This window comes from Leopardus geoffroyi, chromosome B2 (genome assembly GCF_018350155.1).
Source record: "Leopardus geoffroyi isolate Oge1 chromosome B2, O.geoffroyi_Oge1_pat1.0, whole genome shotgun sequence".
Lineage (NCBI taxonomy): Eukaryota > Metazoa > Chordata > Mammalia > Carnivora > Felidae > Leopardus > Leopardus geoffroyi.
In genome coordinates this window covers 138,801,233-138,923,128 of record NC_059332.1, presented here as the reverse complement: position 1 = coordinate 138,923,128, position 121,896 = coordinate 138,801,233, and the positions used below count along the sequence as shown (strand labels likewise).

Genomic DNA, 121,896 nt, shown 5'->3' with positions numbered 1-121,896 from the left:
TGGAAATGTGCATAAAGTGTAAAATGATAGCTTAGTCTTTACTGAAAATGGAAATATTTATTTTTCTATAATTAAAAAGACATTCTGATGGGACCAAGACATTAATTAAAACCAGAAAACAAACAAAAAACTAAAGAAAAACTACCAGACCATCAACATGAAAAGAATGTTATATATTTTTAAACATTTCTCTTTGGTGTTACCACAACCAAAACTATACAGTTGATCCTTGAATGACGTGGGGGGGCAGGGATGAGGGGGTTGGAGGAACTGACCAAGCCCCCCCCCCAGCATGCAGTTGACAATCTGCATAAAACTTTTGACTCCCCAAAAGCTTAACTATAGCCTATTGTTGACTGGAAGCCTTAGAGATAGCATAGTCAATTAACACATATTTTATATGTTATACATATTATGTACAGTATTCTTACAATAAAGTAAGTTAGAGAAAGAAAATGTTATTAGAAAATCATAAGGAAGAGAAAATACATTTACAAGACTATACTGTATTTATTGAAAAAGAACCCAGTTATAAATAGACCCGTGCAGTTTAAATCCATGTTGTTCAAGGTCAACTGTATTCATTTGTCTCTATTTTCCTGACAAGGGCACACAGGTGAAATACAGACACCTAGGTAAATATTTTTGATTTATTGTGCTGCGGGCAGATTTGGGGAAGGTCTTAAACACAGGAAGCATGTTGTGCCCACCGTTAAATCTATGGACTTCGTACTGTTTTTCTAATGGTGTGGTTATCATTTCATTTACTTGGGTAGAAAATCTGTAAAACATGAACTATTCTAGACCCTCTTTTTACGCTACCGGTTGGCATTTCTATAATCAGCTCTTTGGATATGTGCTGCATAGAAGCTGAATCCATAGGTAGAGCAGCAGATCTGTTTCTTTCCTTTTGTCCCCAACATGTTCAAGGAAAATGATCAATTCAGCTTTTTTGTCAGACCTCTGAATGGGAGCTGTGAGAACAAAATCAATGCATAGACAGTTGATTGCTTCTGGTAGGTTTGACTTCGAACTATAGAAAAAGGAAGCAACATTTCTGCTGCCATTTTTATTGCTGGGGAAAAAAGTAGTTTGTGGGCAGCGTGTGAGAGAATCTGTACAAAAATATTTGTACCAAATCAACCACAGAGAATCTCATTTAACAAAACATATTTTTAAACAATATTTTGATTTTTCCCATGGAAACATGGGTATCTTTTTAAACTGTGTTTAGTTACTTGAATTTCAAATATAATTAAAAGCCTGCAGCACACCTCCTCTCCTTTGCTAATGGAAATTATCCTAATTATCTTTGGAAAACAAAAATGTGTCATTAGTGTTACAAAAAATTGAATGACAAGTGACAGAGCACCCAATGCTTAGATTCACACCTTTTAAAAGCTTGGCTGTTACATCTGATTAAAAAGATTTTCCAATTTCTTTTTTTTTAAAGCTCCACTTGCAATTTTTTTTTCATTTAGCAGAACAAAATAAAAGCAACAAGATCACTTGTTTTAAGTTTTCAGAATTATTATTAATTAAATGAAAAATTCGGAAAATGTATGGCCAAGAGAAGGATGTGTTAGTGGAAACTGGCACTTCTTTTTTAAAATTCTCATTAAATTAATAGGAATTTATATTCTTATATTCACAGAGCAGCAATTTTTATGGTGGGAGTATTAAATTATAAGTTGTAGCATTGAATTTTATGGATTCAGAATTTATGACCATTCAGACTTTATAGTGAAATTAATGGTTTGGGTGGAGATAAAAGCATAATTTGAAGTTCAAATGAAGATTTTAAGTAGAGAATGTATAGTTGAAAGCATTTTCTAAATTTCATTTTATTTCCCGAGTATAAATGTAAAAGAGCTTGCAATTAATTTATTGATGCTGGACTTCCAAATAAGGAGCTAAGTTCTTAGTAAATTTTATTTCATTGATCGCTTTTTATTTTGATTACAATTTCCATACAATTTCCAAGGCTCCATTTTGTTAAGTGTGTGTGTGTCCATGATAATTATGTTCAAAAATGCCACATAATGTAAAGACCTTATCGGTAACAGAAAGTTCAACCAAACCAGACATTTCAAGAATCACAGAGTCCTCTGATCTTCAAGAGACTGCAGAGATATTCCCAACAGCTCGGGAAGTCACCTGTTCATCCAGCCAAGAACTAAATAAATATGCTTGAGAAAATGTATAGAAACTTTTTTTCAAATGAATATAGATGTTCTTAGGAAACACAATACACATCAAAAATATTATTGACGTTTTACTTTTCCCATTATGAATTTTCTCACACAGTGGGCACTTAACACTCGAATTGCTTTTGTGTGTGGGAGTCTCCAACATTATAAAGTGCTGACAAGAGCTTCTTAGACTTCAAAATATTACAAAATACAGCTAGAGGTCAAAACTATGCTCTTTTAACACAACAGAGTAAAAAAAAAATGACTAGTTTATAGATCCAATCTAAGATTAATTTCCTACTTTTTACAAAGATATCTGTGCACTATGCAAAACCAGAGCCAGAGGAAACACTTCTTGCTTTTAAATTTATGCCAGAAACAGCGTGGCTGTTACCTGGCAGTTAGCATTTAGTGGATTTCCCCTTTCCTCTCGTTCAATTCTGCATAAAGTATAGGGTGGTTTTTTTCCCCATGGTGTCTTTAACTGCTTACCGTCCAGCTGTCTCTAAGTGGGAAACTAGCCTATTAGAGAACAACCAGCATGGTCACTTCAATGGTCTTCAGGATCAATAAGAAAACAACCAAACCGATCTCCCAATTTCCTATCAGAAGCTTCAGCATTGTTATAAGAAAATGATACTTTAAAAGAGATACTCATATTTTTATGTGCATATCCATGCTTATGGGCCAAGCTACATCCTGGTGCAAGTAACTTCAGTGACCTATTCCTGCTTTTGGATTTCACTGGAATTGTATCGTAGTGAACATTACTTAAAATAAAGGGATCACCAGTCATTATTAGGAATTGTATTATACAATTTGATTTATGAATTTCATTATGATAAGATTTAGTTCAAGGGTGCCTGGGTGGCTCAGTTGGTTAAATGTTAGACTCTTGATTTTGGCTCAGGTCATGATATAATGGTTTGTGGGTTCGAGTCCTGCGTTGAGCTCTGCACTCACAGTGCGAAGCCTGCTTGGGATTCTCTCTCACTTTTTCTCTGACCCTTCCCTGCTGTCTTTAAAAATAAATAAATATTAAAAAATGATTTAGTTCATTCTTAGAAAAGGAAGAATTTCATAATAAAAATGAAAAAGAAATCATGTAATCAGCATCCCTAGTAAATGGATGAAATTTATCAAAACAAACAAAAATCACGCAGCAGTTGTTGATGTAAACATAAGTTTTTCTTGTTGTTTCCTCCCCCCACTCCCCCCTCACTTAATCCATGTAGAAGTTATGCAACTGATTGACAGGCAGCAAGGGGATCCTAAGAGCTACTTGCCAGGTTCTACTATTTGCAATATTGAGTTTGTAAATCTCGAAAATAACCTGATGCTGTTTGAACCTAATTTATATAGATGTAGTGGCTTGCATGGAAAGTGCCTAGCTGGGTAGGAGGCCTATTGTTTTTCTCTATTCTCTTGAGAAATAAGGGCCATGGATTTCATAAGGCAAATGAGTTTTGAGCTAATACAGCAATGATCAGTAGCAGCTTCCTACTGAGTAATAACACTGGGTGAGCCTGGGGGCAGATGGGAACAAATTGTCTCACAGCCAAAGAGTAACAGGAAGGCCTTGTTATTTTTCTGTTTTTTGAATGGACTCCTGCAGAGGCAAGAGCAAGGAATAGGAATCAGGTTTACCACTTGCAGAGATGCAGGAAAATAATCAGCTGATAGGTTTCTTGTGCTAGTCAGGATATTAAGGGTTGAGTTCTGACTGACTCTAAAGTCAAAATGATATAGAGAAGGGGGACATTATTGGATGAAATGGGAAATGTAGGTGGCCCACCATGATGTCAAACCATGAGCAAATGTATGTCTCGATTTTCTACTTTCTTCTGGCAATGATGACCTCCCACCCTGGTCATTACAAAGGGAAATCCATTGAGCAGAGAAAATTGAAGAGCATGCATGTGTGTGATGACAAATATCCCAGGGAGAAGTAAAAAATTTTGAACAGCCACAAAAAATAAGCCAACAACAACAACAACCCTCCCCAAATCAACCAGCTAAGCAAGCAACTAATAAAAAAAAACCCTCAAAAAGCTAGCAAATAAGGAATAGGCAGTCTGAAACATCTGACTGATGTTTTATTCTAATTTACTTTATAAATGGGAAATCTCTTTTGGAAGTCTCTGGTAGTCAGACTCCTTAGGCAATAATATCCACTAATTTTAAAACATGATGTCTTGACCATGGCAAGAAAAAAAGTCATGTGTACTACTCTGTCAGGAAAACTGTAGAAATTAATACCACATCTTAATGTTATGCCATATAATGGAAACTTCATGCAAATTGCATTGTATTATTCTGGGAAAGTAAAAACCATGTCACTCAAAAACCAGTGGAATCCACAGGTTAGCGTCTGATTAGAGATCTTTTGAGGGGATAATATAGACTATATGCCTGTAACTGGTCCTTTCTAACTCAGAACTGGGAATATCTGTGGAAGCCAAATCTACGTAGGCATTTGCAGACCCAAAGAAGCACCAATGGATCTCTAGGCTTGGTTGTTTTGATGCTCTAGCAGTGGGGGCAGTGACATTATGCCAGAACCAGATATGGGATGTGAAAATATCTCTGTGTCCCAGAAGCCCTTCTCTGAGGGAACCATAGAAAGGGGAGCCAATGAGACCTATAAATGTTGCAAATATCATGTAGTGTTGGGACATTACTTCCCTCCTCAAAATGGGGGAAAATAATTTGCTGTTTTTCTCAGTGATTCATCTGCTGTGTCCTCCACGGTGGATAGTAAAATCACAGTCATCGGGTCACGCAAATGTGATCTCTCCCTTTTCTCCGGGGCTCAGTAATTGCAACTATTTTTGCTGTGTCTATATTAATGAAGCTCACCTATGGTTGTTCAGGGTATATAACCATGTTCAGTTTTACCCAGGCTCTCAGGAACATAGTGTCTTCTCTATTCCTTCCCTTTCTCTTCTCAAATCTTCCTCTGTTTGTATCCCTTTTTCTCTCATTTCCATTTGGCATTCTATAACCCTCTGTATTCAGTAGAGACTTTCTAACTTTAGTGGGTAATACTAATTAAATAAAACATTTATGTATTGGAAGCAAAACAATAGAAATATCTCTTAAGAGACTTAAATGTGTATATTATAGCCTATTCTCAAGATTTAGGTTCTTTAAGAAATCAAATAGCAAAATAAGAAGGCAGTTGTAGGTAATGTTTAAACTACCTATTAAATGATAAATAATATTCTTATTAAATAATTCACCTATTAAATAATAAATAGGTAATCTATCTATTCCTGGAAGATTTTTGTTGCTAAACATTCCTATTACAAGGCATGTGACAATACAAAGATATATTTTCCTCACTGTCTCCAGAAAGACCTCTATGTTCTTTCTCTGAAACCATAAATGAACAAATATACATTTATTCTTTTCAGGCAGTGCATACATCACTAAGAATGTGACACTATTAGTTGGAACTTAGGCAATAAGCCTTTTCTTTTTCTAGTTACACTGGTTTAGATTTCATACACATAATTGTAGGGGGAGAAGAAAACAATGTTTGACTCAGGAGATGGCTCCGAATGACAACAAATCATGGAGATGTGTGTGCAGTTATTGAGGTGTACAGAGGCAAATTCAGTTACTGCAAAAATTATGAGCATCTCCCCTTATGACATATATTTAAGACTACCATTCTTTCAAAATCAAAACCTAAGATACTCCGTCTGAAAAATAGAAACGTATCTATGCTTACATTGAGACATTTGGGGCTGTTAAAATTAATATTGGGCAATTTTCATACTACAGAGGGCTGTTTTGTGTTCTTTCCACAAGTATATAGGGGTTTTATTAAAACACAGAGCTGGAAAACTTGCTTGTTTTATGTAGGTTCTGTTTCTGGTCTAATATATCCTAAAGAACCACCGCAGCTTTGAGTAGATTACTACCTGCTCTGCAAAATGTTTGCACGATTTTTAAAGACAGTCTCTTAGTATAAAGGGTAGTAGTGCCAACCAGGTCCTCTGGGTGGTAGTGAAGTATGATGCCAAATAAGTCTGATGGGACAATGATAAAAATGAAGACACTCTCTCCTTCCCTGCTTGCCCCTTATTGGTTCTACTTGATTCTTAACTAATTTCCCCCAAATAAATAATAAACATTTTGCACTGTCTTAGGGCTGGTAGTACACTCCAGGAACATCTTTTTCTATTGCATGGAGTTTTATTTTGTCTTCAAGCAGATGGGGTACTTTTCTAGATGTGAATGGATCAGAGACTTTAAGTTTCTGGAGCTTGAGAGAGAAAGAAAGAGCTCATACCTTGTACCACATGAAATCACAGGGCTGTTTTTTCTAGGTGTGGGTTCTGGGACCTCAGGACTCAGAACTCCAAGCCTTAGTTTTCGAGTGAGTTGGTCACGAAATGCAAACCTGAACCTCATTCAAGAGCAGATGAAGCAGTAGTTGTCCCAATTTCCTCTGTAAATTTGTAAAGTTTAAGTGCAATTCCAAGTGCAGATTTCAATGGAATTCTCACTTCATACAAGGTTACAGACAACGCAAAGCGAATTGAAAAAGTATAGTATTAAATTTGCATTAAATATGTAATGGGAACAACCCCACCCCCCAAACTGACCTTTCTCTGAATATGTGCCCAGGGTCTAGAATGATCTTTTCACATATTTGAATCAAGACATGCTTTCAAAGATTTATGTATTTAATTTTTTCTGAGTTTTAAAAATTCCTTTAAATGTACGTGCAGCTAGTCAATGTTCTTTGAAAAGTACCTTGTTACAGGATGCATTTTCAGCCCGCCCTCAACCCATTTTCTGTAATCCTAAAATCTCAGTGTCAATGGTCGTTATGTTTGTAACTTAAGTGTCTCGGACACAAAAATATTGTGTAAATTAAATTGAACTTGACTTACGTTCTGACTCCTTTAAAAAATGCCATGGCATTACATGGCAAGAGCTTGAATATTTATTTGCCACACACCACAATGCACTAAACTTTTGCAATTTGGTTTTGCTTACTTTTGAACAGCTAGTAATGTACATACTTCCTTGTGGTTTTAGTTGATCTCAGGGGTAACCAATGACTAGGTTGAAATTCTTTCTAATTACATTTAACTGGCTCTTGACTGGATGTCACAAAGCAGACCCTTTAATTGACTCGTCACTCTTAGGCTCTAATGTCCTAATGGCAGTAGTCTTAAATATAACCTGGATACCATATTCTGTCACTGTGATCCTGAAGCATCTCACACGAGGGAAAATACAGTGGTTGGGACAAGGCACTGATGAAAGTTCATGTTTCTTTCCATCCCTTCCCTTCAGCCAAGCAGTATGGCTTGTGAGAAAAAGAATTCTGTTGAGAATCTCGGCAAAAATCTTGATGCTTTTACAATGGCAGTGAGGATTTCTGAAGACACCCATTTCCTATGGGTGGATATATCTATGAAAAGGGTAGTGTTTGTGGCTGTATATGCACAGCCACAGCAGGGGCATGTGTGGCTCATAGAGAGGGTGAGAAGCTAAGGCTACTATGTCTTATCCTTAGTTCACATCTACAGTCTCCTTTACTGGAATGCCAAGCCAGAAGAAACCCTATCCATAAGGACAGGAAGGTAAAATGAGAAGGAAGAACAAAGCAGAACATTGCATTTTCTTTATATTCGGATTTCATAAGGAACTTAAGCTCATCAGACTGAGTCAGGGCTGGCACTTCCCTATTTGTCATGGAAAAGCAAGGTAGTTCTAGCAAATTTCTGATAAAAAATGGTTTTGAATGAAAACTACTGAAAAAACACACCTATTTGTTACTTACCTTAGAATGTCTTAACTAAAGCTGGTCCTTAGGCAGAAATAATGATTGTTGAGAAACATCCTATGGGCAGAAAGCAGTAATACTTCATCTCTTGAGAGAACCTCTGTTATTACAGCCCATTAAAGGGAAGAATTTTCCTCCCTAGTGACTTACATACAGATACTTTATTCTCCCTTATTGTGTTTTATTTGAATTATCCTTTTACTTGTGAAATATCTAATAGTGTATATATGCATATATGTATTTATACACAAATGCATTTATTTAACATTCTAAAAATTTTTAAGGCTCCAGTTTTAATTACTCTGATCAGAAAAAAAATAAAAAATAATGCATATCCATTCTGGGACATGATACTTGAGAAATAGGTTTTTAGAGGCCAATATAAGACTTCAATATTCAAGATAAAATATTATCTTGGCTTTTGTTTTTTTCTCATCCAATGGATATATGTATTGGGTCCACATTAACTACAGCCAACTAGATCTGAGAAAGTAAATTTAGTTATCTTGATCCAAGACAGCTGTCTTCCTGAAACATTGCCTCTGGATGTCCGGTGCATATTTGTGCCTTATTATATTGAGGGACAGACACCAGATTTTAACATTGAATCTACTGGCAGCCTGTAGAGTCAGAAATATTCTTATAAGGGAAGCTGGCACCCTGTTTTCTATGATGTTTTCATAGATAACTTCAGTGTGCTTGATTCATCTAATTAATAGAGACAAAAGTTCAAAGTGGAGGGCATTTTGGCATGAGGCATCTAACTTGACTGTCTACATAGATAAAATAAAACGGGTGATTGCCTAATCTCTACTGTGTGTTACAACAAAGAAAACCATAGAGTAGAATTGTCTTAGAGAAATTGATTATAAGACTGAAATTTTACAAAGAAAATCTTGACATAATTTAGCAAAGATCAGAAAAACCAACATACTGGTGGTGACATTATGTAAACACAATCTTCAGGAAAATATTCTTGGGTCATTGTTAATATTTCATGTCCAAGGAACTACACAGGAGTGAAAAGATTAGCCATTTTTATCTATGGTCATTTGAGTCTTTCTGTTTTGAGATTAAGCTTATTGGATCCATATTTTTCAAAAGGCTTAAAGTGTTCTGAAAATCAACGAAAAAAACCTGTCATTTTATCACATTGATTCAAAAGGCATAAGTATTCTGAGCAGAGTTAAAAAAAAAAAAGAGAAAATAATATGCAAAGGGAGCATGCAGTATGGAGAAACTACAGAGAAATGAAAAGTAAGTACATTTTAATGCTTGACTTCCTGCACAGATGCAATGATGAGCTCACTGATCCACTGTTACCTTTTATGAATACTTAGATAGAAGAAGGAAACTGCACAGTTGAAACTAGGGAGTAAACCACTGAAAGCCTTAGAATGGACAATCTCCCACTAAGAGTCTCAGGAAGTGCTTTCAGTGCGCAAGAATCAACCTTTCTGCAGCTGACACATTTCTGGCTTTCAGATTACCTTCCATGTTAATTTCTTCTCTTGCAATTATGTGGAGCTAGGTAAGGGATGTTATTCTTTTAAAGAATACAAAACCAAGACTTGAAGGTGGACATGATGTCTTCACCAGAAGATAATTTTAAGGTTAATATTAAAGGTAAAAAGTAGAACAAAGTATTCCTTACAGAAGACTAGAAAGTCTTGGACTTTCCACACAAGGTCCTTTGATCAGAGGTAGCATTTACTTTTCATGTCGCTATGGTGAATTTAACAATTGATGGGCGTTTTCTTTGATGAGGCCATCAATGTTTGCTTGCAAACAAAATATTACACACAAAGGGGTCACCTTCTAGGATGACCTCAGTTCACATACCACGGTGTGTTTCTGTCCTATTGGGCATCTTCCTCGGGATTATGTACACAAACCGGACTCTTCAGTGCGGTCTAGTTCTCTCTTTCCCAGCACTTCACTTAGTTTAGATGTCCCTCTCACGTGCAGAGTGGAGTGGCCACAGAGGATCAAGTTTTGATGACTCAGAAGCAGGCACTTTCCTAGGAAACTAGAGCCTCCCACATGTTCCTGCAACGACATACTTCCACAGAGATGGTGCCTTTTAAGCTCAGTGAGGGTCTGAATGGCATGAGACCCACTTAGGGCAATGGAGCAGTTTCTGCTTCCAAATTTTCCAGCTGAAAGAAGAAAAAAGAAGAAAAAAATGAGCATTTCAAATTGGGTAGCAGTGCACATTTATGGGACGTCTCCTGTATGTGGGCATTTATGGGCAGCAGCTCTGTATGTCAGAGCTGCACTGAGGGTCCTCAGTATACTTTCACCTGGGACCCTCAGAACTTTTCTTAATTGTCAAGACATTAATTAATCTCTTGGGTCATCACAAATAATCTCTTGAATCATTATGAATATCGCTAATGAATAAGGCTAATGAATAAGAATTATACACTAGCCTTCAAAGAGATATTATTGATGGCTTCTTTGAAAAAATACATTTTAATCCAAACCCCCGTATCTCCTTCTGTTCTTGACCCTCTTCCTCCTTCTTTAGCCTCAAATTATTCACGACCTGACAAAATTTTCAAAAGAAAAGCAGTGTCTCTCTTTGCGATACTTTTTATATTCTTTATTTCTAAAGAAAGAAATCTTTATTTTTCACCCAATTCTCAAAATTAATGGATTTTTTTCTGAAGCAACTGACTTGAAATACAGGAATTTTTCCACCCCCACCTCCACGGTAAAGCTGGCATACATATTGAGCAATACCAGGAAATTTGTTCACACACATAAAAATGTGGCTTGAGATTTTCAAATAAGGGGGGAGAATTGTGGAAAAGAAATAGATTTTGTAATTAACAAGTACTTGTTGCTGTTATTGTTGCTATAGTTTTTGGTGAGAAGAAGAGGTGTTTATATAGTAAGTGTGACTTACTGTAAGTATAACTTACCATAAACACTTTATTTTGGTAAATTTCAAACTTCAGGAAAAATGCAAGAATAAGAAAGGTACAAAGAACAGTTGTACCTTTACTCGGATTCGCCTGCTATTAACTTTTTATCCCATTTGTTCATCATTTGCTTTCTATTCTTTTCTTCCCTCTCCTTCTACACACACACACACACACACACACACACTATCTTATTGAACTATTTGATACTAACTTGACTTTTTTATCACTAAATATTTCAACATGTTTCCTAAGAATAAGGAATAGAAAGATCATGATCACCATTTGGAAAGGCAGTCTGCCAGGCACTCTGGGTTTCCTGCACATCCTTGTTGACTGCCCAACTGCAAAGCTTACGTATCCTCTGACCTGGAACAGTTTCTGCAGATGGTCATACAGGCAAGTAGGTAGGCCAAGGTGACCACAGCGCTGATTGCCCCGTGAAGTGCTTTTTCCTAGGGAGGTCTGTTTATTGCTTGCCCCAAAAGGGGCTGAGACTTTAGCTCTGGGTTCCTTAACTGTGACCCATCGTGTGTGCAGATGGTTCCATCCCACTGCCCTATGGGGTGGTGGCAGAGGAGACACAGCTATTGTGAAGCGTCTGCTGTTTGCTGTGCTGTGAGTGCTAAACCGTCTGACATTTGGTCTACTTTTGGCATCCAAAGAGTTGTGGCAAGACAACCTGTTTGCTTGCTCAGTCACCTTCTTTGGAGTCTGGTTACTTCTTCCCAAAGGGGTACAGAGAGCATTGATATTGTTTCCTCTGGTCCATTGAATCACATTGTCTATTTTGGTACCCATGGAACAGTGCCAAACCTGCTTGCTTGCTGAGATACCTCCTTTGGAAACTTGTAAGTCCCTGCCATTTTCTAAGACGGGGCTTCTTTCCTGACATAACCACAGTACTGTTACAGATTTCAGGATATTTGACATTTGACAGTCATACACTATTTTAATCTACCATCAGTTTTCCAATTTTGTCAACAGCTTTTTGAACTGTTATTTATTTATTTATTTATTTATTTATTTATTTATTTATGTTTTCAGGAAGTCAACTAGCAAATCCCCTTGGGTTATTTTTTTAGCCTATTTTGAACAATAAAGTTTTGAAAAACTTTTAGATTCAAACTGAAGCTTACTTGAGGCACTTTTAATCTCTATCCATACAATGACTGGAGTTTGTTTACTACCCCTGAAGGGAATTTAAGAAATTGTTATTTGTTTGTTTGTTTATTTATTTATTTATTACTGATTTAATCAGCAACAAGGCAGTCCTTGAATCTCAAGGCTTAGAAAAGTCTTTCTTTGGTTGTATTGAATCCCTTTCCCCATAGCTTCCACCCGTTGGCTTTAATTAGTGGAGTTGTGGTGAATAAATCTAATTCTCTCTTCACGTCCCTTCAAGTATATAAAGAGAACTACCTTGTCCTCTTAGAGTCTTCTATTTCTCAGGGAATCATGTGCAGTTGCTTCAACCATTTGTCATATTGAGGAATTTTAACTTCTTTCACCTTTTTGGTTGTCCATCTCTGAACACATTATCATTTGCTTATTTCATTCCTAAAAAATGTGGTGTAGTAGAGAGAAGCTAACATTTCTTAGGCTCTGGACACTAGACTTCTGTTGATGTGATTATCTATAATTGCAATAGTTCAAATGGCCTCTATCATATTGTTGGTCCATGAAATAGGATCTGTAACTTTTTTTTTTCATATCTGCTATGACTCACATTCTGTGTGTCTGTAGTTGGATTTTCAGACTAAACTTTTTCTCTAGTAGATACTATAGTTGTAGGTTTTGCTTACTCTTCTAGTACATTGGTTCTTTATCCTATCATCTAAGACTGGGACTGCTAAGATGGGAATCCATTCAAATTTATAAACCTAACTCATTATACCATTATATCCAGATCATAATTCAACATACTATAACATTACAAAACCTAGCAAGAGTTTGTCAAATCTCCTGTTAAAAACACCATTGATGCTGTGCTTACCTGATTTCCTTGTCCTCTAAGAAAACAAGATTCCTTTTACCATAACTAATTCCTAGAGGTATTATCTTACCTCCTAGAGGTTATTGTTTCCTTTCTAAGTATTCTCAAAATATATATTAATAATATGATCTAGGTCCTAAAAATAATTAGTACAAAGCTCAATATTCAGTGTGCTTTTTAGTTACTACAAAATAACCATTAAAACAGTGACTCTATTTCTTTCCACTAGTTTTCCAGGACTAATTCCCATTCTTCTTTGCTTCTGAGGTTATGATTCGGGTTTCATTGTGTTTTATTTACAAGTTCTCTTACTGGGTCACAACATCCAAGAGACTTGACCTCATTCTGAGCCTCCCAGGATCCTTGAACACTATCCTCACCCTTACTGACCTTTAATCCTTTCTTAATAATGTTTCAGGCTGAAAATCTTTTCTCTGAGAGAGAAGCTTCAAATAAAAGAAAGATTGAAGAATTGTCCTTTCCTCTTGTCTTCCATTAATATTGAGTCTTAGTCTTTGCAACTGGTTAGCAGTGCAGAAGGAAGCTTTCTTTTGAGAGATCGGTGTGCTGTTTCACAGGACACCTGGGGTCTAGCTCCTAGTTTGGGCACTCCTCTAAAGACATCACAACGAATTTCTTGGTCAGTTACACACGGCTGTCAGTTTAGAGCAGTGGCTCTCAATTCATTTCTGCCCCCTGCCCCATCCCAGGGGACATTTGGCAATGTCTGGCGACATTTTGGCTGTCATAACAGGGTAGGTGGGTGATACTGGCATCTAGCGGATAGAGGCCAGGGATGCTGCTGAACATTGAAGTGCACATTCCCCCACAACAAAGAATTGGCTGGCCCAAAATGTCACCAGTGCCAATGTTGAGAAGACTTAGCTAAGATCAACCTTATGATTCCTTTGGGCACCATTATTTAATTCCTTTAAAATTTTCTTTATAAAAGCTGTAATTTAGTTTCTTGGGGAAAAGAGAAGAAAGGAGATGATAAGTGTAAAGCTTCGCTGAGTGGCTTAGAATAATAGTAATGCTAGCCAGTTGCCTGGCAAAGTGCATGGACTGTGATCCAACACGTTCAAGTCAAAACTAAGTGCTAGCTACTACAAATACCACTATTCTCACAGAAGTAGCAGTTGAAACTGGAGAGTTCCAGAGGTTACTCAGAAGCATTCAGCTGATGGGTGGCAGAATCTGGATAAATCAATGAGCCACCTAGACTGTTGGATTTTATATTGTATCTGCTATCCTTATCTAATTATAAAGTGTTCCCTTACCTGTTGAAATGTTTAATTAAATTTATATATACTAGAGTATATACAATACATAATAACCTGACTTTGTTTTAGTCATAAAAGTTTTCTTAAACTCTACTTGAAAGCCAGATATTTGACAAGATTCTCACTATCATCTTTCATATTTGGAAAAAAAAAGCATATAGTCAAAAAAGTACATTTCTGGCCTACACTTTCCCTGTTTGTAGAATAAGGAAGTTTGGACTGGACAATCGATCTTTAGTTTTTTGTTTTTTGTTTTCAGTTCCCATCACTTAAGAACTGTGAATATTTTGCATATGCTTGATAAATCCAATTGCATGAATGGGATTTAGATGTTGATCTTTACTTATAGTGTAGTCATTTGAGAGTCTCCTTGTTCCTCTGAATTTCTGAAATAGCCAGAAAACTTTTCAGTAACACGTATGCTTGCCATATTGCAAGCTTCGGTCTGCAGCATTGCAAGGTTCTAAGAGTGACAGGCTCCTCTTCCATTTCCGAAGTGTAGCTGAAGAAAATCAATTTTTAAGTTGATGTTTTGAATTTGAATGAACCCCTATATAATTATATTTGGGGATTTTTGAATATAAAGACATTTTAACTAAAATGATGAAGAAGAAAGAACAGAAAGAGTGAACTATTCTTGCTGGGCTGGTAAATTATAGGATGGGTTAAATACGTGATTGTATTGTCAAATATATAATGACCACATTCCCTTCCACATCCACTATTCACTGCAATTTCTTGTTAAGGTTTTTTTTTTTTAAATAATTTGGTTTTTCTTGAGTAAAATATTCTTATTTCTTAATGTCATTTTCTTTAGCCTTTACTTTTTTGCTTTTCTATCAAATGTCTTAGAGGTAAATATTTCACCACAATAAGAAAAAATTACTCATTTCCAATGTTTTAAGGGACTTAGGCATACCATTTGGGATTCTGGATCATCTCTATCTCTATTGACCTTTCTGAAGATTTGATAATGTGGGTAGAAAAAAAGGGGAAAATTAGGTAGGGCTTAATAGATTTTCTAGATTTCTGGTATCCTTAGGATTTCTGGTGTCTGTGTGGAAAACAGAATAGTAGGAAGAATGTGGCTGATATACTCTTTTTCTCCTTCCCTCCCTCCCCTCTTCCTCCCCTCCCTCTCTCCCTCCTTTCCTTTCTTTCTACCTTCTTACTTTATAAATTCTGTGCATTATAGACAAATGACATGAATTATTTTTCTCCATATTCATTCTTGGACTGACAGAGCCATTATTCTAAATCACAATGAAACTTGCAGCTTATATTTATGTTTATTCAATATTTGATAATTATATGTAGCTAATTTATCTGACTAATTCTTTATTTGCATGTGTTCCTAATGAGTTCAGGTATTATGGAAAGAAAAAGTTCATTTCCTTTGATTCACAAGTAGTAAAGCAACAAACATTAAATTAAATGTAAAATAGACTCACACCCAGGTGTGGTTAGTAAAGTAATATTTATGGGTATTCGTTCCTTCAGGATACATCACTGGTAATGCAGAAGATCAAACTCATATGGGGTCTTGAGAGTTGGCATTATAATCTTCTGCATATGTTGATCATGAAAGCCATTCATGTTTTGAAAAAGTACTATTACAATGATTTAGCACTCAACATGAATCCTGTTTGTAGACTCCCCTTACCCTCACCATGTGTGTGTGTGTGTGTATATGTATGTGCTTTTATTGCAGTATAGTGTTCTAATATTTCCTTTTGTCATGAAAGTTTCTACTCATGTCAAAGCCAGAAACTCCATTATATAAGAAAGAAATTCCTTAGTGTAAAAGGAGAAGGGCAACAAAATTTGTGGCTCTAGGTTCTTGACTTCCATGAAAATAATAATTAGAAAGGAAAAATTAAGACATGTTTTATCTTAGAAACTTGTACTTCTCACAGTGTCATTCCCTAAATCCTTTTGCTATGTGAAAAACTAGCAATTTGCAAAGATTTATTGCAGCCTATCAAAAAATAGGTTGAATGGCATTCAAAAATTAATGACTGGTTTGTGGTAGGTCCTTTATATTCAGATGGTCAGTTTGTTTGGGATGAGGAAAAAAATGCAAAAGCAAAATAATAATAATATGTCACTGCATTTCAAGTTCATATAGGTAGAATAATAAATGTGTTGTAGAAAGTTAAAAGAGCAAAATGTCCACCCTTCATATTTAGCTCCCAAGATATAAATACAGATAGAGAATAAAGACTGACATGTTCCAAAGCACTCAATCTCCATGTGAGGACTTTTCCATGAAAAGTGATTATGAAATATCAACTCACCACTTAAGGTTAGGCAAATAATAACATCTCATTGAAAGTTAGTTTTTTTAAAGCTAAATATGTTGCTTTATTTTATCCGTTAGTTACATCAATTGAAACAACAAGCACAGAAGAATGCTGCAGTAATTATATTAGTTAATCTAATCTTTAAAACGTAAAATGTAAAACGAGTACCCTCCTGAAAGATGAGGGTATTCATTCAGGAAGACCACTAGCCAATTCATGATCCCCGTATGGCTCTGATATACAGAACAATCTTCTGGTTCAGTCCTCTTATGTGTGAGTTGAGAAAACTGAGTTTTTATAAGATGAAGGGGGCTTGCCCCATCACATGTTGGACAGACATAGCATGCCAACTCAAACTTTCACCTGACCCACTGTCCTGGTCTCCTCTGGCATCATCACCCACCAAGCTGCCTTGTCTAGTAGGATAAATATGATTTGTGAAAACACTAAATGAACCTCTCTGACATGAATGAAAAATTGTAACTTATGGAAAAGCAAATACTATCATATGGTGAGAATCAACATGGACTTAATGATGGCAAGAGTTCAGTTCAAATAATTTGAACTCATATAATGATAACCAAAATTCTCGTCATTGAATTTCTAATTCCCCATGATATTCATTAATCTATTTTGATGTTTATCTTTATACACAGACACACAGATATCCTATGAATACATCTAAACAAGCCTATATAAAGACCTTTGTGTGTTTGAATTGTTAGTATGTAAATGCTAAAATTTAATTCTAAAAGTCACCATTGAGAAGAGTGTCAACCACACTGGAGGAGAAGTAGGACACATAGATAAAGATCAGATTCAGCTGGACTCATTCCTCAGTCACTACTTTTGTAACTATGACTTTGGGCAAGTTAATTCTGTAGACATTGGTTTCCTCAACTGTAGAGATAATAATCCATACCTCATATGACTAAGTGAGATATACTGGACACAAACTGGTCAGTAAGTGTTATTTCTAATAGCCTTAGAGCCAAATATTTTCTGCGAATAAACATATTTTCAATTAAACAATATTTTCTCCTCCCAGATTATGGCCAAGTTATAGAAGCATATGAAATTCTTCTGCTATTTATTAAAGATAATATTCATTTTAAATCTAAATAGACTCTAGTACTACACATGCTTAACAAGGCACATGAACACACACACACACACACACACACTTGTAACTGGAACGATTTTCTTCTTAAACCCTAGAATTGAAAGAAAAACCATTTTGGTTTAGCAAAATATGCGTTAATGAGGTCAAGCTCTGTAGTTTTGTGAGCTATTCACATTTGGGGCTTTTGTGATGGAATTGAAATGCTTTTTATTCTCCAATGATCTTTCCACAGATGTTTTATTAAAAAAATCAAGATCTGGTATTTGAGAGTGACACAGTTGGTTTAAAAAATATTCTTCTGCTTTTAGTTTACCTGGGGATAATAGAGCTTTGTAGTAAATACAAATGCAAAACATCTCCTAATTTCTTAACTTGCTACTTTGATTAAAACGTTAAGAAAATGCTTAAAAAATGGTAACCAGAGGGCTTAGGGCTCAACTTGTCATATTACTGAGAAGAAGCTGTTGGGAGGTACTGTAATGTTAGCTTTATCACTGTTACATTACTATGTCCTATGAGACTCACTGATAGATACATTAGAAAGTTAAGGATTTGCCCAACTATAGCTACGTTATCTTGCTTTAGCAAGATGCATTTAGTGAAAAAATTCTTACCCATCAGATTGACTGAAATGGTAGCTGGGTTAGACAAAACGGTAACCTTGGTAGTATTTGGATAAAGTTACAGTTTAAATCAGTTTTCAGTTTCATGTTTTATTCTAAAGGCAGATTCTTGGACCCCACCTTGATCTTGAGGCAGTGAACCAGAATTTCTTAGAGAAGTTTCTCAGAACTTATACTCACAGTAAGGTTTGAGAGCCTCTGGGTGAGATCACGTAATAATATTTGAGTACAATGTGGCGTTGTGTAAGAAAGCAGAGGAAAGCTTTGGATTAATATTAGAGGCCCAGATATTTGTCTGGGTTCTGCTTCTTACTGGTGGTTTGATCTTTTATAATCATTTAGCCTCCCTGAGCATTTATTTTTTTTTCATATTTACCCATCAGGGTTGTTATATGAAGCCAATATGATAGTGCACACGAAAGCACTTTTTAATTTGTTTGCTGTGATACAAATGTAAGCCAGCATTATTATTATAGTTGTGGTTAATACAAGCTCCTTAAATAACAGTCCAACTTGTCTAATAGAGTTGCTTTTTTTCCCGTATAATGTTAAATAGTAAAGGACGTAGTCTAGGTGTCAAAACAGAAAATGCATTATAGAGTGCAGTCGGGGTGGAAACCAAGCAGTGAAGGCAAGCCAGCATCTCAGGTCCAAGGTGACCTGGATTGATCTGAGCAAATGGGGGAAGTGTTCTGAAGCAAGGTGGAGTCCAGTAGCAATGGCAGGGTGGTACATGCACAGAGAAATTAAATTGCACTGAGAGCAGATGGAAAGTGAATGTCTATGCCTGACTCTCCCTAATAAAAATCCAGAAGCTATAAAGACAACGAGCTGAACATAAATCAGGCATGGAATCCTGCAGCTGGAGTGGGAGGCTGAACCCTGGAATGGACAAAAGGACATGAGACATCTTTTCTTTCCTTATTTATTTTTTTATGCTTCTCCAGGGCCAAGTCCTCTATAGGGCACGAAATCCTGTTCTTGTCTTCCTCATCAATAGCACTTGTTAGAAATACAATTAGAAGACAAGTATGAGTGTGACGATTTTTTTTTGAAAAGTAGAACTTTTGGTCAGAGGACTAGAGAGTAGAAAATGAAGAACGCTGCTGTGAATAGCTTCCAGTTACTGAAGGGAGAGCTGGGAATAACGTCAGAGTGTTATATAAGCATTGACGTTGTCAATCGGTTGTGTAAGAAAGGGGTCATCCTTACTACCCTCTGTATCTCCTGAAATATCATGAGGCCTCTGATCATCATTCATTCCACAGATATTTTTGGAGTACTTTTTAATGTGTCAGACACTGTTTTAGGTAGATGCTGGAGGAACTAGAAGGAGGAAGGCAGACGTGTTCTGTGCTCTCAGGAAGCTATGCCTACCCAATGCAGCACGTGTCTACGATAGAGATAGTTGGCAAAAAGGGCCACGATGATTTCCCTCCCTATATCCACATCCCTTTGCAATGTAACTTCAGCTCCTACCATCAAGAGGTGAGGTCTGTTTGGCCACCCCTTGAACCTAGAACCCGTTACCACCATGAGAACAGCAAGGAAGATGAGGACCCATGTACAGTCTGCAATTGTTGCAGGGGTCATCCCAGACTAGCTAGCTGACAGCAGTTCTGACACCTGCTGCTGTCCCTAGCGTGAGCCCAGCTGAGACCGGAAGAACTGTCTGGAAGCCCAGCCCAGGTCCAACCGCTGATCTATGGAAGCACAAACTAAATAAATGGTTGCTTAAGGGTGCTATGTTCTGGAATGATTTGTTATGTAGCAAAAGCTGACTGAGCAGCCCTTCACTATGTAACCATGATTCAAACTTTATTTGGGGCACAGAATTTTCTCAGATGGCTTATCAAATTACCTTGATAATTGGCAACTCTTCGCTTTGCGCTGTATGGACATGGTCTCAGTTTACAGTTGTCAGAATACAGACACCCTGGGAAGGTTTGATATTGGATCTCTGATCTGCAGGATATGAAGTTGACTAATGTGCTTGAAACATGACATAGATAGTATATTTCTTGGAGAAAATACAAATACATCTACAAGTACCAACTCTAGACAAGCAGTTAAAAAAGTTCATGCAAATCCAATTAGCTTTGTTTCCCAACATAGTGGCTCATGGTTTAAGAACAGAAAAAGACAAACAAACAAACAAACAAAACCCCCCAAACCTGTCCTTCAGATTCTGCATTTGTATGACTAATCAACTATGCAGTATAGATATAACCATAAAGTCTCTGGTTTTCCTTCAAATGGTTTTATTATTTTGATATATTATTGAAACTATCACCAAAGGCTTATGTATTGTTCCAGATGTCTGTGTGTAACTGCCTTGATTCTAATGATGACACATCAGTGGAGATTAGTGAAAGAGATCTTTGATTTGTCTTAATTTCCAAATATGTCAGAGTGTCTTTTCCTCTTTTCCTGGCAGCCGCTCTTCTCTGTCCAGCCTTCCCAGCTGGGCATTTTGGGAAAGCAGCCAATTCCAGGGCTAATGTGTTTCTGCTGTTATCTGACACTGATGCTGCTTCATAGAGGCAGCGATGAAGATAAGCCCTAATTGGATGTATTTTTAAAGCAAACCTTTTAGTTACTTAGAACAGAGCTTCCTCAATTAGCTTCCTTTCTCCTCTCTCTGGCTGTGCAGGAACCACACTAATGTGGAAATGCTGGATATGGATGGAAGTCAAGGGCAGGGTCTGGGCAACTAAAGGACAATCATAGTGAACTCAGGAGAAGTGCTTCACTAGACAGGCTAGGAGCTGAGCTGTTTCCAGGACAGCAGGTGAGGGAAGAGTGCTGAGAGGATCAGATGGGACTGGAGGCCTCATCAGTGGCCTGGGTCACACTACCCACAGCCACACCCCAGAGTGCCTGTAAGGGAGAGAAGGTAGGGCAGGCCCTGACTGAGAAAGACTCAGCACTTACAATGGGCTCCATCACTGTGCTCCCGTGGAAGTACTTTGTTCCAATGCAAAATATGTTAACCTGGGTTTAGGACTGAGGGTTTTAAATTGCTTTCCGCAACATATTATCCTCAGGTCAGAGAAAATCTATTTAAATCCCTACCCTTTTTTAAATTACTCACAAGCTTTTGCTAGCTCCCGAGAGGGACCTAGAAGAAGCAGGTGTAGAGGTCTTGATGTGGAAAAAATATAGAGAAAGGAAGCAGAATAGAAACACATTTCTTTCTGGCTTTTATTTCTGAAATGAAATTGGAGGTGACACTTAGTAAGTTAGTAATTTCCCGTTGGTTGGAAGTGGAGCTGCCATCATACCCTCTAGGGGGCCCAATGGCCCCGGCTCCTTTTGGCGTTATTCAGTATCAGCGATGTGAGGATCAGCGCCCCCTAACGCAGACCCTCTGCACCACGTTACCTTGGATCTGTGGTCAACTGGAAAGGCTGAGCCTGGGCGGGGCGGGGTTGCGGGCGGAGCGGGGGTAAGAGGAGACAGAGTGGGGCTTGGGGGAAGAGAAAACGGAGAGGAAGCCGCTGCTCTGTGCTGTACGTCTCTCCTCTCTCCCTCGCCAATTCGACTTCCTTGTCATTTTTATGGAGTCATCTGTTCAGACAGTCCTGCCCCCAGACCTTAAGAAGTTTTAAGGTTCTGACTCAAGGATTTACTTCACAAAATGTTAGAATTTGAGTTCTGTGTTATAAAATTACAGAGGCTGCGATTTTTGGATGCTGGCACTATCATTTGAAAATTTACTTATTTCAATTAATGTTAATAGTTAGGCGGTATGTTTGAATTACCTTATAGGTCAGATTCCAAATTTTACACATCAGTGGCTTATCAAGGTCATAGTAAGTTAGAGACAAATTTTTCTCTTTTCTTTTTTTTGGTTCTCATGTGATTATAATATTGTGTGTAAATCTTGACTCTTCTGTGCAGCCCTGCATCTGTACTCTGTGCCTAGGAATACATCTTCCAAAAAATAGTCACTCCTCACCATATTAACCCTGACTGGTATAAGGTCAGTTATAAAACTAAGTTAGTTCTAGTAATTAAGTAGTATGATTGCTGTGTCCTCTAGAGTTCAGGTGTAAAAATGGACAAACTAATGGCTGAACAGGTTAGGGCTGGCCTTTTTTTTTTCCTTCTCTTTTCTCCTTTGCTGTGACCCTGATTTGGTGGGAACATCTGACACTCATCACCACGGTCAGCAAGTGATAACCCTTCCCGTTTAACCACAGAGCCAGAGCAGGACTGGCTTTTGAGAAGTGACAGAGATATTGGAGTGATGTGCATGAAACATAGAACACTGGGGGAAATGAGAAGAGTTTCAGAACAGGATCACTTCCACCATGTGCTAACGTCATAAATTTTGCATAGAAATAACAGCTGTGAAGATAGTGATTTTTAGTGGCTTTATGGATTTCTGGTAGGCATATCTCTGTATCTAAATAAATACATACCAGCACCTAGAGTTGTTTATATAATGAAGTACCCCTCTGTCTCAATGACCATAATTTACTCCTCTCCTCCCTCAGTCCTCACAGGAGGAACCTCTATCCCTTAGTTACCAATCCACTTCTAATGGATTAAAACTGGATTGGTACAAACTCTATAATTTTTATGTCATCTCCAGTAGGTATACCCAATTCCAGAAGCCGCATACCTGATGGTTAGTCCTATCCACTGTATTGGCCGTGGAGGGGTGGTCTCTAGTGTTCTGACGAATTCGAGTGGAGTTTTGTTGTTCAATGGTGGAGGAAGTTGGGATACAGAACTCTCTGAAGCATCGTTTGAAGTTTTCATCCAGAAATGCGTACAGGACTGGGTTCAGGCAGCTGTTTGTGTAACCTAGAGCAATGCAGAAGTGCCAGGAAACGGTCTGGAATGTAGTTTCTGGGATTGTAATCAAGGCTTTAATGATGACATAAATGTGAATGGGAGTCCAGCAGACAATGAACACAGCCACAACCACCAGCACCATCCTGGTGATTCTTTGCAGGTTCCTGTCCTTTTCTTTGGAGCCAGAGAGCATACGGACACTCTTGAGGCGTAAGATCATCAGTCCATAACATACTGTAATGATGAGGACTGGCATGATGAAGGCAAAGATGAAAACACAGATTTTCAGCAGGTTTTCCCAGTACCAGGTTGGGTGAGAGAAGGTGAGTGTACAGTCTATGGAACCTAGGAAACAATGGTTATAAGGAAGAATTAGCAGCAATATCTAATTGCAGCCTTGACCAGAGCTAACTTAAAGCCATGAAGAGAAGCCAATAAGGGAAGATTTAAAGCAGTTGAGGGAGAAACTCAGCTCTCTGTTGATTTTCAGGGAGAGTTTATTTTTAGTTTTTTTTTTCCAGTACATATCTCATTTTTTGTCCATTTTGATTGCTTTAATTCAGTCAACAGTTGCAGACCTTTCACTGTGAGCTAGATCCTCTATGGGTCTACGTTGCCATAAAAATATAATCACTGTCCAAAGTCTATAGGAGTTTCCAGCTAATGGATATTTTCATTCCACCTTTTGATGGGTGGTTGATTCATCATTTTAGAAAGATAAATTTGTCATGGAGACAGCCACTCAAAGTTTTAAAACAAGCTTCCACTTAGTGTTTTTTTTTGGGGGGGGGTGGTTTAAGTTCTAATTACTCTTGGTAGAGCTATCTTCTTGTTTTCCCATCATTTTGATGAAGTAAATGTAGAGAAATCAGGAAGCAATAGGTTATATTCTCTTTAAAATGCTTAGTGGGCTTACAATTTAGGGAAAACTTCCTTTTACAAAAACTTTAAAGGCATTTTGCTAGAAAAAAATCATTAAAATTACAATTTGACTAAGATGTTAGACCACTCCCTACTGGACGCATGACTTCACCAGCATGTCGGTCTATAAACCCTTCATCCCGCAGGCTTGCAACTTACCATGCCTGTACTTCGTTGTTGCCATGAACATCACAGGCAAACCAATGGCTGAAGAGAGGATCCAGTTGCACACATTGACAATTTTGGCATTGCGGGGTGTACGGAAGTCCAGGGCCTTGACGGGATGGCAGACTGCGATATAGCGATCGACGCTCATGGTGCAGAGGGTAAAGATGCTTGTGAACATATTATAGTAATCGATGGAGATCACAATCTTGCAGAGGATGGTTCCAAATGGCCATGTTCCCATTAGATAATTGACACTCTGGAAGGGCAGGGTGCTGGTTGCTAAGGCATCTGCTAGAGCAAGGTTGAAAATATAGATGTTGGTGGCAGTCTTCATTTTGGTGTATCTAGGAGATGAAGGAGGAACAGTGGCAGAGTCAGAAAAAGACCAACATGAAATACAGATGAGCTTCCAGTAATAAAATACATCACAAGGATTAGTGGAAAGCATTTGAGATGAGATAGGCGAGCTCTCTTTCTAATACTAATACTATTTATAACCATGTGCCTATGAGCTAAGTACATAGTTTCTTTGCCTATCAGTTTTATAATCTGTAAAATGGTTATAATAGCTGCATGCTGATTTATTAGCTTTTTTTTTTTAACGTGTGCCAGGCACTGTGATAGATGTAATAGACACAGGGAGGTCTCAGTCACGTATCCAAGTATATTGATACTCATGAAATGGATATAAAATGAATAATTCATTTTAACTCTATGAGAAAAATTTCAGTATATATAGTTAAAATTATGGAAAAATGTAATCATGCAGGAATGTGTATGTATATATGTCAGTGTATTAGTGCAAGTGTGTTTATACGTATGTGTGTCCATATGTCCATACACACACACACACACACACACACACACGACTATTATGGTGGCACAAAAAAGAAACAAAGGGAATAGAAGGGTTAAGGTAAGGGAGGAAGGAAGGCATCCTGGAATTGTAAATGTGCAAGTATAATCTTACAGTTGGTAAGAGTAGGTCATTCTAGATAGGTAGAACACCTAAACAAAGGCATGGCATGTGAGTTTTAGCACTGCCAAAGGATAAAATCCTACCAGAGAATGAATGGCAATAAATCTGATAGGTTGGGCATATAGAGGCCAGTTCATGGAGGGATTTTTGTGCCATGGTGGGGAGGTAGAATTTTATCCAATCCAAGATGAGGAAGGTAAAGCTGTGTTTTTTTTTTTTTATTTTTTAATAGCTTTATTGAGGCATCATTGACATACAATAAATGGCATATAATTAAAGTGTACAATTTGATAACTTTTGACATATGTACACACTTGTGAAACAGTCATCTTAATCAAGATCAGGAATTGGTGAACTATAGCCTACAGACTGGGTCTGGCTGCTGCCTGTTTTGCTGGAACACACTCCCATTCATTTAATTACTTCTTATCTATAGCTGTTTTGATAATGCAATGGCAGAGTTGAGTAGTTGTGACAGAGACCATATGGCCTGCAAAGTCTAAAATATTTACTATCTTGCCTTTTACAGCAAAAAATGCGAACTCTTGATCAAGATAATAAACCTATCAATCACCCTCAGAAGTTTCCTTGTGCACCTCTTAATCTTTCCATCTTAGTTTCTTCCCTTGAACCCCAGCCCTAGGCAATCATTGATCTTGATCTGCTTTCTGTTATTCTAGATTAGTTTTCATTTTCTAGAATTTTATGTAAATAGAATCATTCAGTAGGTACCCTTTTTTGTTTAGCTTCTTCTGCTCTGCACAATTATTTTGAGATGCATCCACATTTTGTTGCATGGATCAATAATGCATTCTTTTTTTATTACTGAGTATGGTTATTATTATTAGTATTGAGTATGGATGTGGATATTATAGTATGGCTATGCCAAACTTGTTTATCATTCATCTATTAGTGGGAATTGAGTTGCATCTCGTTTTTGGATACTGAGAATTAGCTGTTATGAACATTAGGACTTTGTATGGCATAGGTTTTTCTTTCCCTTTGTAAGTACTCTAGGAGTTTTATATGTCTTCAAGGTCACAGAAATTAGAAGAGATAAGTAGGTATATTGACAGCACTAATAAATTATACCTGATGGTAGAAGGATATCCTGCAAATGTATTGTCAAATTGCCAGATGTATTTGACATTCCACATCTATTTACCTTAACCTTAGGAACAGTACCTCAGTTTCACTTGGGGAAACCACTCCTTTTCCACTCTTAGTCTGTGTGCTTTGCAATTTGCACTATTACTAGTTCAGGGCTCCACGATGTAAAGTGATCGGGGCCATGGTGAATGTTCAGATATAGTCTCATGTTTCAGCCAGAGCCAATAAGATTTTGGGGGGACTTCTGGAGAAATAATATAATATTTTAAAATAATTAAACCTGAGAGAATGTAGGGTGTGTAGTTGTTGGAAGAACCTACTTGAAAGTGGATCCAACACAGAGGATGTGAATTTGGGAGAGTAAGACAGGAACCTATACCTGAAGCCTTGTACTTTTTGTTTACTTGGTGCAACACATTCTCTTTAAACTTCAGCCTGTGTACATTTTTCAGTCACATGATTAAGAAGCTAACTCAGACCAAGATAACTGTTGGTTGGAGGCTAGAGTATTATGGACTCATTTCTTAGGGCCTTAATTCAGTGTTCAGGAAAGGTTTTTTTTTTGGTTTTCAATAAGCACCAGGAAGCTGTAGTTATAATGGAGGATTTCATGAACCTCTTATGGTCAACAGGACTGAATTGTTTCTTTGAGCTCTAAAATTCTGATTCTCGATCTTGTCTGTTATAATCGCAGATGTTGCATTAATGCAGGAGAGTCAGACTTGGGGCCTTTTGAGTTGCTTTAGAAGTTTTATTCCTTTAAAAGATTTCAAAAGGAAAAGGTAGAGAAAGCCATTTAACTTAAAGAAGTAAACCAATTTGATTTTAGTGAGGACTCTAAATGTGGCAAACATGAAAAAGGTAATTTAGACAAGATCCTCCAAACTCCAACAGCAAACAAATAAAATCAAAACTACAACTTTTAGGATTTCAGAATAAGTGACTTAGATGCTCAAGAGGTTTAAAGATTTTTTGATACTTATATGGGGCACCTGAGTGACACAGTTGGTTAAGCGTCCAACTCTTGGTTTCAGCTCAGGTCATGATCTCATGGTCACATGGGTTCGAGCCCCGTGTTGGGGTCTGAGCTGAGGGTGTGGACCCTGCTGGAGATTCTCACTCTCCCCCCCTCCCCCTCACACTGTCTCTGTCCTTCTCAAATAAAAAATTTTAAAAAATTAAAAAAAAAATTTTGACATTTATAAAAAGAAATTTCTCCCACAAAGCAGACAAAACCCTTGCTAGCTCCATCACTGATTCCAGACGTGCACGATACAAAGGCACACGCCACCGCATTAGTCACTTCCCACCCAGCCGACCTTCCATTTCACATCTTATCTTTAAGAGTGTATCATGTTGAATAATCAGGTTCTTTACTGTCAGTTTTATGACTCAACATACCTCTAACTTTTCCTTCAGGCTCATTATAGCACTAGGTACTTATTAATGTGTGTTTATTTCAGTTAAAAAGATGTTCCTCCCCCAGAAAGAGATGTTTGTGTAACAAAATTAGGTTAGGGTCCTACATCACAAAAGAAAAAGTGGATGTCTACAAAAGCTGTTTCAAATGGCATTTTACAGGAACAATGCTGTTTGAATTTTCTCAATTTATCCAAAGAGTCTTCCTCTAAAGATAGCCAGTGTTCTTAACTCAGTTACTCACACTTTGAGTCACAGCAAATATAAATGAGGGTTTTGCAATTTCCTAAATGTATGTAAGAGAATTATACAAGACCAAAGGTTTCAGAATTCCAGTTTGCCTCCAATGTATCTCTAAAGGCTTTACTCTAAAGGGACAGTCTGATCAGAAAAGGGGTCCTTCAGTCCAGCAAACACGAGCTGATCATTCTGTTCTGCTCTGATGCAGTGGTATGAATGTTGCCCCAGAAAAGTTACACGAACAATCAGAGTCACCCCACAAATTATCGGAGTATACAAACCAGAGCTTGCAAACCTACCAAACAGGTGAGCTGAAGGAAGGACCATCTCTGCTGCTTGGTTCACCTGAGTGGATCTGAGTAGAGCTCCTGGATATTAACACGCAAGCCTCTTTCCATCCTTTGTACCTATTCCTTCTTACTGTGCCATAAACGAGTTTGGTGACAAAATGGGCAACGACTGGAGGGATACATGGCATGTCCTTGGAGTGTCTCACCTGGATTATAGGGCCTTCGTGACCTTGACCAGCCTTACTCTGCCCACTGAACTGGGGCTTTTTCTCTAGGCAGAGGCTCAAGCTTTTGTTATTTATTTTTTTTATAATTATCCCACTAAATCTTTCCTGGTATGTATTTCTTTAAAACTGTTCTAGGTGATTGAGTAGCTTATTAAAATCCAAATGTATTACCATGCAATTATTATTTTTTTAAGAAACTGTATTCTCAGGACCTTCAATGTTTGACCCATATTTAGATGCTGTGTTGGGGAAGAGGCATTATGAAGCCCATTTCATTGGCAGCTCAAATATTCTCCCATATTTCGTACACACTTTTTGTTTGTCAATGCCCTTCCTTTCTTTGTGGTTATAAAAGAATACTTATTCATCTTCAGACCCATTCTTGATGTCATTTTTGCAACTATTATTACTTGCCAAAACACCATTGATTGTGACCAACAGGTGTTAAATGAAGCCACGCTGAATAAATTGCTTGCATAAATGGGCTTTGCAAACCTTTTGTTATTCTTTTATTTAGAGTTAGTTATTGAATCATGATGGCCTTGTCTCTAGCCAGAAAAAGAATGGCCAAGGAAGCTTGAAAAGAGGAAGAGCATATTTTAGAATCCAGTTTGTCAGCTGTCTAACATGTCACCCTTCATATCGGTCTACTACCTTTTCTGGGGGTTCACAACAGAGCCTTCACCTCTTTTTGGGCTAATTTGCTGCTCTTTCGTGTTTTTGCCAAATGGAGTTTTTCTCGCTCTTTTTCCCGTTTGCTAATACCAGCGAAGTAGAAAGATCTCTAACCCAGTAAAGACTCAATGAGCCCTTTCTAGCACTGTGCTTGGAAAGATACTTCTCTAGCATCTGCCATGACTTTTCTGTCTACCTCACATAAAGAAATTCATGCTTTTGGAGCACCTGGGTGGCTTAGTCGGTTAAGCCTCTGCCTCTTGGTTTTGGCTCAGGTCATGATCTCACTGCTTTGTGGGTTTGAGCCATGCTGGCAGCATGGAGCCTGCTGGGATTCTCTCTCTCTCTCTCTCTCTCTCTCTCTCTCTCTCTCTCTCCCTCTCCCTCCCTCCCTCCCTCCCTCCCTATCTCTCTGCCCCTCCCCTACTCATGCTGTGTCTGTGTCTCTCAAAATGAATAAATAATAATTAAAAAAAGAAATTAACACTTTTAGGGGCACCTGGGTGGCTCCGTCGGTTAAGCCTCCGACTTCGGCTCAGGTCATGTTCTCCAGCTTGTGAATTTGAGCCCTGCATAGGGCTCTGTCCTGACAGCTCAAAGCCTGGAGCCTGCTTTGGATTCTGTGTCTCTCTCTCTCTGCCACTCCCCTGCTCACACTCTGTGTCTCTCTCAAAAATAAACATTAAAAAATTAAAAAAAAAAGAAATTCACACTTTTAATAGAGAAAATGAATTATTACGTACATGAACAAAAATGGTCATGTGACTACCTACTTAAAATTCTCATTTATTGTCCATTTCATTCTTATATTTCCGGCAAGCATGTGTGTGTGTATGTGTGTGTGAGAGAGACAGAGAGGCAGGAAGGGAGAGAGAGAGAGAGAGAGAGAGAGAGAGATGTAAAATAAGAACCAAAACCAAAGCCAGTGATAATACTCTCATTAGGTATTAACATAGAAAGAAACCGTATACTCATTTGTTATTTTCTGTTATATTCTCCACTAGGTTAGGGAAAGAGGGAACAGGGGGTTTCCTCACTTTGTTATAGAATGTTTTAAAATATTTCACTTATATTTATTTCAAAGTGGTTTTGTGTGGTCAACGACCAAATTTCCAATAAGCTTATACTAGAAAAAGGAGAGAGTAGTAACCTCAGACCTCTGAGTCCTGTGGACAAGAACGTGAGTATTGCCTGCCAGTCTGACTCACAAGACAAGACAGAGAGAGGCCTACAGGAAATAAACACACAGGCACCTCCTTCCAGAGGTTAATTGGCTCTTTCCGTCTCCTTGTCACCAGAGTGTGAGGACAATCAGAATCTTTTTGGCTGAGTGTTGCTCTCTCTTTATCCACACCCCGCTTCGTTTTTTGTTCTCTCTTTTCATTCTTACTTTATTCCTCCTCCATCTCCCATTAATGACAATTCATGAGAAAAATATCTTTCACACACAGCGAGGGAAAAATCTGCTCTCTTGAAGTAGATTGAGTTGATGAATCTTTTAAATAGAAAATGTGAAATGAATAAGTGATTATATATATTTTTTTGCATTTGTGGCTTGGAAAAATCAAAGTAAAATCTGCATTTCCTATTAATAATTGCGTAGAATCCTAATGACATTAAAATCGCATACCATTCTATCTTATCAACTTTACTGATGGTCTCATTACTGCATTCTCTTTCGGTTTCCTCTTTGCCTATTTTCATCTTTATTTCTCTTATTTTATTGTATGCATTTTGTAAGGCTTTTCAAATTCTCCTTTCGGAAATGGAACTGAGGTGGACGATGGAGTGAGAACATGGCCTCTGATTAGAGGAAAAAAAAATGAGAGGCTTCCATTCTGGCTAAGAGACTTTGGTTAATCATTTTTTTGGATTATGCCTTTTGGAAGGGCTTACTTACTGCTTTATTTCATTCCTGAAAATTTTACTTCAGGACATGGATAGCATTTATTTCATCCAAAGCTTATATGAAAAAAATATATTTTGCCTACTTAATACCTATATTCTGTGATAAATAATATTTATGTATCATAGAAAAATATTACTATGCTAAATCTTCTGATGTGTTTAACCACCATTGCTGGTGGAAATATTCTTGTCTATAACCTTATATTTTTGTTTACAAGAAAATCTCATCTCTATAGACTAACGGACTTCAAATATACCATGAGAATATCTACCTCAGAGTAAAGCCTTTTGGTTCATAGAAACAATGTTTCACTTTTATTTTAGAGACCTGGTTTTGAGAACTTAGAAATATCTTAGATTTCAAATTTGGAAGTTCTAAGAGAAAAAGAAATTTCTTCTATTTTAGAATCTGACAGTTTTGTACACAAAAAATAATCGAGTTGTACATTATCACTAACTTCAAATAATAATATATCCCTAGGCATTTAGTTAATAATGAAGGAACAAAAAAAGGATACAACTTCAAAATATGATAAAACAATTCTACCACCATCAATATTAGAAAATTGCTTTCTGAAGAAGCTCAAGCATATGCTAAAGATTATAAATTTTTAGGAGGCATAGTCTGCCTATGAAATTATTACCTATTGTACTTAATGAAAGAATGAATATAAGGCTTCCTTTACACTTTTGGTGTTGATGCGCATGCAATCACTCAATATAAGTAAAATATGAAAGATAACACAAATGGAAAAGATAAAAGAAATAAAAATAGAGAAAATTGTCCATTTAGCACAGAACTCAGCACAAAATGGGGACCAGTAAATGCTTGTTGAATGGAATTAAATATGGAAAGAAGGGCTTGGGTTATTTTATTTATTGTAGTAAGATAAGCCAAATGTTTTTTGGGAACCAGAAGTTTTTAAAGTAAAAATGAAGAGGGAATATTCTTTTATCCTTGTCAAATCACTGTCATATTAAAGAGAACTTTGGTCAAAAGGTCATGTAATGATAAGTAGGAACTGAGAGGGGCTTTCAAAACCGCGCTGTCTGATCACCTTGTTTTATGATAAGAGACCCTGAAACAGAGAGATGTACAAATTTTGAGATTTTTTTCCCCTCCATTTCTTTAGGCTCCACCTAAAATTATAATGTGCTTTCTGTACTGTGGTGTGGGTCATGTACGTTTCTGGGAGTGCATTGCTGATAACATTGCAAAGTAGTTTGCCCCAGCAATATTTGACTCTCTATCTAGCTAAAATATGGTAGGTCTGCAAAGCTTCTTAATCTTCCTCTCAAAAATGGCCATGCTGGGAACATCTTGGAAATCTTGAGACATTTTCTCATTATATTGAATGTTGTAGCAGAATCATATTTAAAAAAAAATTTTTTTTTTTCAACGTTTATTTATTTTTGGGACAGAGAGAGACAGAGCATGAACGGGCGAGGGGCAGAGAGAGAGGGAGACACAGAATCGGAAACAGGCTCCAGGCTCCGAGCCATCAGCCCAGAGCCCGACGCGGGGCTCGAACTCACGGACCGCGAGATCGTGACCTGGCTGAAGTGGGACGCTTAACCGACTGCGCCACCCAGGCGCCCCATAGAATCATATTTTTAAAAGAAGAGCTGAGTTCATGTGTTTTGCTTTACTTTCTCATAATCCTAGCTGATCCACAACCTCTCTCTCAAGTTCTATGACTGCCTTTGCCGCTCTCTTTTGGACATCTCCACCTGCTATTGGCTTCTCAAATGCAATGTATCCCCCAAAGTATTTATTCTTTCTTTCCCCCTAACCACCACTACCACCACCATCACCACAATCAACAACAGCAAAATAATTAGTAACATCATTTAAAAAGATGTAACAAATGGTGAATTGAGATAATTGGGAAGAAGGATCAATAAGACTTAATTACTAAGGTATATAATATATAATATATAAAGCTTAAGAAGAAAGTCCGTATAGGGAAGAAAAAAGGGCCCGGGTTAAAGTCCTGATAAATATGGCAGGTAGTGAATAGCCACAGTTTAAATTTTTTTTTTCAACGTTTTCATTTATTTTTGAGACAGAGACAAAGCATGAGCAGAGGAGGGGCAGAGAGAGAGGGAGACACAGAATCTGAAGCAGACTCCAGGCTCTGAGCTGTCAGCACAGAGTCCGATATGGGGCTCGAACTCATGGACTGTGAGATCATGACCTGAGCTGAAGTTGGACACTTAACCAACTGAGCCACCCAGGTGGCCTTGAATAGCCCCAGTTTAGAGAAGAAACCCAGAGCTGGGGTTAAGGAAACCAAGAAAATAAAGAGTGTCATGAAGTCTGTAGTGGTCAAAGTCATGGAATGCTGCAGAGATTAAGTAAGATGAGGACAGGGATATGTTTATGGGCTTTAGCAAAATACACATTATTAACAGTCTTGACCAGTGCCGTGGAGTGGTGGGGTTGGGAGATATTTAGTTAAGAGTTAAAAAGCAAAGGGGAGCAAGGGGGAAGGAGGGTATAGAATGCTTTTGAGATGTTGTGTTATGCAGAACAGAGGGAATGTGAGTCAAGAAAGGGTTTTTTAATTTTTACTTAAAAAAATTTGTTTTAAACATTTATTTATTGTTGAGAGAGTGTGAGCAGGGAAGAGGCAGAAAGAGAGGGAGACACAGAATCTGAAGCAAGTTCCAGGCTCTGGACTGTCAACACAGAGCCTGATGTGGGGCTCGAACTCATGAACTGTGAGATCATGACCTGAGCTGAAGTCAGACGCTTAACCGACTGAGCCACCCAGGTGCCCCAAGAAAGGTTTTTTTTAAAACCTTGATCTGGTATATATCATATATCTGGTATATATCAGTGAGCGTGTGTGCGCTGATAGAAACACTAGCATTGGGAATCTGATGAATCAGAGGAAATAGAGGGCACTGGTGGCAGCAATGTCCTTGAGAAACTGAAAGGAGATGGGACTCATAGCACACATGGTCTCTTCTTGATTATTACTGGCAGCAGGACTAAAAGTAGAGGGACAGATACAGAAAAGGTCTGCAGACTCATTGAAGACCTTTTTTGCTTGCTTATATTTTTTCCAGTGAAATCCTTCTCTTGACCTCATTTTTCATTTCCTGGTGTCCATTTCTGTTTTTTGTTTCAGCAAAGCTGCTGGAAAAAAAACAATCCATGTTCACTGCCTTCAATTCTACCGTGTAGGTGCACAATAAATATTTGTTAAATGAGTGAACGAAGTAAAAGTCTGGGCATCGATGAATGAAGGTGATGGAGCAAGGAAGGTGGGGGATCTGCCAGGGAGGAGAGCAGGAGAGCAAATTCAGCAAAGAAACATTTGGTTGGTGGTGTTGGGTGCTCACTTGAGATTTGTAGTTTGCAAAACAAGTGGTAAGAATGATGGATGGGGATGGTCAGTTTTGAGGGAGCACCAGATTCAGGGTCTAGCGAATGAGGAGGTATTATTAGTCTGAAAGGAGTAGGGGGTCCTTAAAGGGGAAATTTCAGAGTTCTTGATGGAGAATAGCTCTAGGGTGTGACTAGGGGAACTGAGGCTAAAATCGAGCTACAGTGAATTATCACCAGTGAGTCCAATTCAAACTCTGTCCTTCATGATGGAACAGGCACTTTATCTTTCCCTTTTTGCAGATGAGCAAACTAAGGCTCAGTGATAAGCAAGCTAACGCAAGGTTGCAAACCAGTGAGGGACAGAACTGGGATGACCCCATGTCTGTTTACAACTCTGTGTTCCTTCCCCCTTAACAAACAAAAAGTCCCTCAGAGTCAGAGTTTGAGTCTTGGTACTCTTCCCTCCAGCCCACAGTAGGCAATCAAAAATGCTTATTTTATTTGGTTACTTAAAAAAATACACTTAATCTTTGTCAAAGAAATCCCTGAACATAATTTCATCCTGGTGATGAAAGACGCCAATTTCTCTTAAATTTCATAAATTGCTTAGTGCAATAACAAGAATGTAGCAGTGTTAATAAATGTTACTCTTCTCATGTATGAGCTGTTTGGAAGGATATCGGCCAAAATGCTATCTCCAGGAAGTTGGGTTCCAATTTATTTTTTATTTTCTTCTTTTTACTTCCCTGTATTATTTATTTTTACATTAAGATGCATCATTGTTTTCTTTAATTTAAAAATACATTCTGGGGTGCCCGGATGGCTCAGTTGGTTGAGCATTCAACTCTTGATTTCAGCTCAGGTCATGATACCAAGGTGTGGGATCGAGCCCCACATCAGGCTCTGTGCTGAGCATGGAGCCTGCTTAGGATTCTCTCTCTCTCTTTCTCTGCCCCTCTCCGGCTCACACTCTCTCTCTAAAAATAATGATAATTAAAAAAAAAAATAATACATTCTAAAAAACATTTTTAAACTATTGAAAGGAAATTTCAGAGACAATTTTTAATAGCGTCTGAAATAGAGTAAAAGAGGCCTTTGTGAAAAACATGCATGTGTGTGTGCGTGCACACACACACACACACACACACACACACACACACACCATAAGGGAAGTTAAAAGTTGGCATTCCTGTTCATGTCATATCCAGCTACTTCACATTCTAAATATTAAAGAGGTTGATTTCCTTATAGGGAGGTCACTGGTGGTCCAGGACTACAAATAGGTGGGTTAGTGTATTTCATTCTGGGGTTAGAATTAGGAAACTGTTAATACTACATATCTAAGGCATACCTACCAGCAAAGTACTTATCCTAATCATGCTGATGTATTTTCTCCATTCACGGAATCATGACATCTTCTCTCTCGGTTGGCTCAAACATTCTCATGGAAAGTAGGCATGGCATTTAATGGGTCCCTTTAAACATCCACATGGCCTATCAAGAACTCCTCTCTAATTTTCACAGATTTATATCTGGCTATTTGTTGATTTATTGCTCAAAATTATGTTAGTTAAAAAATAATTTCTGAAAGTTGGTCTAGAGTTTGGGGGATGAGAGTGGAGTGCTGTGCTTGTTCTCAAATCTGGAAATGAAACATTGTATAATATTTACTCTCAACAAGTATTTGAGTAGTCAATAAAGGGAAATCTCATGCTGTTAATGAATGTGAGAGTACATTTCAACCTTGCGCATGCTCGTGCATGAAATCTTAGTGCTGTGTAACATATGTGGTGATTATGCTAGAATTAGCTGTGTTGTTTCTTGGTCTGTAAGCTTCTGGAGTCCAGAGACCATGCTACTTGTCTACCCTACTGTCTGCTCGCCCAAGCAACGTGATGAATTCTCCTGACCCAAATGCCCACATCTATATATCTCTTTAAATATGACATTCCTGTTCATCTCGTATTCTTAAGGGATTCTCATCATCCCCAACAGAAACAAATCATATCTTCTCCTCCTATGTGCTCTTACCACGCCGTATTGATCCCCATTTTTATCCTTCCCCTATTGCCAGAGGAGAGCAGGGGGTGGTGCCTAATGGTAGTGAGGCTGAAGAATCTGAGGGAAAAAGCCCCAGGGAGCTTTCAGGGAGTTAGCCAAGTTGCTGACAGCCAGGCTGTGGTATTTTTTTGTGGAACATAGCTCTATAGAATATCAACATAGGAGAACTCTTCATGGCTGTGATGCAACAAGACAAAAACAATCCACTCTGTAACTATGCCTGAACAGAGATAAAATCCAAATCACCCACAGCCATAAAAATGCTAAACATTTCCCTCTCCTGGTTAACATTAAGTGATGGCTGCCTCTTATTCAGTGATGACTCCAGCCCTACTTTGTGAATTCTGTGTCCTAGATAAAAAAATCATTGATGCTCACGCATCAAATTACTCTTGCTTTGAGATAGCACCCTATGCAAATAGACCTCTGCTTCCTTGAAGCCTATCCTAAATCACCAGACACTAAAATTCCTGTGGTGTTCTCATTGCAGCGAGCTTAATAAGTTTAATTGTCTTTGGCTCCAGGTGTATTCCCTGTGGCTATCAGCTGGTGAGCATTGATAGTAGAGCGTACTTGGCTCAGGAGATTGTACCAGCACCAGCGGGCCAACAGCAATCAGCAATTGGAAGGAGCATTAGGAATTTTCCAGTGATGTCCACAGATGGGCACAGGCCACTTAGAGGACATTGAAGCCACAACAGCTGCCTGCACCACTGGAATCGTGGCAAATGTATTCACTCATTGTCTGCCTGTAGCAGATGCTACTGGGGGGTTCACCTTTTTTCAGGGCTGTTCCCTTCTTTCAGAGCCCACGACCATGCATTGAGCCATTGGCTGGCTCCTCACCAGGCCCTTGGTAACTCGTTCACCTATAATGCATTCCATTCCTTCAAGTAGTGTTCCTTAGGTCTAGGAGTCATTGAAGCAAAAAACCTTCTTGTTCGATTACAGCCCTATGTTTTATATTTATAGTGTTCCTTTACAATATCTTCTAGAGATATTTTAGATTTTAAAATCCAGTATTTCCTTAATTAAAATGTTAAGTGTTGGGAGATTAAGTAACCAAAAATCTTACCTTTTAAGGTAGGAACATTCCTGGCAATTCTCAAGTCATAGACACTGTTTACTTTGAGGAGCAAGGCCAGTCCTGCTAAAGTGTTATGAACCCACAGAGCAGTGAATAACCAAAACTACCTTGATTTTTTTAATTTCCTCCCAATTTACCTTCGTGATCAAGATAAGAGTAAAACAGTCCTGCATAGCCTACTAGGAAGATGTGGTTTAGAATTAGGATACACAGGTCTGAGTACTGTGTCTTGTGATCTTGGCCAAGTGGTTGAATTTCAATTTTTACAATTGTAAAGAGGTGATTACATTACCTCTAAAAATTACTATGAGAACACATTAAATGATGATGGTAATGGGTGCTATTTTAAATTGTTTTAACCCTAGCCAATAGTTATTGAGTCTTTTATGTTGGGCATTGCTATATAGTAGTCCCCCTTATCTTCAAGAGATACGTCCCCAAGGATGCCTGAAACCATAGATGGTACCAAACCCTGTGTATACTGATTTTTCTTGTACATACATACCTATGATAAAGTTTAGTTTCTAAATTAGGCACAATAAGAGATTAACAGTAACTAATAATAAAATAGAGCGATTATAACAATATACTTTAATAAAAGTTATGTGAGTGTGGTCTCCATAAACATCAATATTTTCTATTGTACTGTGCTCTCCCTCCTTCTTGTGATGATATGAGATGATAAAATGCCCCTGTGATAAGGCGACGTGAGATGAATGATGACAGACATTGTGATGTAGCATTAGCCTATTGACCTTCTGATGTTATTTTCACCGGAAGGGTCGTTTTCCGTTAAGAGACTGGCAACCAAAACTCTGGAAAGTGAAACCGCAGATAAGGGGGCACTACCAGGAGCAGTTTACTTGGATTTTCTAACTCAATCTTTGTAACAGGCTTATGGATGGCATATCCATTTTCTTTGGTAGATCATCGAAAAGAGCTTCATGGAGATTAAATAACCCACTGAAGAATGACAGTGACAGAAGCAGGATGTAAATCCATATCTGTTACAGTTTATATTCTTCACTATCACGTGGCACTGCTATAACACACACCATGCAATACAATCTATCTATTAATAAATACTTTTATAAAGTGCAATAAGGTTTCTGCATACATTTGTGTAAACTGATGCTCACAAAAATCCTACTGATAGCTGAAACAACTATGGTTATTGTCCCCATTTTATTAAATTTGTTTTTTTTTATTTGAGAGAGTGACTGAGAGCAAGTGGGGGAGAGGGGCAGAGGGAGAGAGAGAGAATCCTCAGAAGACTCCATATTCAGTGTGAAGCCTGAATTGGGGCTCAATCCCATGACCCTGGGATCACGACCTGAGCTAAAATCAAGAGTCAGATGTTCAACTGACTGAGCCACCTAGGAGCCCCTGTCCCTGTTTCAAAGAGAACTTTGAAAAGCTTTGGAGCAGTGTCAAAGACAGACACTCTTAGCACTATACATTTGAGATACCTGGGTGTTTTGTTGCTATGCAAGCAAAATGCCTATATAATTTAGATGTTTTGTGTGTGGTTTTGTGTGTGTATCCTATAGAAATAAACATTACCAGTGTTTAACAATAGTCTAGCATGTTGGAAAGAATCATTTATCATGTAGGGAGTTGAAATAGGAATGTTCTCATTGCTCCTGAGTGGGTTTTTTTTTTTTTTTTAGGCTTCATGCCCAGTGTGGAACCCAAATTGGGGCTTGAACTCATGACCCTGAGATCAAGACCTGAACTGAGCTCAAGAGTCGGCTGCTTACCTGACAGAGCACCCAGGTGCCCCACTCCTGAGTTTTGCAATTGAGAGATTTAATTAAGATACACGAAGACCTAATTTCAAATTCCGTTTGTCAAAACTGTTGATGAGCATTCCCTGCCTATCTCTTTTAATGTGTCATAGAACCTGCTAATATCTAAATATTTTGGCATTCAATTAATTCCAGTGACAGTAGCTGTCCAAAATCTTTCAAGACCAATTGAAGGAGAAATAAAGTTAATACAATTAGTTCCTCTCAATCTTCACTTATGTAAAGTAGTGTATTTATGATGACTGTTTTCCATCCAAGCATTTTAAATTTTTTATAACTTAGTGATCATGCTGACCTGGGATTTTTCTAAGAAAAAGAAGGCAGTTTATTGAGATGTTTTTTCTAAGTATTTTCATGCAGAGAGATTTTTTGGAAGGTATTTCTTTCCCCTGTGGGGAATTCAATAGCACTTGTTAGTAGGAAAAAAAAATGATTCATGAATAAACCAGTAATTTGGCAAAGCAAAAAAGTCCCATTAGTCTTTAAAATTTGAAATTTTCGTCTTATGGTGTGAAATGAGTTGTTAAGTCGACATGGAGTTGTCTTCCAACTTGGAATAGACTTATTTGGCACTATCAACATTTTTAGTCACAAATTAATGTATGTAACTGTATTTTTAATGGGAGAACTTCAAACATGTCTCAACTTATATTTTAGTGAAAAAGTCATCTGATGAATATTTTATTGCTTTTCAAGATCATCTATTACATTAAAAATTTTTCCTCTTTTATTATCATATTATTGTGTTTTTCTTCATTATACCATTGCATATCCATTGTAAAAAATCTGGAGAATATATGAAAAGTAAAATACAAAACATCATAAGCTTAACATGTAGAGACAAACTCTGATAATATTTTGTTGTATTTAATACTCTAACTTTGTGATCAAAGTTAAACACTTCACATTTCTTATATCTTAGGAGAAGAGTTACATGAGACTTTATATTATGAAAAAGAACATCTGAAGAATTATAAGCATGTCTTTAATTGTCATAGAATATATTTATATTTTCTTTTTTAGAATAAAGACATTTTAATTTTTTTGTATATGTATTTTTTATTTTAAGTTTTATTTAAATTCCAGTTAGTTAACATATAGAATAATATTATTTTTAGTAGTAGAATTGTGTGATTCATCACTTATATACAACACTCAAGCCTGATCATAACAAGTGCGCTCCTTAATCCCCATCACCCATTTAACCTATCCCCCACCCATTTCCCCTCCAGCAATCCTTGGTTTGTTCTCTATAGCTAAGACTCTGTTTTATGTTTTACCTCTCTTTTTCTCCCCCTAGTTCTTCTGTTTTGTTTCTTAAATTCCACATATAAGTTAAATCATATGATATTTGTCTTTCTCTGACTGACTGATTTCACTTAACATAATACACTCTAGCTCCATCCACATTGTTGCAAATGGCAGGATTTCATTCTTGTTGGTGGCTGAGTAATATTCCATTGTAAATATATACTACATCTTCTTTATCCATTCTTCAGTTGATGGACATTTGGGTTCCTTCCATAATTTGGCTATTGCTGATAGTGCTCCTGTAAACATTGGGGTGCAAGTGCCCCTTGGAATCTGTGTTTTTGTATCCTTTGGATAAATACCTAGTAGTGCAATTGTTGGGTCTTAGGGTAGTTTTACTCTTTAACTTTTTGAGGAACCTCCATACTGTTTTCCAGAGCGGCTGCCCCAGTTTGCATTCGCACCAACAGTGTCAGAGTATTCCCCTTTCTCCCCATCCTACCCAACATCTGTTTCCTGATATGTTAATTTTAGTCACTCTGACAGGTGTGAGGTGATATCTCATTGTAGTTTTGATTCATATTTCTCTGATGATGAGTGATGTTGAGCATCTTTTTATGTGTCTGTTAGCCATCTGCATGTCTTTTTTGGAAAAATGTCCATTCATGTCTTAACTGGGTTGTTTGTTTTTTTTTTTTGGGTGTTGAGCTTGATAAGTTCTTTATAGATTTTAGATACTAACCCTTTATCTTATATGTCATTTGCAAATGTCATTTTCCATTCCAAAGGTTGCCTTTTAGTGTTGTTGATTGTTTCCTTTGCTATGCGGAAGTTTTTTATCTTGATGAAGTCCCAATAGTTTATTTCTGCTTTTGTTTCCCTTGTCTCTGGAGACATATCTAGTAAGAAGTTTCTGTGACTGATGTCAAAGAGGTTGCTGCCTGCTTTCTCATCTAGGATTTTGATGGTTTCCTGTATTACATTTAGGTCTTTCATCCATTTTGAATTTACTTTTGTGTATGGTATAAGAAATTGGTCCAGTTTTCATTCTTCTGTATGTTGTTGTCCAGTTTTCCCAACACTTTGTTGAACTGTTATTTTCCATTGAATATTCTTTAAAAAAAATTTTTTTTTCAACGTTTATTTATTTTCGGGACAGAGAGAGACAGAGCATGAACGGGGGAGGGGCAGAGAGAGAGGGAAACACAGAATCGGAAAGAGGCTCCAGGCTCTGAGCCATCAGCCCAGAGCCTGACGCAGGGCTCGAACTCACGGACCGCGAGATCGTGACCTGGCTGAAGTCGGACGCTTAACCGACTGCGCCACCCAGGCGCCCCTCCATTGAATATTCTTTCCTGCTTTGTCAAAGATCAGTTGACCATATAGTTCCATATGTTTCATAAGTGGCTCCATAAGCCATTTGAGAAGCAAAAACAAGTGTCACAGGTAAGAGTCATGAGTGACAAGGGAAGGTTTCTGTTTACTTTATTTAGGCTCTCTGGAGTAACACTGACATACCTTGCTACTTTCATCGGCAGTAATTCCAGCTAACTTGCCTTCCATCTGGTGTTTTGCTCACCAGGGAGATAAGGGCATGGTATAAGATGTTTTTCTTTGAATTTAATTAGGTGAATTTTTAGCAAAATCCTGAATAAAAGCTTATCTTTTCTTCCAGATGGGTTCTTCTCAGATTCTTCTAGAGTTAATTCTCCCAGATTCAATGTTTCTCATTCATTATTACCTCCTTCTAGCCCATATCCCATTTGGATTCCTTGGGACAGTGAGTTGGAAGAAGGAAAAAGCAGATTCCATGGACTCAGGTTCTCTTCTTGAATGTGGAAAATAACCTTAGAAAATATCTTTGCTCCCAAATTAAACAATGGCAATGATATTTATGAGAGTTTTACTTTTAGGAATTCTAAGTTTATACCAACCATTAACTCTCATAGGAGCAATGATACAAAAGTTATAATTTTCACAAACCAGAATCAGGACATTTAAACACAGAGGGCTGAAATGAATCTAGCATTAATATACAGTATAATCAAATAAGTGGACTGAAACATTTCAGCAATGTCCTATGTCCTATGACTGTTTCTTACTCTTTTGGTTTCAAGATAAAAGAGTGGAAAAAAAAGTATACAGTCACACCCTCAAGGAGCTTACCTTCTCCAAATTGGAAACTTCCTTTTTCCAAAAATGTAGAAAGGGATTGCTGATGTAAATGGAAATCTGAGAATGGCATGGTGCTTGGCTAGATAATAGATCCAAAACCAAGCTTGACCTATAACTGTCAGCACTGAGCCTGGCATACAAACCTTCCCCTGATCAGTGTGTTGTATTCATCAGATATGAAGTATTAGCATCCACTTGTCAGCAGATCAAGTTATGCTATTGGGGTTCTATCCCCTATATGACTGCACTTTTAGATGATGGCTGAGCTTTTGTAATTAACAGTTTCACAAATAATTAATGGATCCTATTAATCAGAACCAATCAGTCTACCTTTCAGCTGAAAGATAGAGACCTAGATCCAGTTAGTTCAAAGACATAAGTTCAGTTCAAAATGTCACAGTCCAACTTAAGGAAAAACTCCAGATTTAGACCTATAAGGAGACAAGTGTTCTGTTTAATTCATTTTCATTTCAGTGGGAGTATAGCCAATCAATAAAGGAAAAGTCATGAACAGATTGTCAATTAGAGAATATTCTTAGAAGTATGCTATAGAAGAGAAGATAGAAGCCTTGCAAACTGGCTTGAAAATCTTGCCTTGATGCAATTACACATAACAGTTTTGAAAGTTAAGTTTCAGGGTTACATAGATCTTGATTCAAATCTTAGCTCTCTAATTTTTAGTTGGACAAATTGGGCTTATTACTTAAATTTTCTGAGTTCTATTTTTCCCTTCTGTAAAACTTGGAATATAACTAGTACCTTCCTCATATGGTTTGTGTAATGATGAAATTTAAAAAAAAAAAACTGGTTTATTTAAGGATTTTTACATGGAGTCTAACACGTATTAACTTTCAACAAATGTTAGCTAAAATGATGGCTATGCTTCTCATGGGCTTCAAATTTAATGAGGCTGACACTATTCTCCAAAAGACCCTGGTAAATGTTAATATTTATAAAAGTGTTACTTTTGTTTTGCTTATACTAATAATGTTTGTAACATTTTTTCAAGTGTGCTAAAGATGCATCCTGACCAATGATTGTTCTAAAAAACACAACTATTTTCTTTGACCAATTATCTCTACACAAAATGTTTTGGTTTGTTAAGTTCCATAACATCATCTATTTTAATTAGAATGCTGACTGCTATATTATATTTTACATCAGTTTAACTTCAAACAACTGTGTGAACAAAACATCTCAGCCACACCAAAGCATGGCTTCTGTCACTGTACTAGAATTAATTTGATAGTGCAGAAGACCTATAACTTTATATAAAATGTATTTTAAAAGGCAATTAAAGCAAGTCTGTGCAGATGGGCATGCTACTTCATTTGTTCATGTACTATTATTTTGAGTTTCTAAATTGTTGAGAAAATAATACTCTTGTGGAAATGATCATTGGTGTGGTTTATGTGTTTTAATATACGCTTTGTGGCATTGACTCATGGAACAATGTCTTTTGTGGAAATGTGACATATTTATTTGTATGCAGGAAACATCTCTTATGTTCAGAGAAATAATCTTTTCAAAAGATGGTATCAATTTTTCCTTTGATATTTGTATCCTAGATTCCACACAAAGGATAGTAATTTTAAAGAATACAAGTTTCCTGTCTGACTTCCAGCTTGAGTTTTCTGTCGCCTGTGTGTGTGCATGTTACAAAATGTTCAGAAGAAGATGACCATGGTTACAGTATAGTGACACTAATGAATCTCTTAGCAATGATTCTTGAGATTTTTCTTCCTCTATATCCCATTCATTCAGGACTCTACTATTCTGCTGCAATATCCTTATTATTTGTAAAATGTTTATAATAACTGCTTTGAGAAAGTTGTAAATTATGGTTGATAAGATTCTCTTTCATTGTTTTATTAAATTAACCAGGACCCTGTCCACTCACTTTTCTCTATCTTGTCTCTGAGACATAAATAATACCTTTAAAAAATTTGGAAAGTGAATAAACACTTAAATCAGGAGTTATCCCATTGCTGGGATTGGTGATAGAGAAAGAAAAACTATACTGATGGATTGTTAAAGAGCTTGGGAATAGTGTTTGCCTGATAGTGTGGTTAAAGATCATAGGTTAGTTGTTATGGTCCTATCCTAGGCATTTATCAACTGGCTAAATCGTTTGATTTTCTTCTCCACCAGACTGTACATTTGGGGACAGGGAACACTGTATCAGTTTTCTCACTGGTATATCTACAACCCCCAAGGGGAGTGCTTTGTACATGGTGAGTGGCCAATAAGCATAGCAAATAAATGCTCAGAGCCTCAGTTTCATCCTCTTCAATATTAGTCGAGTTAACAATTTTTTCCCTGTCTATGATCACAAAAATTTTTTGAAACTCAAATTACTCAATGTAATGAAAAATTTAAAGTCCTTTAAAATTGTAAGGTATAATCTTTATTATTTAGATATGTGTATCGTTTATTTTGCAAGGAAGTTAAATAAGCTTTTTTGTTGTTGTTGTTGTTCTCAGAAGAACAGACTGCAGGATCTCAATTTACACTGTCTGATTTTAATAGGACCTCTTATTTCTTTGGCCTTGGATCACCAGCAGCATCAGAAGCACACTCATTCTTAATTTCATTCAACTCATGTGGTTGCCTTTTCATAGCCAATGGGGGCTGAATAAGTATGAAATTATAATGTCTGTAATAATTTCCCCTGTTCTTCTTGGCAGGCACAATCAGTTTCTGATGTTCAGGTCATACTGCTGGCAGAATTTTTCAATTAACATTTAATACTCCCCCAGAAAATGCTCAACCTCTCGTTGGCACTGAACCCACTGTTTCAGTGGGAAAATGTTCAGAAACAAAGAAGACCTTCCCTTTCATTGATCTTGTTTTCCACAGCTTTTGTACTTAGAATGATCTTCATTCTGGAAGACACTGAGCCCCATGGATGTTATTTCCTGCCCTGTGGTTGCTTATTTATACCATTTACTATCCTTAGGACATTTATGGACATTGCTTTGCAAGTTCTGAAAAAAAAATCCATCATGAAGATGTTAGAAAAGATAGACACACAGACTCACTGTATCATCATTAAGGCATCCATTATGAAGAGCTCCACCTTTCTGACCAATTTTACTGTGATTAGTGAGTGACACAGACTCATAAAAGAAGCTAGGAGTCTTCTCAGAGATGGAATCTAAATGACTAAATTTCCAAAGCTAGTGTTTGAGAACACCAGTATTATAATTATAAATAAACAATGCTGCTGGCTAAAAAGAGTTTCATCACGTGCAGTCAGCATTTACACTTAAATTTTGCTTCAGATGCCCTGACTGTAACCTCAACTTAAATGTGAAACATTTAAGTAACAAAATAGCTATTTCCCTTCTCCCCCATAATTGGTTTGCATCTTTTTTACCCACTGAATTTACTCAGTGGACAGTATGGAAAGACTTATCAATAAGGAACCAAGTAAGTTGCACTTCTCTGTCTTTAGAGTTCTCTTCACATCATCTTGGTAGTCAGCAAGATGATTTTGGAATGATCCAGTTGGGAAGGAACGGATTGGAACCAAGAGAATGACAACAGTGACACCTATGCAGTGCCTTGCCTTGCCTCTGCAGAAATTGTGATTCTAAAGAGATAAACTGCATTTCAAAATATTATAATGGGTAATATATCTGACCTATGAGATAGCAAAGCACTGGGTGAGTGCTGAGACACTACACGCTAATGGCATGAGCCTAATGGGTGGGAAGATGAATTCTCAGTAGGAGGGGAACAAATAATAAAACTCCTTACTTTTATATAGCACTTTTAATGTTCATCATACACTTCCATATATCTTATCTAATTTGGACCTAAAATCCATGTGAGATTGAATATGGTTATTATTTCTCTAGTAAAGTTTTACTAGTACGATTTAGGGAGGATGGGTGACAATGTTAACTAGCAAGGGGCAGAGATTCAAACATGAGTCTTCTTAGGACTCTACCCGCTCCACCATGCCTATTAGGAAGAGAGCCAATTGGTCAATTTTAGGGAAATTTTGAAAACACCCTGAACGTTAGCTTTTCTGAGAGGTGGTTTAATTTACTACTTTTACTCTAAACAACTTAAAGTTCAGAGAAGCAAGGCATATGAACAGACCTCGTAAACCTCCTGGACAGATAAGACTCCATTTCCTCTTCCATGAAGTGAATAGGTTGAACCAGATCTGTGCCTCTCAATCTTGGCTGCACATTAAGAGGCCTTCTTGCCTATGTCTAAATACTAACCCCAGAGATTCTGATTTAATCAACCATAGCCTTAGGTGGAGCTAGGCTTTTATTTTTGTTTTAAGGCTTCCCGGGTGATTCTGATATGCAACGAAGATAGAGCACCACTGGAATAGATGATCTGGGAGGCCTTCTTCTATGTGTCTAAGCATATTTCAAGGACTTATGCAATAGTTATGATGTTCCATGAGTTAATAAGTTAATTGGAAAAAAATAATGATTTATTTTAACCATCTGGATTCCTTGATAAAATATAGATCTCATTCTCATTTAAGAGATTCTGGGAGGGGCGCCTGGGTGGCGCAGTCGGTTAAGCGTCCGACTTCAGCCAGGTCGCGATCTAGCGGTCCGTGAGTTCGAGCCCCGCGTCAGGCTCTGGGCTGATGGCTCAGAGCCTGGAGCCTGTTTCCGATTCTGTGTCTCCCTCTCTCTCTGCCCCTCCCCCGTTCATGCTCTGTCTCTCTCTGTCCCAAAAATAAACGTTGAAAAAAAAAAAAAAAGAGATTCTGGGAACCTTAGAATTTTTGGCTGGACCATATATCGCCCAGTTAAATCTCTCCTCAACTTTGCTCTCCTTGCAGACTTAGACCCAGCAGCTATCTGGCTAATCTAAAGAATTCCTGTACATGCCAGAAAGTTTTATCTGAGCACAACTATTCAAAGATTCAGTCATTTGGAGACAGATGGGAACCAAATTAAAGATGTGGAGTTAGGCAGAAAAGAGACTTCAGAGAGTCCTTAGAAAAACCATTGAGTAAAACCATGGACAAGAAACCAAGGGGTTACAAACACCACAGAATACTTTGGCATAACTAGTGCTCCTTTTTATCGAGCTAGCCAGCCTGGTCCTAAAACACAAAAGATAACATTTTTCAAAGGAAACTTGGAGAACTGCAGAAAACAATTTTTTTAAAATGAGCAAGTTACATAAATCAGAAAGAAAAGAAAAAAAATCCAACCAGTGAGCTTTTGTGCCTGAAAGGGCATAATGAGAGGTTGAGTGAAATGAAGCTGCCAGTCACCATCTGGGTGCATGGGGGTGGGTGCAGAGTGGCTGGTGTGCAGACATAGGTGTCTTTGAGGACAGATTTTGTATTTGCTAAGAAGTTAATACGAATTTGCAGATGACAGTTTCAATTTTTCCTGAAAGCTTCAAATAGTTGAAGATGAAAATACTGTGAGAGAGCCTAAAAAATTGCACTGATTTAAGATAACCACAAAGCATGTCCAATTGAGGGAAATTTTTCAGCATGCTATTTTCTAAGCACTTGCTTCCTAATCACTGGCTAAGGATGGTAATGAATATTGCTGATTTTCTGGGGGGATGAGGGTTAAAGGTAGTGGTATCGGAGGATCCTGAAGTTACCTCCTCCCACAAACACAACAAACCCACAGCTATATGTGGAACATTTCCTTCTGAAAAGGAACTGAAAGCTAGGTGAACATTGTTTACACAAAGAAGGATAAAAAGGCTACATCAATATGGGTAGAAGAGGCAGAGACGTGGCCTTGCAAGAAACCCCACCCCAGGTGTAATGACCGTAGTAAGGAGGGTTCTTATAATACAGAACTTGTCCCTTGATGAGTGAGGGTTTTCTTGTCACATATCAGGCACCCCAACCCTTGGGAACTGCATCAGACAAATGAGCCACCAAAGAGTTAGAGTTTGGCCTTAAAAACAAACAGGACTGGGGGCAACAAGGTGGCTCAGTTGGTCAAGTGTCAGACTCTTGACTTCAGCTCAGGTCATGATCTCATGGTTTTTGAGTTTAAGCCCCATGCCTGCTTGGGATTCTCTCTCTGTCCCCTCTCTTTGCCCCTCCCCTGCTTGTGTGCACTCCCCCCCCCCCCCCCAAATAAATAAATAGACTTTAAAAAACATAAACAAACAGGGCTTACTTCCAGGAGAACAATAGGGCTATGAGGAACAGAAATCCACTCAAAAGGTTCAGCATAGACCCACTACAAGGGGACCCATAAAAAAGGCAACAATTTGAAAGGCGACTAATCCATATCAGGGGGCTCATTATGTTAACCTTAAAGCATCTGCCAGAAAGGCAAGAACCTGTTGAGACTCACTCTGGGGGTGGAGGTGCTGGCAGGTGCCATATTTGCATTCACCTTCTGCCTTATTGGTGCTGGGGCTGGTGGGTACCATTTTTTGCACCCATCTTCTGGCCTGTTAGTTCTAGTGGGAGCCTCACTCCCTCACACTGTAGCCATTGTCGCTGAGTGTCTTGCCCCTCATGCACCATAGCTAGACATACAAGTACCTCACATTGCATCTCAGCTGTGGGTTGTCCTGTCCCAGTCCTGGTATGTCACAACCACAGCCAGCCTCGCCACAGATGCTAGACATGTGCAGCCCACATAAGGCAGGCCTCTTGAGCGCCTGGCTCTGTTGGCCAGTGGGAATTGTGTTTCTGAGCCTTATGAATCTGAGATAATCAGAGAGACAGTTCTTAGCAGCCTACCATCCCTAGGCACTGAACAAACAGCTGACCAAAACATGTCCCCAGTCTTCATGAGACAAATGCCTATTTTCTTGTCCTGGAGCTTCAGCCTGAGGGTCAGGCTTCAGGTTTGGTCAGGCTTCAGGCTTTGCCACATATCCAGATGCTATAGCAGTGCTCCCAGAGAGTGTGGGCATGGAGATACCATATTAGAGCCCTCCCTTGACCTTGCTACAGCTCCCTGATGCATCCAAGAAATGAGATTTTATATATATGACTAATGCATTTTTGTGCCAGTGTTGCTGAGGTGATACCTCCAAATTTCCTGGTCTAGAAATCAGCAGGGTTTATGATTGCAAACCCATCTATATATACATAAGATTATCTCTATCTCTATCTATCTATCTATCTATCTATCTATCTATCATCTATCTATCATCTTAAAGGCTGGTGCCAGAGGATCTGGCTTACAATTAGCCTAAAACCAGGCTCTGTCTGAGATCCAAACCTTTGGAACTCTGACAGGTCTTGGCATACTCTCAACAACTAGGACCCATCAAAAACCAATCATGCTATTTAGACAATCAAAGAAGTCTGAGAAACAACCAAAATCCAGGGCAAGGTTGAATGATAAGGTTCATGTCCTACACAAGGCTACTCTTTCAAGACTTGAAGAGAGAGTTGTTTCATCTAATAAGGAGAAAAAGACAGCTGCCCAAAATGAGAACACAAAATAATGTATTCCAAACAAAAGAACAAGACAAAACCAGCTGAAAATGGATCAGCAACCTGGAATATAGGGCAGCGGAACTTACCCAATCAGAGGAACAAAAGAAATAAGAATTAAACAAAATGAAGATAGTTTAAAGGACCCTTGGGACAATATCAAAAGAAAAAGCATCTACGTACAGAGGCCCCAGATGTAGAAGGGAGAGAAAGAGGTAGAAAAGTTATTTAAATAAATAATGGCTGAAAAATTCCCTGGTGAACTTCCCTGAACTTCCCTGGTGAAGGAAAGAGACATCTAGGCTCAGGAAGCAAACAGAGTTACAAATAGGATGAACCCAAAGAGATTACACTAAGACACATTATAATTAAAATGTCAAAAGTTAAATATAAAGAGAAAAATTTTAAAAGCAACAAGAGAAAACAACTTGCTACATACAAAGGAAATTGATAAGACTATCAGTTAATTTTTCAGTAGAAACTTTTCAGGCCAAAAGTAACATGATATAGTCAAAGTAGCTGACAGGGAAGTAGCAGGGAGTAGCATGATATAGTCAAAGTGCTGACAGGGAAAAAAAACTTCCAAATGAGAATATTCTACCCAGCAAGGTTATTATTCAGACTGAAAAGGAGATAATGTTTTCCAAACAAACAAATACTAAAGGAGTTTGTCAACACTAAACTGACTTACAAGAAATATTAAAGGGATTTTTTTTTTAGCTGAAAAGAAAATGCATTAATTAGTAACAGGAAAACATATGGGAGTAAAAATCTCACTAATAAATGCAAATATATAGTAAACAGTAGATTAACCGCTTACAAGGTTAATATGAAAGTTAATAGACAAAAGTAGTAAAATTAACTATAACTATCATAATTAGTTAAGGGATAGGCAAAAGAAAAGATGCAAAATATGGTATCAAAAACAGAGCACATGGGGGCGGGAGTAAAAATATACAACTTTTAGAACATGTTCAAACTTAAGATGCTATTAACTTGATATAGACTGTTAAATATATAATGAAACTAGAAATCAATCACAGGAAGAAAATTCGAAAAATCAAATGTGTGGATATTAGATAACATGCTACTGAAATCAATGAGTAAAAAAAAATCAAAGGAGAAATAAAAAAAAATACCTGGAGACAAATTAAAATGGAAATACAACAGTCCAAAATCTACGGGATGAAGCAAAAGCAATTTTAAAAGGGAAGTTTACAGCAGTACAGTCCTATTTCAGGGAACAAGGAAAGCCCAAATAAACAATTTAACTCTGCATCCAGAGAAGCTAGAAAAAAAAAAAGAATAAACAAACCCCAAAGGTAGTGTAAAGAAAGGAAACAGCAAAGATAACATGGAAATAATTGAAATAGAGACTAAAAAAACAATAGAAAAAATTAATAAAAGTAAGAGCTGAAAAGATAAACAAAATTCACAAACCTTTGGCTAGACTCACTAAGAGAAAGATAAATAGACATACAGACAGATAGATATAGAATCAGAAGTGAAAAAGAGAAGTTAGAGCTCATATCACAGAAATAAAAAAGATCATAATAGACTACTCTGAACAATTTTAGTCAACAAATTGGACAACCTAGAAGCAATAGATAAATTCATAAAGACATTCAACCTAACAAAACTGACTCATGATGAAATAGAAGACCTGAGAAGAATGATTACTAGCAAGGAGATCAAATCGTTGATCAAAAACCTCCCAACAAAAAAAGTCCAGGATCAAAAGTCTTTCCTGGTGAATTCTACCCAACATTCAAAGAATAATTAATACCTGTCCTTCTCAAAATTTTCCAAAAAATTGAAAAGAAGGGAATGTTTCCAAATTTATTTTATAAGGCCAGCATTACCCTGATATGAAAATCAGATAAAGACACCACAGAAAAATAAAATTACAGGCCAATATTCCCGATGAACATATGCAAAAATCCCCAACAAAATATTAGCAAGCCAAATTCAACAATACTTTAAAAGGATCATGCACCATGATCAAGTGGGATTTATTTTAGGAATGCAAGGATGGTACAACATCTGCAAATAATCAACGTGACACATACATCACATTAACAAAATGAAGGATAATATCATGTGATCATTTCAATAAATGCATATAAAACATTTAACAAAATACAACACGCATTTATGATAAAAAATCTCAATAAAGTGGGTATACTCAATGTAATAAAGGCCACATATGACAGGCCCAAAGCTAACATAGTAGTCAACAATGAAAAACTGAAAATTTTTCTCAGGAATAAAGATTAGAAAAGGATGCCCATTCTTGCCATTTTATTCAACATAGTATTGGAAGTCATAGCCATAGCAATTAGGAAAAAAGAAAAGAAAAGGAAATAGAAATATAAAAATTCAAATTATAAAGGAAGAATAAAACTGTCACCATTTGCAGACATGATATATATGCATGATCCTAAAAACTCCACCAAAAAACTGTTAGAGTTAACAAATAAATTCAATAAAGTTGCATGATACAAAATAAATATCCAGAAAAATTTGCTGCACTTCTATACATTAATATCAAACTATCAGGAAGAGAAATTAAGAAAATAATTTCATATACAATTGCATCAAAACAATGAAATACTTAGGAATAAATTTAACTAAGGAGATAAAAAAATATCTCTGAAAACTATAAGATGTTGATGAAAGAAATCAAAGAGGACACAAATAAATGGAAAAGTATCTCATACTATGTGTTGGAAGAACCCAACCCATTTTAATATTGTTAAAATGTCAATATTACCAAAAACTGTCTATAGATTCAATGCAACCCCTCTCAAGATCCCAATGGAATTTTTACAGAAGTAGAAAAAACACTTCTAAAATTTGTAGCAATCCAGAAAAGATCCTGGATGGCCAAAGAAATCTTGAGAAGGAAGAACAAAACAGGAGACATCACATATCCTGATTGCAAGCTATATTATAAAACTATTGTCATCAAAACAGTATGGTACTGGCATAATAACAGACAAATAGACCAAAGGAACAGAATTAAGAGCCCAGAAACAGACCCAAACACATACGGTTAACTAATATTTGACAATGGAGTCAAGAATACTCAATGGTGAAAAGACAGTCTCTTCCATATGTGGTGCTGGGATAATCAGATATTCACATGTAAAAGAATGAAACTGGACCCATATCTTACACCACTCTCAAAAATTAACTCAAAATAGACTAAAGACTTATATGTAAGACCTGAAACCATGAAACTCCTATAAGAAGACATAGGAACAAGTTTCCTTGACATGGGTCTTGGTAATGATTTTTTAGATATGACAACTCAAACACAGGCAACAAAATAAAAAATAAACAAACAGCACTATATCAAACTGAAAAGCTTCTAGACACACAAAATAAATCATTTACAAAGTGAAAAGATGATCCATGGGATGGGAAAAATATTTTCAAGCCATATATCTGATAAGGGGTTAAGATCCAAAATATATAAAGAACTCATATAACTCAGTAACAAAAAACCCAATTAAAAAATGGGCAAAGGACCTGAATAGACATTTATCCAAAGAAGATATACAAAAGGCCAATGTGTACATGGAAAAATGTTCAGCATCTTTAGGCATTTGGGAAATGTAAATTAAAACCACAGTGAGATATCACTTCATGAATGTCAGTATGACAAGAAATAACAAATACTGGCATGGATATGGAGAAAAAGGGACTCTTGTGCATCATGCATGTTCTTAAATTTGTGTGCTAATATAGGTATCTAGTGATATACTGATTCATATGGGAACCCATTTTGTCTTCAAGCTATTCCCTTTGATTATGATAAATAATGATTAAAAATACAAAACGTGCCTTCATGACATGAAATTGTAATCATATTTAATATGGAACATACTTGCTGATTTTTTTCTTCAGCTCTGTTTTTAAAATATTTCCTGGGAAAACATTTGTATATGCAGTTGATCCTCATTATTAATAGATTCTGTATTTGCAAACAACCTTGCTTGTTAAGTTTTATTTTAACCCTAAACTCTATACTGATGTGTTTTTATGGTCATTTGCAGTTATGTACAGAGTGACAGAAACTTTGAGTTGCTTTGATGGACAAGTTTTCAGCGGAGGTCAAACAAAGCAACACTCTGCCTTCCCATTTCAACTCTCAGACTACAAATGTCTCCTTTCTGTGACAGGTTTATAGCATTTTTGCGTTGTTTGTCGGTAATCTTACTATTTAAAATTGACCTCAAACAGAGTGCTGAAGTGCTGTCTGGTGTGCTTAAGTATAAGATGGCAGTGATGTGTCTAATATCTTAGATGAGTTTCATGCAGACATTGGTTACAATGCTGTTGACTATGCATTCAATGTTAATGAATCGACAATAAAGATTAAATGGATGCCTTTATACAGAACCACAAATAACAGAAAGTTTTGTTTTGATTAACTGATGCAAATGTGACTGTGGCTCACAGGAACGTAACCCTAAATCTTCCCTAGAAGCAAAGCTTCAGTCTTGTCTAATTTATTAATCACAATGACTTCATAAAACATAACTATCATGAATATTGAGAACTAACTGTATTAACTTTTTAGTAATTTCACTCTTTAAAATCTTTCTGTATTTCAATCATAAGAGCACAATCTATTTCCAATTTAATGTTTTTGGACTTACACATATATGCACATATAGATATATGTGTGTGTATGTGAATTTAGGATTTTCTGATATTAATCCAGTGATACAGATCAGTTTTCATGATTCAAGTTATAAAAGCTAAATACCCATGAATAAAGCAGTGAATTGAGAGAATTGTCTGAATCAGAATTTACATCTGAATACTTTGAGGTGAATCTGAAATGCTGAAAACTTTGAATTACAAAATATTTCAAAGATGCATGCTTCTGTTGTTCAACTTTGAGATGTTTTCATTTCTTAACTATCACAGAGAGATAGTTGTCTATCAAGTCTTCAAGGATTATCAAGTGACATTTTGTAAAAGCATGAGAAAATGTCCAGACTTTTCACAATCAGAGCCTTTATCATGGGTTACAGTGCAGGGAACTTGATTGTAGAAGTACTTTGGGGAGGCTGCAAAGAGAAATGGCTTTAAGTTGAGACTTGAAGAATAAGGATTTTATTAGAAAAAGTAGATGACAGGGGAAAATAAAAATTTATAGAAGAAATTAATATGTAGCATATTTGGAGACTGAATGTATCATGTTGGTTTAATATATTTAAACCTTAAATTACAAAGAATAATTTTTACTAAGTGTGAATGATTACATTTGAATCTCTTTAGGACACCTACTTATATGCAACTAATAAGATAACACATGATCGAATTTAAAAAACATACTTGACAATATTCTTGCCTGGGCAGAAACTTACATCCAGAACAGAATGATCTCTCTTTCATTTGAACCCATCCAGGGTTCCCTCATGTGTAACAGTCCTATCTGCCCTACTTTAGAATGCAACATCCTGAATATAATTAATTTCTGAAAGCAAATATTAAAATAATCTTTACATGAATTAAAAAGAGAATGAGAGAGAGGGAGGGAGGGGGAAGGAGGAGAGGGGGAGTTAGAGAGGGAGGAGAGGAGAAAAGGAGTGGAGGGGGAGAGAACAGGAGAGGAAAGAGAAGTGTCAGGGTTTAAGCTGAATCTGAGAAGTCTGAGTCCAGGCCATATACTGTGTGTGACCTTTGAGGCTCAACCATAGGCAACTACAAAGGCTCTACTTGGTAGACTTCATGGGGAGAAGCTGTCCTCCCCACAAGAGACTTGGTATATAATCTGGAGGAATTTGTGTTCAAGGACTCATGCCCCTCTTCCACCTCAACAGCAATGCTCTAAGATGTATATGCATCACTAGTCCAACTGCCTCCATTTGGAGCCTTCTTATTGAGTAGGCCTTGACAAAGCTATTTCCAGATGTCTCTGCTGAGACCTCCTTATCAGGAGTCCTTGAAGAAACTCTTCTCTCTGACTCAATACTCTCCTGCTCCTAGCTCTTCTTGTGACCTGGTGCCTTAATGTGGGGAAAAACAGAACCCTGGGGAGCGGACACTTTTATCTTGTTTTGTGTCTTGCTTATACTCTCACAGTAAGTGAATGAAGCCTTGACTGTTGCCTTCGGTCTGGCTCATTATATTAATTGACACCAAACTGGCATCTCAGCAATTTCTCTCTCTGACAGAATCCATTTGAGCTTATCTAAAATGCAAGAGGGTGAGATGGAATTGAAAACAACATTATTTAACTTGGTAAATCATTACTCTTTTTTCTCTAGATAGTATAGCTGCAAAATTATGGAGAAGTAGTCCTTGAAGTTGCCATAGGAATTCTTAGTACTAGAAGGGACTTCAAGAGTTTTTCAGTTCAATTCTTACATTTTACAGATGAGGAGAATGAGGCACAGAACAGTTTGAAATTGAGCCACAAGTGGAACTTGGGGTCCTGAGCCAAAGCAAAAAAACATTTTTTCTATGTGACCTTTATATTCTACAATGTATATCTTGAATTCAAAGACCCTCAGCCTGAAGAATTTGTGGGGAAATAAAATGGCCTGAAGCAAGAATGGATGACTAGGGAAAGGAGATGTGAAGACAAACTCATTACATGATGTTTATTGTATACGACATTTCTTTTATCTGTTGTTTCAGCTCATTTTGAGGACCCTGAAATTTTCTTGAATTTAGTTATCATAAGAACTTTTTTGGGTATTATATAACTTGGAACCAGTGGAGAAGGGGGTGGTAGTTTTTGTCTTCAGATAATTTATTAGAAGGCACAGGAGGCTTTATTTATTTCTTTTACATATCTGAGAGCATATTGCTACCATCACCCTGAACTCAAGAAGGAATCTGAACACTACACATGACTGTTACCTCCTTCCTGTCCATTAAGGGAATATCTACTAAAACCTTTCCTGAATCCTGAAACAGGAAAACTAATAAAAGGAAAAGCTTCGCTCATGAATTCTCTTCATTGTTCTAATATGGGATACTGATTAGAATTTTTCTTAAGAACTTTTATTCAGGAAAACCTATATTTAATGAATTGGCAAAGGCCTATTTATTAATTGGATTTTACTGTGCCAACACATTGTAACCAGTCATAAAAATAACAGGAATGATGCGCTTTACAGAGTGAGACAGAAATTGGTGTGAAGGTAAATCATTTTGGAGAGCATTTGCAGGGAATAGAAGTGGGAACAGAAGTCGGGGAGTAGAAGGTAAAAAGGAAAGAAGGAAAAGCATGTTCTTGAAATGGTCACAATGAAGACCAGAGTTTCTAATGTGCCTTGTGGTCTGCTCCTCAGAACTGTGTACCTAAGGGTAGAGGGAAGCAGAGGGGACCACTTGTCCACAGCTTCCCATTTCCCCAGTCAAGGTGTCTTTCGTGGGTGGCAACTTCCTCACACATTCTCACCTGTGAATACAAGGCTGATTTCTGTGGAGGGTGGTAGAGTCAGAGAAGTTCCAGGGATGAAAACAAGGGCTATAGATGCAGCTAGGGTAGAAAGTTACCAAGATATATCCGGGCAAAACTAACTGCCATACTAATCACTGAAGTCAAAGGTGAACAGCAGGATGAGAGGTGAGGTACAACAAAGGTCTGAAACGATATGAAAATCACTATTTTAAAATATTACCTGAGAGAGCTCTGGAAATTCCATGAAAGTGCTCTGAGGACAGCAATGGAGGGTAGGATGGGGCGAGCAGTTGAGCAGTGCTCTGTGGCCCCAGCATGTGATTCATCCTGAATAGCTCCTTTGATTTCCTTTATATATTGGCTTATGAGTTTGTTTTTTTAAATAGAGTTCACTTATTTATTTTGAGACAGAGAGAGATCACAAGTGCATAGGAGCAGGGGAGGGGCAGAGAGAGACGGAGAGATTGATCTCTCTGCAAGCTGTGTTGTCATCACGGAGCCCAATACAGGGCTTGATCCCATGAACTATGAGATCATGACCTGAGCTGAATGCCCATGGAAGAGTCAATTGCCCAACCTACTGAGCCACCCAGGCACTCCAATATATTGACTTAGGAGTTCTTGAAGTAAGTGTCTACATCTAAACTCAAGTTTGGAGACTATAGTCATAAATCGTTGTTTTAGTTAATTAATATACATTAATCTTTATGAAGATTAAAAATATGAAATTCACATATTTTAAAAACTTCACACAACATTTAGTCTTGGTATTTATCGTTAATATATTTTAAGATGTCACACTGTTTTACATTATTTATCAAAACCAGTTTATCTGCTCCTGCTAACCAAAATAATTTTATTTCAATTAATACCTAAAGCGGAATTCTAGAAGAAATAACATTTTAAACTTTTATGTGTAAAGAGTTCTGTAAGACATTCAAAATCCCAAAGTAAGGATTGTTAGCATTTAGCATGAATGACATTTTGAAGTAGTCAGAAACCAATTATTTTTATTTCCTCCTTAGAAGTAGAGAAATTATACCTAGGTTTTATTCACAAGATTTACTTATTGTAGCAGTTGCCAGAAGTTTTTCCCCAAATACTGCATGTAAGTATTAATGAAAATATTTGTTCAGGAAAACACTTGTGAAGAAATCTTCACAATAATTTTTAACACAGATTTAGAGATAAGTTAACAGTATTAAGGAGAGTTAATTCTTCAACATCTCGTTTCTATGATCTGCTGGAACTAGAACAACTCTGGGAAAATAGTGAAATTATGTCTATTCACATTAATATAAAATATAAACATTTAATATATAAAGTTCAAAGAACATGTTTAAAAGATTATACTTTATGGAAGCACAGCAAAAATAAAAGTTTAAAATATGCCTATGAATAATAACCACCAAATTTAGAATAATAATAGTTTCTGGGGAGTCAGTATAATAGGAGAAATGAGGCCGCTTCTTATATATATGTAGCATATGTATAATATAATTTACATATTATATGTTATTATGTATATATAATTGTTATATATTATGGATTACTTATAATATATAATGTTTATTTTTGAGACAGAGGGAGGCAGAGCGCGAGTGGGGGAGGGGCAGGGAGAGAAAGAGAGAGAGAGATCGACAGAATCTGAAACAGGCCTGTCAGCACAGAGCCTGATGTGGGGCTCGAACCCACGAACCATGAGATCATGACCTGAGCCTAAATCGGATGCTTAACCGACTGAGCCACCCAGACGCCCCAACTTATAATATATAAAACATACAATCATGTATTGTATATTATATAAAGTATATAATATATATTATTATGTGTAATATATAATATATATTACTAGTGTATATAATTATTATAATTATACATATAATTTTTGAAGGGGAAGAATCTTATTACTCTCTATACATTCCTTTGTGCTGGAAACATTTAATAAAATATGAGATAGCTCATTCTTTCAAGAAAGAAAGGAGAGAAAGAAAAGAAACTCAGTGATAACTCTATGTAGATGACAGAAACACAACCTACCACAGAGGAAATGAAAAGCAACTTAGTGTTTTTAGGACACACTGAAGAACAGTGTTATGGTAGAATTAGCACTTATATGTGAAATGGTTAAAGTTGATACTGTAAGAAATACTACGAGGAGCTCTGTATTGCAAGTAAAAGGAATACAATTAAATTCTTATATTTTCATGTAAACCGTTATGTTAAGGACAGATTTTTATTTAGTAGGATTTTTTTTCCTTTAAATCCATCCTCAAAAAAAATCATCCTCTAACTAGGATATTTTATAGTTTTAAAAAAGAAAGCAAGCTTTGTTAGTATTTGAGCTTTCTAAATAAACAATTATCTTTTTTTATTTTATTAAAATTACTAGTGACCATATTCAGGGACTTATGCATTAAAATTAACTCATATGTATATACGTATTTGCGTGTGTGTGTGTGTATTAGATAAAATATATATATCTAATATATATATAAAATATATACCATATATATATATATATATATATATATAAAATATATACCTAATATATATATATATATATATATATATATATATATATATATATATTAGATAAAACATTGTTATTGCTTATTTTTTCAGCTACTTATATCTGAAGTGAGGAAAAAAGCTTATACTTCTGTTCTAATCAGTCATGCCTGTTCATTTTGTAGTTTAAATCTGAATCAAATATTTAGTATATAAAACAAGTATAAGCTCATAGGACTTGTTTTAAAGTCAGAAATACTTTTTAGTGAAAGAAAAATGACAATAACATCTTGCATATATATACATTCTCTGCTCTGGTAACTGGTCATATTGAGAATTTATCTAGTCAAATTAAGAAGTAATCTGAAAAATGAAGGCAATATCATTCATTTGGCACTCTTCATTGGAACTTTATTGGTCAGGATGATTTACACAACTCATAGAGATCTAACAGTTTCCAACCCTCTACTTTTTCTTTTTTCTTTCTGTTCTTTCTTTCTTTCTTTTTGTTCTTTCTTTCTTTCTTTCTTTCTTTCTTTCTTTCTTTCTTTCTTTCTTTCTGTCTTTCAACAGTGTCTGCATAGACAATGTTCATGACTACATGGACAAATCTTTTTGGAAAAAAAACTTACAAAAATAAATACATGTCGGACAATATCAACTTTTATATTTATGATTAATTCTATGCTTTGGATAAGTGCTCTCAAAAAATGAAACATTCCTGGTGGCTATAACTCTGTGTACTATTCTGGTTGATTTTTTAAAAAATATTCTTGACAATAATACATTTTGTAATATTTTATCACCACAGTTTTTAGAATTTGTGTGGTAAATTTTATAATATTATCTTGCAAGTAATTTTTTTCTTTAAAACCAAAAAAAGTTCTTGTGTGATGAATAGCTATAACATTTCTATCATTTGACATCTGGATTTTAAATCTTTAGATCATATGATGGTGATGGTATCTCTTTTCCTCCCTCATGTTTTTCAGAACAGCACTGTGTAAGAATCCTACTTAAGTTATACTATTTAATAATGTTGTTGATGAAGGTATGATGATGATGGAGTTGAGACAGAACAGAGCAGTATTAATCATGGTATCTGCATTAGCAGTTATTTTTGTTGTTGTTTTGGTTGCCATAGTCACCTGAGCCTCATGATTCACTTGGTGTATTAAAACATACTAATAAATATTACCTTAATCTGGTTAGGAAACTGCAACTTGACCATTAATTGTACTTGACCTTTCAAAAGTATTTGTTGAACTTTAAATAATAGCAGGAAGTGAGCATTTTACCTCAATACTCTAATGGGTGTAGCATTTTGCTCACCTTTTTAACAGGGGCAATAATATCTCCGAACTATCACTTTTGTAGTAAAAACACCACAGCCTGGAGACAGTCCAATTAAATATTCTAAGCTAAATAAACATATTTTCTTTAACCCCAGATGCTTTCTTCATCACTTCATCAGTCACTAAACTGTCTATTTTTCTGTTTCGCAGTCATATTCCCAGAGGGTTACCTGACTGTGGAATTAAACACCCAACTTGCCACAGGTGGGTGTTGGGGATGAGTTTTCAAATCACACTGCATTTTGTTAGAACAGAGAAGTAAAGCATAATATCATGTTCTCACTAAGATGCAATGTCACTATCCGTCTCCAAGCCATCAAGAGGTCAGATGCCTTTAAAACAAACTCACCTAACCAGCAATCTCTTAAACACTGAAATAAGACCAGCCTTCTTATTTCACAGCCAAATTGCTGCTTTACTGGCTCTCTCTTTATAGAAAAGCATAAACTAGAGGGGAGAAAAATAAGGAAGGAAAATACCAGAGAAGAAATAAAAGGAAATAAAAGATTATGCTTCAGACAGCAGGATTTCTAGACACTTTAGTAATTTCTCTTCATTGTGTCCATGATTCCAGACATAAATTTGGGGTACTTTATTATTTCCGCATTATTATGGCTAACTAAATCTATTCCGTCAGTCTTTTAGTTGAATTAACTCAAATCATAATTTGCCACTCTAATAAAAAGAAAATTATATTGGCTAATATAGATATTATATTGAACTAACAGTATTATAGAAATAATGAACTATCTGTCCTTGAAGAAATCACTGATATTTTCTGTGCCTCAGTTTACTCATCTAGCATAGGTAATCTCTAGGGTCCCTTCCAGCCTTATCAGCTTGTGATTCTATGAATTTTCTTAGGACAAATGAGAAACATATTTTCTCTTTATAAAGAAGTCCTTTAATTATGCTTTATTTATTTATTTTTATTATAACTGCAAATTAGACTTGGTTTTTTATCTTTGAATCTTTGTATTGGATTATTACAAGGTAAATGTTTTCAGAAAATAAATTCTTCCATTGATTTCCTTCCTGCATTTTCCCTTCTGTTGTTAGCCTTCTTCTCAACAGATGGTGCTCTTTTCTCACAGACACTACTTATCTTATACCTCAGCAAAAGATTAGAGAAATTAGTTTTATTCTTTAACAATCATTAATTAAAGAGATCAGACATATAAGAAAGAATTGATTACAAGCAACTTGCAGCATCTTGATCATGAAAGTATAATAGGGAACATGATTGTTTAATGATTGAGGAGCTCCATTAAGCCCTGCAATACTTGCTGAATAGATGGAGTGAATATTGTAACTAAATATGAAAATACCATGTTCACTACATACAAATAACCCCTAGTAGGAAGAAAACCCCATTTTAAGGTGTTAAAATATTTATTTACTTTAACAAAAATGAATATATCATATTCCATATTAGCATGTAGGATTTGAATATACACACCAGCACTAACGCAATCTACATTAATCTCAATTAATATTGAAAACTCGTACACTCTTTGCCAAACAAACCTGGAGCATATGAGTAAACAGAATATGGCCCACAAATTCTTTTGAAATAATTTCACTGAGTAAAGACACTTTTTTCCCCATGAGCAACCACTGTAACTTCTTTATATTATAGTTTATAATCCAGAATTATGTCGCTTTTGGTCACTTTTAACTGGGTCTCATTTTCAGAGGATTTGAAAAACAGTCATACCCTGCATTTCTCCTGAACCACACTCTATTCCCAATTCGGTTTGTGACTCCCATAGCAGATCTACAGCTGCCAACTGCAAAATGGTCTAGGCAGCCCAACTGTCATATTTATTACAACAAAACAACATTATTTACTGTGGAGAGACACAAGAAAAACTTTCTCACTGAGTGTGGCCTCAGGATGGCCACAAGGGAAGTGAGACAAATGTGACAAGGAAGAGGAGGGCAGGGGGTGCAGCAAAGTACACGGAAACCAGCAGGGGTAGGAGAGTTGCCAAGGTTCTTCTCTGAAAAGAACTCAAAAGGAGATCGGCCCCCAAATTAGGAAATCTAACTAGAATTTCTCTTTCATTATTCACAAATTACCGTGTCCACAGCTCCTGTGGAAGGGACTGTGGGTTCCTGTGCCCAAGAGCCCCCTTGGCTCAGTGTAAGTGAGCTCTAAGACAGAGCTTATTATTTTTTTTTTTTCCCCCGGAGCTTTACAGCTTCTACCAAAGCAACTTCTCTGTTTCTGAAATTTTTGATTCTTTAACAGTGGAGAGAAAAACAGAAAAGTAGATTTTTGCACTCACAACAACCACTCTATCCACTGTCGCTCCCATAATACCCCCCTGTTTACCCCTCTTCTCTCATCCTCCCGCCAAACACTACCCAGGGGTCAGGTGTCCCTTTACGTCCCTATTAGCTGCTGAAATCTCTGCTGGGAGCCCTGGCGCCTTCCTTACCTGACAATCACATACATGACCAGGAAGTTTCCGAAGAGACCCACGACGCACACGATGGAGTAGAGGGCCATGATGGTGATGGCTGTGATCATGGAAGGACTGCCGGTCGAAAGGCACGAGCTGTCGCTCCCGCCCAGCTCCGTGCGGTTAGGACCGCATGGGTCGGACAGGTTGCCATCTAGGTGGGAGAAGTTGACCCAGGAACCCGGGCTAGGTGCTGGGGAGCAACTTGAAGAGTGCAAATAGGGATCAGTGCAATTGCTGGCGTTCATGGGGACGGTGCTGCTGTCCATGGTGCTGACGCCTGGCTGGGACCTCGTTGTGAGGTAACAGCGAGCACCCAGACTTTTCCAGGTTCCACGCGTCTCAGCTGCTTCCTCCCGCCGCCGCTACCACAGTTCCTGCTATTTCTTACAGAGACCAATCCTGGTGCAGCCAGAGAGGAGCTTCAGGCAGAAGGGGAGAGCTGGGCATCTGACATTATCCACTGTTTGTAGCCCCCTTTCGCCTTAGTAGTAGAGACACATCCTCAACCCAACACCACTGTAGGGAGGGGAGGGAGGGCTGTGCGGGATCCAGAGGCTGGAGGGGAGGGAGAAGAGAGAAGGGGGGTGGATTTTGCGCAAAGCGATCTAACGAGTTTGTCTGTCTCCCCATTCGGCACTCGTCCCTGCAAACACATCTAAGGAGGAGCAGAATGGGGAAGGGAGTTGGAGGGAAGGGTTGGGGGGAGAGAGGGTTAGTTCTTGGCAGCAGTAAAGCATAAGAAAGGGGGCTGACATCACTCTATTTTCCTAGCGCCGTTTTCTCTGTATAATACAATACGACAGGAAACACATTGGCCTGGTGCAACCTGAGTAATCCTTACTCCCCAACCCTTTTCCAGCCCTCTAGTCTGCTGAGATCTTTTGGCATAGGGCACACAAATTCCTCGTCTTTAGTCTCCTTGTCTCAGTCCTGCGTGTCTACACATAGCAAAGGTGTTTTTACATCACTGAACGAGAATTCTCAACCCTACAAACCTGTCTGAAACAAATGTCCATTTTCTGAAAAAGAAGTGAGAAACAAACTTTTGTGTAGGAAACTTATTCCATTCAGTCCATATTCCTTTAATTTCTCCTAGAGCAGAAGCTTTAGTTGCAACTGATTTCTATCCTGGTGGGGAAAAGGCACGAGAACTGGTTACAGCAATCAGGGGATTGTGGCATTCAGGAAAGTCAATGAAAGATAAAGGTGATCCTTCACACTTAAGTCTCACAGATCTGCTTAGAATTATTTATTGCCTCTTTTATTGCCAGGCACATGAACATGTGCTTTTCAGTAGAAGCGTGGCAACATCAAGCATTCACATTATTTCAGTCTGTTTCCTCCTATAGAGATTCCTAGAGGAATTTCATAGATATCTGGAACTGGTTGATATCCACACAAGGTTGCAGAATATTGATACACTTAAAAATTTGATACCTCACTTCCAAGACCCCAAATATTTTTATTTTAGAAATAAAATTTAAATCAACCAGGGGTAAGATGTTTTTGTTGTTGTTGTTTGTTTCTTTGTTTTTTGGTAAGTTAATACTAATTCTGAAGTAATTCTCATATCTGTACATGTGTGTATTTGTGTATGTATATGTCTTTTAACAATAAGCATTGGGATTAGGTATCTCCAATTGGTTGTAAAAAGCAACCTTCTTGGGGGACAGAGAGAGGAGTAGGTTAAGGAGCTTGGAAAGAACATTTAATTCCAATTTTTTTTATCATTTTATTGAAAACAGATAACTCATTAGTAAACTCCACTAACCATAAGTTACTTGGCCAATGTTCAGTATTATTTTTATCCTTTTATACTGAAGGGTGTAATTTCAGCAATAAAAGTTTACAGAGATTTCCCAAAGACTAATAAAAATACCTTACCACATATTCTTGTATGAACTTGTATATCAATTCACTCACAATGAACTGAAATCTCTCTGGCATTATTTAGTCTCTTGAGGACACATAGAAGCAGTCTAAGCTTTACTTGATGTGAAAGACAAATAGGCACAATGGAATAAGCCCTGGACTTTGACTCAAATCATTTTGTGAATTTTAGATTTATAACTTTTAATTGTGTGAATCTGAATATGTTACTTTCTCACACTGAGTGACAGTTTTCTTATCAGTAAAAAAATGTTAATAATACCTCATAGGTCTGTTAGCAGGATTAAATGAGATATATAATACAATAGTAGTTAATAAATGATAACTTATTATTATTCCACTTCATATATTTGACAATAATTAAGTAGTCTCTTCTACAATTTAAATATTACTTTCATTTGGCTGTTCCTTATAAAATGTAGTTTTGGTTTTTTTCTGTAACCTTGCCTTTTTTCTAGTCACATTATAGTTTGTATGTCCTTATTTCCTTTTTCCTTCCTTCCTCCCTCCCTTTCACTCTTTCACTTTCTTTCTTTCTCTTTCTTTCTTTCTTTCTTTCTTTCTTTCTTTCTTTCTTTCTTTCTTTCTTTCCCTTCCTTCCTTCCTTCCTTCCTTCCTTCCTTCCTTCCTGTTCCTTTCCTTTCCTTTCCTTTCCTTTCCTTTCCTTTCCTTTCCTTTCCTTTCCTTTCCTTTTTTTCCCTCCCCCCCCCCCCCCCCGTTCTTAAGGTACAGCTCCAGAGCTAAAAACAGTGCCTTAAGTTTGGCTTGACCAATAAAAACTTAGCAATATTACAAACTTTTCTTTCTACCAATATAGTTATTGGAAGGCCCCATTAACTTTTTTTTTTTTTGAAGTCACATTACTTTCTTGACTCTCCTTATGTCCTTATGTTTAGTATTGACGACATTCCCTAAACATGAGCCAAATGAGTTCAATAGATATTTATTAAAGGTCTACTTTGGGCCAAGTTCTGCAGTTTTAAAAGTTAGATACAATTGGAGCTTACTTCTTATGCCTTATAAATCATGTTTCTCCTGTCCTATAAATTTATAGTTGTTTAGAGGGATCTGAGCACAACACAATAGATTTTTAATTTTAAAATGATATCTTGTTAGATCTAGTTCATGATTCAAATCTAAGAAAATCTTTTGGAATATGATTTTGTCATCTTTTGTATGCCTACTTCCTACTTTATATATTTTATTTACTCTCTCAGCTTTATACACTGTGCAAGAAGATTCCTGAGGGTAGGCCCGTTCACTACATGGTATTTAATACATAGTGGACTTTTTCCTCTGCATGTATTAAATGTATAATATATTTCCATCTATAATATGCTAATTTAATTGAGACACAATTAGTATATGTTTTTTTTTGTTGTTGTTATTTTTATTGAGAGAGCAAGTGAGCAGGAGAGAGGGGCAGAGAGAAAGAGAGAGAGAGAGTCCCAAGCAGTCTCTATGCTCAGCGCAGAGCCTGATGCAGGGCTCAATCCCATGACCTGAGCCTAAATCAAGAGTCGTGGTTCAACTGACTGAGCCACCCAGGTGCCCAGCATATGTTTCATAAATGTTATGGATGGAATGTTTGTGTCCCCCCAGCAAATTCATATGTTAAAATCCTAACACTCAGTGTAGTGGTATTATGACATAGGGTCTTTGAGAGGCAATTAGGTAATGAGGGCTGAGCCTTCAGGAATGAGATTGTTGGAGTGCCTGAATGGCTTGGTGGGTTAAGTGTCAGATTCTCATGGTTCATGGGATTGATTCCTGTGTCGGGTTCATGCTCACAGCTCGGAGCCTGCTTGGCATTCTCTCCCTTTCTCTCTGCCTCTTGCCTGGTCTCTCTCTCTCAAAACAAACAAATAAACATTAAAAAAAATAAAAGGAATGGGATTATTGCCCTTATAAAAGAAACTCCAGAGAACTCGCTAGCTCTTTTTTCACCATATGAGGATACAATGAGAAAAGAGCAGTTTGGCAATCTGCAACCTGGAAGAAGACCCTTACCAGAATCTGACCATGCTGTCACCCTGATCTTGGGCTTTCAGCTTCCAGAACTGTGAGAAATAAATTTCTTTTGCCTGTAAGCCACTTAGTTTCTGGATTTTATTATAGCAGCCCAAACTGAGTAAGACAATACTTCATCTAAAATAATCTGGGTGATTTTTAAAAAAAAATTTTTTTTTTATGTTTATTTACTTTTGAGACAGAGAGAGACAGAGCATGAACGGGGGAGGGGCAGAGAGAGAGGGAGACACAGAATCGGAAGCAGGCTCCAGGCTCTGAGCCATCAGCCCAGAGCCCGACGCGGGGCTCGAACTCACGGACTGCGAGATCGTGACCTGGCTGAAGTCGGATGCTTAACCGACTGCGCCACCCAGGCGCCCCAAATCTGGGTGATTTTTAAATGGCACAGCTTGAAAACAAAACACCTTTATGAGTATAATAATAACGTTTATTTTTTTAAAGTCAGTATATTCTGTTAACTAACCAGGACTCAGTGTATAGACATATGGACTAACATGTGACTTTTCTCTTAGAATTACTGTCACAGAGTACAAATTCCCACTGTCTTTCTCTAGAAACATTATTTGTTTTTCATTCTATGGAGTAGGAATTTGAACTCTGGGCTTCAACTATATATTTTTAACTGAAATCTGATGTTTTCCTTTTCTGCTACTCTTTCTCAAGTTTCATTGAGAAAATTATCATTTCTGTTTTGAATGTGGGATATTCTGGACATCATGATAAGTCTTTCCTTAAATTATGTTTATATCTATATCTCAGTATCTCCCATCTATTCACTATACAGTTTGAGAAAATGCAGGACAAACTTAATTTCTCTTTCAAATAAATATCTTAGGAAAGCCTTGATAAAACCAGGGAAGAGCTGTTATGGGAATAAAAATTGGTATCACTTAGCATATAGTATAAAAGGACCTCATGTTCCAGCTTCTGTTACATTTTAGTTGCTTTATGGGGTGTTCTCCCTTTTCTCCATAATTGCATGTTTCATACCAGAGTGGTCTTAAGTCTGCTGTGAAATCTCAGGTCTCTTGTAAAAGGAGGTGAAATGTAAATACATAAGTCAATTTATTACGTGCTTAATTATTTTATATAACATGGATTCTAGCCATATAATATTTAGTTTCCTTAAGCCTTTAATTTCCTTAATCTATATATTAGGAATATGTGCTTTTTTGTTAACATTTCTTGTTTAGCCTAGATTTTTCTATCAGAAGAGGGAAAAACTTATCCACCAGTCAAGATTTAACATTGATATCAAACCTTATCATAAAACACTTTTTTCATAAAAATATTTGCTTCAAAGCAATGCATTTAGTAATGGAATAGATTCTAAACAAGTGCTAAAAGCCCCTCTTCTTTGAATTTCAAAATACATTGGCTTTATTCATATAAATGCCTTTACCCCACATATATTTTAATAGCTTAGTCCTGATTTTTTTGAGACTGTTAATGGAACACAAGATTAACAGCTATTAATGAAGAATACATAAATACAGTGCATAAAAGTATTACAGTGGTTTGATGTTCCGGAAAAAAGGGGGCATCATTAGAAGAACACTTTATGTGTTTATTTACTGATATTTTCTATGCCATATAATATCTAAATGTGTATACTAAAGGACTTAATTGCATTATGATACAATATTATCCTTGATTACTGTATTGTTGCTTTTACATTCAGTAAAATGGAAAAGGTACACTTATTTACATGGTAAAAATAGAACAAAAAATAAAAAATAATTTCACACTACCTCAACTTGATAAACCTAAGAAAGAGATGTCTGAGATAGAGTGGACAAAAGCCTTGGACTTTATTTATTTAAAACATTAAAAAATTTACTTATTGAATTATAATTGACATATAATGTATTAGTTTTAGGTGTACTACATAGTGATTCACATTTTGAGGGGGTTGGATAATTCTTTATTTGGATTGTACAGGTGCTGTCCTGTTTTATTTTTTAAATCGAAATATAGTTGACACACAAGTTATGTTAGTTCCAGATGCACAACAGAACAATTCGAGAACTCTATATGCTGTGCTCACAAGTGTAGCTACCATCTGTCATCATACAATGCTCTTACAATGCCGTTGACCATAAACCTTATGTTGTACATCACATCCTTGTGACTTATTTATTTTATAACCAGAAGCCTGTACTTCCTACTCCCCTTCACCCATTTGGCTTGTCCCCCCACCTTCTTCCCCTCTGGCAACTATCAGTTTGTTTCTATTTTATTTTGCTTGTTCACTTGTTTGTTTTTTAGATACGACATATAAATGAAATCATATAGTATTCGTCTTTCTTTGACTTATTTCACATAGCGTAAAACTTTCTAGGTCCATCCATGTTGCCAAAAATGACAAGGTTTCATTCTTCTTAATGGCTGAGTAATATTCCATTGTATGTGAAAGTATCTATAATTTGCCTTTTGGCTTTTTATATCTTGTTGTGTGTGGCTTGAATATTAGCAAGAAGAATTAGTGGAAACATTACACTATATTTAATAGTATAAAATTGACCTTAAAGAGCTGATTGCTTTAAGGACCTGAAGGTAGTATTTATGGGTCCAATTATCTAAATATCTTTCTTAAAATCTGGATTCTCATTTCTATTTGAGTCTTTCTCTTCAATTTCCAGTTATAGAGGTCTGCCGTTACTCTATTTCTTTTTTAGCTTTATGTTTGGACAAAATGTTCTCAGATATTTTTGGTCTCAGGACTCTACACATTTAAAAAATATCGAGGATTCAAAACAAACTTTGTTTTATGTAGGCTATCATTATTACAACTTATCATATTAGAAAGTAAAACAAAAAAACTTTAGAAACATCCATTCATTTTGGGGCGCCTGAGTGGCTCAGTCAGTAAAGCGTCCAACTTCGGCTCAGGTCATGATCTTGCTGTTCTGGGTTCGAGCCCCACGTCGGGCTCTGTGCTGACAGCTCAGAGCTTGGTGCCTGCTTCAGATTCTGTGTCTCTCCCTCTCTCTGCCCCTCCCTCACTCACACTCTTTCTCAAAAATAAATAAACATTAAAAGCTTAAAAAAATAACTGTAAACTTACTATAGGTAAACATAAGTTTTTAGGAAAATACTATATTTTCCAAAGTAAAATATTTAGTGAAAGAGTGGCATTGTTTTATATTATGCAATTATTTTTAAATGTCTGGTTTAGAAGAGGACATTTCTTTATGCAGTCAGTTGCAATATGCTGTTTGGTTGAGGATATGAAGAAAATACAGTCTTACACAAATATGTGGTTGGAAAGGGGAAGAGTATTTTAGTGGCCTTTGCAGATAATTGTGGATATTTTTCTTTGATACTAAACCTGAATTTAGCAAATGCTAGTTACTTAAAGGTTTGTTGGAATGTGGAAATTGAAATAGTGATTTGTGTGTGTGTGTGTGTGTTCTGTTATATTAAAAGCCATTGGTTTATCTTCCACTTTGAGCGAATCTGCTACTCATGCATGATTTTGTAACATCATGCACTGATGATTTGGAAAATGTTGGTTTCCTGGATTATGACAATCTTCTGAATGCTGAAACAGTCTATTGTATGATATCAAAAAATGCCACCACTGGTATTCTAGGAAATTTATTCAGATATTGGGATGTTGTCAAACTACAATGGAAGACAAAAGTTTTCTAATTTCCAATTTTGCTTGAAAGCCTGAATTTTATCATTGGTAAGAAATATATTCAGTTTTCCTTAAAGTGATAGAAAAAGTTTAGTTTGCACTAAATCACAGAAATGCTTTTTTCCTGGGGAAAACCGTTCTACCCTGGGATGTGGCAAAGGTGCTTCACTTCCCACTTCATCATCTGAAATATCAAAAAGACACATACTCAAGGGTCAAGATTTAATAAAACCGATTATTTTTACTGATCTGTCAACGACATGTTAAAAGTGAATTTTTTTTCTTCTCTGTGAATGTGTATTCGTGAAAAATACAGCAACACAGTTTTGAGCTCCTGCCTCGATTCCTACCAAGGTGCTAGCAGTTTTACCCATCATTTTTTTTGCACTATTGATGCAAATTTCAACATGGTGAAAAAGCTGTATAACTTTCTAGAGTTATTGTAATAATAGTGTTGACCTCATGGATCCCTTGAAAGAGTTAGAGACCTCCAGGAATCCATAAGCCACACTTTCAGAACCACTGATTTAGACGTTTATAAATATTTCTTGTTTTCTGTTTCCTGTCAATCTACTGACCATATGTGTCAGTGCCATGTCATTCCTTGAGCAAATCATTCATTTGCACCATAGCCTTTAATGACTCACCCAAACCAACTTCATTAACCTGCATTCTTATCTACATACTACTTTGTGTTTCCTTTTTCTTGATTCATTGCCCCATTTCCCCCCTCCTTGAACTTCCATGCTTCATAGATCACATAGAAAGTGATGGTGGCAGGGGCGCCTGGGTGGCTCAGTCGGTTAAGCCTCCGACTTCAGCTCAGGTCACGATCTCACGGTCGGTGAGTTCAAGCCCCACGTTGGGCTCTGGGCTGATGGCTCAGAGCCTGGAGCCTGCTTCCAATTCTGTGTCTCCCTCTGTCTCTGCCCCTCCCCCGTTCATGCTCTGTTTCTCTCTGTCTCAAAAATAAAATAAACGTTAAGAAAAAAAAAAGAAAGTGATGATGGCAGCTTTTTCCAGCATGTTATTTCTGTATTCAAACCATTGCACATAGGCCTTTGTACAAAAGACCCTTTTGCTTTGGTGTTAATAAAAGGATGCCATTCCATTCTCATTAAAATGGCACTTTATTCATGTTTTTATCTCTAACCCAGGCTCTGCCCTTAATCTTTCCCCTCTTTTCTCACAGCCTCATGTTCCTCGACACTTTAAAATCTGACCTTCATTTCTAAGGGCATTAGGGACTTTCATAATGCTAACCTCCTGGCATTTTCAGTCTTACAGGATATGTCTTCTTGAGTCTCTTCACTGTCTCTCTCCTCAACTCCATTTCTTGATTATCCTATCACTCTGATCACACCTTTTAATTTATTTTAATAGTTCTTTCTTCCTGTACTTGCTCTGTTGATGATGATGTTTTTCAGCATCCGGTTTACTAACCTTCTCAACATGCTTTTCCAAGTAATATCAAATCATTCTTGGTTTTTACCTATAGGATGATGGACCCAATCAATTTATATCTCCAGCTCTGACCTTTATCTAAAGCTTCAGATTCTAATACCCATGGGTTTGGTGGACTTTTCCACTTGAACAACTCACGGGTACTAGAAATGCCATCCTTTGAATGTATTTTTACCATCTTGTCCAAACATACTTCTCTTCCTGGTGTCATTATCCCTGGAGTCTCCCAACTGAGAAACTGGGTAGCCATCCTCAGCACTTCTAGGTGGGCAGAATCCTGTAGTGGTTAGGCGCATGAACTCTGGTGCCCCGTTTGTTGGTAAAATCCCATGTTAATCGCAAACAAGCAATGCAACTGTGGACAATTTACTTAACCTGCTAGTGGCCAGCTTTTTCATCTATAAAATTGAGTTCTCACTAGAGCTTTAATGGGTATTACATGTGTTGCTGTTAATAGAAGCACTTACAAGAGTCCTTCGTGCATTAAACATGGTATAAATATTTGTTAAATAAATTCATAGACTGCTCCCACTCCCCTTTTATCCCCAGATTCAATTACTGTGATTGCTGATTCTACCTTTTAAATTTCATCTCATTCTTGCTATCAGTCTTCTAGTTCAGGCTTTTATTACTCCTGTAGAGTTGAATAGTGATCTCAACGATTCTCTTTTTCTCTCTCTGCATTCACCTTACACAGTGCTGCCAAAGGAGATGTTACAAATGGAAATCTGACTGTGCCACTATTGGTCATGTTTGTTAGCTCCTTATTATTGTAGGATAAAGTTGAATTTCCTGTTATATATAGTCCTTCAGCATAAACTCTTTTAGCTTCATCTCCAGGGTACTCACTGTTTGCACTTTGCTCCCTGTGAATACTAAACAACTTATAGTTTTCTGCACTTGCCATACTCTTTCTTGTCTCTGTATTTTGATCATTTTCTTCTCTGGCACACAGGAAGTATTTAATAAGTGTTTGTTGACTGACTGCAAGGCACTGTTTTGGCCCCATTGGATGATATAGACTGGTCAGTGATAGAATATAGAAAATCTTCAGTGAACATTCTGTAACAACTGATTGCCAGGAACATGGTGAAGAGCCGATGGTGAGAGGCATTCTGGACATAGGGAGCAGAGTATCTCAGAACTTAATGCACTTGTGCCAAACAACTGATTGGTCATTTTCCCCGTAAACACTTTTAGCAAAATAATAATGTAAAATTGTCTAAATGCCAATATCTGTATATTAACATTCAGAGACTGTGTTTTTGAAATAGGATTTCAAGAGATATAGACCCTCATGGAGCTTTTGATGGTATTAAACTATTATAGATTTTCTTTTCTTATTGCTTTTTTTTAAAAAAAATATTTTATTTATTTTAGAGAAAGAGAGTGCAAGTGAGGAAAGGGTGGAGAGAGAGGGGGAGAGAGGATCAGAAGCAGGGTCTGTGCTGATAGCAGCAAGCCCAATATGGGGCTGGAACTCATGAACAGTGAAATCACGACCTGAGCCGAAGTGGGACATTCAACCAACTGAGCCACCTTGGTGCCTCTTTTATTATTTTTAACATAAAATTAAAACAAATGTCTATAAAAACCCTAGCATTAGGTAGCACTTGGATTCTTTGTGGCTCTAATTTCTGGCCATTATCTTGGATTACATATTCTAGCCTTTGTCTGTATCCATTTGCAGGTTCAGAGAGATAAGTTAATACAACTTTGCCCTATTTTTTGGTCTTTTATGTGACCCCCGTTTTTAACAGGAACAATGAAAGCAATACAAATATTTTTAAAGTTGTTTTTAACTCTGGATCCTTCTGACATTCATATAATTTTCCTCTTTTCAGTGAATAGATTGCACAAAATTTGATGTAGGACAACGTGCATCACCCAAACCTCTTGTTCAATCTCCCTGTACTTTCTAAATCCTGTGAGGAAAATATCCCCAAATTGTTTTTACCAGAAAAAATTTGTGAGAAGAAAGCTGAGCACATATCTTTGATTAACTATCTATTTTTCTTTCATTTTTAGCTTACAATTTTACTTTTCTCTGCATTTCTTTTGAAAGAATTCAGACATATAGTAAGACTTGATTCAAGAAAGCTAACACTTCTAAGCTTACACTTGATAATACACTCCTATTAAAATTTTTTAATTCCTTAAGGCACCAGACATAGTCCTATTTTGAATTTTTACAGTATTTCTCAGCATAAGTGAAAATTTCTAAAATCCTAGTGTTTCCATAATACTTGTCAAGTTATTTCTTTAAACAAGTTTAAGAACTTCAAGATCAAAAACCAGGGCTTACACTTCCCTGTAAATATGTTAATATGTCTTCTTAAATGTAAATACATATCTGGGTAACATGAGGAGACTCTCAGAAGGGTAATGTCAGGTATACTCTGAATATTTAAGGGAATACTCCTGAATATAAAAACAAATGGGAATTTTTCTCATTTCCTGATAGAACATTTTCTGATAGAAGCCTTCAGAATTACCAATGATAGCCCATCTCATCTGGATAGAATAATCTCATCTGGAACTGTGCTTTTTTATAATTATTAATGTATCCCTCAATATAGCTGCAAATGTTGGTCTTCTTTCTTTGATGTTAGGATTGATTTTCTCATGTAATAAAAAAGTCATTTAGAGCCAAGTTTATGTATTGTGTTTATGTCATGTTACATGGGGTTTAAAATGAGATAGTCAGCCTTAGACTATGGAGCTGAATTTTTAAAAAATATTTGGTTTATACATTTTTTGAAGGCAATTTGAAGATTGGTGCTTGAAACAGGAAGTATTTCTAGAAATATAACCTCACAAAATAACCATATAAAAAGTACTTTCATTTATGTTCTAGAGGGCTTAACTTAAAAAAAAATTAATTTGCTGTCGTGTTGCATATGTACTAGTTTAAAAAATGTCAGTCTTATGTATATTAAAATGTTTTAAGGAAAGATCAAAGCATAAAGGGGGAATTATTTTATGTATGAATTTTTATTTGAATTCAGTGAAGCCCCATGGAAGGGATCTAGAGACCTGTACAAAGAGAATAGGAACCTATAAACTGGGCCAAATAAGATGGTCATATTGTCAGAAATATATAATGAAAAAAAATTCTGTGAGGGAGAAATTCCAAGCTCAAAAAGAGAGGAGAGAGATATTAATGGGGTGCGAGTAGGGTGCCTGGGAGAAGAGCTTAATGATGGATCTAAGGAGGGTGGATCTTACATCTAAATAGAAGATGCTCTCTTTTTTTCCAAGATGTATGAACCACAAAGAGAAAGGTTATCATAGGTCTGGGCATAGTAGTTTTTTCAGGACTTGAGTGTTCATTCCTGGGCTTGAAGTGTGGGTAAGACAATGGCACTATGCTTCAAAGAGAAATCTAATGCTTTGTCCTTGGGCAATAAGTAACCTTAGTTTATTTTTATTATTTCCCAGAACTATAATAGCTTTTGGACTCCCATATTTTTGATGAGCATGACCAGAAAAGGCAAGAAAGGGAGTTTCTGGGGGAAAATGGAAAATGAGAAAGAACTTTGAACCTAGGGATGTGTTGTGAAGAAAATCTCTTCCATGTTTACATGTGGGTGCCAGCAGCCAAATGCTAAACTAAAGTCAGAAGACACTGTTGGATCCATTTATGGCTTCCCTGGGCGGTGCCATGAACAGCTAAATCATTGCACATGGTGAAGAATTCAGTGCTTTTCACACGGTGTGTGAAATATGTACTATTTGATAGAGCAGTAGACTTATTTGACTAAATGGTTTGAATGGGTAGATGGTATATGACACAGCACAGTTGTATAGTGATATGGTTTGAAGTGTTGAGGTTTGGAGCTGACAGCCAAGAAAGAATTCTTGAGACATCTTTGGTGCAAAAAGATGGTGTTCTTAAAGCATGGGGACAGGACCCATGGGCAGAAAGAGCTGCACTGCAGTTGTGAGGGGTGATTGATGATATATCTTTAAACTTGGAGGAAGTTAGGGAGAACATATGTCTCTAAGGTATTTTGGAAGTAAAGTTTCCAGGACCTTGAGGCGCTAGCTGCTGCTAGAAAAGGTCATTTGTTACTATTTAGGAAAACTCAGTCATGAGACCCTTCAGATGTATATCAGGGGGCCATAAGCTTGGAGGATGATTGCCAACCTATATCTTGGAGGGTAGAGATACAATAAGTTTCCAAAGACATTTTTATATGTTAAAGTTGACTCACAGGATCCTGGGTGGGTCAGGATAATGTTAAGCTAAGATTGCCTTTGGCCTTTAGCAAAGTGTCATCACGGAGGCAGCTGAGTTCCCAGAAGATCACTCTGTCTCAAGGATTTGTCAGTGGGTTGTAAGTTGTAAGGAAATTTAATTTTTCATTTGCCTTTGTTTTCCACATCATATAGTAGCATAGCAATTCCATTTAAGTTGTCTGATTTGATTTTTGGAAGAACCTGGGTATGGTAGCTGATTAGGAATCATTTCATTTCCATTTTACTAACTCAGAAACTGAAATTGAGAATAGTTCCACAACTTAACAATGGAACATAGTAGAACAGAGACTTCAGGAAATTAGATGTTAGGGGGCCAATTCCCTTTCTTTTCTCAATCTGTTCTCACAACATATGAATAGGAGTAAGACATTTTCTGGGAGCCTATTGTATGCCAGGCACTGTGGTAGGTGCTTTACCTGGAATAGCCTCATGAGGCAGGTACTATCTTGAATTTTTCTATACAGGTGAGTAAAGTAGGCTCTGTGAGAGGGTGGAATGAATTGAAAGCCTAGAGGTTAAGCTGTCCATCATATATACCTGGGTTTATACACATCGTCAAACACACTAGGACCATATCACTTCTTAGATAGATATGTGGCCATAACATTCACACATTCATTTATTTAAAAATATTTATTGGGCAACTTGTATGTGTCAGGCACTGGAACCAGGTAAAGATAAAAGAATGGCCAAGTCCCTGCATTAATGGAGTTTGCATTCTACAGGGAGGGAGGGAAGAGGGGGTGGGGAGCAGTTGGAGAGGGAGAAAGGAGGAATAAATTAGTTTATGACTAATTTATGATTAGTCAGAAGATAATAAGTGCTAGTAAAAAACCAAGTCAATTTTGTGTTAAAATCAGATTGGCAGTCCAACGAAGAACCAGATTGAGAGGTATATCGGGATATTTGCTTTCAATCATATAAATGAGATCATAGCCCTTAAGAGAATGAAGCCCAACCATATTTTTATTTCCTTATACAATTATTTACTATTGAGGTTATTATTTCTAAAGAACTCTTTTTTAGTTTTGGTGATAACCTGGTTTTCAACTGAGAAAACTTTCTATCAGTCTCAATTTCCTTCTTCCCTGTATAATGATGGAACACCTATCACAGGGAAAATAGGTCTGTACGTACTGTGCTTTCGCGCATACCAAGGCATCTGTTTATGTATGACTAGCTGTAGAAAATAACTTAATGCTATGTTAACAAAAGTTGAATTAGAATTTCCAGACTTGAGGGGCACCTGGGTGGCTCAGTCGGTTAAGTGTCAGGCTTTGGATCAGGTCATGATCTCACGGTTCGTGAATTTGGGCCCCTCATTGGGCTTGCTGCTGTCAGCACAGAGTCTGCTTCAGATCCCCTATGTCCCCCGCTCTCCCCTGCTCTCTCTCTCTCTCTCTCACACACACACACATACACACACACCCACACCCTCTCTCTCTCTCTCTCAAAACAAATATTTAAAAAAATTAAAAAAAAAGAATTTCCAAATTTGAAAATGACTTTCAATATAAATTCTTTAAATTCAGTTCTAAAACTTATTAAAAGATGTTTTATAAGCAATTTAAACTCTTTTCAAAACAATTTTTTTAGGTTTGTTTATTTTTGAGACAGAGACAGAGTGCGAGCAGGGGGAGGGACAGAGAGAGAGGCGGAGATACAGAATCCAAAGCAGGCTCCGGGCTCTGAGCTGTCAGCACAGAGTCTGAAGCGGGGCTCAAACCCACGAACCATGAGATCATGAATGACCTGAGCTGAAGTCAGATGCTTGTGTGTGTGCGTGTGTGTGTGTGTGTGTGTGTGTATGTATGTGTGTGTGTGTATGCACGGTATAGCTTTCTGTATGTTAATTTTTTATACCTGTTACTTTATTAAGTTTCATTATTGTCTATGGTAAAGTTTTTTACTTTAGGGGATTTCAATTCATTTTTGCATGAGGTTACATGTTTTAAATTATAGCACTGGGAAATTACTTCAGTTTAAAATTCAAAGTCCCAGAAAACTTTTCAGAAATGCATATACTACATAACATAGAGAATATCTGTGCTTAGTGAGCCTCTCAGTAATAAATCCAAGGCCACAATTCATACTGAAGTCTGAAGTCTCTGTTTAGTTGGGCTATTTTCTAAATTCAGCACAAGAATGTTGTGAATAACCTTACTTTGAATATTCCTTTAAGGTCCTATCTATAGTAGTCACCCCTTATGTGTAGTTTTGCTTCCCGTGGCCACTCGTGGTCAACCAAAGTCTGGAAGCAGATGATCCTCCTTCTGAGATAGTCAGAAGGTCAAGAAGCTCCTAATGCTATGTCACAATGCCTATGCCATTTCTTTCACTTTATCTCATCACATGGGCATTTTATCGTCTCATATCATTACATGAAGAAGAAGAAGGGTGAGGACAGTACAGTAAGACATTTTAAGTGAGAGAGTATATTCACATAACTTTTATTACAGTATATTAATATAGTTCTATTTTATTATTAATTGCTGTTGTTAATCTCTTACTGTGCCTAGTTTATAAAATAAACTTTATCATAGGTATGTTTGTGTAGGAAAAAATACAGTATATATAGGATTCAGTACTATCTGGGGTTTCAGGCATCCACTAGGGGTCTTAGAACACAGTTTCTGTGAGTAATGGGGGACTACTGTATGTACTTTTGTATATATGATTCCACATGTAGAATTTACCCATTCTTCTTATTGTCTGTAGGCAATATTTCTCGATGGCTCTCAATTTTTCAATTTTCATGACAATTTTTAGCCTGCCCTGCATTTTGTGAGATGTAGTCCCCTTAAATATAAAGTTTCTCCTTATCTCATAATCTTTAAATGGCTTTCATCTTACAAAAAAAAAAAATGAACATTCTTTCAAAGGCTTACAAGGCCCTATAATATCTTTTCCTCAAACCACATCCTTCTATCATCTTTGTAACCTCATTTTCTACCTCTTTCTCCTCATATCCTCCTTACTGCCTCAAGGCCTTTGCACTTGAACTATTTCTCCCATTTATCACAGTGTCTCACTCCTTTGGCTCTTTAAGGTGTCTGATCAATTGAATCAAATAGATCAATAACCCCTTTCCTGACCAATCTTTTCAAGTAGCCTACACACTGTGGTTCATGTATCCCTGGCTCCATTTTTTTTTACCCCTCCCTGTGTCCATGCCCTTACTATTAATTCCAGTTCGTTCTTGAAACCAGTGGGTGGGACGACCTATACTCTTCTTTGAGTCTCAAGTTCAGTAATATGACTTTTTGTGGCCAGTAGAATGAACTAGAAGTGACACTGTGCCCATTTCAAGTCTAAGTCTCAGGAAGCCTTGGCTGTTTCTATATGTTCTCCCACTCTTCTTACAAGGCCCTGAGAACCTGCTCAGACTGGCCTGCTGGACTTTTGAGAAACATGGATTAGAGCTAAATTGCCCCAATCCCTTGGCCAAGATTGACCTTGACCACTCTATAGTCAGCCAACCCCAGTCAGATCAGCATAGTTGACACATGTGCAATAAACGCTTATTGCTGAATGTCACAACTTGGCAGTAATAACTATAGACACACCATTGCCACTTGATTTTACTTCATAGCACTAAGACTTATTTAACACTTACTACTATCCACCAATTACAGTTGACCCTTTAACAATGCTGGAGTTAGGGGTGCTGACACCCACATAGTTGAAAATCCATGTATAACTTTGATTCACCCCAAACTTAACTGCAAGTAGCCAATTGTATCATGGAAGCCTTCCTGATAATATGAACAGTTGATTAACACATATTTTGTATGCTGTATCATTATTCATTGTTGCAATAAAGTATTGGATTCTTACAATAAAGTAAGCTATAGCAAAGAAAATGTTATTAAGAAAATTTCAAGGAAAATCTCAACACTATACTGTACTTATTGAAAAAAAAATCTACCTATAAGTGGACCCGTGAAGTTCAAATCCATGCTTTCAGGGGTCAACTGATTATATGTTACTTTTACGTTTATTGTGTTCTACCATTCAATACTAATTCCATGAAAGCAGGGAGTTTTTCTGGCAAGAGTAGTTTCTCAATAAACATTTGTTAGATGAATAAATTCCCAAATTGTTTCCACATATTTTGATAACATGCATTGATTATTTGACACTTGAACGACATCATTAATAGATTTTCTCAAACCACTCTCTCACACACATTTACACTGTGATTTAAATTAAATGCACATAGCCGTCTTTAACTCTTCTTAGAATTCCATACGTCATTCTTTGAAAATATCCTGGCTGGAACTGGTTGGTAGTCTACACATAACCATCTTCATTGTTCTTATTTTCTCTGGATTACTGGCTGACTTAAAAAGGCAGGAATCCAAATATTTGGGGCTCAAGGTTAACACACACTTGAAACTCTCCTCTCCTCTTGCACAAGCCTAACTGATTAAGGATAGTGAGCAATATATATTACTAAAAAAATTATCTCATGTTTTTTTTATTTTTGGAAAACATTTAATTTAGCCTCTGTTATTTTTGAACATTATTGAGGATGAATAGTTTAAAGATAGAGAAAATGTTTTTAATTGCCTGAGCTGTAATCAAAACCTGAAGCCAGTTTTGACCCAAATCCTGCTTTTAAATGTGAGACTCTGGGCTAGGCTCACAGGTGTTAGAGTATGGCATCATTTGCCACATTAACCCTTTAAAGGCATGATACCCAGGAAGGGTTCTGGAAATCAGATGTCATCATAAATGCCACTGTTTTGCCAATAGTGGGAGCTCCACAAATTTGTATTTTCGGCTTAAGTCTACCCAGCACCTCGTGGAGGAAGAAAGAGATGTAGCCATTGATAATCTAGACCAGAAGCTGATGGACCTGCCTACTGCTCCTCTTTGAGTAGTATAATTCAATAATGTATGTTATGGAAAATTTCCATCATGACAGCAATTAGAAGACAAATGTTTATTTCTGTTGAGTTTTACTTGCTTGGGATAATTTTAGAACTTTGTCAGATATTCAAACCCACCTTTGTGAAAATGTTAGCATGTTATATTTTTATTATTTAGCCCATATTAAATCACTTGTTGAAGCAATGATTATAAATTGTCAGTTCCATTGGTATTATTGAATGGATCCCATCACAGCAGTGTTAGAGATGCAGTTATTTGTCTCTTTCAGCTGTGTCCTCAAGACAGAGACTTCCTGGTATCAGGAGAGAATTAAGTTTTTACATTTGGAAATGGAAGTTCAATAACTTAAATTATTTTGTTGATAGTTACAGTATGGTCTAAGTTACTCAAAAGGTTGTCTCAACTTGACTCTTTAAAAAAATTTTTTCTAACTTTTATTTATTTTTGAGAGACAGAGAGAGACAGAGCATGAGCGGGGCGGGGGCAGAGAGAGAAGGAGACACAGAATCTGAAGCAGGCTCCAGTCTCTGAGCTGTCCATGAACTGTGAGATCATGACCTGAGCCGAAGTCAGAGGCTTAACTGACTGAGCCACCCAGGTGTCCCTCATCTTGACTCTTAAAGTGCAATTCTTTTTTGTTCTGAATGAACATTTTCCCCCCATCTCTGTGCAAACATTGCTGTAACATAATTTTAGTAGCACCATCTGTATTAGAAGTCCATCTGTGAAAGAAATAAACCAATGGGCCTATTTTATTCTCCATTCCAACAGCTGCCAAAGATTTATTTTAAATAAAAAATGTCCTAAACATTTTAAAGTGGTCTATGCATGATTGAAATGGAAAATTATTATGGTCAGAATATTTTTTATTTTTTCTTGTAGCATCCAGATAATTGAGACGTATGTATTACTTCAATTCAAATTGCTTGCCCTTGAGTTCTATGTGTGTATAACCACGTGTGAGTGCACAATACGTGTGTATAACCATGTGTGAGGGCACGAAGACACGTACACGGATAAGCATACAGTCAGGATGCAGTTTATATTTATATTGAAAAAAAACTTGCATGAAACTTTTCATCTGTTGAAACTTTTCTTTCTTGTCTTTTCTCTTAAGCTGATTTTTCTAAATATTTAATTCCTAGAGCTAGGAAATCTAGATTTCCCTATGTTTTCCAAGGTTCCAAATGTATAATAAAATCAATAAGTAACCACAGGAACCCTAAAATGATTTCTATAAAACCATACTTCGGCATAGATATTACTTATTCCATAGCCACTCTGGAGAAACACAGATATGCGTACATACATGTCTTTTCATTTAACTCTCAAAGCTGTTAATTACTCCTTTTGTGCTTGCTGTCCCTCATTTGTCAGCTCTTCCATCACAGGGACAAGGCAGAATGCACGATATTCAAAAGATGAGTCTTCAGTAATCCTTACACATGCTTTTGCAGCAAATTCAGTGGAAAAGGTTTCTGCCACAAAACAAATCAGCTCTGTCTCCCCTGTGCTATGTTATTTCGGTAACGTGCCTTGTACTGTTGCTTTTCTGCCACAATATGAGAGGGTATGTATGCCCCAGGTTTTTCGGGGAAGATTTTGATGGGATGCAAGCGCTGGTCCTTCTCATAGAATGACATTTCTTGCACGTAACAAACACAGGAACAAGGGGCTGCAATTACATAAAAGATAGGCGTCTTCTTCTGTCTTCTCAGAACAACATAGTTCTGCCACATCTACTTGACTGAATTCTCTTGTTCATAAAAGAAAAGGGCAATTAACGCAGGTAAAATCGTTACCGCACACGGCGTGGAGAAGCCCTTCCGGACCCACTGCTCCACCTTGTTCGCCTTTGCTTTTTCCGGTGAGTTTTGAGAACGCAGACGTAGTGAAAGCTTACAAGATTGTGACAGATCACACTTCCCTAAGCTTTGTGGGTACTCTCCAAATGATCTTGGAAGACTTCCCAGCTTTGGTGCTGATTGATTTAGTTGCGATCCTTCTCTTTACAGGCAGACAAAGACTTATTGGGGGCTGGGGAGGGGAAAGCCTGAACAACAAGCCAACATGTAAGCAATGATGAGAGAAAGACAATTTTGTCCGTATTTTGAAATTAAAATTCTAGTTGTCTGTGTTCAGATATCAGATCAAAAGTGGCTTAGGGTGATTTGACCAGAAAGCATGTTTGCTTCCTGAAGCCACTAGGAACGCTCTCTTACAAGGGTGACTTTACTAAAGATAGAATTATTCCTATACGAATGACCGCCATTTATTGAAATCCATGGCCCAAGTCCTGTTTAAATTCATTTAATTTACATACCAATCCTATGAAGTAAATATTATCTTCCTTTTATATGTGAGAAAACTGACCTAGGGTAGAAGAAACAACTTGCCCGAGTTTACAGAGTTAATTTGGGGTTCAGTTAGGGGTCAGACTCAGGCAGTCTGGTTTCCAGCCTATAGTCCTAACCTCTTCCTTCTACTGCTAATCACTATGCCACATCTCTGGGAGCATGGGCTTTGGAGTTGGGCAAGCTGGGCTTAGACCCTGGCTCTGGTACCCACCAGTTGTGTGTCCTTGGGTAAGATGTTTAACTTCCATAAACCTCAGTGTCCTCATCTGTAAAATTAAAATAATAAGGTCAACCTCATTGTGTTCAGTAAGAATGAATGGAATAGGCTCTGTGTCCTTACTTGGGTGGAAACTTCTAAATTAAAAAATAGTCCCTTCACTTAAACTTTGTATGTTTTCATAGTAAATAATAAGACTAGTTTCTTGATTGCTCCCTTGCAACAACATGCTCTGCTCAGCCATTCACCTTCGCTTATTTATGGACTTTCCACCTCTCTGTATCTCACCCATATTGGGAGACATAACAAATTCTCTTATTTGCTGAAAATATCCTGTGAATTTGGCTCTTTTTGAAGTAAAATTATGGGAAAATCACACCTAGAAGTTAAATCTGAGGTCTATTTTGTTCTGGTTGTATGTAGTATTTTTGTTTGTTTGTTTGTTTGTTTTAATGGTAGTGCTTAGTTTTATACATTCAGAGAAAGAAAGCTTTCATAGTGGCAAAGGTCACATGACTTACTGCAATTTTTAAGAATCTGTGTCAAAAACCATTTCTTCTTATTAAATAGAAAGAACATCTTTGGCTAGATAGGTGTTTTGTAACATTGTGCTGATACTAATGAATTTTTGCAATAGGTTGGTTTGCACAAATATTGATAGACTGAATGGATTTCCACATATCTTTCAAGACTATGTACCGCTAGGCATATTTCCTTCCTTGATGATGCTTGGAAACTTTTCTTTCTTTCCCTAACTTATTTATATGCTTCCGGTTGGTACCATGGCAAATATTCAGGGTCTATTTTAGTGAGGAAATATATCTTTATTTGCACACACACACACACACATATTTCTTTCAAGATTATTTTTCCAAGTTTGTCACACATGCAGTCTCTACTTCCTCACTTCTTACTTCTTTTCACCCTATCCAACCTGGCTGTCACTTCTAATGCTTCGCAAAAACTGTTCTTCACAAGAGTCCGATTGGGCTTTAGGACTGATCAGCACAGGTCTTTCCACAACCTACTCACATTACCTTTCTCAAAATACTTTTCTCTTTTGGCTTTTCTGTCACACTGTTCTCTCCCTTCTTCTCTGATTCTTCTCTTACTCTGTGTGAAATTTAGGTGTTGGAGTTCCTTGGTGTATGTTGGTCAAGGTTCCCCAGAGAAATCAAATCTGTCTACCTACCTACCTGCCTATCTGGTGTTGTATCTATTGATCGTGGAGACCGAGAAGCCTCATGATCTTCCATCTACAATCTGGAAACCCAGGAAGACCAATAGCATAGTTTGAAGCCTTGAGAGCCAGAGAGCCAGGGGTGTAGATTCTAGTCTGAGTCTAAAGTCCTGGGAACAAGAGGTGCTGAAGACAGGAGAAGGTCAATGCTTCCGTTCAATATTCAGAGAGAGAGAGAGAGAGAGAGAGAGAGGGAGAGGGTTCTTCTTTTTTCCTTTTTCTTCTATTCAGGTCCCCAGTGGATTGGATGATGCCTACCCATACTGGGGAGGGCAATGTATTTTACTCAGTCTACCAATACAAATGCCAATATCTTCTAGAAATATCCTCACAGACCCACTCAGAAATAATGTTTAAGCAGATAATCTGGGCATTCTGTGATCTAGTCAAGTTGACACATAATATTAACTATCACACTTGAGGTAAGTCCTAGGTTCCTCTGATTACATTCTCTCCTTAGATGAGTTTATTAAATCCCATGCCTTTTAGTATAATTGAAATTTTTACAACTCCCAAAATAATAGTTCCATTTCAAACTCCTCCCCCAAATCATTTTATTCAGCTGGCTACTTGACATCCCTATTTTGATAACCCACCAACATTCCAAACTTACTGTGCCCCAAACTGAATTGATTTCACTTCCAAAGCTTTTTCTCAGTTAGTCTTTTACCATCTCAGTAAATGATGATATCATTTCTAACTTAGTTGTTGAAACCAGAAACTTGTCCCCCCCTCCATCCCCATCCAGACACAAACTCTCTGTCCAAACATATAGTCATCTACCCCATGCATCTCCACCACCTCAGTGTATTTCACCATTGTTCTTATCTGGACTCCTGCATTAGTCTCCCACTTGACATCTTTGCTTCTACTGTTGCCTTCCTCTGATCTATTATACATATGGAAGTTAGAGTGGTCTTCTAGGAACATAAGGTTGATCCTGCTGTCCCCATGCTTTAAACTCTTCAGTGACTGTAGCATTTAGGACCTGTACAATATGGCTTCTGCTTCTCTTTCAACCTCATCTGCTTCTACTGTCCCCTTTGCTATATACTTCAACCACAGTGGCTTTATTTCATATCTTTGAACACATCAAGTTAATCTTTTTTAATATTTCAGCACAAACACATCCCCATGCCCATTCTCTTTTGTGCTATTCGTGTGATTGATTCTTTTCATTCAGTGGGTCATTTTATAACTAACTTACTGTCTTAGATAAGACTGTTCTATATTATAAAAATTGATTTTTTAAAAATTTTGTAGCATAGCCCTAGTTGATTTCCTTCACAGCACCTAATACACCTTGTATTTAAATACTTATTTGCTTACTTGTGCTATCCATTTCTTCACTAGATTATATACTTCACTAATAAAAAGACTATTTTTTCTTTCATATATTACAACCTTGGTGTCTCACACAGTGTTTTGACATAGTAGTCATTCAATAAATATTTCCTAAATAAACACATAAGTTAAATAGAGTGGGAAATTTTTTTTTGAGATATGGGTGTGTGTCAGAATTCCTTAGAGCAGAGCAAAATAAAGAACAATTACAGTTGTAGAGTTTCAGATATGGTTTATGAGTTCCCGGGGTATACATTTATTAAAACTTCTGTGAACTTCAACCCAAGTACAATATAAAGTCCATAAAGCAGTAGCAAAAAAGGGAAACACAACAGAACACTATTCACAGTCTTCCCCAAATTATTCCCAGAGTGATTGTCTGTGTTGTTCTCAATGCAAAAAAACAGTGTCCATACAGAATGACAGCTGGCCAGTCACTCTATTTGGTGAAATGTTCTTCCTTTGAAGTAGCTGATGGGAAAATTAATAGACCATGGAGGTTGAAAGAATAAAAGTAGGGGCAGATTCAGATATCTTTAATGTGAGAATTCTTTCTTCTTCCCTTTACTGTGTATGAAATGAAAAAAATATTAAGATAATGTCAATCTTTACCATTCTTAGTAATCATCCATTTTCTTGTACCAATAATTATATCCTTGGGAAGAATCAGGGTATATTACATTAAAGTTGGAGTCTATTTCTATCTGGGATCAGTCCTTTGTAAATTTAAATCTTCAAGTCTGGGACTTCTGCTTTCAGTGGAAATGCAGTTAATCTCTTAAATAACTTAACCTCCTAAATAACTGAGGAAATGTGAAATATATGTGAAAGTGGTTTTTAAGATATTGGACATCAGGTAACAAAGGATAGTGATGCCTCAAAAATAGGAAACAAACAAGGTGAATTTCAACATTGTCCCAACTCCTTGCCTGAAAAAAATTTCATATAATACAAGGAGGTAAGAACCCAGAAAGAACTTGCTGGTCTCCTTCAGCTGAGAAGAGAGGGCTGGAGAGTCCATGCAGGTCAACATGGTTTTATTTGTATGGCAGATTACCAGATAAGAGACAGCTGTATTTAGAGAGAGCTGTAGAGTTCCTTCTCAAGTCTTTTTATATAGGTGTATTCTGGTAAGTACATGCATGTGAGGCCACCGAGACTAGAGGAAAAAAACACCTAAAAGATTAGAGAAAATAGTACTTGAACTAGGACTGAGAATAGTTTCACCAGCCAGTGTAAAAAACCTCTTAATTCATCAGATATCAAGACTTTTATTGCAATAGTGGAGAAAATTCACCATAGATAAATACTGCTTTGGTCTTGCCTAGCAAAGGTGAAAATCAAGACCTGAAAGAATCATATAAAATAACTTATCTTTGTCCAAGAATAAAGGTAAAGAATATTTATAGAAATACAAAAATATCCAACATATAAGGTGAAATTTATAATGTTGACAAACAATAGAAAATTACCAGGTGTACCAATGAGAAGAAAAATATGATCTTTAATGAGAAACAAAACTAAAAATTGACTAAAACAACTCCCAAATGATGCACATGACAGAATTAGTAGATAAGGATGTTAAAAAGGTTATTGTAATCATAATCTACATGTTCAAGAAGCTGGGGAATGATTAGGCATATTAGGTAGAGAAATGGAAAAAAATGTATATATCCCCATATTAAACTTCTCAAGATGAAAGATACAATGTCTTAGAGAATAAATACACTGGATGTGATTAACAGTAGGTTAGATATTGCAGAAGAAAGAAATCAGTGAACAGGCATATATAGTGATAATACTTATAATGAAATAGAGGTAAACAATGAAAAAAATGAAGATAATATCAGATAGCTGTAGAAAAAAATTCAAGGAATGGAATCTTTACATAAAGGGACTAAGGAAAAGTATAAAGAAATATTGTAAAAAATGACAAATAAATTTAAAGTAAAACTATGGGAAAATACACCATGATAACAGTAATCGAAAGAAATCTGGAGTGGCTACATTAATATCAGAAATAGTAGATTTCAGAATAAATATTACCAGCAATAAAGAGAGCCATTTCATGATAATAAAGAGGTCAATTCATGAAGAGAGCTTAACAATCCTAATTAAATGCAATTTATGCATTTAATAGTAGATCCTCAAGTAAAAACTGAAAAACTTGAAAGAACTGTAAAGAAAAATAAACAAACCCACAATTATAGTTAAATAGTTAATCATCTACTCTTAATATTAAATGAACAAGTAGACAGAAAACCAGTAAAGATGTAGAGAACTTAATACTTTCAACAAGTTTGAACTAATTGACATTTATAGAACACCCCCCTCCCCCACCAAGACTAATTGAATAATCTGTTAATTGCATATGGAACATTTAACAATGTAGACCATATTCTAGAACATAAAATGACTCAATAAATTTTCAAAGATTCAAGTCATAGGATGTTCTCTGAGCACAGTGGAATTGAGTTAGAAAGAAATATTAAAAATAATATTTTTAGAATCTTAGAGATCTTCTAAGTAACCCATAGGACAAAAAATTCAAAAGGAAAATGAAAAAGTATCTTGAAGTGAATAAAAATGAAAATACATCTTGTTAAATTTGTGCAATGCAGACAAAGCAGTACTTAAAGGGAAACTAATAGCACTAGTCTTAAAAGGGTCTCAAATCAATGACCTCAGCTTCCTCTTCAGAATATTAGAAAGGATGAATAATCCCAAAGCAAGCAAAAGAAAGGAAATAATACAAATCAGAGAAGAAATCAATGAAACAGATGATAGCAAAATGATAGAGAAAATTAGTAAAAACAAAGGCTGATTTTTGAGCAGATAACTAAAATTATAGGAAGATCACTTCCTGTCCCAAACCATGTACTTTGTGGTTTTTTGACTGGTAGATTAGAGGGTCTTGTGAATATTTTACTCAATGCTGCGTGAAATATGATGTTTTTCCGTTTGGCTGGTAGGAACGGGCACTGTATTCAGCTATGTGTGAGTATCAGGTACTGGTCCCTCTAATTCTTTTGGGTGGTTCTTTCGCCAGCCTTCCAATACCTTCTTCACACACACGCACTGTTCAGTACTCTGTTGAATACTCAAGAGTGATCTTCTGCAGGTTTCAGGGTCCTTTTCCTGGGCAGCCCTCTCGTCTCCAGGACTCTGCTTGGTACATCTAACTGTTTGGACTATTAGTTCGATGTCACAACTCTGATTCTCTGCCTATGTTGCCCCTTCCTGTGGCAGTTGACTGGGAACTATTTCAAAGCAGTAAGTTCGAGCAATTGTGGGGTTTACCTCAATTTGCATTTCTCAGGAATCCCTGCCCTTTGTTGCCATGGTCCAATGTCTTGAAAGTTTTTGTTGTATACATCTCATCCTGTTTTTGATTGTTTCAATGGGAGAGTTAATGAAGTCTCTACTGCTCCATTTTGCCTAGTAGGAGATATTTTCATCTTTTTTTCAATGCATTTGGATGTATGTTTGTCATTTTCTTTTCTGTGCCTCAATATGTTTGGCTTTTCTCTGTCTCTTTTTTGTTCATCATTTGAGTTTTTAACTGTTTTGTTCCATTATCTCCTAAATTGAATTTAAATTTATACATTCTACATTTTTTTGATGGATGCATTAACAGTGGCAGTTAATAAGTGTTTGATTGCTGCAGAATACTCACAGGGCCTAGAATTATAATGATTACAAGCCTACAGTTTTCTTCAGGAAAAGGAAACAATATAGCTACTTGGGATTAATTTAATAACTTCCAGACAGCAATTTGCTGAGTGCTTTTGATATTCAATATTTATTTTAAACCATAAGAAACTAAAATAAACATTGAAGGCAATCAGTGTATCATTGAGAATTATTTAGGATACAAAACTTTTATTGGTCTTTTAAAATTTCACATTTTATGCTGCTGTTGTTTAAGCATTGCATGGCACCTTGATTTGATCCAGATATCATTTAAGGCCACTGATAATATATATAACAAGTTAAGATTGTAAATACTGTCTAGCCAGACTATCAGAAATATAACTATAATTGAACAACTTGGGTTTATTGCTCGTTTCAACAAGGGGAAATCTGCGCCATCAAGAACTGTGAGTCATCTAAGTAAGAGAGTTTTAGAAACAACTTTTCAAAATAAGATTTGGGCTTGGTTTATCAATTTTGAAGAAGACTGAGGAAGCAGACTTTGTTCTGGATTGGATACTGTCAGAGAGTGGAGGTAATTCTATCTTAATAAATCTTATCAAAAAGGAAAGAAGACTAGATTAAGGTTAAAATTGTAGTCATTTGTATCAACCAGGATAGGGGGATGTTCAGACATTTTTGCAGTTTGGAGAATGTTAATGTTTTTGTCTGTACTCAGACATGGTTATGGTCTTGTCTTTGTGTTGATCCACAAGAGTCACAGGTCGGCCTTTTCTGATGTTGATGTTCTCTGAAATTACGTTCCACAGGAGAACACCAAGACCTAGCTATGAGTGCCAGGCTGCCTCCTGGCTGTCAAAAACTGCTTTTCTTTTTCCAAAGACATATTGAAATGAAATCAGATAAGAGAATTCAAAGAGACATTAATAATAGGAAAGTCTATTTAAGCTAAAAGGATGCACGGTATGCAAAATGTGCATCATTGTATCAGTCAGGGTTCTCTAGAGAAGCAGAACAAATAGTATATCTATCTATCTATCTATCTATCTATCTATCTATCTAATGAAGTATATATAACCATGTAAGACATATGGTTACTGTACTGGAGAGATCACATGGAGAGGACAAGCCCTGAGACTACAAAGGAGAGAGAGAGACCCAGGTTTTCAAGATCTTAATCACTATACAGCAGCTACTGTGTTAATGACATCAACTGAGACCAACCAGATAATTGCTCAGCTAACCCCAGTCAACAAACAGAAAGATGAAAATAAAAAATGACCTTATTTTTATAAGTCACTATGCTTTGAGAAAGTTTGTCATACAACAATAGATAATCAGAACGGGGATGCGGAAAGGCAAAAAAAAAAAAGCAACAGCAAGAGCAGTTAGAGGGCTAGTCAGTTGTCCAGGTGAGAGATGATGTGACCTTGAACTAAAATTTCAGGAGATAAGAAGAGACTGAAGTCAGAGATAACAGGATTTGTTGAGAGGTTGCTGGATGTGAGATAAAGAGAAGAATCAAGGTATTTTATGTTACTGGTTGGAACAACTGGGATCACAACAATACTACCTAGAGGTGAAAAAGTTTTTAAAGAAAAGTTTATTTACGTAGGGTAAATAGAAGCTTAGCTTTTAGATATCACTATTAGTATGACTACTGGACATCTAGTAGAACTGCCTTGTAAGTAGTTGGATCCATACTAGGGAGCCTGTTGGAGGCACTAATGTGCGGATGACAAAGGAAATCAAGAAGAAATGATTAGTGAGATAGGAGGAAAATCAGAAAAATATGATGTCCTTAAATCCAAGTGAAGAGGTGTTTGAAAGAAGAAAGTGTGTTGGGTCAAATGCTCCTGAGAGGGCATGTATGAAGAGGGCCAGTCATGACCTTTGGATGTGACAACATGAATGTATTTATTGACGAAGAGCAAGATTGATTTCAGTGGAGTAGTAAAGATGAAGGCCTAAAATTATGAGTTGAAGAGAGAGTGGATGATGAAAAAATGAAGGCAATGAGGACAAAACAGTTTTTGTTATTTTTGCTAGTAAAGGGAGCAAAATTCCTCAAAATTGGAGGTAGGTAGGATTGTAAGGGGATTTCTTTTCTTCCCTTTCTTTTCTCTTCTCTTCTTTTCTTTTTTTTTTTTCTTTTCTTTTCTTTCTTTTTTCTTTTTTTAAGTAGGCTTCACACCCAACGTGGAGCCCAACATGGGGCTTGAACTCATGACCATGAGAGTCAGACACGGGATGCGTGGGTGGCTCAACCAGTTGAAAGTCTGACTCTTGGTTTTCGCTCGGGTCATGATCTCACAGTTCATCAGTTTGGGCCCTGCATTGGCCTCTGCACTTGGGATTCTCTCTCTCTCTCTCTCTCTCTCTCTCTCTTTCTCTCACTGCTCCTCCCCTTCTTGCACATGTGTACTGTCTCTCTCTCAAAATAAATAAACATTCAAAAAAAAAAAAAAAAAAACCGAGACACCCAAACAAGGGACTCTCTAAAAGGAAAAAGATGTCCCATGTTTATTTTGTCATGAGAAAATCCAGTGAAGAGGGAAATCCTGAAAAGGGATATAAGTAGGTAATTTCAGGAGCTGGGATCCAGAACACAGGGAGAGGCATTGACGTGCTCTGGAAGAAAGGCCATTCACCAAAGGAAGCAGTGTGTAAAAGAACAGATGTTTGATCTTGGTGGATTTGGTGGAATAGGATGAGGAAGTTATCTGTTGAGCATTTCTAATTTTGCCGCTTGAGTGATGTTTTGGGGAGGAGATGTTGTCATTTTGGGGAGAAATAAAATTTTGTGAAATAGTCATCTGAAGAGAGTAAATGCTTTAGACATCTGGAAGCATTTAGGAAGTTCTGTGTTTCTGTTTCTCCACTGAAGAGGGATCGGATCCTGACCCTCTGCCCTGTTGTTACATATTCTGCTGTTTTGCCCAAAAGTTATTGTAGAAATTTTTCTGAATTAAGGTTGCCATAGAGCTTGGGTATGCAGTCTTAGTGAATCACCACAAATTTTCGTATCTGTTTTGGATAGATTCAGGATAGGTGTGATCTCGGTCAGGACACCTTACTGGACTCTGCACAGGCAAACTGCTGAATTGTCTTGGTCATTGTAAAAGTTTTAGCAACACCACCATATGGCAGAGTTATTTCAAAGGATAGGATTCCATTTTAGAGTTAGAAAATGTGTTTGCTCTGCATCTGCCGAGTTGTTGAAGCCATTCAGCTGGCCTCAGGGTGGTTCCTTGTTTTTTGGCTAACTGTGAATTACTGTCAGTGTGATATCATTCTGTTTTGCTGTCCCAGAATTCTCTGCCAACACATTTTCCTCCATCAACGATGGTGTTTTTTTTTTTTTTTTTTTTTTTTTTTGTGGCATAATGCTTATTTATCAGCAAGGAATCACAGAGCTACAGGAGGATTTCAAACTCTTGAATTTCATACATTAGTGGTGTCCAGAAAAACCGGAAATAGATATATAGTATATATTATATGAATTCTCTCTTGTATATAATATATATATAATCTCACTGATTTTTCAAAAATAATCATTCAATTATTCAAGTGGTAAGTAAAAAAAAATGCTAGCAGCCTAAATTTTAAAAAGAGATCAGTTACTGCACTAAAAATAAGTAAATAGAATTATCCAATGTTATAGAGGAAGCAAGGCGGGGTGGGGGATGGTATTAGTGATGGAGCCCATGGAGAAGTAAGAGGAAGATGTGATTTATCTTCCTCAGCACCAAAAAAGAAGTACCATGACAATCTATTTTTGAGCCACAACTTAAGTAAAACCAGATCTGTATGAAAATGAAATCTTACTGGTCAGGCAATAAATATTGATATGTCATGAAGCACGTACTGATGCGGAGACTGTATTTGTGAAAGATAGAATTTGGGGGAAAGTTCAGAAACGCTCTAAGTGCTCTGATGTTAAACAAAACCCTTTGGCCAATTTCAGAATGTCATTTCCCGCACTGCAGTGTATTTGTCATTTTAGACCAAATGTAGGACTTTTCACTTGGGGATAAAAACATCTGGCTTTGAGTCACTGAATTGTCTAATGGAATAAGCACTGGAAGTGATAATAGGCAGACGATTGAAACATGCTCTTCAGCTTCCCTAGCTCCCCTAGGGGATAAATATTTCATTCGATGGAATGAGAATTAGCTTTTGAAGTAACAGTGAGAGCACCCAGAATTTTCCCAGTTCTATGTCTCTAGAGAAGCTGCTTAGTCCAAGTAATTGAACTTTTGGAAATGAGACTGGTGCATGCTCATAGGCTGAGGTGAAACTCAGACCAAAGTATGGGCAAGTTATTTGGGGAAGTGATAAGTTAGGGTAACAGGCTTGGCCATAAAAGCCTAGGGGGTGCCTGAGGATGCCTGCCTTTGCAAATGGAACAGAATAGGAGTGATATATTCTGGGCTCTCAACATAAATACTGGGAATTAGAATTATAACTATTGCTAAATTAAGCAATGTTAAAGACTCCTAGTCTGCATTTCCTTATCTGTATGAAACAGATACATGCTATTAACTTGCATTGAATTGTCACAGAATGTTTCACGTTTCCCATAAATGATGTACAGGATTGGTGTACTTTTGGGTATTTTTCTTTTTTCCACCCCTATTCCCTTTTTGTGTATGTTTCTGATCTATGGATATTGGACTTGGATGAGGAACTCAGGCACGATGTGACAGTAATAGGGAAGCTTTCATTGTGCAGGGAGAGGTATTCCGGGATTCTTAGAGCTCCGAAAGAGACAGGCCGAAGCCTCTGAGAACACAACTGCTACCGTAGATCAAAAATGATGTGTGTAGCAAAGGAAAATATTTTTTCTCTCCCTTATATGTATGTTTTTTTTCCAGAAGACATAGGGATTATGGTTCTAATTCTATTCTGTCTGCCACAGGAAATAAATAAAAAATCTCCTAAGAGATTTGAAAAATTAAAATGATTTAATTTAAATGAAACCATAAGGGCCAGGACTACTAAATGCTGGCAATTGTAATAACCCTGGCTTGAGGTGCTTAGAGAAGCAGTATGCAGAGGACAGAGACTTTAAAATAATTTGAAACCTGTGGGCCATGAGAAAACTTTTATAGAGCAAGGGCTATGACAATAACAATAACAACTGACCTGCTTTTGGAAAAAAAAGTACCATTTAGGTGGTTGAATAAGTACAGCTCTCAAAATATTCCTCTCTTTCTCATAAAAGCTAAATGAGGAACAAAGTAGTTGAAAATAAAGCAAAAATACAGCAGCAATAAGCCCATAGGAAATTAGGTACAAGTAAAGCCTTGGGCTCTCTTGAGGTCCATGCAGACAGAACTGTGCAGAGCTTCTGAACTTTGCCTGGAATTCTGGGATAAGCTTTGGAAAGCAATAGATGGAGCGACACTTAACCATCAGGGACATTAGGTTCCCCATCACCCGGAGGGGCAGAAGGGACGAGGGGAGGAATAAGTCATTTCTGTCCTCGAGGCCAGTGAAGTTCAAGATTCTGAGGAGAAGAGAGGTTCTTCCAGGTCCATTGGCAGGAAGCATGCCTAGTTCTAGATTACAGCCACTTTGCTTTCCACTGTCTGTGACAACTGGACAAAGAATAATACATCTCATCTAAGGGAATCCAATAGGGTAAAAATGATTATCAGTGAAGACAAATAAGATTATTTGGTATAGTAGAATTGATTTTATAGGCAGGAAACAATTTTGGGGGGACTCCCCTGCCCCATCTTTTAAGGAGATATAAATGCAGCACACAAATAATTTTTTTCCCTTTTTGGTATTAGAAACTACGTTTTTACGCAAATACATCCATTTAGTAGATGACATGGAAGAACATATTGTCACTGTGGAAACTGAATTAAAGACTTTGAGTTCAAAGGGCATAAATTGTCTCAAAATTCAGAGTAAAGACACGGAGATAACAATGATGAGGGAAAAGATGAAATATTTGGTTGGTAGATCCAGGAATTTAACATGTAGATAATTTAAAAAAGAAATAACAGATTAAGGATATGTGCTCCTTTAAAAAAAGAAAAGGATCTCTGAGCTAAGGATAGAATTGAATCTATAGATTGAAAGGACTAATCAGGGATGCCTTGGGTGGCTCAGTTGGATAAGTATCCAACTCTTGATTTCAGCCTAGGTCATGATCTCTCAGTTCATGGGATCGAGCTCCACATCGGGCTCTATGTGTGGAGCCTGCTTGGGATTCTCTCTCTCCCTCTCCTTCTGACCCTTCCTCACTCACGTCAGCATGTGATGTGAGTCACAAAATAAATAAATAAACTTAGAAAAAAAGAGAAAGGACTAATCAAATTCCTGGTAGGAATGATGGAAAAAAAAAGAAAGCTCTGAACATATTCTGATAACATTGGCTTCTAAAGTTACAAAAATCTGACAAAAGTCTATAGGGAGAGAAAAAAATTATAGTCTGACAATTGACCATTTATTTGCCAGTCATCTATAAACAATCTCCTGACCACTGACAGAAAAAATCGTGATTCCAGAAATCACTGCTGTCAGCGCAGAAGAATTCAGACAGGCTTTCCTGGAGTAAGTAACCCTGACACAGAAAAGAGAACATAGCTATGGATGAAATGCTTAAAGAAATAGATGGTGACATGAAAGTAAACAAAAAAACACTAGAAAATAACAGATTGATCTGAAAGATAAGCAAATAACATTTTTAGAAATAGAAAATGTTGAAGTAACTCTAATAATGCAGGTTAGACACAGCACAGAATGAAGGTGCTTGCAGCCACTACTTGAAGGAATTAACTAGACTGCATCCCAGGGAGACAAAGAGATGAAAAATATGAGAAAAGGTAGGATATAGGGAGGAAAGAATGAGAAGGCTCAACATATTTTAAGTGGACTTCCAGAAAAAGGAGGATAGAAAAAAGTGGGGAAAAGAAACTACTTGAGGAAATAATGTCTGAAAATTTTATGAATTAAAAAAAAAAAAAAACAAAAACAAACCTATAGGTTTTTAAGAAAGTGAAATATTCACCAATCTGGATAGACACTAAGAAATTTACACTTAATTAATTGTGGTGAAATGGCAGAAAACAAAGGTAAAGAAAAATCTTAAAAGCCATCAGAGAAAAAGCAAGTCACATACAGGTTAAAAATGGGTGAGCTAAGTAGCCAATCTAAGAGGCCAGAATAAGAACAGAACAACTTTCCACTATAAAATGAATAATGTCTGAGGATTGAATACAGAACATAGTAAGAATAGTTGATAGTACTGTATTGTATTATTAAAATTCGCTGCAGGGCACCTGGGTGGCTCAGTCGGTTAAGCAGCCGACTTCGGCTCAGGTCATGATCTCGTGGTCCGTGAGTTCGAGCCCTGTGTCGGGCTCTGTGCTGACAGCTCGGAGCCTGGAGCCTGTGTCAGATTCTGTGTCTCCCTCTCTCTGACCCACCCCTGTTCATGCTCTGTCTCTCCCTGTCTCAAAAATAAGTAAAACGTTAAAAAAATTTTGCTGAGAGTAGAACTTAAATGTGTATATATACGTAATACATATAAAATTTTCCTATCTATATATCAGAACAAAAATTTTTAGAGGTTGAAGAAGGATATAAAAAGTTTATGGTAGAAATTAATAAAATAGAAACTAAAGATGACATAAGAAATCTCAACAAACCTAAAGTTAATTCTTTGAAAAAAAAATAGAAAATATTTGTAAAATTTTAGCAAGAAAAATATTAGGCAAATAAAATAAGATTAGATGGATAAAATGGGAAGAAATGTAATTTACTATAATTTATTAAAAATTAATAGAAATCCTGGGGCATCTGGGTGGCTCGGTTGGTTAAGCGTCTGACTTCGGCTCAGGTCATGATCTCGCGGTCCGTGGGTTCGAGCCCCGCGTCGGGCTCTGTGCTGACAGCTTGGAGCCTGGAGCCTGTTTCAGATTCTGTGTCTCCCTCTCTCTCAGACCCTCCCCCATTCAAGCTCTGTCTCTCTCTGTCTCAAAAATAAATAAATGTTAAAAAAAATTAAAAAAAATAAATACAGGGGCGCCTGGGTGGCGCAGTCGGTTAAGCGTCCGACTTCAGCCAGGTCACGATCTCGTGGTCTGTGAGTTCGAGCCCCGCGTCAGGCTCTGGGCTGATGGCTCGGAGCCTGGAGCCTGTTTCCGATTCTGTGTCTCCCTCTCTCTGCCCCTCCCCCGTTCATGCTCTGTCTCTCTCTGTCCCAAAAATAAATAAACGTTGAAAAAAAAAAAATAAATAAATACAAATCCTAAATTCCCCTATAATCATTCATGAAATTAACTCTTCCATTAAAAAAATTTTCCCCAGGGATGACACTTGAGCCTGATAGCTTTACAGGCTGATTCTAATAAATTCTTAAGAAATAGAGTATTGCAATCTTATACAAACTATTGTAAGAATGGAAGAAGAGAATACTCCCAGTTCATACTTCAAATTTGATAGAAACTTGATTTCCATATCAGACAATTTTAGGCCTATCTCAATAAAGATTCAAAATTCCAAAGCAAAATCTACAAGAGAAAAAAGAACATATCATAAGCAAGTTGAATTTATCCCGGGAAGGCATAAGTGTCCAGAAATATCTTTTACCAATTAACATATTAAAAAGAAAAAGACATGTGACCATACTAACACATGGATGAAAAGCGTTGACGAAATTCAACTTCCACACATGATAAAAATTCTTATTAAACTAGAAAATAAGGCTTCCCTTTACCTGACAAAAGATACCTAACATAAACCAAAAGCAAACCATTCTGAATGGTAGAATATTTTTAAAAATTGGTTTGTTTCAGGAATAAGACAAGATTACTACTACTACTATAAGATAAGAAAATAAAATAAAAGATTGGAAGATTAAAAAAAAAGAAACTGTAATTATTTTCAGATTTTATGTTATTTTCATATAAAACTCAAAGGTTATACTTTGAAATCATTAGAAGAAATAAGAGATTCAATAACATAGCTGAATATAACATTAATATATAAAAATTCATTGGATTCTATATACCAGAAATTAAGTTGGTAAAATAATTTCTTTCTTTTTTTTCTTCTCTTTTCTTTTCTTTTCTTTTCTTTTCTTTTCTTTTCTTTTCTTTTCTTTTTTCTTTTCTTTTCTTTTCTTTTCATTCCTTTTCTTTTCATTCCTTTTCTTTTCTTTCCTCTTTTTCCTTTTCTTTTCCTTTCATTCCTTTTCTTTTCTTTTTCTTTTTTCTTTTCCTTTTAGAAAGAAGGAGGAGAAAGTCCAAGTGGGAGAGGGACTAAAAGAGAAAGCAGAATCCCAATCAGTTTCCATGCTCAGTACAGAGCCCAATGTGGGGCTCTGTCTCAAGAACTGTGAAATTATGACTTGGGCCAAAATCAAGAGTTGGATGCTTAACCCACTGAGCCACTCAGGCACCCCAATAAAATGCTATTTTAGACTAATATATAAATTACCTAGATTTAATGCTAGCAAAGAATATGCAAGTACTGTATGGGAAAAAATGTAAATATTTTCTGTAAAGCAGTCAAGAAAATAAATGGAGAAATATATTATGGTTTAGGTTATAAAAATGTTGATTCTTCCCAAATTGATCTGTCAGTTGAATTCAATTCAAATCAAAATTTCAATGGGGTTAAAATTTCAGTAGGATATGTGAGTGAAATTTGACAGGGTATTTCTAAAGATGATGGTAGGAAAATGCCCTACTGGTCACCAAACCTTTAGAAAGATATGGTAGTTAGGTATTTTTGGCATTGGACTTCATGAAAAGAGAGACAAACTGACAAATCAATATGGACACAATGGATACGAGAAGTGGAATTAAAGAGGGGAAATTGAATAGACAGTATTGTGAAAATGAACCTTATTTATACAAAAATTGATTTCAGTAGATTAAATCATTTAATGTAAAAAGCAAAACGAAAACTTTAGAAAAGATGTAGGCTGAACCTATATGAACTCTGGGTAGTAAAAATAAAAAAATAATACTTATAAAGTGACAATTAGAAGTAAATCATTTGACAGATTTCCCTAAGTTAAATCTAAGAACCCTGTTCATTAAAAGGCATCCCTAGAAAAAGTAAAAACAAGTCACAGAGTGGGAGATGCCATTTGAACATTTTCTGATAAAAATTCAATAAAAATTAATTTATTCACAAAAGACCTGGAGAATAAGGCACATATTTGTTAAAATAAAATTGAAAGAGCAGAAAAACAAAATGAATAGATAAAAACCTCTCCTAAAGAATCATTTGGTAAAAGAGGAACTTTACACCAAAATTGCAAAATATCTGGAACTTAAACATAATGAAAAGACTACATTTCTGAACCTTTGACATACAGGTGGAATAAAATAACTGTGACTAAATACTCAAGAAAAATGAAAGGAAAATATTAGGCATTCAGCATAATGACTTTGAAAAATTAAAATTAACCTGAGGAAACAAAAGGGAGAAGCAAATAAAAATAAAAGCAGGAAATAATAAATGAGAAAATGAAAATCATTGGAAATAATGAATAAATCTTGTGCCAGTTATTTGGAAGGGAAAAAAGCAAGACCATAAACTTGTTAGCAAAATCAATCGAGGAAAAAAGAGGAATAGATCAATAAAGTATAAAAAATGATAATGGGGAAATGATAAAAGATACAAAGGAAATGTATAGATGTAAAAGAAATATTTCCATCCATGTTATACATTTTATTGTGATGAAATATGTTTTCTACCAGAATGTAAATTGTCTTCATTGCCCCCAGAAGTGTTGAAATAATAGTTCTAATAGTTCTGTGCCACATACTCTTCTGAGGGTTTTACATAATAATTCTTTTAATCTTCGCAACAACCTTATGAGGTAGGACCCTGCGTGTGTGTGTGTGTGTGTGTATTATATATACATATATATGTGTATATATATGTATATATGTGTGTGTGTATATGTATGTGTGTGTGTATATGTATGTGTGTGTGTGTGTGTGTGTATATGTATATATATATTATCATTCCTGCTCTCCGATGAAGACATGGAGGCACAGAAGGACAAGTGATTTGCCTAAGGTCACACAGCTAGTAAGGAGTAGAACCAAAATTCTAACCATGGGCTTCCAGCACCAGAGTCCATGCTTCCAGCCAGTTTACTGCCTTGTCTTTAAGAAAACACAGGTCAAATGCCATAGAAGAAAGGGGGATTGCTGTCAGTGTTACTTCCTGAAAAAAGCACCAGGCTAGAGAGAGGCAAAAAGAATTCTACCTTGCTTGGAATGAGATCTAATCAATATTATTTGAAAGCTCCAGAGGAGAGAAACAGAAGACATTTCCAATTTTTTCTAGGAAGCAACTATAGCCTTCATATGAATGCTTCCCAAATACAGCACATTAAAGTAGCTCAACCAAGATCACATATGGATACCGATAGAAACGTTCTGAGTAAACAGAATCTAAGCAAAAAGAATGACCAACACATTGACAGAATAATAAACAGCGTTTCATTCTAGTTATACAACACAGATTCAGCACTGGGAAATCTGGTAATCTAATTCATCAACTAATACATTAAAATGAAGCAATTTTACATACACAGAAATGCTGAAAATAAAGTTGATGAAGGTTATTATATGTGATTAGAAAATTTTCTTAAATAATGTCTTGGAGCAGGAAATTGACTCATCCACACTGATAGTCTATATGCAATAACTTTAGTACTGTGGTATTCCAGACACTGATCTCCTCTAAACAACTGATAAGCCAGAAAAATGAAGTTAAATATTGAGAAAAAAAAGAAGAAACACAAATGCAATTCTGCCACACACTCATGAGAATGCCGGTAATTAAGCACATCAACAATACAAACTCTTGGCAAAAATGTAGTACAATTAGAGTCGTGCAATTTGGATGTAAATTGGGACAATCACTTTGGAAACTAAGTTTGCAATAATTACTAATACTAAATATATACACAACTCTGGACCCAGAAATTTTATATACACTTACGTGTTATATAAATACATTCAAGAGAAATGAGTACATATATCCACTCAGAGACATATGTATAAACTTTGTTTGTACAATATGTAGTAGCTTATTCATAGTAGTCCCAAGGTGGAAACAACCCAAACACCCATCAGTAGTAGAATGGGTAGATACAATATGGTGTATTTATTCAATGAAGAACCATACAGCTACGAAATAGAAGTACCGCCACCTGCCAACAACAGAGATAAATCTCACTGTCATAACAATGAGTGGATAAAACTAGACAAGAGTACAGAAGCTAGGATTCCATTTACATGTAGTTGAAGAGGAAACAAAACTCATGTCTGGCTATAGAATGGTTGCAGTCTAGCTATGGGCATAGGGTGGGGAGTGGGTTTTGGCTGGGAAAAGACACAGGGAAGTTTCTAGGATTCTAGAAATTTTATATATATATATTTTTAAAAAATGTTTATTTATTTTTGAGAGAGAGAGAGAGAGACAGAGACAGAGAGACAGACAGACAGAAAGTGGGGCAGGGGCAGAGAGAGAGGGAGACACAGAATCTGAAGCAGGCTCTGAGCTCTGAGCTGTCAGCGCAGAGCCTGATGTGGAGCTGAACCCACTGACCGTGAGATCATGACCTGAGCTGAAGTCAGATGCTTAACCGACTGAGTCACCCAGACTCCCCAAGAAATTTTTATATCTTTATCTGAGTGGCAATTACAAGGGTTTATACATATATAAACATTTTTAAACATTGGTCGAACTGCCCACTCAGAATTTGTGCCTTTTATACATCCTTGACCTGAACAAAACATTAAAAAATAAAATATGCAAGAAATACCAAAAGGCAATATTTGTGGGTTTGAATACCACACAAGTAAAGATTTCTGTTATACAAATAGCATGGACAAAATTGACAGACACAGACTTGGAGATAATTCTGATATAGTCTGCAACTAAAAAGCGTTCTTAATATTTGCAAGAAATCTTAAATGTGTAAGAAATTCAGTTTAGATGGAAGACAGGAAAATCTCTAATTAGCCAAGAAAAGATGTAACAGATGAATTACATGCATGGAAAGAAACATGAATACCTAAACAGTAAAGATTATTCAATCACAGTAGTGAGGAAAAATTTCAAATTAAAAAAGCAATGAAATGCATTTTTTTTTGCCATTGAAATTAGGGTCAGAAAATTAGGTATTATGTATTAGGTCAGAAATTAGGTATCAGAGTGGAAAATCTCTTCCTGCTTCTGAAATATAAATAGGTTTGACAGTTCTGCAGAGTAATTTGTAGTGGATTTGTGTATGTACATATGTCATCACTGACTCTGTTCCCCGAGATGTTCTTCTGAGAAAAACCATTCTACATACCCATGAAGAAATGGTCCAGCTTTGCTAGTAAAATCAGAATGGGAAACCATCTAAATGACCATCAATAGGGACTGGGAAGGTAAAATGTCGTACCACAAATGATGGAATACTATGCCACAGTGAAAACGAAAACTACTCTATCTATAGGAAGCAGGATGAATGAGTCAGAAGTATTTTGCATGAAAATTATAAAGTAACATAAAGAGGTGAATAGCCCCAAACCATTTTTTAAATTGTAGTCCATAATTTATGGTGACACAATGGGTTGGTGATGTTAGGGATGATACACAAAGCCATTAAAGGAGGGAAAAATAAAGCAGAGGAAACGAAATTTAAAAAGAAAACTGCAAGAAGCAGGCATTAGAGCCACAAACTGGCCGGTAGCTCCAATTCTATGTGCCTGAAGTCCAAAAGAATAAAATAACCTCCCACAAAACAGAACCAAATAACCTAAACTATTTTCTATTTCCTTCAAATTGCAATTCATGCAGTTAAATCATGTGAAAAATGAACAAATTGGACAAAGCAAGAACCACATCAGAATAATATCGTTTGTGACATATTCTGCTGCTGGAATTTGTCAAGGCTTCATCTATGCTTAGCTTATGTCCTATTTTCTTCATTTTGGGTTTTTGATTAAAGTTAAAATATCATTAAATCTGCTGCAGTTCGAAGGACAAATCCATGTAAATCTTTTGATTTCTAAAGATCAGGGTGTCAGAAAAGTTAACCAGATTTATTTTTACTGATCTAAATCTTTTGGTATAGCTACTGTAATTTATTTATATTCTTTTTTTGTAATTACATTCTTTATATATTAGTCTTTATACTCTTTATATATTACTCTTATTGACTACTCAAATTTTATATAAGATGATAAACTGAGAGTATGCTTGAATAATAATCTTCATAGTGGTATTACTTTAAGTACTTTGTGATTTCCCGAGTGTAGTTGTGACTTTTTGTGTTGTTACAAGAGAATAGGGAAATTGTGTTGCTAAACAACGTTCTACCTAAGCTCTAATTTAACAAATGACCAGTTTTGGCAACTAAATTCTACTTGTTTTATCTGAAAGAAGCCACAATGTTATTGATATAATTAATACCATATTAAAACGCTGAAGCATTTAAAAGTACTGTACAAACTACAACTATAATTGTCAGGGTTTTGTCTTGCAATCTAACACTGAACTTGTAGACAAACTAGTTCTGAGTTTATTTTAAGCAAGGAAAAGGCAGAGTCATGATGAATTGTGAAAGGCCATTATTTTCTTCCAGTGCACATCTGCAGACATCTTTGCTCTGTAGATCAACAGGTCACACGCTGGAGATTGTTAATATCAACACAACATATCCATGGTTTTCAGTTGTGCCATTTTTGTTTCACCTTGAGAAAATCAGTGACCATCCCCAGTGTGTGGAGCCACATTCCCTTGTTTCAAATCCTAACTGCCCACTTAGCAATCTGTGTCGCTGTGCATAAGACATTTGATCTCTCTGTGCCCCAGTTTTCTCTTGTGTTAAATTGGGCAAATGTCATTATGACCTCCTATTTGGGTCTAGTTAATTAGTGCCCAGAAAATTGTGAAAAGAGCCGAGAGTCCAGCCATATAGAGCTTAGCCAAACATGTCTCCCTGCTAGTTGCCCCTGCCTTGGCACAAAGCTCCCCAGAGCTCCTCAGAGCAGGATTGTGATACACCCACGTTTTCTGCAAATGATGGGCAAAATCTGCCACTAATGACTTCACTGCCACACACCAGTCAGTGTCAACCACCCTGACAACTTCTTCGGTGGTCAGCTGTGGGACATGTTGCTGCCCATCAGGAAGAAGGGGTTTGTATGCTTCAAGGAGAGGTGGTGTCTCAGGCATACAAGGGTTCATGCAGGCAGTCCTAGTTTGGTGTATGGGGGGAGACAAGGGCTTTTGGGGGTGCACTTGCCCGGTCTCTGAATTTCTGTTTTTATTTATTTATTTTATTTTATTTTATTTTATTTTATTTTATTTATTTTTACTTATTTATTTTGAGAGAGAGAGAGTATGAGCAGGGGAAGGGCAGAGAAAGAGGGAGAGAGAGAGAGAAACCCAAATCGGTTCTGTACTGTCAGTACAGAGCCTGATGTGGGGCTTAAAGTCACAAACTGTGAGATCATGGCCTCTGCTGAAATCAAGAGTCAGACGCTTAACAGACTGAACCACCCAGGTGGCTCTGAATTTCTGTTTTTTTTTGTTTTTTGTTTTTTGTTTTTTTTACATATAACAGATACTTTTATCTTTTTGTGGCTGGTATACCCATTTTATGATGTTCATGCTGGCTATAGAATATTGTTCTAAAAATGCATTGCATGTGTGTTCTACAAATGAAAACTTCATCAGTAAGTTGAAATACTTGACAATGGATTTCAAAATCTATTCCCATTTCCATAAGCAATTTCAAAATTAATTTTACTTTGAAAGAAAAAAAGGAGCTGTTGGAATCTTCAAATATAATTTCCACTATAGTAATTTTATTTTTTCTGCAAACTTGTTGTGGACAAAGTTTTATTGATGATCACATAAAAACTTGAATATATCATCATTTAAAAGCCTTGACCAGGAACTTAATCTTACCATTTCAAGTATAAGATCTGATATTAAAAAGACATGTTTACAGAAGCAGTTCAAGTTTTTCATTTAAATTTTCAAAAAGTTATGGTTTGAATGTTTTATAGAAATTGGGCATGCAATATATGACTGAAAATATTGTTTTTCTAATAATGAAGTAGTAGAAAAAAGTAACATTTTTTTTTCCCACCAAAAACTATACAGATGTCACTAGTATGACTAAATCTCCGATATTTATTCCATTTTACCACTGAAATATTATTTTTCTTGTGTGCCACGCTGTGAATAATTTTGAGAAGTACTTACTAAATATATGCCCAAACCGGGATGTACTACAAACATTCAAAAAGAAAAATCAGACTTACATTAATGATAAGGGAAAATGTCTAGGTACTTCCCTAGTTCTCATCACTAGTTCTCACCAATATTGCACTCTTTCCTTCCTGGGTGTTTGGTTGAGCACATTTCCCATCTTTCTCAAGGTTAGGTATGTACAAGTGACTAGAACTGCGTATTGTCATGTGAACAAAAATGACATGTATCACTTCTGGTGTGAGCTTTTCTCTTTTCTTTCTTTTTTCCTGCCATGGTAATAAGCAGCATTTCAAATGGTGGACCGTTGGTCACTGTGGGCTTTTGAGGAACTCTGTGGGGTAAAATAGCTGTCCCCACGTCCAATGACATAATCTTAACATGCATGTGTGAATCCACTGCTCACTGAAGGTTATTTGTTCTCTTAGGATGAGCTTAGCTTACTCTGAAAAACTCACCAAAATACTAAATAAAAAAAATAGATTGAAAAATGAATGGGGCTGATATTCAGACCATAGTAAGAATTATTAAAAGAAAATAATCAAGATGGATGATCCCGTAAAATTAATAGGCAAGTGTCTTGAACAGGAAAGAGGATACCCAATGTTCAATGAATATACAGAAAGGTGATTACTGAAATGTAAATGAAAACATAATCACACACACACACACACACACACACACACACACACACACCCCAGAATGGCTAAATTCTACAAGCTGGCAGTACCAAGTCTGAATAAAGATGCGAAGCAATGGAAATGCTAATAGAAATGTGAATGGGAATAACCTATTTGCAAAACTGTGGCTTATCTACTAAATTGGAATATACTTAGTCCCAGTGACTCAGCTATTGCACTGCTAAGTATCATCAGAAATCCATGTGAAAGAGCCAAAACCTGAACACAAAGGTAGACTAGATAATTAAATGGTGGCATATTCACATAGTAGTGTGCTTTTCGTCAATAAAGGAAAACCAATTACAGCAAGGCAGAATTACATGGATAAATATCATAAACATAGTATTTCCTAAAAAAGCCATATCTAGAAGAAGGTGTAGCATATTTTCCCTTTTCATAAATTTTAAAATCTCATAAAAGTAGCCATTATGTTAGAAGTCAGGATCATGTTGTATGTGGGGAGAGGTATGGTCACCAGAGTGTTCACTTTGTGATAATTCACTGAGATGAATATTTGTTCTATACGTGTTTTCTATGTTTGTTATACTTAAATAGAAAGAGATAAATGGAATATTTTTAAGACAAAATCTCTTTCTGATAAATACGTGTGCAGACAAAAATAGTCTGGGAATATATATTTCAAACCTTTCCTTTATAATTTTTAAAACTATTATATCTACTTTCACTTATTTTTTCAGAAGCATCAAATTTAGTATACTATTTTAAAGATCTTTACATATTTGCTTTATTTTTATTAAAAAAAATTTTTTAACATTTATTTAGTTTTGAGAGAGAGAGACAGAGCATGAACGGGGGGAGGGTCAGAGAGAGGGAGACACAGAATCTGAAACAGGCTCCAGGCTCTGAGCTGTCAGCACAGAGCCCGACGCGGGGCTCGAACTCACGGACCGCGAGATCGTGACCTGAGCCAAAGTCGGCCGCTCAACCGACTGAGCCACCCAGGCGCCCCACATTTTTGTTTTATTTAATGACAGATTTTAACAATGATTTTTAAAAAAGTTTTACTGTATCATCAGTAATTTTATTTCAACTTTATCTAAAAAATTAGTAAACTTGGCTGGGAAACTAAGCTATCATTTTTATTAGTTTCTTTTAGTAAGTACATCCTGAGTTACTAAGAGTATAAACTTTTAGAATGTGAAATATGTTTGGTAGTTTGAAGCCTTTGCTTTTAAGAAAGTATTTATGTGAGTATCTCCCACAATTTGTGCAACAAGAAGGCATTTTGGTTAAATGCATGAAAGTGTGCATAAATTTATATTTTGTTATTATAATTTCAAAGAAATCTCTTGGCCCAACGTGGAGCTCAAACTTAAGACCTCAAAATCAAGAGTCCCACACTCTCCTGACTAAGCTAGCCAGGCAGCCCCTAAAATGCATATTTTAAATTTGTTTCTCTTCGTACATTATATAGTTTGTGTGTGCCTGTTGACTTTTATTATTTTAGGGCAAATTTTGTCATAGAATATTATAACTAAAGTAGTATTTTCCAAAGTATGTTTTGTGGGAGCTAATCCTGAGAGGTTTCCCTCTCTCTCTCTCTCTCTCTCTCTCTCTCTCTCTCTCACACACACACACACACACACACACACACACACATCTTGTTTTCAAATATATCTGGGAAAGAAGATACAGTCTAGCTCCCTGTAGAGGTTAACAAAGCATATGAGAATATTTAGGACTTTAACTAGTCTTACAGAAAATGAGCCTTTATTAACATTAACACATTCTTCCTTAAATTTATTTGCAGTTCTCCAACATTCCTACTTTATGAAATCCTGGTTTACCTCTCTAAGTCATAACCCACTGCCCCATATTCTCAAATGCATGATGCATTGGTTTGTCCTCTGACTGAAAGGCATCTGAGTAATTCCTTGCCATAAATTTGAATAAACATGGAAATGATTCTTGCCTTTTATCTTTCCTTCCTTCAAATGCCTTTGTTTTATTCAGTTTTAATCTTAGTGGTAAAATCAGGATGCGGTCTGGGGCCAACCGTTGAATATGTTGTTTTATGTTTCATATTGTTTTTGCTTCTACAGCCAAGGGACCACACCACCTCTCTTGTCCTATACCTCACTCCCTGTCTCTCCTTGGCCACTCCGCATCCACCCTACAGCCCACACAGCCTTTCTCAGTGGTGATCTATTATCTAAAAGGGGGGTGTCTCTTCTCTCTTCTAACCCATTACAACTTCCATTTTCTGGGTATAGTTGTTAGGAGAAAGTCATTTTCACAATTCCACACAATGAGAGATAGCATAGCCTAATGCATTTCTCTTAGAATTTTAGCTTTTTTTTTTCCCCTGGCAAACAATGAGACTAAGTATAGAATTAGGGCAGATAAAATAATCAAGTGCATTTCATCCAGAAAGAACATGGGGAGATATTTTTCAGAATCCACATATCAAATCACATTGTATAAGTTCTGTACCAGCTCCTCTGCATCCCAAAGGCAGTGGCTTGGACAACAGGACCCAATTCCACTAGGTATATTTCTGCTTCCACTTGAACTCCCTAGTACAAGGTTGGAAACTGTGATCCAAAGCTCATTTAGGGGCAGCCTATGAGCTAAGGCATCCCAAGCCTAGGATGACCTTTACATTTTTAAATAGTTGAAAAAATATAAAAAGAAGAATATTTTGTGGCACACAAAAATTACATGAAGTTTAGCTTTCAGTGTCCACAGATAAAGTGCACAGCCACAGTCATTTGTTTACTTAGTGCTTCTGGCTGCTTTCAGACCATAGAGTTGAGTAGTTATGACAGATTCTATATGACCTGCCAAGGCTAACTGGTTGACAGTCTGATTCTTGCCACACAAAATTTACCTATCCTAACCTTTTAGTAGAAAAACACCCACATGAAACTGTGGCATCAAATGACCGCTTCCTCATCTATAACAACACTATGCATCTCTATGTTCAGACTAATACATAGGTCCTTCAGGGAGTAGGGTTTTATTTTGATTTGCTTTTTGAGATCTTAAGACTTTGTGTTTTAAATTGCCAGGCAATACTTGCTTTATACAACAAATCAAAGGATTAAGAGATTCTTTCAGAACAAAATAAAATCTTTTTACCAAGCCTGTAAAATCTCCCTCCCAGAAATAAGCGATATGAACAGTTTGATGTATATATTCCACAAGTTGCTCTGTGATCAATCAAACAGAAACAAGCATGTATAGAATATGGGTATTGTGTTGTGTGTGTGTTTAAGAACTATCCGTTATAGTGGCACCGGGGGGGGGGGGTGCTCAGTTGGTTAAGTGTCTGACTTTGGCTCAGGTCATGATCTCAGGGTTCGTGAGCTGGAGCCCTATGTCGGGATCTGTGTGGACAGCTCAGAGCTTGGATCCTGGAGCCTGCTTAGGATTCTGTGTCTCCCTCTCTCTCCGCCCTCCCCCACTTGTGCCCTGTCTCTCTCTCTCCCAAAAATAAATAAACATTAAAAAAATAATAAAAAAGAAGTATCCATTATGTATAAATCTGCAGCTTAGAGGGCAGCCCCTGGTAGATTTTATACAACTCATTGTTTTTAGTAGTTCCTTGTAGCTTATAGTTGGATATACCATAATTTATGCAGCTACCCACTTGCAGACACACGTGCATTTGACTTTCAATCTTCTAACCCAGCCAAGATAGACAACATTACATACAAATCCTCACATAATGGAGATTTACTTCTGTAAGACAGAGTCTAATGTTAGATTGATGTAGCAAAAGATTTATTTAATTTTAAAAATCTAATTTTCTTATTAATACAAGAAAGGCAAACACTCTTTTAAGAATGCTAAAGGAAATTTAAATACATTTTATAGCATCTTGTTTTTTAAGAAAGAATATTGTAGAAAGGTCAAATCTCCCTATCTATATTAATTGACAAATGTACTGTCCCTCTTTGATTTATTTAACAGTATCTGCTGTGAATTCAACCTTATTATTATTGCAATTTCAAAATTCTTTTTGTTATTCTTTGCTTGATTTAACATTTTTACCCTTTTACCTGCAATCTGTCTGAGACACTTGGTTTTCATTGTGTCATTTGTACAAAACACATAGCTTGTTTTAGTTTATTGGTTCAGGTATGAATCTTTATGTTCCAATAGAGTTTATCTTCTATTTCAGATTCCTCATAAAACTGGGATAACTATCTTAAGTTTTAAGTCTCATTTGTTTTGTTTTTTGAATCTTTTTTTTTTTTTAACATTTTTATTTATTTTTGAGATACAGAGACAGAGTGCAAACAGAGCAGGGGCAGAGAGAGAGAGGGAGACACAGTATCCAAAGCAGGTTCCAGGCTCTGAGTTGTCATCACAGAGCCTGACGCAGGGCTTGAACTCATCAACTATGAGATCATGACCTGAGCTGAAGTCGGATGCTTAACTGACTGAGCTTCCCAGGTGCCCCAAAATCTCATTTTATTTTCTGCTTAGAATGTTTCCTAAACATTTATTTTTGCTAGTTGGATTTCCTTTCTTTTTTTCTCTTTTGTTTTCTGTGTGGCAGGCAGAGTGAATGTGTGAGTTCATGTGTGACTCCAGTTTTAAGGTTCATTGTTTTTACTCTTGTACTAGATATCTTTGTATCCATGACACCTAACCCTTGATCTTTTCATACGACCACTGTAGATGCATCTATTAATGTTCTATCTCAAAGATGAGAAAATCAACACAATTGTACTTCTGCCTGCTTCCTTTCATAGATTTTATTTCTCCTGTTTTAGTAAGTTTATCGCATTGGCTTACACCATTCATCCTTGATTTATCCATTACGGGAGGTGACTGCTGAATTTCCTTTAAGAAATATGAGGAAATTACACGTATCCTTCAACTTATTTTCTGTTACTATTTCACAGTAACACAAAAGTGTCTCACAGTTTTTACTTAGCAAAGTGTGATTTTAGTTTCTCCCAATGTATTGCTTTTATCTTCTGTGACCATATCTCCCATGGCTGCTTAGATTTATTCCTTATCATTAGAAAACAGTCAACAATCATAAGGCACCAGACTTGACTATGACATGTCCTCCTATTGCTTGGTCACCTGCATTCTATTCCTGAGTTCTGTTTTTATTAAGAATGACTCAAGTTATTTAAGAATGACCCCCTAGGTTTCTTTTTTTTTTGGATTGTATGCCATCCTCGTAGAGTGATCTTAGTCATACCTTCCCTCTGGACTTTGTTATTCTAGCTCAGTAGTTCTGAACTAGAGGGCAGTTTTAACCCCACCTCCGATCACATGGATTTGTCTTAGTACATTTGAGCTTCTGTAACAAAATATTATCAACTGGGTAGCTTCATGGCACTGGTTCTCAACCTCAGTTCTGGAAGCTGGGAAGTATAGGATCAAGACACTGACAGATTTGGAATCTGAGGAGGGCCCACTTTCTGGTTCTTAGAGGGCACTCTCTCGCTGTGTCTTCACATGTGGAAGGGGGCAAGGGAGTTTTTGGGGGCTTCTTTTATGAAGGCATTAATCCCAATCATGAGGGCTCCAACCCCATGACTTAATCACCTCCTGATGCCATCACCTTGGGGGTTAGGATTTAAATACATGAATTGTGGAAGGACATCAACATTCAGACCATAGCAAAAACCTCAGGCATCTGGAGTCTTTTTTGGGTGGAGGTCAGTAAACGATGGAGCTCATAGGTAAAGGCACAGGGCAGCTCTCCTACAACAAAGAAATATCTGACCCACAATATCAGTAGTGCTGAGGTTGAGAAATCTTTGTTTTGTTGCTTCCAGAATTGAATAAACCCGGGAAGAAATATAAAGCCAGAAATATAAAGCCATGGTTTTTATAATCTCATTGTAACAATTACTTGATATTTTGCACGGATTCCCAAAGAATTCATTTTTCAGCTTTGAGATTTCGGTATTAAATGATCTACATCATTTTTTTGCCTCTCCAAATTAGCCCTACTTTTAAGAAGAGGCTTTTTTTGAAGTCTCATATAAAAAGCCAAGGTGTTCAGTGCTTTCTCCTCACTTTGGATGGTCAGGGCTACAACCTGTGCCAACACAATGTGATCGCCCGAATCTCATTCAGCCAACGACCCCCAGGATCTGTTCTTTACCTGCCACCTTGCAGTCTTGTCTTTGGGATGAACAGCTTGGTCTGTGGCCAAAATTGCAAATAGGGATATTTCTTAATCAGCCCTTCTGAGAAGTTTCTACCTGAGTTCTAGTCACCCCAGGTCCTTGGAACCTGATTTCTGTTTCTTTTCCTCTGTGAGGCTGATCCTGCCTCTTGGGACTCTGCTTCCCTGGGCCACAGCTTACCAGTTGCCATCACACTTGTAGTGAAGATGAATGTTGAGATCATTTTGTGTGTTTCCCTTCTCTCAAGCATCACAGACCTTCAGTGTCAGCTGTTCACGGCCTGAAAATGGGTGCTTTATGTATTTTGTCTTGAAGGGTGCTGGGTTTACTCCGTCATGGCTGGAACTGGAAGTAGGTTTTACCCTTGAAACTGTCCTCTACTTCAGTCATGGAAATGTATTCTCTTATATTTTAACTTTTTTAAAATAATATCACACTTTTTAAATGGTCTCTATGTTTATAGATTGTATTTTTTTTTTAACGTTTATTTATTTTTGGGACAGAGAGAGACAGAGCATAAACGGGGGAGGGGCAGAGAGAGAGGGAGACACAGAATCGGAAACAGGCTCCAGGCTTTGAGCCATCAGCCCAGAGCCTGACGCGGGGCTCGAACTCACAGAGCGCGAGATCGTGACCTGGCTGAAGTCGGCCGCTTAACCGACTGCGCCACCCAGGTGCCCCTATAGATTGTATTTTTAATACATAAGCTATCAGAAGAAATAGGTAAATCTCAAAAAGTACAAGATATGGAAGATTTAAAAAATGATTTATAGAACTGATCTAAAAGATATAGAGAGAATCTGCATTGAAGAAAGAGAATATAAATTCATCTTTACCACAAGCACAACACTCCCAAGAAAATCAATCAAGTACTAGGTCTCAAAGGAAGCCTTAGTATATCCTAGAGCACTCACAGTATACATAAGGTTTTTTGTTGCAATGCAATAAATTTAGGAATCAATACCATTGATTTAGCATAAGAAATGCCAATTGTCCAAAACCTAATCAATTACTTCTGAATAACCTCCATTTCTTTCTGTGATTGTTCTTTATATATGGAATTGCAACCTCTTTCGGTTATTATATAATAATAATAGTTTTTAATTAAACCTTTTAAATTAAATTTTAAATTTAATTTCAATTTTTAATGAAATTTACCCTTTTTAATTTTTTAAAATTAAATTTACCCTTTACATTGTTAAAACAAGATCTTTTGCATTAGAGAAGACATCAACTTCAGGTCTGTAAAAGAAATTTTAGTAATATCCATTTACTTTGACCAGTTTCCAGTTGTTTCTACATTAGCAGTGAGATATAATGAGTGATTTTTCATTTTTTCTTTCAGTCAAGCTTGGGAGGAAAAGCCAGCCTAGAATGTTTGTGATAGGAGATATATGTGAATGCATATTTTCTATAATGCAAATAGTTTGTATGTTTAAAAAAAATAAGGATAAAAAGCATCTGTCACTTAAAAAAATGCTGGAATGGATTATTTCAATGATTTTTAAGTTACTGAAATTAATAAACATTTTAATGTATTTTTATGTTTATGGATTGTGTTTGTTATAAAATAATTGTCATTCAGTATATGTTGAGCTTGACCTTTACTATGATGGAGATTTGACAATTTCTTTTCTCTAGTTTTTCCCAATGTGTCATTAGGGAACTTCGTGATGTCTGTCAACATAGAGATTTTTACATCTGTCTGTTTGTGGATATCTATCTCTACCTTTATCTCTATAAATATCTTTTTGTTTTTGAGAGAGAGAGAGAGAGACAGAGAGAGAGAGAGAGAGAGAGAGAGAGAGAACAAGTGGGGGAGGGGCAGAGGGAGAGGGAGAGAGAGAAAATCTTAAGCAGGGGCTCAATCTCAGGACCGTGAGATCATGATGTGGGCCAAAATCAAGAGTCTGATGCTTAACTGACTGGGCCACCCAGGTGCCCTGATATCTTTTATGTATCATAATAGTCAAATCCCTTATTTCCTGAGTGTGGTTAATGAGACTCTGAATAGTAACCTCAGATATAAAAGGGATACGCTGATATTCAAATCCATTTGGATACTGGATTTCAGAGAACGAGTAAGGAAATTTTGAATAGTGAAGCATTTATCAAACATTTGTCCAAAATTATTTAGTTCCAAAGTTGGGACAGTAAAATTTCCAGTTGCCGGGGATAATAATATGTGAGTATTTTACATAATACTAAGCGACATCAGAGGTTTCAGTATAGTTATGACAAAAGTTGACATACGGTATTAAATCTAAAGGAAATGTCAGTGATTTATTTTATTAACCAATTTCTGCAGTAGGAAAACTCACACCATGTCAGGATTCACAGTGAAATTAAGTTGACAAAGCATTTAAGGAAAGCCAAGTCTCACGGGCAAAGGAGGCATGGTTCCCAGGAATACATGAAATTCTAATTCACAGTTTCTTTTAGTGTTACCCACTTTAAAAATGGATAAAAATCTCTGACTGAGGAAACACCTCCACCAGATTTCAATTATTACTTTTACCATTGTATGGATTAAATTAGAGCCTTAAAAGAGTTTGTTCTATCTGCCTATCTATCATATCTATCTATCTATCTATCTATCTATCTATCTATCATCTATCTCTCCGTCCATCCATCCATCCATCCATCCATCCATCCATCCATCCATTAGTGGTGGGCAGCTTGAAGTGAAGTCCTAGTTGAAGCTAAGGACACTACAAACTTTCTGCTATTTTTCATCAGTGGTGAATTATTTTTAAGCCCCTCTCCAGTTCTTCTGAAGAACTCATAATATGACAATTTCTAAAGACCAACAAACACATATTTTTATGTGAATCTGTGGCATAAGATTATTTTGACTCCTTCGCCAACCTTTATTTGAGGAGGAGTAAGTATCACTTGTTTAGGAAAAATGCCATCTATAAGCCCTTTACATCAGCAAAACTTCAGGCAAGACAGTTGTCAAATTATCTATATAAATGTAAGTCACCTCTATATTTATGGAAATATTTATACATTAAATTTCTTAGAAAATTAATAAAATTGGGGAATTATAGAGCTCTAAATTACACAGTTTTAAACAGAAGTGTAAGTTTATGTGGTTTCTTATAGATGGTACCAGAACTAGAACCTAATTTGTTTCTGCTAGTTAATGATCTCTTAGAAATAAAGTTAATAGATTTAAAAAATGAAAAACAAACTGGAATGGGTATAGAAAAAATATGTTTATTTTTTATATCCACATGGATCTTGCTAATACAGGCTTAAGTGTTTTCACAGAGTTTACCTTCTTAAGTTGGTTTGCATTTCTTTTGCTCATAGTTTAGTTTACTCTGTATTTGGTATATCATTCATTGTTTTCATAACATAATGAAAAGTGTACAATAATAGATTCTAAAGTACTGCAGTTAAAATTAAGAATGTTTTAGGCTTTAATGCATATATAAAGTGACTGAACAAATTTAGAATATATCATGAATAGATGGTACTGTTATATTTTCTAGTTTATCTGAGGGAAGCTATATTATATTATTATTAATATTATAATATAATATTATATTATATCAATCAGAAAGTCCTTTAGAACTGACTTAGTAATATGTTCAGAAAATGTAACAGAATGTGGCACATAATTAGGGCTGCCAGATAAATTATAAGATGCCAAATATAATAATATATATTATATCACATATAATATATATAAAACATATAATAATAACTATGGAACCCAGTCAAACCTATATGCAAAGCCAGCCAACTAAATTACTTTAAGCGGTTTCACTTCTTTATGCACATTAGGAGAATGTTAGAGAGAGTGCTTTAAAAATGCAATTTAAGGACTTAATGCGGACAACTTTTGCTTGCATGTATGTTATAATTTTTTAAAGTAATAGTTAAATATTGCAAACTTGAGCTTACCATTGTGTTTCCAAGTTGCCCTTTTAGAGTGGAAGCACATAAACTTAAAAGAGTAAAATGAAAATACTCCTTTATAAGACAATTTTTCTCCACATAAGATGAAACCAGCTCTCATAAAAATCATACATCTTCAGCAATGTCATACAGCTGGTTAACAGAACTGTAGGGACTCAGACCCAGGTTACCTGATCCCAATGCTTGTGCCTTTTCCATAATAGAATGGTATATAAGAGACAGAAAATTTTGTAATTTCAGGAATAAGTCAGTGCTTGAGAGTTAATTAAAAATTATTTGATGTTTCAGATCTATGCTATTACTATATACTCCTGCCCAGCCGAAAGCTCTAACTAGAAGTTGTCTCAGGGAATTAACCTTAGCCAAGCTGATGCCAATGAATTATTCTAGTATTTTCTTGAGAGATGGGTGGAAACTAATATTTATCAGGAGTCAGTCCCTAGTTCAGGAAGAATGAGATTGTAATGTCATTTACCAGAAGCTAGCAGGGGACTACTTAGAAATTAAATTTCATTCCAGCTTTCATCTTTATTTGCCCACTTATTCGATGAACATCAAGTCCATTTTCACTTGTCCCTGGCTTCAGTGCACAGCTTTGACAGACCTGTTGTCCCCATGATGAAATGATCATATTTTGGTGTCCTGTCTTGTTATTTTTTCATTCTTTATATGGCACCTCTGTTTTTTGCAGCCTGACCCTTCATGTTTGAGGCTTTCAGTCACTAAAAAATATTGGATGATTTTCCATTTGCTGCCACGTTGCAGCATAAAAACACACTACAGAGAAATCTTACAGTATTTCTAAGTAGTAGCTCTTTTGAGTGGGCAAGAGAACTTGAAGGAGGATGATCCCTAATCTAGGTGAGATCTAATATAGGGGACAGCTGAGATAGAGACTTCTTAGAAGCTCACTTAGAAAATTATGCTGTATGAGCTTTACATTAGAATTTCAGCTTTGCAAGGAAAGTTGTTCTAAGATTATCTGTTTAAATCATTCAAATGGTGCTCCTAGTCCTGTAGTGTACATCATGTGGTCCTTTGTCAGGGATGTGGGCATCATCAGTGACAGGAAACCCTCATCTCCCCAGGATCAGTTGGGTCTGACTGGACACCCCTGACCGTTTACATTCCCACTTTAACTGGGGCCCTAATCTCTCCTTCTGTGACTTATTCTTTTGTGATAATTCATGGGGATGACTTTCATGATAATTCCTCTATGATTGAAGACAGTGAGCAATCATGTCTTCTAGACTTTTCTCTCCGGGTTAAATACATCTCAGAATTCTGTATGACATGGTTTCTGGGGCCATGTTCTTGCTGGGCCCATGTCCCCTCCGTTCTTGGTTTCCAGGTTTCTATAACTCTTTTAAGAACTGAATATTCAGGGTATTCTTACCAGTACATAGTAAGTATGATATCATTTTTCCTGTTGTATAAATTATCTCTTTATTGTAGGATTACATCCAATATTGGATCATTCACATCATGTTTTTGGCATGTATTCATTTTAATGTAGAAAAAACCCAACTAAGTTGGCTTTATGCAAGTCACTGCCAAATCAAAATTACTCGGAACTGGAATTTGTACAATTGTTCTATCTGGATATGAATGTAGTCCTATAATGTCATACCAGTTAGCTTCCAGTGTGTTAGATTTACCCCAATTATTGCAGTCCAAAAGATTATTTTTTGTTATTAAAACTTTTTAAAGTTGATTAATTTGAGAGAGATAGAGACAGCATGAGAAGGGGAGGGAGAAAGAGAGAAAGAGAGAGAGAGAATCCCAAGCAGGCTCTACATTGTCAGCACAGAGCTCGATGTAGGGCTTGAACTCACGAAACTATGAGATCATGATCTGAAGGGAAACCAAGAGTTGGATGTTTAACGGACTGATTCACCCAGGCACTTGCCACCCCCCCCAATTTTTTTTGATACAGATTCTGTTTTCCAAATTATTCACACTCATCTCAAGTTTCTCTTCATTTACATATTTGGTAAATATTTTATTTCTACTTCCAAATCAATTGAGATAAAGTAGACGAAATAAGAGTTTTGAATAAAATTCCTGAAACATATTAATTACATCTAAAAATTTATTTTCCACTCTGATTGCCATTTTATGTCACCTTTTTGTTCTATTATACTTGGGAGTGCTTTTTTTCCCCCTGGAGGAAAATATCTTAAATAAAATTAAGGATGAAAACAATAATTACTTATAATCTCTGCACTCAGAGAACCTAAGAATAAAACAGCAGTTTTAGGCAGTGTGCTTTAAGTAGTCCATGAAAAATACCAGCACAATGTTAGAGATATTTGGAGGTAGGCAAAAATGCTTTTGACTGAAGTGAAAGCCATATGGAATTAACATTTCAATTACTAATTCCTTTATCAAATATTTATTTATTCTGTACTATGTACTAGCTTTGTTTCATGCATGGGAGAATAATAGAAATGAATACAACGAGAATTGAGCTTTAAAGAACAGAGAGATTATCTCCAGGCAAAATTTGGAGGGAGATCATTTCTAGCAAAACAAATAGTAAGAACAAAATCCCAGAGGCAAGAAACCCTGCTCTATATCTTGGGAGTGGAGATCTAGGCCATTCTCAAATGAAATAATAAGGATGTTTTGTGATAAGAGTTCTCATGGAGCAATTTTTTAAGACAAATCACCCAGAGAAATGCAATTTTAATATTTAATTGGGTTACCATTCATAACATTTCATTCCTGTGAACTAAGACATTGCTGTGTCCTTGCAATATATATACACACACACAACCCCATCTTGACTTCCATATGTGGTTTGTTTTTATTTTATTTTTTTTAATTTTATTATTTTTTTACACTTCTAACCACTTTTATTTTTGTTTAGTAACAAACATGACTGGAAGATGATATGATTATTAATCATATTTTATACATAAGGACACCAAGGCCCAGATGTGTTAAAAATTTTTTTCCCACATAAAGTTGAGATTCAAACCAGTATCCAGCCTGACTCCATGGCATTCCTAAACTCTATACCATACACCCTCCTAATAATAGTGGAAAGGGCACAGGATTTAGAATCCAGGGGCCACTACTTACTAGTTGTGTAACCTTGGTCACATTACTTAAACTCTTGGATCCTTAGTATTTTTGTATTTTTTTTAAATATGAAATTTATTGTCAAATTGGTTTCCATACAACACCCAGTGCTCATCCCAACAGGTGCCCTCCTCAATACCCATTACCCACCCTCCTCTCCCTTCCACCCCCCATCAACCCTTAGTTTGTTCTCAGTTTTTAAGAGTGTCTTATGGTTTGGGTCCCTCCCTCTTTAACCTCTTTTTTTTTTCCTTCCCCTCCCCATGGTCTTCTGAGACCCACATAAGGATCCACATAAGAGTGAAAACAGGATCCACATAAGAGTGAAAACATATGGTATCTGTCTTTCTCTGTGTCACTTATTTCACTTAACATAACGCTCTCCAGTTCCATCCACGTTGCTACAAAAGGCCATATTTCATTCCTTCTCATTGCCACGTAGTATTCCATTATGTATATAAACCACAATTCCTTTATCCATTCATCAGTTGATGGACATTTAGGCTCTTTCTGTAGTTTGGCTATTGTTGAAAGTGCTGCTATAAACATTGGGGTACAAGTGCCCCTATGCATCAGCACTCCTGTATCCCTTGGGTAAATTCCTAGCAGTGCTATTGCTGGGTCATAGAGTAGATCTATTTTTAATTTTTTGAGGAACCTCCACACTGTTTTCCAGAGCGGCTGCACCAGTTTGCATTCCCACCAACAGTGCAAGAGGTTCCCATTTCTCCACATCCTCTCCAGCATCTATAGTCTCCTGATTTGCTCATTTTAGCCACTCTGACCAGTGTGAGGTGGTACCTGAGAGTGGTTTTGATTTGTATTTCCCTGATGAGGAGTGACGTTGAGCATCTTTTCATGTGCCTGTTGGCCATCTGGATGTCTTCTTTAGAGGAGTGTCTATT

The 121,896-nt window shown here is 36.7% G+C and overlaps 1 protein-coding gene across 1 annotated transcript; it reads right to left on the bottom strand.

Annotated features, from left to right (window-relative positions):
- Positions 1 to 3,209: 3,209 nt before the first annotated feature.
- On the bottom strand, positions 3,210 to 64,400 carry OPRM1 (opioid receptor mu 1). Its single transcript, XM_045500103.1, has 4 exons — positions 63,878 to 64,400; positions 24,143 to 24,495; positions 22,887 to 23,407; positions 3,210 to 10,160 (listed from the first exon to the last, which is right to left on the bottom strand). Exons 1-4 carry the CDS (start codon positions 64,168 to 64,170, stop codon positions 10,122 to 10,124), a joined length of 1,206 nt encoding a protein of 401 aa, XP_045356059.1. The 5' UTR covers positions 64,171 to 64,400; the 3' UTR covers positions 3,210 to 10,121.
- Positions 64,401 to 121,896: the final 57,496 nt, after the last annotated feature.

Excerpts from the sequence above, each read along its gene's own strand:
- OPRM1 (XM_045500103.1), bottom strand. The coding sequence starts at position 64,170 with ATGGACAGCAGCACCGTCCCCATGAACGCCAGCAATTGCACTGATCCC. Across the intron at positions 23,408-24,142 it reads AACAACGAAGTACAGGCATG|GTTCCATAGACTGTACACTC; the intron begins GTAAGTTGCAAG and ends ATTGTTTCCTAG. Across the intron at positions 10,161-22,886 it reads TGGATAGGACTAACCATCAG|CTGGAAAATTTGGAAGCAGA; the intron begins GTATGCGGCTTC and ends TTCTTCTTTCAG.